We start from the raw sequence: 144,179 nt of genomic DNA, 5'->3' as shown, positions 1-144,179 counted from the left end.
AAAAATAAATAAATAAAATAAACATTTATTAAGTTCTTTCTATGTGTTAGGCACTGTGCTAAGTTTTGAGTATACAAAGAAATCTTATTTTAATTACATTTACATATACATATATAAAATTCACTTAGTTTAGGGGGAAAAGTCAGCACCCTGAACTTCAGAGAAAACACAAACAGAAATTACAAGCAAAAAAAATACAGATAGAGAAAATAAGACAAATCAACAGACAGAGCTGCTAGATGTCTGATCAAAGCTATATATACAGTTAGTTACCAGAGAGAGAACCACCAACATCTGGGTTTTCAAAGCCAGGGAGCTCTTTAATGGCTACCCAGAGTCTTTGCCTGGACTGGCCAAATCATACAAACACTGTTCCAATGAGTGACCTCCAAAGCAAAAGCTCACTTCAGAATATATATATACCCTTCTTCAGAGCCTGACGGCATCACAACCCTCTTGACCCATTGCCTAATTACAAAGTAACAAAAGGTTCCGGCCTTCCTAAAAACAAGCCTCCCCCAATCAAGCTTCTCTCCTTGGGCTCAACATGAGGCCTATTAATGGATTGGAAAGATCTTCAACTCCCATTAACATTACATTACAGGAGGCTGAAGAGGTTGGATTGGTAGAAAGAATAGTCTCTCAAGAAAGAATAATAGTCTCCAGAAAACTTAACCAGAAAAGATTGTTTATGCCCTTTTACTCAGAAATCCAGTTATTGGCTGTATATCCCAGAAAGCTATTGACAACAAGACCTATCAGTACAATAACATAGTAGCACTATTTTAAAAAATAATTTCTATTGTCATCTTTGTTCTTCCATTGCCTAATTTCCCCCTCTACCCCTCCCAGAAAACTATCCCTTATAATAATTTTTTTTTTTTTACAAATTCACCAAAATCATTTGCTATCTTGAAAAAACTAACATTATATGCAATGTTCAACACTGATGGACCTCCTAACAACCACTACCTCCAGAGCACTATTTTTAATAGCAAAATATAAAAACTGGAAACAAATATACCTAATGATAGGGAGAGGTCTGAACACATTATGGTACATGAGTGTAAACGAATATTACTGAGCCAAGAGACATAAAGAATGTGAAGAATTCAAAGAAATACAGGAAAACATTTGTATAGTTAACAAAGCAGAATCAAAAGGACAATACACAAATTTACTGTATCTACCTAGATGAAGACAACTCTAAACAGCAACAAAATTCAGATTAAAAATGTGACTGTTGTTAACTTATGCTTACCTGAGGACTACCTTTGAAATAATGCTCATGCTTTCCCTGGCTGAACTGCTGGCTATCCCTCTCTAGACACCTCATCCTGGAAGCTTCCTCCCAACCTAGAATTCATACATAAAAGTACCCTCTACCTTTGTGCCTCTCCCTCTGTATGGTTTCTCCCAAAAGGGCACCTGAAACATCCATAGTCTCAGACCTCTCCAGGTGTAACTCCTGACTTCCTCTCCACCACACCCCAGGGTTGAGTATCTTCATTAGCTTCCCCTTTCATTTTTTCAGGGCTTTTTTTTTTAGGGGGGAAGGGATGGGTATTGTCTTCCCCCTCATTAGAATGTAAGCTCCCTAAGGGTAAGGACTGACTTTCTTTCTGCATGTATTTGCATTTCCCATACTGGCACTTAGAAAGTGTTAAATAAAATGCTTGTGGATTGAGAAAACTTCAGGAGATCGTTTTCTAGTATTTGAAGGGCTCTTCAGTGGAAAAGGAGTTGCTTGACCCCAGAGGGCAAAACTAGAAATTGCTACATCTGGAAGAACCTAGGAAGTTACAAATAGATTTCAAATCTATGTAAGGGAAATCTTTGCAACAATTCCAGCTATCTGAAAGGGGCTTCCTGGCTGCCCTCAGAAAATAGTGGGACCCTGTTGACTAGAAGGCTTCCAGCTGCGTATGACCACTGGCCAGGTGCACTGGAGGACGGGTTCTGATTCAGGTGCAGGTCGGATTAAACGAGGCGTTTTTAACCAGGGTTCTGTGAAGCTGCTTCCAATACACTTAACTCATAGATTTCAGAAACTGCGAGACTTCGTCCTAGTCAACTCCGCGCTTCACAGATTAGAAAACTGAGTCTCAGAAAGCGAGGCAGCAACTCGCCCCTGGCCACACCAGTGACCCCTGAACAGCACGGCTTAGGCTGGAACCCTGGCTTGCCTGGGCTTTTTCCCAGCTCACTCTTTGTCCCTTCTAATTCAGTTTCTGCGGGCAATCGGAAGAATAGCTACGTAAGCGAAGTCAAAACTGCAGAAACCTCCTTTTCTGGTTTTAATGAGTCTCTCGTCCCAGCCAATGGCCTGTGGATCTGGCGCCAGGGTCTAGGTTAGAAGGGGGAGGGAGGAAATCTTGCGAGGACTACAATTCCCGTCGTCCATTGCTGTCCAAATTGACCCTTCGCTTCAAGGAGAAGCGTTGCATCCTGGGACAGATGGAACCTTTCTGTAACCACTAGAAAGGCTTCAACGAGTAAGTACAGTGTATCCTGGAAGATAGGATTGTAGTCTTGTGAAGTAGCGTAGTCCTCCTATGGCTACAACCACTCCTGGGGTCAGATCTGGGATTGTAGCTCAAAATTTCGGGCAAGGAGAGGCGGAGGCATCCCTAGGAGGGGACGGAGCACAGTGAAGTAAGCCCAACGATTGTGGTTATCACTTCCGGTGACGGTCAAGAAAGTAGCGTCTAGAACGGAGCTGTTGCTATGGGCTGGTTGTTTGGGCCTCAGAGGCCGTCCGTCAGTACCCGGATGTGTGCTTCTTTGTTCTTAAGCCTGGGCTACAAAAGGTGGTTTGTCTGTCCACGGTCAGCCCCCAAAGCAGCTTCGTCCTTCCCGCCATTCCTGCTGGTGGGATGAGGGGACGGCGTCCGCATCCGTGGAGGCCCTAATAGATTCTGTATTTAATGAGCTGCGTATAACCTTAGCGATCCCCTGTGCCAATTTTTTTGTTTTTCCAGATGGGGAAACCGAGGCACAGAGAAGTGGGTTAACTTGGCCAAAATCCAATATAATACAATCTAAATGATTATATTTGATCCTTAGGACGACACGATAAACCGTAAGAGGTGGTCATCTCCATTTGAAAGAAGAACCTGAGCCCTAGCTGCCCCGTCTTGGGCAGATGAAGGTGTAGAAGATGTATAAAACTTTCCAATTTGGAAGCCGGCACAGAGCTCGGTTAGCACAACCCCTATCTCCTGTAAGGCCCTCTCGGCACTGTGTGGTCATGCGGCTAGCTAGCCTGGACTGGGAGACCTCCATGGAGGAGGCTGTCCCCAGGGCAGCCCAGTCCATTTTAATGTAATTCCTTTTGACGCCATACAGTACGCCTAAATCATATTTCCTGACATTTTCTCTTATTGGGCCTAAATATGCCTTCTCCATCCACGTTAAGTCAAGTCCACAAGAATGTATTAAGGCCCACTTCGTGGCAGGGACTGTGCTAAGGGCTAGGGAGACAAAGAAACGCACACACAAAAAAATCCCTTCACTCAAGGATCCCATGGATCCCAGTCTAGTGGGGGAGACAACTAGGTACAGACATGATATAAACAGGATAAAATGCAGATAATCTCACAAAGTAGAAACAAAGAAGTCCCATCCTTTTTCCACTGAACAGTCCTTCAAATAGATCAAAACCTCTATGTTCATGTTGGGATTAAGAGGTGCATCAAGTTCTTAACACCAAATTAAGAATCCTAGAGGAAGCTCCTTCTTCCCTCCCTCTAATATTTTAACAAAGGCAAAGGAGTTTAAATATCCTGATTTCCTACCCCATCTGTCAGTAAGGAAAATACTACAAAACTGGAGATGATTCTTTTTTATTATTATTATTTAAAGAGGACTCAAATATTAGGTCAGAATAAATTTATCTCCCCTTCCCACTTAATTGCTTTTGGGTCCTCATGAAAAGGCAGGTGATAAATGACATTTCTGTAGCACCTTAAGGGTTGCAAAGGGGTTTAGAAACATGTAGTTGGATTCTCATGAAAACTGTGAGGTAAGTGCTTCAGAGATTATTTTCTCCATTTTGCAGATGAGGAAATTGAAGGACAGAGAGGTTAACTGACTTGTCCAGGATTGTACAACATTTGAGTTTGGAAGTGAATCTGGGTTTTCCTGACTCCAAAACCAATGTCATATGTCACAATCAACTTTGTCTAACAGGACATGGTGCAGAAGAAGTAGTCTGAAGGCCCTTCTGCTCCCTGTCCCCCATCCCATTTCCTTGTGAGGATATATTTTACAAAATAATATTAGGAGAGTGCTTTAGTCAGATGTTCCCAATGAAATCAGTCTCTATCAATTCCCAAAACAATAGCCTGCAATGAATTTTTTTATGAAATTCTTATCAAAAACCTAACCAACTTCTAAAGGGAAAAGACCTATTCAGCCCAGGAAAGACTCCACCCATGAAGTGATTAGGGTAATGGACTAAGTGAAAAGAAGAGGTTTTAATTTATTTAATAGAAGTATCTCTTGAGTTCATTTTTGACCAAGAATTCTTAGATGGAGTATTTAGAAGAGATTGGTATTAGAAAAATTATTCTAAACAGTCTTCTAAAAAGTTGTTTGATTGTTGTTCTGTTTGATGAATAAAAACTATTAACTGAATTTTCACCTGAGCTATGTAACTAGATTTTACCTTATTGTAGAAGTTCATCTTTGTTTGGGAATACTGTAAATCGCTGAGTAGATAGGTAGCTTGGTAGGTACCTATCTACTATAGATATTTAGATATTCTGAATATTAGATAGATATATAGATATTCTGAAACTAGGTAGCTTGTTTCAGAAACTTTCAAAGGCATGGGGAAACCACTTTTCTGGGATTTCTTTCTCTCAGCAGAGTTGCTTAGAGTTAGAATATTCTATTTTAATTAACAAGTTTGTCACTGGCAGGCTTGTCCCCCAAATATAAAGTACTAAATTTTTCTTAATAATAATAGCTATCTTAATAATGATAAGTATTATTATCTATAATATAGAATAGATATTAATGATAATAAATACTAATAGCTTTATATAGCACTTGTTATGTGCCAAGCACTTTACAAATACTTTCTTATTTAGTACTTAAGATAGCCAAGGGAGGTATGTGCAATTATTATCTCCATTTTACAGATTGGGAAACTGAGGCAAACAGAGTTGAATAGCCCAGAGTCATATAGTCGGTAAATGTCTGTAATGGGAATGTAAATTTGTAAGATCTTCCCTGCCCCTAGGCTAAAGTGCACCTGGAGCCTGGGGTGGGAGGCTTGTTTTTCAGTAGATACTTCTTGATTGGCCAGTGAGTCAATAAGGTTGTTACATTCTCTGAGCCAGGAGAAGGCTATATAAGCCCTGATGTGTAGCTTTGTTTTGGGGCTCACTTTCAGAAGTGTTCTGTGATTTGATATGGATTCTGGGAAGCCCTTGTTGAGAGCCCTGCCTCGATTTGAAAAACCCAGATGTTGAAACCCAGATGTTGATTGGGTATGGATGTAATGGTTGGACAGTTTGAAATCTGTCTCCTTGATCTGTTTCTGTCTTGATAATTCTGTCTGTATATTCTGAAGTTCAGGGTGCTGACCTCTTTCCCCTGAACTAGGTAAACGATACGTGTTTGACTGATTAAAGTAAGCTTGTTAACCCATTTTGAGTTGCTTTCCTTTAACAAAGCAGATCCAAGAACCTGTGTTGGCAGCCACCCTGAGGATGCTTGGGGTGCTTGCTGCTACAATGTCCAAGGCTGGATTTGAACTTAGGTCTTCCTGACTCCAATTTTAGCACTCTATCTGTTGAGGTTTGGGTTTAGGGGACCCAAGGGGGTTCCCAGAGACTGTACCCCATTATATCCACTTCACCAACAAGCTGAGATAACTTTTTTTTCTTAAGCAAATATGAAAAAAATCATTCTGAGCACATACACAAATGGTGAGAGAAGGTAGTTCACTTATGGCTACAGACCTAGAGAAAGCCAGTCTAGTTTTAAGTGATTTTCAACTAAATAAACATTTATTTATTTATTTTGCTTTTTGGAGGGCAACTGGGGTTAAGTGACTTGCCCAAGGTCACATGGCTATAAATAAACATTTATTGAGTAGACTGTTATATGGAAGGTGCTGTGCTATTTTCATACCATAGTCATTCAGTAAAACCTTACTGAATGTTTCCATGAAATTGTTAGACATAATTAATGGAAAGTTAACTAGGATAGAGTAAATTTCCTCGACTTTGTGAGCCTCTTACGAAAAAGGCAGTGAATGTAACACTGCTGGTCATTATAATCCTTATTCATATAAGGCAAACTTTACCTGTGGTGTGATTTGGTGGCTAATGAAAGGTTCTTCCTAAATGATTTTCCTTAATGAAAATCTCACTGAAATTTCCACATTATTCATTCCTTTTATTCAAGGCTGAAGCTAGCGATCTGTGGCACTCAGCATAAAGGAGCACATTAGATGGCTTTAAGGCATGGGTAGGGTTAGTCATTATTAGCACCCTTTTCCTACCTCCTGGAATTCCTTCAACTAATGTCTTAGTTTTTGCTCTCAGTTTGCTGTTAACTAAATCAATTCTAAGGTGTTTACTAATGACAGTTTGAGGTGTTTCTATATCAAAAAAGAATTTTTGAAGATGGAAAATCCTTCCTTTTTACATACCTTTTTCTTCCATGAGCTTCACTAGACTATCTCATACTTCATCAGTTTCTTGGAGAGATTAGAAACCTGTGGGTGGCTGATCTGACTTCTGGCATATCTCACCCTTCCCCTTTGGGCAAATAAATGATGACAAAAAAAGCTCTCCAAAAGTTTTTTCCATTCTTGTGTTAAAGAATTGAAGCCTTCTATTTAAATTCAGAGATGTTCTCTTAGTAAACCATTATCAGACCTTAGAAGAAATAGTATAAAGAATCACAGAATCTCAGATTTGGAAGGGTCTTCCAGAATCAACCAGTTCAACCCAAAGAGAGCTCCCCAATAGATGTGTTTATCTACATCATCCCCAACAAATCCAACTTCTGCCTGAAGACATCCAGTGAGGAGATAACCACTATCTACTATTGTAGATATACTAGGTATAAAGGTACCTGGTCTACTTCTAGACACGTCTAATTGTTCAGAAGTTTCCCCTTTACATTGAGCTAAAATTTCCATCTCTGAAACTTCTACCAATTGCCACTAATTCAGTCCTTTTGGGGCAAGCAGAATACTCTTCTTCTTAATAGTAGCACTTCAGATACTTAAAGAGAACTATAATTCCTCCCTAAAACTTCTCCAGACTAAACATTCCCATTTCTTTCAACTAGTCCATTCATAGTCTCCAGTTCTCTCGCTGTCCTGGTCATTCTTTGCTGAGCATATTCCAGTGGTACAATGCCTTTTTTCAATCTCTTATCCAGCAAGGTCCTTAGAGAATGGAACACATGATAGATAAATTTGGATCTGCTAAAAGGAATTAGATGATGCAATAGTGAAGAGTACATCCTGAAAGGGACATCACAGGGAAGACCTGTGTTCTACAATCCAGTGATCCAAGCTTGATCAATTTCAAGCTGACATAACCATTGACTATATTGCTCGGTGGCTGGTCCCAAGCATGCCGATATGCAAATGTATGCTCACTTCCATGAATGTACTGATGCTGTTTTAGGTGATATATTTGGATGAAGAGAGAGTTGGACTTGGAGGAAAGAAAGGACCACCCACTACTTTGTTCATATTGATGCATCTTTAGGTCCCATTTCTGGTCAAAGTGATGCCTATCAGGGTACTTACTGGCCACACTGATACTTCTTGATAATCATTAAATATCATATTTTTGACCAAAGTCTGAATTAATCAAACAGATTGCTTTGCTTTAAAAATGTCTTTTCCTGTGTCAGCACCTCCAGAGACCAGATAAGACTAGAAGTGGGATTTCCCCCTATCTTGGAGCATACTCTATATGGGAGGAAAACAGACATCCTGAGATCATAAATTCCAAACGGACCCTGCTTTGTCTTTGTTCTCTGAGTGAGATGGGAGAATACCTCTTCCTATGTCAACAAAGCCAGATGAGGCTTACCTTATGGCCATTAAAGATGAGATCTTTAACTCAAGGCATTAACTTGAGTAATAGGACTTTTTCTTATTTTAATATTTTTGGACATATACTATGTTATGGAATGTTAATGGCAAAGAAAACACTGATACCCTGAGTCATAATTTCAATTGACATTTTGTCAAGTCTCTTATTTTATCATATTTACCCATCTATTCAATTAAGAAAATTCCTTTCTCATACAATGATTAAACATTTATGGAGATCATAAATTTGTGTGACACAGCCACTCTGAATTGGGATGATTCTAAAATGTATTTAAGCTTTCTTAGTCTTTTGTTCAGACAGAACTTAGCTTCTGACTCCTTGTATGTACAAGTTCGCTAGTTTTGGGTTTTTTTTTTTTTTTGCTTTTTGGAGGGCAATTGGGGTTAAGTGACTTGCCCAAGGTCACACGGCTAGTTTTTGTGTTAAGTGTCTGAGGTCGGATTTCAACCTTCAGTCATCCTGACTCCAGGGCTGGTGCTCTATTCACTACACCACCTAGCTTCCCTGAGGTTGCTAGTTTTAAGGGAATAAAATGAAATAACTGTATATCACTATTTGTTTGTCTCCTTTAACCAAACTTTTGAAGGTTAACATTCTTCACTTCCTGCTTTTGAATCAAGTGGTGCCCACACTCTGAGCACCTAAGGAATGCTCCTTAGTATACACCCAATAATGGGTCACCAGAGCCCACCGAGGCCTGCTTTTGCCAAAAAACAAAACCTTTCTTGCACTCAGGACAATCAAATGGCTGCTTCCCATTATGTACAGGATGATCACCAGAGCCTATTTCTACTGGAAGCATGTATTACCCTCAAAACCAGAAAATGACTGTTTGCTGTTCCTCATCGTGCAGCAGCATTAGAGCTCACTTCTTCCAAAAGTATCTCTCATACTTGAAGTAAGAAAAGAGATTTTCACCTCTCTGCACCAACTGGTGATTTTTCAGATCCTACTTTTGGGTGAAGTGGTACTCATAGTCAGGTAAAGGGAATGGGTATACACCATTGTGCATATGCTATTATTTCTTGAAGTCTTGCTTTTGGGGAAAGTACCACCCACTCCAGGCTGGGAAAAGGGTGTTCACTGTTTGTAATACTAATGTAATTTAAAGTTCCCCCTGTATTGGCTTGGTTTTTGGTTTGATAATGTTAAAACCCAGAGCTTGTAAATCCCACTTGTGGGATGGACTTGTTGATGTGAAAGGAGAGTGCTGAACTGGGAGGAGCTGATAACATAAATTTAGAGAGACACAAGAAAAGAGAGAGGCAGAAGAACTTTTTAGAAGCAGCATCTTGGAGGCAGAGAGAGACTGAGAGGATTGCTGAGGGCCACTTTGAATTGCCCAGGACTTTGAGAGCTGCCACCCAGAGCTGCCAAGGACTGAGGATACATGGCTGTTATGCTGGTACTTTGTCTGTCTGTTTTGATATTGTTTTGCCAGATTTGTCCACTGGTGAAAGACAGTCCTGTTGTTGCAAAGGTCTGAGAACCTTGCTGTTGGTTCAGAGCTCCTGAGACTGTTCTGCAGACAGAGAGTGAATTCTGTCCACTGGTGAAGGACAGTCCTGTTATTGCAGAAGTTTTGGAACCTTGCTGTTGGTTCAGAAGCCCTGAAGAAGGATTTTCTTGTTGTATGTTTACAGAAATCCTGGAAGAGGGTTTTGCTAATGTTTTCAGGGGTCCTAGGACTGTTCTGCAGACAGAGAAGGAATTAATGAAGACACTGGCAATGTATCTTGTGGCCTTGCTAAGCTTTGTCTCCCCAGGAACAAAGATTGCTGAGAACTTGCCTTGTGTCAAGATGAAGAAAAGACCTCCATTTGGGTATTAAATGCAGTGTGTAAGCTTGTTGTAACTCTGGGGTAGATTCAATTGTGATCCAAGGGTGGGAAACTTTTGACCTTTTTGTGCTCTGTGATTGAACAAATGAATGTACTTTACTTATGATTGGAAACTAATCTCCATTTGAGAACAGGGGCTTTGTGATGGACTAAATGAATGTACAGCCTAGGGGTGGAGTAGTATTTAGAAGAGGGACTTTGTGACTGATTAAATGAATGTAATGTCCAGGGGTGGAGTAGTACTTGATTAAATCACACTTGTGGGTAGTACTTGGAGATTATTGAATCACACTTAGTAAATGCTGTATTTTGAATGATATTTTGATCTTCTCTGTTCTTAATTTGTCACTGAATAAAATGGAGAGCACCTATGCTGGTATTTTGAACCTTGGGAAGTTGCCTTTGCATGGCATTACACTGTTTTACACCTATTTGGTTTTCTCAGATGTTGCTTCTGGGCAAAGCATCACCCACACTTAGGGAAGGGGCACTCATTACTACGGTGAGTCATCAAGGCTAACTTCTGCCGAAAGCACTTTCCACGTTCTGGGCATGTTCCTTTGTGTACCATCATTTCATGTCATTTTCTGGACGGTTTTCCAGAGTCAAGACAATGTTTCAGGGGACATTGGGTCCCTTGGTGCTCTGAGACTGATATCTCTTGGTATTTAAGCTTCTCTGTGTCAGCTAGTTCACCTGAAGAGAGGATGAGAAAAGACCTATCATATATCCTAGAGCCTCTATTATTAGTTCTCACCAAACTATCTGTCATGGGGACTTGGGCTCTTTCCCCAAGACTATTTATGGTTTAGGATTAGAGAACTTGCCTCATCTTGTCCCACTGGGAAATCCCCATCTAATTGCTATTTCTCAGAATCGTCCTGAAAAGGCTTTGTAACCAACAAAGCCCATTGGAGAAAAAGAAGCCAGTATTATCTACAGGATTCTTAACCTGAGGTCCCTGAGCTTGTTTTCTTAGTATTTTGATAATTGTATTTAAATATAATAGGTTTCTGTCACAATCCTATATGTAGTTTATTTTATGCATTTAAAAACATTATTCTGAGAAGATCTCCATAGGCTTTAAAAGACTGCCAGAGGAGTCTGTGACATAAAATAGGTTAAGAACCCATGGATGAGGGGGGCTGCTAAATGAGGATTATGCAAAAGTAGAATCATAGGATCAGATTTAGTATAGGAAGGGCTGGTAAAGGAGAAAATAAGTGATTTGCCCAAGTCACACAGGTAGTGAGGGCATAAAATTGAGCAGGCTTCAAACTTTACTAGTCTATAATGTGTCCATGCAGAAAGATGGGACAAAGGGTCACTCACTCATCCAAAATACTGATTTTCCTTCAAGGTTCACCTCAGTTGCCACCTCCTTTGACAAATGCCCTGCTTCTCTTGGTAGTAATGCCAATCCCAGTTGCAAATATAAAATTTCTCCCTTCTCAAATTACCCTCTATGCATTTATCTCTGGACTTGCTGTCTCCACACCCAAAACAGGATTTGAATTCAGTTTAGATTCAGTCAAAGGGCTACACTTGAGGTCCTAGAGGGCTATATGTGGCCTCAAGGCTGAAGCTGAAGCCTCTTGCCCTGACAATTTCCTTTTTGGCTTTGCATCTCTGGTACCTACTTAGATCAGTGCCTTGCAAATAGTAGGTGTTAATACATGTTTGCTGAATTGAATTCCTGCTGACAAATCATAAGATTTCCAGCTTTTTATGGGTAAAGACAATATTGTTATTTACTCTGTATTTCTCCACAGTAACTAGAATTACAAACACATGGGTATTTGATCCAAGATGTTTGTTGGCTAAGTTCCTGGCCTGAATTGGTAGTCCCACAGGAAAAGCAAGAAAGATAATCATTCAAGAGTGAGCTCCCTACAGCTCTTTTCACCGGATGCTGATGATCTTTCCATGTTCATAAAACCTTTACTAGCCTACAAAATACATCTGGAAGGGCTCCCAACCTGCCTGTCAGAAGCAAAGTCAATAAAAATTCTCAGTTTGTGGTTCTATTATGCCAAGGCTTACATCTAACAAACACCTGCTCTTTCTTCCTTGTGCTGCAGAAACCAAACCCAGGCCACGTGTCAGATTAAGAGAAAAAGAAGTGTTTCCCTTCCTCTTTGCACTCCCATCAACACTTCCAACTGGACACCCTCTAGTACCTTGATTTCCAAGAGTTCATCCTAGTCTGGTTCTTGTCATTTCCACTTTTAGCATCTTCTCTCTACTGTTCTTTCCCTCACCAAAATCTGCTCCTTTTTCATTCACACTCTTGGGAACATAACATAAATTTTCTTACTTCCTAAATGGATATGAGTCAAAAATATTTTTCTTCAGTAAGAGCCTCTTACCAGCCTCAACCTACCAGATCTATCTGTCACAATGTTTCCAATTCAGAGACTAGATGAGACATAGATCAGAGAAACTACCTTCACTTTTTCTAAAATTCTATCTTCCCCAGGACATAGAACATCAACTTACTAGCACTCAAAGAACTCAAGGCATCATAGTTCTCCTTCATCACATACTATGTGTCCAGGTAAGTCAATATCCCCATTTCTGTCTGCAAGTGACAGCCACATCCTCAAATGTTAGGAAGAACTGAAATTACCAGTCACACTTCTCTTCTTTTTCTGGTGTCCCTGTGAACACCTGTTTGCAAGAGTTATTGAGTAAGGTCTAGGATATTTCTGATTCTTCCCTCCAACCCCAATTTGTGGGGTTTTTTTCCTCTCATCTTTTCTCCTCTCTCCTGATTGGGGGGATGGCAATAGGTTATACAGGAACTCTGATCAAGATCAATGACCAGAAACCCTGAGATTCAGTCTGGAAAGAATTCAGTAGGCCCAAACAAACTTTTAAGTCAGGATTGTAAAAGTTTATTTTTACGCTTTACAGTGGGCAGGGGTTCTTAGGGAACCTGCAAGCTTAAAGAAGTCATAGGTACAGGTTTTAAGGAGTCATGACAATAAATCAGGTGTCAATTATGCTAACTAGGTGAGTAAGTGTGGGATTAGAGAGGAGTTAAGGAGTGGTCAGTGCTTAAAGGGACATGCATTTTTAATGCCCATAATTCACTGGGAAATAGCCCAAGTGGGGGCTACCTGGAGGTGTGGTTTTAGGCTTGAAAGGTCACTAAGTCAGCTATTGGTCAAGACTGACTGAGAAGTGCCTAGTCTACCACCCATCAGTGTCATGTTTGACAAGATGGATGTTGGGAACCAAGGCTAAAGGAGACTCAGTATGTGTATAATTGGCTAAGGAGTTAACCTATAGATAGTGCATCGAAGAATTCATAGATGCAGCTGGCCACTATACTAAGGGGAGATAACATTTGCCTAAGCTAAAATGTTTATAGATGGTTTAGTGAAGGATTCATAGTTGTAGCTTGTTATTGTTCCAAGAAGAAATAAACAGTTCATGAATTGTTGCTGGGCAGAGTGCTGGAAGGGGAAAGGGGCAGAGTTAATGCTCTGGGGGGGGGGCCGAAGTGTGAGTTTACAGACTGGTTTTACAAACTAATGTTACAAACTGATATTACAGACATAGATCCCAAGCACCCCATCACCCCCACTCATATACAGTCAGTGACACCATCTCAGTTCCCTACTTACAGGTCCATGATGAAGAGTACAATGCTGATTCCTGTTGACTTGAACAACAATTGTTATCAACTCCTATTTAGAAAACACCTTTATATTTGAAAAGTGCTTTCCTAGCAACAACCTGATGAGGAAGGTAGTGCAAGTATTATTATCCCCACTTTACAAATCAAGAACCTGCAGCGGTGATGGGTTGACTTGCCTCTGATCACAGAGCTAGTTAGTATGTGAGGCAGATCTTGCACCCAAGGCTCCTGACTCTGTTCACTGTTCCCAGCAGCCTGTATTCCTGGGTTCTGAGCTAATCAAGCAGGAAAATAAGCAAGACTGTCCTCAACTGGACAGGATGGTCCAATGTGTGCGGTGCACATATATGCTTATAAATGCAGGTAGGGGCTAAATTGAAGAAGATGTATTTGCCTGGTTCTGAAAGGACAAACACATTCCTTAAATAAGGAGTTAATTATTTTCATATTAACCCCTATAGACTTATCAGGGCCTCAGACTAAAAGGAACAATTGTCCAGTGAGTCTTGTTCCCTACCCCAAATAGCTACCCAGGGCTGAGGTTTTACATGGGGTGACATAGCTTGTCATATTTCTCTTAGACTGTTCTTCCTGTAGCATAGCCTATTAGTTCTTAACTTTTGGGTTGCTGATTCAACCTTTAAAAAGGAATTAACCCCATACAAAATGAACTTTCAATTTCAGTAAAATCTCAGCAGGTGGTGGTGCTTCAGTTTAGTGACAGCTATGTGGCATAGTGGATAGAATGCTAGACTCAATATTCGGGTAGACCTGAGTTCAAATGTGGCTTCATATGCTTCCTGGCTATGTGTCCCTGGGCAGTCAGTTAACTTACATTTGCCACAGCTTCCTCATTTGTAAAATGGGAATAATAATAGCCCCTACCTGACTGGGGTTGTTGCAAGGATCAAATGAAATATTTGCAAAGTGCTTTGCAAACATTAAACTGCTATTAAAGTAGTACTTATTATTATATTAGTGGTCTAGACTGTAAGATGTGTTCATTATCTCAGGTTCCCAGTGACCACTCTCTTAGGGGTGGGCCTAATGCTAGCATCATATTAGTCCAGGTTTGAGATGAATCTTTATCTTGAGATGAAATGAGATACTTGGAAGTCATTGAATAGAAGTAAAAGATTTACTTTGTCCTAACATAACAAGGATTTGCAACAAGGATACAATCAAATCACAAGCTTCTATAGCTATATCCTCTTCCCTCCTCCTAATCCCCTAACTGGGGAGAAGCCAATTTAACAGGCTTCAAGTAAACCAATAGCATCATACTCAGTTTACCCTTTTCTCTCTTTCTCAGCTTTGCCACAAGACAAGAAAAAAGAAAGACAAGAAATTGTTTTTCATTAGACAATCATAATTCATTTTCCTTCATATTAAAGTATTTCTTTAATATTCTTTGGTTTTTCTTTTAAGGTTTATTCATTCTTCCTTTTGGATTTAATTTAATTTAAAGCCAATAAACATTTATTAAGGGACTCTTATGAACCAAGCACTGAAGATACAAATACAAAAAAAGAAAGAGCCCTCAAGGAGTTTACAATCTAATGGAAAAGATGATACATAAAAGGAAGTTGAAAAGGGAAGATGAAAGATTCTGAGGATCTTCTCTTTCTACAAGGGACTTTTAGTGGGGCTTTGTCTCTTGATGTTTCAGCCTTTGGGGGGGGGGGGTTTTTTTGGTTTTTTTTTTTTTAATTCTCTGCCATTATTCTTTGACTTCTCCCCTCTTTGGTTGGTACACAGAACCCTGGGATTGGGCTTCTGACGTGTCTCAGCCTCCTCATATTGGGGGGATATGGTGCCTCCAGGTCAGGACCCTGCTCTGAGGAACTTCTAGAGGGAGAGGGCTAGCCCTGGTTGCTTTTCCGTCCCATATCCATCCAGTCTGACACATTGCTTCCTTCATCCTCTTTCCTCCTTTCTTTCAAGTATCTGAACAGAATGCTTCTTCTTTCAAAATCAGTGTGAGGGAGGTAAAATTCAGGTATAGTCACTGATGAAAAGGCTCCTTCTATAGGGAACCCAGTCATAAGTCAGGGACTTTGCTTTTGTAAACTTTATGCATACAGGACCTGTGGAGCTAGCTGAGTGAGACTGATGAAAATTCTAATTAGGAAAATTCCTTCATGTTAATTATGGAGTTTTTAACTTTTTAAGTTTCACTTCTTATTTTGTGGAATCATCTGTAATTTCTTTATATCTAGTAGATAAGTTCTTTGTTTTGAGGTTTAGGGGTTGAAAAGGTTTGTAGATAATCTGGCTGGACAAAGATGTTTGAGAGCAAAGCAAAGAATGTGGATCAGGAGGAAGAAATACAATGAGATCCTCCCACACCCCACCCCCCCAAAAAAAAACCTCCTCCAAAGAGATCTAGAAAATATACCAGACCAGACCAAATCCTGATTGGGAAATCCAGGGGAAAAAAAATCACAGTGAGCCATTTTTCCAGTCCACTTCAGCACAGGGAGCCAAACAAAGAAGTCTGCAGATATTAGAGATGGGATCTGTCCTAGAGCTCACCATAGGGAACATTCCAGCATGGGAAAAGGCTGTGCACCAGGACAAGAAGAGGAACCAGATCCAACACAGGGAATTAAACTTGTTCATAGTTCAGGAACAGGTGCCCACTACTCAATTCCAAGTCACAGATCCAAAGTGTATTGAGGAGGGGACCTGCACCTAGTGATGGAAGTCTAGAGTAAAGAGTAGTTGCAGGACTTGAAAGTAAGCAGCTGTGTGACTCAGAACCCAGGAATACAGCAGAGTTGCAGTTTCAGACTCCAGCCTAAAGCAGAATAATGAGGGTAGGAATCCCAGAAAAAAGGGAAACCTACAGTAAAGTTCCTTTGGATCAGCTGAGCTTTCCAACTGATTAACAGTGGCTGAGTCCAGAGGCAGTCTAGTGAAACTCCAGAAGAGGAAACTCTATAGGCCTACTGCTCAGAGCCAAACCAATGTTAGAACTTGCAGAGCCCAGAACAGGGAAATAGCAATCAGATCTTGCCTTGGATCAGACTGTTTTGGAAGACTTGCAGCTATTCCTGAGATCTTGAAAAAATGCAAAATTCAATAAGGAAGCAAAAGCATCCCAGATATTCCCTGCGCAAGTATGCAAAGCCTGGCCCTAACATAAGAGTCAGGAAGAAGGCTGGAAGAATGAGCCAATAAAAAAAGAATCCCATCATAAAAAGCTATTATGGTGAGAGGCACTTAAGATAAACCCAGAAGGGGGCAGCCAGGTAGCACAGCGAGTAAGAGCACGGGCTCCAGTGTTGGAATGACCTGGAGATCAAATCCCGGGCTCAGACACTTAGCACCCACCCAGAAACACCTGGCCGTGTAACCTTGAGCAAGTTACTTAACCCCAATTGCTTAGGGGCCGCCAGGTGGCTCAGTGAGTAAGAGCTCTGGCTCCAAGTGTTGGGGTGACCTGGATCAAATCTGGGCTCAGATACTTACCACACCCAGAAATAACTGGCCTTGTAACCTTGAGCAAGTTACTTAACCCCGATTGCTTTAAAAAAAAAAAAAAGATAAACCCAGAAGAAGGTAATTACTCCAAAACATCTACAAGTAGAACTTCAAAGTAAAATACAGCTTAGATACAAGTTAGACTAGAATTCATGAAAGAGAATGAATTAAATTTTTTAAAAATATCTAAATATTTTAATAAATTAAATGAGAGCAGTAGAGGGGGAAAAATTGGAAAAGAAATGAGGGCCATGGAAGAAAGAATTACAAAGGGAATTAACAACTTGGCACAGAGGTATAAAACTTGTCCAAGAAACAAACTCCTTGAAAATTAGAAGGAACCAAGAAGCTAATGACTATTTGAGATAAAAAAAAAACATTAAAAGACAAATGACTGAAAAAAAAAAATAGAAGAAAATATAAGGTATTTCATAGCAAAAACAACCCACCTGGGAAATAGATCAAGGAGATAAAATTTAAGAATCTTTGGCTTACCTGAAACCATAACCAAAAAACAACCTGGATATAGTTTCAAGAAATCATAGAAAAGGACATAAAAGAGGACAAAGTGGAAGTATGAAGAATCTACCAATCACCTCCTGAAATTGACCAATCAATTAATCATTGAACATTTATTAAGCTCTACTCTACTCCAGGTACTGTGCTAAGCACTGAGACCCAAAATGGACACTCTGTCCTGCCTTATGTTGGCTTGTACATGTCTTATGCCCCTGTCCCATCAGACTGAAAGCTTGAGGATGGAGGCCATGCCTTATTTTATCTCTTTATCTCTATGAGCTAGCTCAAACCCTTTCACATAGTAGATACTTAGCAAAAAGAGGTTGAATAGAACTGAATGAAATTTCCAGAACTCAGGGGTTGCTTATACAAAATATGCTCAATGCAAGCCTTGCCGGCCAGGGCTTGGAAGTAATGTGGTCATATGGTCATTTTGGCCTTAAATTTACAAGCACACAATCTTGGGTAAATATACCCACATAGATTCATATAGTGTCACAGTTGGACATAGCACATAGTTGTGAACACATGATCCCTTCCCTGCCCTCACCCACGAATGCATTAACACATTAAATATATGGAGGGCTGTCCTCATAAGAGAACAGAGTATAACCCAAATTGTTGTTTGCTCTTCTACCCTCATTTCCCGCTCTGGAAAGACTGGTATATTTTACATCTAGTTAATATGAACATTACAGGCAACCTTGATGGGGCAAATAAATCACAAAAGGACAACATGGAAGTAGGTGGGAGTGTTAATGAAAGGAAGAGAGAAGGGGTACTACCCCTTTGCTTAGTGGGGGGTGGGAGGAGATACAGAGTGGGAAGGGAGCTGGGAAAACCTAAGTTTCATTATGATTTTGTGCTTGTTTATTTTTAGCATTGGCTGACTAAGCTACCTCTTCTCTAGCAACTACTTCTCAACTCTGAGTCAGTTACTGAAAGACCCCATTGCAGCAGGGGAGGTTTATTGGGGTAGGGTCTCCAAAGGAGATAGGAAAATTACCCCAATTTTCTATTCCTAGGGTGGGTCTAGTCACCCTCATACACCTGGAAAGTCACCCAGACACACTCTAGACCTTCTGGAAGCATCCTACATAGGGCCACATACAGTCACAGAGACATGGTCAAACACACAGAGCTGCAGCCAAAGGGCCTCTTCACTCTCCCAGTGCCACAATGTCATTCAGGGGGCTGACCTGAGCTGTCTCGACTTCTGCCATGTGTCCTTTTGTTACCTCTTAACCAGCCTGACTAGGGGTGGATCTCTGCCTGTGCAATAATGACTCCTAAGAACCTTGCCTGGAAGAAATCCAAAACCTACCTGCTTCCCTTTCTCTTCCTAGCTCCAGGAGAGCAAGGATAAAGGGGACCTGGGAAGGGATTAAGGTTGCTGGGACTTCTGTGCATAATTAAATCTATTCCTCAGGTCCACTAGCTCTGGAAAGGGGAGGGGAAGGAGAAAGGGAGAGACTAGGAAGAATTGAGACTGGAGAGAAGGAGGGAAAGAGAGAGGGAAAGGACAAAGTAAGAGGAAGGCATTGAGAATACCTCCCTTCAACATAAAAGGTCCACAGAAAGGACCCATCAGTCCCCTCATCCTTTCCTCTGGGTATCCTACAAAACACAGGTGCTCAATAAATACTTGTTGATACTAATGAGGGGTTCGCTTTCCTTCAGTGTCCCATCACTGAACCACACGGTGCCTGGACCTGGGGAGGAACTTTGGGTTACTCCAGATGAGCATCTATCTGCTAAGAGATCCTGAAGCTTTGAAGGAGTGAAAGTAGGGTGGGCATAGAATAGAAGAAAAGCCCCCAAGATTTCCGAGAATAGAGATGGAAGATCAAGTTGTTGGCGATTGTACTATATGATGTAGAGCGAGGCATTTCATTTCTCTGGGACTCAGTCTTCTCAGCTGTTCAATGAAAAGTTTGTACTAGGTCCCTTCAGTTTCAAATGATCAATGACCCTACAGATTTGGGGGAGGGAATGCAGCAGGAAAAAGGAGGAGAAATTCATCAATATTTCTGGGAGTAGAGATAAAAAATCAGACTCCTGGCTTCTATTTAGTAGCTATGGTGCTGTCATTACACAGAGGAGGGGAGGAATCAGGATTGCTCTGTATGACTTCGGGCCAGTTATTTCACTTCTTTAGGACTTGGGTTTCTTTAACTGAAAAAAAAATGGATACACAAGTACATTAATTTATCAAAGTAGATAGTACATGGACAGTTCTTTCCAGCTCTGATGTCCTATGATCTTATCATAACTGTTAGTATTTCAAAGATTTCTTGATATCAGTACTTACCCTAAAAAGAGAGGCCCAAAAGAGTCTACAGGAGAAGTCCCTTCCTTGGGCCATTTGCCTGAGGCCATCATAAACCTTTCATTATCACTAGGCCCAAATCTCTTTTACTCTTAACCTAGCCTAGCCCTCCATTGTCCAGCTGCTTCACACCCTTGATCCTATCAAAATATCTATACCCAAACCTGTTAATCTTAAACTAGCCTAGCTCTCCATTGTCTGTCATCTCCAGGTAGCCTTCAGCTATTTCCCACCCTTAATCCCATCCCTAGAGTCTAACCTCAGTTCCATCAAAGATTCTCCTTAGACTCCTCCTGTAGACTACCCCTAGATCCTTTCCAGTCTTTCTGTATTTAAGATCCATCTTGTCTCCACGAAGGCACTGAGATTAATCTAGCACAGATTCACCCAATGTCAGATTGTTCTCGTCTGCTTGTCAATACAAGTTTCACAAATACTTAAGGATCCTTAAGAGTCTACCCATTATGGCGAATCTTTAATAAACTTTGCTTTACTTTGGCTGAGAGAAGACTTGAGTGGAATTCATTCAGCAGGGCGTGGCATGTTGATATTTTGGGGCCTCACATACCCCTAAACCCTAAACCTCAACACATAGGACTCAAATTTACAACCATGCATAGTGAACCTCTTACTGTCGTCTCAGTCATACCCTCTGAAAAAGCCATTGGGTATCCATTTTTTTCTTTGACTCAATGATATGGAAAGGAATAACCACTTTCCCTAGTGATTTGGAAGCATGGGAGAGATCCCTGTCTGATGAAAGTCCAGCTGATCCTCAGTTTTGCATGTTTAAAATTCCATATTTTGAGTTGCTTTAGAGTGAACTGATTCATGTTAACCATGTCTTGCTAAGACAAGATGGTCCTCTAGAGATACCTGTTACATGAAACAGAAATTAGAATAGTATTAGTCCATAAAATGGTTATAAAGTACCGTGAGCTGGGGGAATCAAAGAAGTCTTCCTGGAGGAGAGGGCATTTGAGCTGGTAGACCATCAATAGGCAGAGATGGAGGGCTTTCCAGGTATAAGGAACATTGTGAGGGAAGACTCACAACTGTGAAAGGAAATGACATATTTAGAAGACAGTGAATAGTTGCTTTATGCTCTTAGGTGGAACATCGATTTAATTGAGAAAAAGCTGGAAAGTGAGTGAGATTGTAGAGTACCCAGAATACCTGAATCAGAAATGTGTACTTTATTCAGTAGGTGAGAGAATGTGGAAAGCTTCTGAGCAGTGATGCAATTGACCCTAGACATTAGGAAGAGCAATCTAGCAGATAAGGCTCTATAGTTGAGAAAAGTAACTCATATCTTGATGAAAATATTCCTTATAGACATTCAGTGGGGCTTTTTTTTGTCAAGTCATCAAACAACTCAAACAACTTTCTTATCTTTATAGCAAGAAGAGGGTGTGAAATTGCATATTCCAGTCTTGTGTGTGTGTATATACATATATATGTGTGTATATATATATATATATATATATATTTCCCACTGTAAATTAACAAATAACTATTCTAGTTTGTAAATTGGGTCATTTTGACTTGACAAAAGGACTGACAGGCTGAACATTGGGATGAATCTAACAAGATGAAATTTGATAAATAGTCTTGTACCTGGGTTAAAAAAAATCAATTTTACAAGAGTAAGATGGACAAATCATGGTTAGACAACAATTTATCTGAAAAATAACTAGGGGGTTTAACAGACTACAAATTCACTATGAGTCAGTATTATGATGTGGCAACCAGGAACAAATACAATCTTATGTTGCATTAATTGAGGCATATGTTCCGGAATATGAAGGGTCCTTCTGTAGCCTACCCTGGTTATATACATTTGGAGTATTTTATTCAGTGCTTCACTTTAAAACAGACCCTGATAAAATGGAGAACATCTATCCAAGATGGTGAAAAGCCAGAGATCTTGTCACATGAAGACTATTTATCTGGAGATGGAAGGTTTGGGAGGACATGAAAGCTAGGTGCAGGTATCTGAAAAGCTCTCCTCTAGAGGAAGGATGAGACTTGGCCCTAGAAGGAGGAATCAGGGCAATGGATGGAAGTTGTAGAGAGGCCCATTTTGGCCTGATACGAGGGAAAACTTCCTCACAGAGATATCCAAAAGGGAAATGGGCTGCCTTGAGAGGCGGTGGGTTCCCTGGAGAGGTGAGCATCCTTTCTATGCTATGGCTAAATATACCTCCTTTTGTAAATTGTGGAGTGTTCCCAAGCATCTCATTTCATATCATTGTGCAATCTGAACTGTTAGGCTTGGCCTACTTACCAAAGAAATGAGATATCACAAAGCTCTGTAATACTTGGACTCAGTCAAAAGACAGCACTTGAGGACCTAGAGGGCCACACCTGGCCTCAGGACTGCAAGTTCCCCACCCTTGGGTAGAGTAAATGAGAAAGATGAATGTGTCATCAGCCCAAAAGCTGGAGCCACACTGGCAAAGGCTTTAAGTGCCATCCAGGGGAGTTTCTCTTCATCTTACTGCTTTGCTACAAGCAAGGTACAAGAAATTCCATATTTGTAATGAATCAACTAGAGTAACATATTTTGAAGAGCAATGGGAACAGATAAAGAGAATTGATGAAGAGAATGTTCTTGAGGGAAAGTTGTACTAATAGTACTAATATTAGTTGTGCTACTAATACTAATAATAATGGGGAAGTTGTATAAGCATATTAAAAAAATCCTTATCTGTAAAACTGAAAAAAAATTCTGAAATATTTTCCCTGTGATAAAAAAGCCTTTTACCTACTTCCTAGTTTGAAGTTAGGGTAGATCAAGATAAAATGAAAAAGGTCCTTTCATAGGTGAATCAATGGGGCATCTGATGGCAGAGGGGATAGAATGCTTTTTCTGGAGTCAGGAATTCAAATTTAGCCTCAGACACTAGTTATGGACTGGGAAAGTCACAACCTCTGTTTGCCTCAGTTTCCTCAATGGCGAAATGTGCATAATAACAGCATTTATCTCACACTTTTGTTTTGATAATCAAATGAGATAATAAAAATGTATAGTGCCTACAATGTACATGGCATTACTCTAAGTGCTAGGGTCACAAAGCAAAAGATAGTCCCTGCCCTTGAGTAACTTACAATCTAATGGGGGTATTAAACACTGTTGTTCATTCCTTTCAGTCATGTCCAACTTTTCTTGACCCCATTTGGGGTTTTCTTAGCAAAGATATTAGAGCAGTTTGTCATTTCCTTCTCCAGCTCATTTTACAGATGAGGAATTGAGGCAAAGTTAAGTGACTTGCCCAGGGTCACATAGCTAGTAAGTGTCTGAGGCCAGATTTGAACTCAAGAAGATGAGTCTTCCTGACTTCAGCCCCAGCACTCTATCGACTATGCCACCTTGCTGTCCTGCAATAGACATGCAAACAAATAAATACAAAAATGATATTTGTAAAGAGCTTAGCATGCTGCTGGCATATAGTAGGTGCTATGTAAATATTTATTCCATTCCCTGGATGGATTAATGGTAGTAACCAGAAATTTAACCACTTACCTTTTACTTAGATACTGTCTTTCCCCATCCAAAGATATTGACCCAAGTATGGATAATCTCTCTTTAACTGAAGGGATTAGAACTTTTCCATTCTAAGGGAGGCACTCAAACCACACCTATTCAGTTTGTATTCTGATATTGATCTTTGGGAGGAACACTCCAGGAGAATGAGGAAGATGATAGAGATTGGTTGATAACTATTCAGAATGTTAACCTATAACTACATTGTTAAGTATCTTGATATTATTTCTTGGATTCCTATAAACATTACCTAAAATTGCCTTAGGGCAGAAACATGTCAGAAGACAAGAGAAAACTCTGCCCTGTTTTGGACATCTAAGTCAGAAATAACTTGGAATTAAACTAAAATTAACAGTTTTTCTGGCAATCAGGTACAGAGAACAGCATTAATTTTGATTTCCTTTGCCAGAGGGTAATGGTGTGGGGAAGGAGAGAGCTAGGTTGAAGCTAGGGATTGTGGTTGTAGTTATTTGTCCTTAGTTCTCAAAGAGGACCAATGACATCTGGAAGGTAATATCTTGACTGGCAAATGAGTTGGATTTAAGCGAGGCAGGGCTATGCAAAGCCATCAGCCTCAGTCTCTCCTCCAGGGTTCCCTTACTCCAGTGGCAGAAGCTGCTTCTTGGAAAGGCATCATGACATGAAATGGAAATGCCCTGCTCCTAGACATGGAGTATGCATAGCCATTCTTTTGCTGGTTCTAGTCTGCTAACCATGTGATAGGGAGTCATTGGCTATACCACATTGGGAAGTGAACTTGGTGGGACTAATGCTATGCAGGTATTTTATTGTTTGAACCCATTCTTCCTAGGGACTAAAATAGCATAGGAGGGAATATACCCCCAAATAGTGGGGGAAATTCAATTGGGTATAGCCAATGGGTAGATGAGTCCACATTTCTGCTATTGTTGGACAAAGTTAAGTAAGTTACTTGAAGACTTTGCTCCTCTCCATCTGACTTCTCACAAATCCCAGCATGGGGCTTTCTTTTTTTGGCGGGGGGCTGGAGGCAGTTGGGGTTAAGTGACTTGCCCAGAGTCACACAGCTAGTAAGTGACAAAGGCCATATTTGAATTCAGGTCCTCCAGTGCTTCTGTTCTCACCATATATTCTATATGAATATCTATTGTCAAATGATGTTAATTGGTTAAATGGAATTGGGGGGACTGATAGTGGGAAGAGAATGCACTGGTGTGGGCTAAAGCTGATGCAAGAAAGAAAAGAGACACTCTAATTCTTCAGGGAAGGAGTTCAGAATTAAGCAATAAATATTTTTTAAAAATTGTACACCTAAAACAATAGCTAAACAGTGGCTATTATTATTATTATTACCTTTCCACTATCTTCCTATACTTTGCTTCCTTCCATGTATTCTACAATGCAGCAACAGTAGGCTTCTCAGTGTTCCCTGAACATGACATCATACCTCCAGATTCTGTCCTTTCACTAGATTTTCCTCATGTCTAAAATGCTCTCCTACCACATCTTCACTTCCTGGCTTCCTCCAAGACTCAGTTCAAATCCTACTCCTTTTGCAGAAAAGGAGGCATTTCCCATCTCATACTGGTGAAGTCCCTATAAGATTACCTTCCACTCACACATATTTCTTCTGTGCAAAATTTTTTGCATGTTGTCTCTCTTATTGAAATGAAGGCTCCTTGGGGATACCCTTTGTCCTAGCAATACCACTGTATTTGGGCTGTATCCCAAAGAAATCATAAAAATGGGAAAAGGATCCACATGTACAAAAATATTTATAGCAGCTCTCTTCATGGTGACCAAGAACTGGAAATTGAGGGGATTCCCATTAATTGGGGAATGGCTAATTAAGTTGTGGTATATGATTTTCATGGAATACTATTGTGCTATAAGAAATGATGAACAGATGGACTTCAGAAAAACCTGGACTTACATGAACTGAGGCTGAGTGAAGTGAGCAGAATCAGAACACTATACACAGTAACTGCCAAAGTCTTCTATGACTGACTTTGATAGACTTAGCTCTTTTCAGCAATGCAAGTTCTTAAAACAATTCCAAAGGACTCATGATGGAAAATGCCATCCACATCCAGAGAAAGAACTATGAAGTCTGAATTCAGAGTGAAGTAGACTATTTTCTTTTTTTTGCTTTGTTTTTCATTATGGTTCCTCCCATTCATTCTAATTCTTCTACAGAACATGACTAATGTGAAAATGTTTAATAGGAATGTATATGTAGAGCTTATATCAGATTGCATGCTGTCTTGGGGAAGGGGAGAAAATTTATAACTTATGGAAGTGAATGTTGAAAACAAAAAATAAATAAACTTAAAAAAAAATGTAGACTCCTTAAGGGGAGAGACTGGAGTTTTGGCACCAGTTCTTGTCGTTGGTTATTTTTCAGTCATGTCTGACTCTGTGACCCCACTTGGGGTTTTCTTGGCAAAGACACTAGAATGGTTTGCCATTTCCTTCTCTGGCTCATTTTACAGATGAGGAACTGAGGGAAACAGGGTTAAGTGACTCACCCAGGGTCACACAGCTAGTGTCTGAGGTCAGATTTGAACTCAGGAAGATGAGTCTTCCTGATTCCAAGTTCAGTGTTCTTTCCACTGCACCACCTAGCTGCCCAATTCCCAGTTCCTAGCGTGTAGTAAGATGTTTTTGACTTACCCGCTTGTTATGTGACCTAAGGTCACACAACTAGTAAGTGGGTCCCTTTGACTCTAAGTCTAGTGCCCTATCCACTGCACCACCTAGCTGCCCTATTCCCAGTTCCCAGCGTGTAGTAAGATGTTTTTGACTTACCCGTTTGTTATGTGACCTAAGGTCACACAACTAGTAAGTGGGTCCTTTTGACTCTAAGTCTAGTGCCCTGTCCACTGCACCATCCTGCCTTTCTTAAGAAAAAGAAAAAAGAACTGGTTTGTAGCAACTGCTCCAGTGGTCACTATTAGGAAGTAAGTACATTGCGCTCCTGAGAAGGCACTGTTCAATTCATAAACTTTTCTCCTAGCCCTCCTTCTCCTATCATCCCCAAGTATAGATTAGTGTATCAGATACATAGTTGATGAGAGATACTATGATGTTAGAGCTCTAAGGGACTTTGCAATAATGAACAGACTTTGGATGGACAGAGATGACTTTACAGGGAAGGTGAGACAGGTTTCATAATTTAATGCTAAAAGCAAGATAGCAATCATCAAATCTAAACCTCTCACTTTACATATAAAAGACCCTAAGAAATGAACTGACTTGTCCATGGCTGAACAGCTAGTTTGTGGCAAAGTTGAAAATAAACCTTTTCTGTCTTCCCTCTAACCCAGTATTCTTTCTACTGTGTCACGATTTTTCTTTGCTCACTTTGGAAGGCACAGAGAATGAAGTTACCATGTTTCTCTGATAATAAGCCCTCCCCCGAAAATAAGCCCTATTGAGATTGCTACTGTAGTGAAGGTGATCCCCTGCGCTACACGCTACATTATGGTACCCTCTGTATGCACCGTCCCCCCCCAGGTGAAACGCACGCCGCGCTCCAAGCTGCATCCAATCAGAGCTGCAGCAGTGAGCACGTCATCCTGTTCTTCCCCAGTGATTTGCTTGCTGGCGCCATTGAGAGCAGTGCCGCGGAGGAGAGCTGAGGCAGGACAACATAAGCCCTCTGGTGTTTTTCTTTCCAAAAAAATTAATAAGACAGTGTCTTATTATCGGGGAAACACGGTAGGAGGTGCAGCACTGGGCAGATAGATTTCTGTGTTTTAGGAGCAATGGGGAAAGGATGGACAGGGATATGGTGAGGGCAAACACTGAGTGGGAACCATATGTTGTTTCATGGGATTTAGAGCTAGAAGGAAGCTCAGAAATCATCTGGTCCAACCTCCTTAATTTACAGAAAAGGAAATTTAATATCTAGAAGAAGGCTTTTGCTCCCAATGTAACAAAGCTAGCTCAGACATAGATAAAATTGTGCGGCAGGGGGTTTCTTCTCATCTTCCATCTGTCCCCAACTGGAATCCAATTTCTCCCTTAGTGCCCCAGATCACCCATCACAACATGGTAGCTGACCTGTCATCCCTATGAACCAAACCTTGTAGATCCTGCCCCCTCCATCAAATCTCAATGTGTCCCACAGATATGGAAGGTCTTATTTGTTCCCATCTATATCCATATAACCTCCTTGAAGAGGCATCCATTGACCTATCTTGACTTGTCCAAGTTTGCCTTGACATCACTAAACAATCACTCAGCTGGAGGACAATGAGGGTTGCCCTGGGATTCTACACTCAGTAGCCAGAAGTGATAAGGAAAACTGAGATGATAAGAAATATGAAATCACTTGTGTAAGGTCATATAGCAAGTGAGAAACAAAGCTAAAACTAGAACCCAGGCATCCTGACTCCCAGAGCTTCTGAGTAGAATCAGTCAAGTGTTCCTGACTCACCATGTGTATGTGTGTATATATATATATATATATATATTTTGCTTTTCAGAGGGGAGAAGGTAGTGCAATTGGGGTTAAATGACTTGCCCAAGGTCACAAGGCTAGTTTTATGTTAAGTATCTGAGGCTGGATTTGAACTAAGGTCCTCCTGACTCCAGGGCTGGTGCTCTATTCACTGCACCACCTAGCCCCTAGCATAGGGAAATATAACTCAGGTTTTCAGGAAGCAAAGATGGGAGATCCTATTGCCAACTCCTAGGTGTGATTAGCTATAATATCTTTTAGAATTTCCAATTAGGCATATATTAAGCACCTATTCTATGCAAGGAACTGGAAGGTGACTCACATTTAGCACCTCCATGGGAAGGGGCACTCAAAGAAACTGGAGCAAGAGAAAATGCCATCCCACTCTGCTCCACCTTCCACACTTGTCTTTCTGGATCAGCCCTCTGCAATCAGGGTAGCTCCTGTTCTTTCTCTGCCTCCCTTCCTCTCTGCAGCTGCCATGGGGGAATCTCCTCCCTCGAGCTCACAGATCAGAGAGCACCACAGAATCCTAGATACAGAACTGGAAAGGATTTTGGAGATGATCTAATGTAAATCCCTCATTTTGCCAGTGAGAAAATAGAAGCTCAGAATGTTAAGTGATTTACTCAATGTTACAGGGCAGATCTTAAAAAAACAGATGTCTCTACCTCTCTGGACATTTTATTCTGACAGGTTCCCTATGCTGTATCAAACATGACCATAAATAGTGAGACTCGCTTTTCCAGAAACAAACACATTAGGACATAAGCATCCAGATGAGTGTCTTTCTTCAAAGCTTTTTCCTGGGAAACCACACTGATGCCCATAGTTTGGCCTTTCCTCAGAACACAGCTGGGATTCCTCCCCTCTCCCCCGCCCTTTTTTTTTTTTTTAGCTGCCCTCAGAGCTAGTTTGGGAGCCACAGAGGAACCCTGGCTCATTATGATATGGTCCCACTACACACTTAGATAGGAAAAGCCCCAGTGAGTTCAGAGAAACTTCATATATTAACTCATTGGTTAGTTGGGTTTGTCCTTAGCAAAATTTGACTGTAGATTTTCCCTCTCCCCTATCTTCCCAGGCCTGACCTTTTGTCTTTTCCCTTAATACTCAAGTGATTTCATGTGGCACCCAATCTAACTGTCCAGGATCTCTCTCACTACAGCATCCTTCCAGGCCTGCTCTTCAGGGAATGGTCTTCACTCTGCTTTTACCCTATTCCTTGACTCTGCCATCCAGACATCCTCATTACACACCTATTTGTTATCTCTGGGGCCTGATCTCTGTTAGGTAACAGTTAAGACTGGACAGTGCTATGGGTTCAGAGTCAGAATTCTGAGCCCTGACTTTGACACCAGACATGTGTCCTAGGCAGGGCAAGTCACTTAATTGGAACCTGATTTCCTGAGCCTCTATAAAATAGGGATTCTTCACCTGTCTCATGGAGTTTTAGTGAAGAAAATCTTCAAGATTTTCTTCTTCAAGAGCACTAGACTTGAATTGAAGAATTCAAATCAAATCTGGCCTCATTTACTAGCTGTGTGACCCTGGTAACCTCAGTCTCAGTTTCCTCATCTGTAAAATGGGGATAAATAGCACCTACCTCTCAGAGTTGTTGTGAGGTTAAAAATTAGATACTTGTAAAGTGCTTTGTACTTAAAGAACTATTTAAATGACATCTATCATTATTATTATTGATGGGTCAAAGGGTACTGGTACAATAGGCTTCTCAACCAATGGGTGAATTTTAACAAAGGGCTTTTGGAGACAATGTCAGGTTGAAATGTGTGTTGGGGTAGGATATTTGAGAATTTAAGACTGGGAGTAGCTGGAGGGGAGATATTTTTAGGGAAGGGAACTACTTTGCCTACATAAAGGGCCAAGACTGGGGGATGACTGGAAGTACAAAGGGATTGTTGTAGGAATACCCACTGGAGATGCAAAGCCCAAGGAAGGGGCCAAGGCAACCCTACCACAAGGAGAAGTATCTATGTCCTCCCAGCTCTCCCACAAAGAATCCAAGAGGGCCCCCTCTCTGCAGTGAAAGTTGTACCCCCAAATAGCTCTCAATTCCCACAGGGTGGAGGGCTGAGGACTAAGGAATAAAGCTTTGCAGCTTCCACCACTCATCCCTTCTGGAGGTTGTAATGGGAATGTAAAGATCTTCCCTGCCCCTAGGCTAGAGTACACCTAGAGCCTGGGGTAGGAGGCTTGTTTTTCAATAGATACTTCTTGATTGGCCAGTGAGTCAATAAGGTTGTTACATTCTCTGAGCCAGGAGAAGGCTATATAAGCTTTGTTTTGGGGGCTCACTTTGAGAAGTGTTCTGTGATTTGATCAGATGAGACTCTGGGAAGCCATTGTTGAGAGCCCTCCAGCTTTGAAAAACCCAGATGTTGATTTGGTATGGATGTAATGGTTGGACAATTTGGAAATCTGTCTACTTGATCTGTTTCTCTGCCTTGATAATTCTGTCTGTATATTCTGAAGTTTGGGGTGCTGACCTTTTTCCCCTGAACTAGGTAAACGATACATATTTGACTGATTAAAGTAAGCTTGTTAACCCATTTTGAGTTGCTTTCCTTTATCAAAGCAGATCCAAGAACCTGTGTTGGCAGCCACCCTGAGGACGCTTGGGGTGCTTGCTGCTATAGAGGTATGGCTTCTGCCACACCGTTCTCTACATATTCACTTCAGACCCATATTTTGTACTCTAGCCTAGTCTAGAGTCATTATAGCAAACCTTCTGCAGTCCTCACATACTGTATTTGTCCTTTTAGCAATTAGCCGCTAGGGCGGTGGGGAAGAGTCGTTCCATACCCACGTGAAGGCCACAATCCCTTTCCAGCTTCACACCCCTTTCATCAGATCCCCAGAGTCATATTGGATGAGTCGGAAGGGAGGTCAGCAGCCATCTCATCCAACCCATTACCCCAGAGTCCAACACCTTCAACAAGGGGCCTTTGGCCTGAAGAGAGCCACTTGTGGGGACTCAGCACATCTCAAGGCAGCCGCTCCACTTTGGGATTGCCAATTAAAGTAGTTTTTCCTGACACTGAGACTACATTTTGCTTCTTTGAAACGTCTACCCACTGCTCCTAGTTCTGCCTTTTGGAGCCAAGCAGAACACATCTAATCCTTCTTCACATGACTGCCTATCATGTACTTGAAGACATCTCTCAAGTCTCTCTGCAGTCCCTCACCCCAACCTTTTCCTTCTCCAGACCAAACATTCCCAGTTCCTTCAACAGATCTTGATACAATGACTCAAGACCTTCCACCATTCTGGTTGCCCTGTTCTTTAGCTTAACAATGCCCTTCCCAAAGTGAACACAATAATCCAGATATTATCTGACCAAGAGTAGAACACAAAGGAATCGGACTATCCTTTTTCCTGGAAGCTTTTTTTTACTTTCCTTACCGTAGCCCAACATCATATTAGAATTTTGGGCCCTCTTATCAATAAATACCATTGTCTTTTGGGGCTAGCAGGACACTAAAACCCCCAGGTTTCTATCAGACAAGGTATTGAAGTTGTGTCTCTCTTATGTCTTATATTGGTACCCATAACACTGGCTATACCATTCTCCTCCCATGCTGGCTTGTCCCCTAATCAGATTCCCTGCACCTAACTCCTTCAGACAGCTACTTCCTCCATAAGGGAGCTCAAGCTGTACCCATCACTAGACCACCAGAAGAACTGCCTTACTTACTGTGATCTGGAGAGGTGGTCTGCCAAGGCACATGCCTCCCCTTCCCCATTTTTCTGTTTGGACTGGCCCAGCCCTGGGAGGCCTAATCCATCTTCTCACATATACTCTCAGCAACTGAACACTTTAATGTCTGGATCTAACTCCATCTCCTGCAGCCAAAGGCAAAGCCTACAAATTATACCAAAAGGTAGACAGGGTCTCCTGGCATGAGAGTTGTCTGTACCAGATACATAACTCATCCTTTGGCCCACCAGAGAGCGACGAGTTACTCAATTCACCTTCTGAAAGCTGAAGCAGCAGGAGGAGGAGGGGAGACTGGAAACTAAAGAAGTTATGTAGCCACCTTGGTGACATGAATATAGAGACTCTCCCTCGTGTTTACTTTGGCAGTTCCTGGACAAAGGGATAGTGGTGGGAAGAAACATGTAATCAAAGTTTCATTGAAGCTTAAGGTAAGGAAAAGGGAAAGAAAACATCCCCAAACAGGTGCTTCTTCTCTGAAGAAAATGTCCCCAAAGTGCCTGGGAAAGACGAGGACTAATAAGAATAACAGGAAGGAACCCCACCACCATCTATGTGCAGCCAAGGGAGGGGGCGGGGAGGACTCATCTGAAGCTGACACAGAAGGGAGCAATGCCCCCCACCCCCAGGGGTGGCACCTGCCTCTCAGAGGACTTTAGTGAATGGGCTTTCCCTTAGTTAGCCGGGTCCTCCATGCTGGGCCTTTGTGCTCACTTCCCCAGGCCTCCTACTGGAGGGCTCTCTGGATTGCTGGGACCAGGCTCCCTTCAATCCTGTGTCCATAGTGGATTTCCACTTGCACTGCTCCAGTTCCTGCCAGGATTTGAACCCTTCCTCTGGGCTTGGAGGAGGGGCACTTTGGGAAGATGATATGGCAGCTGGAGTGGGTGGTGGGCTTTGGTAGTCCTCCAGCTGTCTTTGAGGTGAGTGCACAGTTGGCAGTGTAGAGCAAGTAGAGGACAAGAGGAGAGAGGAGGGGGAAGGGCCGCTATTGGCACCAAAGGGCGCAGTCAGTACCATGGGGGTTACCCCTGGGGGAGCATCTGGAGGTAGTCGTGGCACCATGTGGGGCTCCTGCTGTAAGAAGTCTGAGGTAGAGCCAAGCCCTAGACCTTTTGGCTGCTCCCCAAATTGTAGGGGTTGTGGCTGAGTGGGCTTTCTTTGTCCCAATTGATGTCCTCGAACAGAATGACAACACCTTTGGTATTTCCGGCAGACAGTCCAGGGTCGTGATCCCCTTCCTAGCCTTTGGTGTGACCGGAAGTTCCGCCCCAGCAACTTCATTCGGTTCTTCATGGCAGACACGTCCTGGGACAGGGTGACCAGGGCAGAGGAGAGGCGAGTCAACTGCTCTGTGAGGGCAGTGCCAAGGTTGTGAAGCTCCCCCCGGAGGGCATCCCCACAGTGGCAGGAAGACTGTGGGGAAGTAACTGGCAAGGTGGGAGGGTCGTTAACCACTGGGGGCAAGGCTAGTCGTGGTGTCTTGCTAGGGGTCTCGGCTGAGCCACATATCTGACTGTTTGAGATTCTCCTGCCCATCTGAGCTGAAATCAGAAAAGAGATCAAGTTCAGATATAAATGTCTGTACCCTTAGGCATCACTTATACTCATCTTGCTTATATAATCCTGGCTTTCTAGAAGGAAATAAGGAGTTCTTAGGAACACAGCCCTGATCTGAGGGCAGGAATCACTGGGACCCTTTGTTTCCATTAATACAATCCCTGAATAGGATAAATCACCAATTCAGTTACCATGATGAGCTCCTCCTGCAGTGGAGATGGGCATTCCTTCCTTTGGGAGAGATAGTGATGAGCATTTTCTGCTACGCTCACTAAACTGGTCTTTGGGGGACCCCTGGGTGTGGATGGTTCCATAACGCCTTGGTGACTGAACTTTCAGCAGGAAGGGGAGCAGTTCTCAAAGCCAAAGCCAAGATCCAGCCCCACCCTGGATCTGCTGCAATGCTCTTCCAGTCAGCATCCTGAAGCCCCCTGGCCTCAGGCATACTCAAATGGCCAAAAATGGATACCCTGTTTTCTTTCTCTCAATCTATTCAAGACCAAGACTGGGTTTATCTAAAGAATTTCACTGAAGGGGGCAGCTAGGTGGCACAGAGAATAGAGCACCGGCCCTGGAGTCAGGAGGACCTGAGTTCGGATCCAGCCTCATACACTCAACACACACAAACAAACAAATAAAAAAAAAAACTAGCCGTGTGACCTTGGGCAAGCTACTTAAACCCAGCTGCCCTCCAAAAAGCAAAAAAAAAAAAAAAAGAGAGAGAGAGAGCCAGCCTCAGAATCAGGAAGATCTGGGTTCAAATCCTGCCTTCAATATATATATATTACCTATGTGACCCTGGGCAAGTCATTTCATTTCCCAGTGCCTTAGGCACTTTTCTAAGACTATAAATTACAGAACAGAGAATGACTTACAATGCTGGGGAAATGTCCTCATTAGGAGCTCCTATACCAAAGGTATCACAAGTCTGTTGTTGTAAGGCAGGGATGGGCATGAAGGGAAAGGGGGTGAGACTTGAAGGTCCCTTGCTTTTCCCTCTGTCTCTTAATAGGTGGCCTTTGGTAGCTGTCATCACTCAGTGGTCAACTTTCTGATCTCGTTCGGACTTGAGTTTGGTCCCTAGACATATGGTCTATCATCAGTCCTGTCCTAGCAGCTTTTCCAGCTAACGATGACCTGCCAGAGTTTGGCACAGCCTTCAGGAACCTAGTGTGACTCCCAGCTGACAAGAAGATACTAGAGAACTTTAATAATAAAGCTTAGCGTACATAATGGAGTACAGGGCTAATCTAAGCCCAATGTAACCATAGGGACTGACATAGATTTCCTGTCTTAACTAGGCATCTAACTGGTATTTTGGCCTGTCTGATCCCCTGGGCTTTGGGAGAAGACCCTGAGCATCCTCTCCATGACCTGATCTAAGTTCCATTCAAACTCTTCCAGTTCAAAGCTAGTGCTCCTTTTGGCCCCTCCCTCCAATTTCTATCACATTAAAAAGTCACCACAACAATAAGGGAAAGGTCATTTCTTCACACCTGTAGAACAGCTGGCAACAGGCTCACCCAGAGAACAGAGGCGCTTGTTCCCTCTATCTGGCCTTGGTGGTGATGGAGCGTCCTGGGAAGTCAGTGCAGAAGTGCCAACCCAGCTCTGGATGCCTTCAGGTGTTTCTGGTGGACTGGACTGGGGGATAGCTTCAGCACCTGGTGCTGCTGGTCATAAGTGAACCATGTTTGGCCCCTAGAGCTCTTCCACCCCTCTGCCCTCACCCATTTAGAATTCACAAACTAATAGATCAGAGTAGCAAAATAAATAGAAAGGGGACTTTCAGCAGTACAAAGGATCCCTATGGGCTGCATTTTGATTTAGAAAACCACATATTAACATCAGCTATGTTCTACTGTATTTTTATTTATTTTGCTAAATATTTCCCAATCACACTTTAATCTGGTACCTCCACACTGGAGAGTGTTTCATGCAGTCCACGGGCCATGCATTGGACACCTCTGCCTTAGAACATCTAGCCCAGATCTTAAGGTGGGGACTGCCAACCCCGGACAGATTTCAGGGGATTTATGAAATTGGATGGGAAACAAAATTACATCTTTATTTCAATATAACTGGTTTCCTTTGTAATCCTATGTATTTTGTTTTATGCATTTAAGAACATTATTCTGAGAAGGAATTCATAAGCTTCGACAGACTGCCAAAGGGGTTCAGGACACAAAAAAAGGTTAAGAATCTCTGAAATAGTCCCATCCCCTCAATGCCTATAAAGCTCTTTATTGTCATAGCCAAACCTAGGATGGAGCTCACAGGAGGGCAACCAAGACCGAGTGAGCTAGGAACTGTTGCCCACTGTGTTCCAGCCCTCTCTGCCCGTGGCACTATCTCCTTCAACTGGGGCCCTCCACTTACTCACCAAGTCCTGTCAAGTCCCTGGCCTTTGTCTCTGGTGGGTCTGCCTTAGCATCCTTGGGACCTGTACAGAGGGAACATTGAAAGCTGAGATACTGGGAAGAGCCAAGTTACTGCAGAGTGGGTCCTTCGAACATTAGTCCTGACCAGGGAGTGGGGAACCTCTCCAGCTGGTTTCTGTTTGAGGAAGAAGTCACAAAAGAGTCAGCTAGTCTCAAGTCCCCAGGAAAGCATTTAAGACCTGACAGCAGACACATCCTCTTATTTAGTCACTAGACTCCAACTCTATTCCTCTGGAGGGGGAGAGAACTGTATGTATTTGTGTGCCTGAGTGTATAGTTGAGCACATCTGCAGTTATGTCAGAAGATCACTTAGTAGGTCTACATACAGAGCTATCTTTCCTTGTATTCCTTAGTATCTTTGATCGCTAGTGCAGATGCCCTTACAACATCACAGCTCCAGCTCCTCAATAACTGGATAGATGGCCCTAGAGAGCTGCCAAACTGCTTCCAAGGCTCTCTAAAATTAGCTAGGCTAGTCCTCGTGTAAGAGACACACAGTCCATCACTGAGCCTGCCTGTCAGTCTTTCCCACCTAGTAGGACCAGTCAGATCTAACCCTTCTTTGGCAAGGCCTTTGAACATCCAGGCTCAGCGTCTATACACCCTCCCCCCATCTCCCAAGCATCAGAAGATGCCAGTGGAGATTCAGTCATGATAGCTAATGCTTATTTAGTACTTTACAGTTTAAACTGTGTTTTCCTCATGACAGGCATGGGTGGAAGGTAGCACAGGTATCATACTTATTTGACAAATGAGGAAACCAGGGCTCCCACAATTGAAGTGCCTGACTCCAGATCACATGACTAAGTGTCAGAGCCAAGATTTCTGTGTCCAAACCAAACCCAAGGCTCTCCCACTGTGGGAAGAGCCAAGCTCCCACACTTTGGGCCCTTTAAATAGCGATCTTGGCCAAGAAGTCAGGCCAAGGAATGAGACCAAGGGCTTACAATAGCACAAGCTAAGCTGTGAATGGAAGTCCCAGCTCAGGGCTCCGTGTCCTGCCCAACCCTGCTTGGGACAGCTGAACGGAGGGAGGAGCTAGGCAGTAGTAGAGGAGAAAGGATGCTAATACCAAGGTCATGTGGGGATCCTCACAGAACCCTCCCCCTGCCCCTGGGGCCTTCCCCAACTCCTAGTAGTCTGCTCCACCTGAGGAGAAATGAGGGGACACTGACTAGCTCACTTGCGACACTCAGTTCTCCAGGCACAGCCTTCGGGCCGTCAACGTCTTCATCTACCTCAGGCCCTCCAGAAGAGGGGCAGGGGGTTGGCATGTCAGGAGCTTCTTCCAGGTCAGGGGCAGAACAGGGATCAGCAGATGGCCCTATAAGAAGACAGCCTCTGTAAGCCCTGAACCTGCCATTGATGAGGACTGTCTGTTCACAAATCCACCTTTGCCTCCATTCAAGAATGGGTGTGTATCTGTCTAAAGGGCCTCAGTTTCGTTAGCTGTAATATGGGAGCTGAACTAGATAATCTCATTTATATAGTGCTTTAAGGATCGCAAAGTGCTTTACAATATGTCCTTTCATTTGAAGGTACCTCTACTCTTATTAGCTTCATTTTACAGAGGTGGAAACTGAGGCTGAGAGGATAGATGGCTTGGCCAGCCAGTAAAACTCCAAGATGGGATTTGAACCCAGGTTATTCCTGACTCTAATTTCAGCACTCTCTCCACTATACCATCTAACTGTCTCATCAACTAGACTTCACTTATTGGTGATGTCTTTGATGTAGGGGCTTTTCTATCACAGAAAAGGGCTCTCCTAGGCCAAGCCACAGGAGACAGACTACAAACAGTGCTGAAGAGTCCCAAAGACCACACAGGGATCCAGGAGATTCCATCCTTTCTACCTGCTCAGACCATGGCCACTGCACTGAAGGAAGCCCTGACTACAGAATACAGATCAGGGAAAGTAGAATTCTAATGTATCAGCATCATGTTAACATAATGCTCTGAGATGTGGAAAGCACTTTAAATACATTCTCCGGTCAGATCTTCAGAATAGCCCTGTGAAGTAGGTACTATAAATAGTATTAACCCCATTCTACAGATGAGCAAAGTGAGGCTGAAAGAGGTGCAATGCCCAGAGTCACAAGGCTAGAAAATGGCAGAGCTAGAACTAAAGCCCAGGCAGCCTTCTGACTCCACGTTCAACTCTTTGCACTCTATCATGAATAGATGAGATTCTAGTGTGCTAGCACCCATCCTTTCTCCACTTCATTGCCCTCTGAGCTCCCCCATTCTTACTCTCTGCCTCTCTCCTATTGACACTCACCTGTTTCACTGCTGTCAGAGGTGGGGAACCCATCAGTGGTCCCTTCAGGCACATCCTTCCCATGGAACCTGGGACTACAGCCTGAAGTCTCCTCTGCTTTCAGAGCTGAGACAAAAAACAAGGCTCAGCAAAACGAGAATGATTTACACAATTACCATAATACTATGTGGGTGACTAGGCGGTCTAGTAGATAAAAATCTGAATTTGAAGTCAAGAAGACCCCCAGTTCAAATCTTGTCTTAAATAATGGGCAAGCTGTGTGACCCTAAGCATAATACTTAACCTCTCTATTAGACTACTTTTCCTCATCTAGGCCTAGAATGTAGGCCAGTCTTGACCACTCCCATTTTACAGCAGAAAACTGAGGCAAGAAAATACAAAGACTGTTTGGAAATAGGTCAGTGATTCACCAACAGTTAGGAAGAGAGCTCATGGCTTTCCCCTACTTTACATATTTTTTCTCCTTTTCCCTTCTCTTAAAGAGAACAGTGTCCCCTCCCTTTCTTCCTCAATAAGAAATTCCAAAGATCACCTGCATTGAGAGCTTTCCAATCCCCAGGGTCAGTCCTCCTCTGGTCTTTGTTTGTTGTGGGGCTGTTGGTACTGCTTGTGAGGGGGCTGGGATTGTTGGCTTGAGGGATAGGCCCCCGAGGGATGGGGAAGAGGGAACACTCTGTCAACAGAAACCATACCCAGTGTCAGAGCTGGGGATGCCCCAATTTCTCTGCCTCATTTTTCCTCTCATCTCACTAAAGAGCTCACCCTTGAGACGAGCTCTCCACAGCTCAGGGTCCAACCTCTGATCTTCTCCCTCTGAACCACCACCACTGCTACTGCTGCTGCTGCTGCTGCTACTGCTGTGGCTGGAGCTGGGGCTAGAGCTGGAACTAAGGCTGGGGCTAGCCAAACAGGTGAAACGCAGGGGCCTCATGGCCAAGATCCCCCTCAATGAGTTTTCCAGACATCGAAGTGGAGAGGGCTTGGGGGCTGCCCCTGGGAAAACAAGAAGGGGCAAAAATCATTGGCTTGCTTAGAAAACAGGTGTGCTCATACAGAAGGTGGTGACCAGAGCCCAGGACCTGCAGTCTATCAAAGGCCCAGGCCTCCACAAGTGCCAGTGATGAGTCCAAGGAAGAGATGGGATGGGGATACAAAGAAATACCACAGCTCCTCTTCCCCATCACCATCTTCCTGTCTTTAGTAGATCTTTTACTGGGCCTAAAGCTGGAGGAAATTATTCTGTTAAATTAGATCAGGCTCTCCTTGTTGGCCAGAGGGAACGCAAGGGAATTCAGCCAATGCCTTAGTTTCTCCCACAGAGAAGCCTCTGGAGGCTTGCTAAGAACAGCTAAAGAAGTCACACTTAAGGCCACAGAATTTAGAACTGAGACTTTTGTCTTTATATCTCTAGTTCATGGTATAACCTGGCACAGAGTAGACATCTAATAAATATCTGATTGATACATTTTAAAAAGTAGAGCCAGTGGGGCAGTTAGGTGGTGCAGTGAATAGAGCCTTGGCCCTGAAGTCAGGAGGACCAGAGTTCAAATCTGATCAAAGACACTTGACATTTACTAGCTGTGTGAACTTGGGCAAGTCACTTAACCACAATTTCTTTGCCTTCCCCCCTTAAAACAAAACAAAATAAAAAACAAACTCCAAGTTTCTGGGGCAGCTAGGTGACACAGTGAATACAGCACCAGCCCTGGAGTCAGGAGGACCTGAGTTCAAATCCAGCCTCAGGCACTTAACACAAAAAAAACTAGCCATGTGACCTTGGGCAAGTCACTTAACCCCAACTGCCCTCCAAAAAAAAAATAGAGCCAGAGTGGATGTTGGAGATTATCTGGCCCATTTTACAGATGAGGAAAATGAGGCCCAGAGAAATCATTGTGATTTGCCCAAGGTCATATGGCTAACAAGAAGGCATCTGAGTGGCACAGTGGATACAGCACTGAGCTTAGAGTCAGGAAGACCTAAGTTTAAATCTTACTGCAGGTATTTACTAGCTGTTTGACCCCAAGCAAGTCATTTGACCTGTCTGTAGTTTCCTCATCTGTAAACTGGGAATAAAAGGACCTACCTCATAGTGTCACTGTGAGGTTCAAATTAAGTAACATGAAATACTTCGCAAACCTTAAAGCACTAAAGCTAGATATTACTATTACTTCTACTGCTGCTGCTATTATTAAATGGCAAAGCTAAGATTCAAACCCAAATGTTCTGACTCAAAATTCAGGGTTCTCCTGACTGTACCACACAGTTCTTTTTTTGTAATTTAATATTTTATTTTTTCCCCAGTTACATATAAAAACAATTTTTAGCATTTATTTTTTAAAGTTTTTGAGTTCCAAATTCCCTCCACTCTCCCCTTCACTGAGAAGGCAAGCAATCTGATACAGGCACCACACAGTTCTTAAGCATCCTTCACTTTACACAATTACCATCATTCAAAGCTCTCTAAGTTTTCTTGCTAAACTTTCAGAATGGTTACAGTTGGTAGTCAGGGAGGAAAAATAGAGAGAGAGGGGCATGGGGTGCAGGAAGCCCTATTTCATCTTTCAATTCTTTTTTAAGAGGGAGCCCTGTTGGCAAGGAAATGTAGTAGAGATCAATATTGTCCTCAAGAAGAGCATATTCTAAAGGAGCCACTAGGGTACGCATACAAAGAAATCTAAGTTCACCTTCCCCAAGGCATTTCCAAGGCCCTGCTTCAGTTATCTTGTCTCTGTTTCCAGTCTGGTGGTGAGCAAAGGAGCTGTAGATTCTGGTCTGTGGGATGCCAAGGTTCAGACTCTCAGAGGGTACTTCCTTTCCACCTTGCCTCGAACAGAAAGAGTCATGGGGCTCACCCCCCAGTCCTGTTTGCAACAAGAAAGTCAGATCTGTTGGCTCCATTCTCAGCCTCTAAGTTTAAAAGGATACAAGTGTGTTGATTCCAGAGAACTAAAGATTAAACCTACTACCTATATCTTCTGTGAGAGAGGTAGGTGATCAACTTAAAGTGAAGAGACATATATTTTAGACATGGCCAATGTGGGAATTTGTTTTGCTGTACCATGCATATTTGTTATGAGGATTTTGTTTTCTTTGTTTTAAAATTTTTTTAATGGAAAGGAGGGAAGGAGTGAGAAGGTGAGAAAATCCATGAAAAGTAATTAGAAAAAAGCAATAATTTTTTTAAAAAGGTTAGTCATAGTCTCAGGGGGCTCTGGCCCCTAGAATCTTCCAGGATACTCTTTGCTTCTAGACATGGCTCTTTTTATTCCCCTGGGAAATGGGCCAGGACATTTGGGAGTGAAGGAATAGCACAGCCAGTCCTGCCAATTCACCCAGAATTAAAAGAGACTTAGTTGGTAAGCACAGGGGCCACTGATGCTGCTGAAGGCTTAGAACCCAGGCCTGAGGTGCTTTGTGATAGAGCTGAAACAGCCCAGCATAAGAAATGATGAAGAATTCAGAGAAACATGGGGGCCCTGCAGAAAGTTGTTGGGAGCAAAGAAAACAGAGTCTAAAGAATGAACAATTACTACAATGATGTAGATAAAGGCAGCATAGAAAGTCAACAAAACCAGCACCGGTCAATGTTAGTACCACGCTGGCAAAATTAAAGGACACACTCATTCTGCTTTGGCAGGAAAGAGTACTGGCCCTGGGGGTAGAGGATCTGGCCACATGTCCCACTTGTGACATTTCCTATGTGCTCTCGGGCAAGTCACTTTAGGGGACCTCAGTTTCCTCTTCTCCAAAATGGTTAAGTAGTAGGCTGGCTCAAGTTAGCCACAAACTCCTAATGGTTCAGTCTCACTCAGGTTTGAATGACAAATCTTTTGAAATGGAATTTTTCTCCTCTTAAATTCTGGACCAGATCACAAGTCTCTGAAAGAGAAGAGTTCACTTCAGCAAGTGTTAGGACCTCCCTTCCCCTGATCCCATAGACATAAGTGCACACGAGCTCACACACACACACACACACGCACACACGCGTAATCTCTGGTTTACCTTCCTTGTCTAAAGCCCAGCTCCTGGGTTCCACTCTTCTCGATACCCCATCCCCTTCTGGGGCCAATGATGACACAGGCTGGCTGAGGTGGGGCCTGTTTGTGGAGATCTCTTTGAGACAGTTCTCCAGGCCCTGGAGAGGAGAGCTCCCAATTGGACTTGCTGCAGAAACCAAACAATCTCAGCTCTAGTTATGCAGTTTGGAATCTGAAAATCTTGGGCCTTTGATCCCCCAAATCTCTGCCCAGGCTGGCAGGAGTTCACAAGCACATGGCCAAGCATCTTCGTCAAACCGGGGTCAAGTAGCACCAAATGTCGTTGTTAGTCCTGGCTTCATTTTATAGACAGTGCACATTATCAAATATTTATTAAATACCTACGGCATTCAGGGCACTGTACTCAGTACTGGTAGAGATAGAAAGTTTAGGTAAGAAGTGTCTCTGCTATTTAAGAAATTTACAATCTGTTAGAGGAGTAAGGCATCAAATAGAGGAGTCTGTAACAGACACTGTTACCTAGTAAGTGCCTTAGAGTGTTAGTTACAAAGTGAAGTGCACTGTCTGAGGAAAGAAAGGTTGTTAACCACAGAGGGATCAAAGGCTTTCTGGATGAGATGGGCTTTGAAAGGTGAGCTAAATTCAACAAATGAGGAGGGAAGCAGAACACTCCTGGCCTAGGAAACGATGTGAGCAAAGGTAGAAAACCATAATAGTCTGGTCTATGCTGGGCAGGAGTTGGGGAGCAGGGGGCGAACAAACATAGTGGTGGAGGGAGAAATGTAGAGCATATTAAGGGAGAGTCATACCAGGTTTGGGAAGGCCTGAAAGGACAGAGGAGTTTGAGCTTTTCTAAGCAGAAAAACTAGATTAGATCTAGGTGGCTCAGTAGATAGAGCACTGGACCTGGAGTGAGGAAAACCTGAATTCAAACCTCGCCTCAGACACTACTTGTGTGATCCTGGGCAAGTCATTTAACCTCTATCTGCCTTAATACACTGGAGAAGGAAGTGGCAAACCAGTATATTTGCCAAGAAAACTCTCTGGGTAGTATTGGCATGCTGTGGTCCACAGGGTCATAAAGAGTTGGACAGCACAATGAATGTTAAGCAGCATAATGAATGGAGCGCTGGCCCTGGAGTTGGGAGGAGCTGAGTTCAACTCTGGCCTCAGACACTTGCTGTGTGACCTTGGGCAAGTCACTTAACCCCAATTGCCTTACCTCCCCCCCTCCCAAAAAAAAAAGAGTCAGACAGGACAGAACGACAGCAAAGACTTAGTTATTTGAATTATACTAAAATTTTGTATATAAGAGGTTGTTCTGGCAGTGATATGAAGGACAGATTGGAGTAAGAAGCGAATTATGGTAGAAAAACTTGTGAGGCAGTATGATAATAGTAGAAATAGCATGGTATTTAAAGCGAGAAGACCTGAGGTTAAATCTACTTTCTATTACTGGCAGTGTGATATTGTCAAGATACCACCTCCCTGGGCCTCAGTTTACTCATATGTAAAAGGAAGGGGTTGGACAAAATGATCCCTTCCAGATAAATAGTCTACGATTTTTTTTTTGAGAATTCAGGCAAGGAGTAATGAGGGCCAGTGGGAACAGAGAGTAAGGGATGGATGGCTGGGAAAGAAGTTGTAGAAAGTGGAATCTACAGAATTAGGTAACTATTTGTGTACTGGTATTGAGGGAAAGGGAAGAGTCAAAGATAACCGTGAGCCTTCAAATAAGGGAAAAAGGGCAAATAATAGTGGTATTATGAATAGAAATAGTAAAATTGGAAGGAAGAACAGGTTTAGGAGGATAATGACCTCAGACTGTAACACACTGAGTTTGAATTATTTGGAAGACATCCAGGTGGAGATACTCTGCAAACAGTTGGGTTTACATAGATCTATGGGTATGGAGGACAGATGAAGAATCAAGACTTAAGAAAATATCTGAGACCCATCTAAATGTTAGTGGTTCAACGTGCTTTGGGAGTGGATGTGACTGCCAAGAGAGAAGAGAGTCAAGCAGAACTTCTCAGGAAACAAACTGAAAGGCTGGAAAAAAGAAGAGGAGACTGTGAAGGAGACATGAATGGAATAGAAGACAGGAGAGAATGGTGTGTCTCTGAAGCTAAGGGGGGCCCGGGAAAGGGAGAAAGGATCTAGTGGCAGGAAGTGGTCACAGTGGATGAGAACTAACAAAAAGGCCATTGGACTTGGCAATTAAAAAGTAATTGGCTGCAATCTGGAATTATACAAATAAAATTACTCTGACCCAGAAATTCCACTTCTATACCTCAAGGAGGTCAGTGATAAAAAATGAAAAGAAAAAAGAGGGTCATTGAGGTGTCTTTTTTTTTTAATTAAGAGAAGAATATAAAAAGAAGGCCAGAAAGAAGCACAAACAAGCAAGACAGCTTTGAAAATTCCAAGCTGAACTTATATACTTAAAAAGAAAAGGAAGCTATTCATAAGAGAGATCTAAAGTTTCATGTACAATTTTTTTTTGTTCACCATAAATTAGGAAGACCTATAAAAGTAAATTTAAAAAAAATTCATTAGTTGAACTATCTTGGTCCTTTGTTGTTGTGTCATTTCAGTCATGTCTGACTCTTCATGATTCCCATTTGGGGTTTTCTTGGCAAAGATACTAGAGTGGTTTGCCATTTCCTTCTCTAGCTCATTTTACAGATGAGGAAACTGAAGCAAGCAGGGTTAAGTGACTTGTCCAGGGTCACATAGCTAGTAAGTGTCTGAAGCCACATTTGAACTCAGGTATTCCTGGCCTCCTTTCTGACTATTCCTAGCTCTATCCACTGTACCTAATCTTGGTCCTAGAGAATTGATAATGATTCCTTCCTCATCTCAGTAGAAAGGCAGAGACTATGGATATAGAATGTGGTATGTGCACTGTTAGATACTATACTCTGTCAGTCAATTCTGCTTAAAAGTTTTTGTGTGTTTTTTTAAATACAAGGAAAAGTTCACTGCAGGGGGAGGGTTAAAGGGAAATTTTTATAACTTTAGAACAAAGGCAAAAAAAAAGCACTGAGGAGTTCTTGTTCAGGTACTGGTTTGGACTGGATGGCCTCAGAGGTCCTTTTCTAGCTCTGAGGTTCTGTGATTTTTGATTCTCAAGAAGTGCCAAAGACCTGTTTGAATGAGATTATAGGATGTGATTTTGTCTGAAATAGGAAGCAAGAGACTAAGGTAGTGAAACTTTAAAGTGGAAGGATATGGGATCAAGGATAAGTAGAAGGCAAGGGAAACTAAAGAGGGGAATAAAGACCAGGAGATGAAGGATGGCTTGCTATAAGGGCAAGGGTAGGTTCAGTGTGAACTAGGAAGTGGGAGACACAGAAGGATAAGAAGTAGGATCTGGAAGTTGGAATTTCAAAATTTTGAACCTTATAATCGGTGCAATCCCCAGAGACAATGAGGTCTAAGGTCCAACTGGGTTAGTGTGTAGCTTAAGTGAGGCATAAATGGAAGTCATTAGAGTGGAGGAGGTTAAAGAATTGTGTGGTCGAACTATTAGAGCAGTTGCCAATCTCAATACTTATGCCTGATCTCCCAAGGATAATAGCAGGGGATGGGGAGCAAGGAACACAGAGCACAGGAGTCAGGTGGTGCTCAAGTCCCTGAATGAGCTGGGGGTCATTAGATGGCAACAGCAAGGGTAGCAGTACAAGTGAATCGTATAGACTTTGAAAGAGACAACCTGCCTGAGGGATGGTTTCTGGAAGTGGCAGTGGAGGTCAGTGAGAGTGGCTCTGTGAGATGAAGAGTGGACACAGGAATGAACTCTGAAAGAGAAAGCTGCAAGGAATATGGCATCCTTGGGGCAGAGGCAAGTTCTGGTGAGACTCTAGTGGGGGAGAAGAGCCTTACTGGAGAAATGGAAACTCCAGAGTCACCTTTGGTCCTGTTGTTTACAGCCTTTAATGGGCAGCTGGATTAGACTGGAAACTCCTTGTGGGCAGGAAGTAATTCTGTTCCTCACTCAGTTCAAGCACTCCCTAGATAGCTGTGCCTTGTCAATTAGGTGAAACACTACCCCATGACAGGGACAGGGAAAGAGATGGAATGAGTCCTCGAAGTCCTTCCTCACCAGATGATCAAAACCACTCCTACCTCTCCCAGCTCGTCTCCCACCCTCACCGCATCTGAACAACTGAAGACACAGCTAGGAGGTCCAGCTCACCTTCCCTGCACCATCGACCCCGGCTCCCTTCTGGGCTTCTGAGATCCAGGTCCCCATCTGTGCTGCTGGCTGATGAGAAGCTATTGGGGGTGTTAAGGAGGCCCAAGTGGCGAACAGAGAGGTCCTTCACACAGCCATGTGGCCCCAGTGAAGAGGGAGAACCTGTGGTCACCGCTGTGTGGAAAAACACCATCATCATCAAGGTTTTGGTCCAGGAATAATCTTTAGTGATCTGCCCAGGTGAAAACTCCCTCCCAGAGTGGGAGAAACAGGGACTAGATACATACTGAAGGACCCTCAGCAATGCATGAAGATGAAATGGCTTAGCTATGTCTATTCCAGATTCCCAGATTCAATTACAATCTAGCTTACAAAACCAGTCCAGCGTCACGGGGTCAGGACCTAGAGGACACCTAGTCCATCCTCATCATTTTACACATGAGGAACTTTAGAGAAGTGAAGTCACAAAGAGCATAGCTGGGGCCAAATCCAGGTCCTCTGACCTCCAATCAGCCATGCTTTCTACTGTACCACTGTCAGGGACAATCCAAAGAACAGCAGAGAAGCCAGTTACTTCAGTGGTACTGTTTGATCCCTGGCTCAGAAGAGCTCTGACAGCTGCCACAGGGCCTACAAGTCCCTTTAGTCACTTCTTTCAGTGAAGGCATTGAAGGCCACTGTTAACATGTGACTGCTGCTTGGATGAGGTAACCTGCTAACCCACTTGTACTCTTTCTTATACTCAGCAAGCACTCATTTACCAAGTTCACAGCAGAACACTGAAGGCCCTGTGAGGCTGGAATGGGACAGATGCCTTTTGATGAGAGGAGCCTGTGGGGTTGTCTGGGGAGGGTAGGCCTGTGTAGGGCACCCTAGTAAGGCAGGGGAAGCCTCCCTTTGTAGGATCATTGCATCAGGGACCCAGAGGAGGACCCTGGGGATGTGGTGGGGACTGAGGTTTTGCTGGGGTGTCCCAGTTAGGATCAGACAGGCCTCTCTCTCCTTCATCTCTTAATATCTCTCACTGCTTCTATGACAAGCACCACACTCTTACCTTCCACGTTCCACTTCCGGGCCCGTGGATCAGACCTTCGCTGAACTGTCTCCATCTGTCCAGGGTTCAGGCACCAGTAGTTGCTCATTGGCTGGGGTTGTAATGATCTGCTCATGGGGATGTCCTTCAGATAGGTTTCCAGGGCCTCCAAGGGTGAGCTCTGGGCACTGCCAGCTGGGACAAGAGACATCCCTATACAACTGTCATCATCAGCAAGGTACCATGGGTGCTTGACACCATCCCAGACTCCAGGCCTCGACATAAGGACCACAAGGAGAACTTGGCCCTGGGGAAGCCAGTTTGTAAGGGAATGCCCTTACAGGCAATACTGACTCTCCTATCTAATAATGCAGGGAAGAGCCCCATGCTCAGCTCTGGGACAAGGACTAAGAAGATGGGGGACTTTAGCTTCATATTAGTCATTAAATCATTACAAAAAAGAAGGCTGTGAAAACAACCAGCTTGTTGGAGCAAAGGAGTAGGGAATAGCTGAATATGAAAGGAGTGAAAAAAGGCAACAAGAACTGTCTTTAGGTCCTTAGAGAATCACTCCATCAATGGTTTCTAGATTTTCTCCATCTCAATGAATCAGAACAAAAGCTCCTTAGAGATTATCTAATCCAATTCCCTCATTTAGTAATTTGCCCAAGGTCTCACAGTTACTAGGTGACAGAACCCAGGTCTGCTGGCTTCCAGGCCAATACTCTTTCTGGTTACATCATGTTCTGTCTTCACTTAAGATTAAGCCAGAAGTGGGCTTAATGTGCAGTATGAGGGATCTGGGTTAGAGATTGGGGTGCACTTCATAACATAGAGATTCTTTACCACTGGAATATGCAAATGTCCTTCCTGTGACGCTAGGTTTGCTCTTTCTCAAGATAAAGGTAGAAACCAGAAAATTTGTGGAGAGCTTTCAGAGCCAAAAGTCTCTGGGATTCTCAAATAACTAATAAATTATCAGAAAATTAAAGACAGGCTTTATTTCCAGGGAAGAGGGACCAGTTCTTTCTCTATATACTCTCAGAGTAGTTGTGAGCAGGAAGATGGGTTTACAGAGATGTTTACTGAGAGTTTACAGACCTGACAGACAAGGAAAATGATGCACCCAACCCAGACTAATGCGCTTCCACCCTGCCTCCTGTTGCACGAGTGCCCAGGGCTCACCTTGGTTCATTGGGGTCCAACCTGGCACTTCTGGCTCCCCAAGGTTCCCATCACTCTCCATGCTGCTACTAGTGGAAGAGCCATGGCTAAGTGCACTGAGCTCACAGGACACAGGAGTGGGCGTGTCAGGGACGCAGCTCTGAGGGCTCTGGGCCCAGGCATCCTCAATGGTTCCTTCCATCTTAACTGCAAAAGAATCGTGTGTTTAGAGCTAGGATAGAACTTGGAGGTCATCTAATCTATAATGCCTTCATTTTAGGTTCTGCACTAATGCACAGAGGCACACCCCTATCACCCTACAACAACCCAAAAAAGGGAAATGAGGGAAACAAGAAGATTTAAACCGAGATCCTGGAATCTGAAGTCAGTTTTTTCCACTGGCATGAATATACTGACCTATAGTTTGCAGATTCCATTCTTTCCTTTAAAAAAAAAAATCAGCAGATTTTCCTTTCTCTGTTCCCTGGTTCTACTTCTCTATCATTTTTAAAAGATTCCTGACTGTGACTCAGGATTACGTCTGCCAGTTCTGCTGCTGTTAAATGTAGTTCCTCTAGGTCTGGTGACGTGAACTCATCAAGGGCATCAAGCTGCTCTCACTGGTCCCTACTGCTTTTGGCTAACAAACTCCCTATTAGGCATTTGTTCCATCCTTTCCAGCCTGAACATCACTCTCCTTGGCAGAGAAAACAGATGCAAAATTAATGTTGAACAGTTCTCTCTTCTCTGCAGTTTAGATGACCGTCCTACCTATGCCAGAAGCAGCGCTTTCACTTCTTTTCCCCCAAAACACTGAAAAAAGCTCAAATTCTTGTTCTTAGCTTTCCCAGCTCAACTCAGTGGTCACCCTACCTCAGTCTCTCCCCTCTCCAGTCCAATCTCCCCAACATTACAGAAATAAGGGATAAATCTGTGTCACTCCCCTACTCAACCACTTTCAGTGGCTCCCTAGGATAAAATACAAGCTCCTTAGTATGGCACTTAAGTCCTTCCTCAATCTAGTTCCAATTAAACCTTCTAGCCTAATTTCACATTACTTTACATCCTAACCAAATCACCACTAACAGCTCCCCAAACTTGCACATTGAAAGTCATTCTACATTCCTGAAATGAACTCCCTTCTCCATATCTATCTTGTGGAAACCTTATCTTCCTTTAAGACTCAGTTCAGATAACACCTTCCTGAAGCCTTCCCTTATTCCTTCTACCCTAATGCCTCACTTCAGGTGAAAGTAACCTCTCTCCTCAAGTTTTCCTGGAGAACTATGTCTGAAAATTTTCTTGATCTCCTCATCATTTCCTTACCTTGTATTATACTTACCAATTAATCAATAAGCATTTGTTAAATACCTACTATGTGCAGGTACTATATTAAGTACTAGGGGTTCAAAAAAAAGACAAATGGCATTCCCTGTGCTCAAGGAGCTTACAATTTAATAGGGGAGACAATACACAAATATATGCAAGGCAAACTGAATGCGGGATAAATAGGAAATGATTAACAGGGGGAAGGTCCTAGAATGATAGGGGTTGGGGAAGGCTTCCTGTAGAAGGTGGGATTTTAGTTGGGACCTAAAGGAAGTCAGGTAGGTCAGGAAGTAGAGTAGAGGAGGAAGTGTTCCAGGCATGGGGGACCCCCAGAGCCAATTCCTGAGTGGAGAGGAGTGTCTTGTTTAAAAAACAACCAGGAGATCAGTGTTACTGGATGCAAGAGTACATGTATACACTTATCTTCTCTGCATATATATTATACTTTTCCACTGCCTTCCCCAATCTAGAAGTAAGAGGCTGTATCAAATTTAATATTTATATCTCCCAAAGCTAGCTCAGTGTCTTGTATCTATGTAGAGTGGGCATTATGTAAAAGTTTGTTGAACTGAATTGTAGAAAGAACCATTAAGGCAGAGCCAACTTCTCAACTCTTGCCCACAGCCCAAAAGTCTCTTCTCCAGCTTTCCCTAACCTCCTCTGTTGGCTGTTGGCCCTAAGCTTGGCCACAAACTGTGGTAACTGCTATGAGCAGACTCAGGAAAGAAACAAGTGTATTTATTTGACATTTTAATTAGCCATCAGTCCTAAAGCAGTATGACCTGAGGCTACAGCAGATGCTGAGTTCTTCTCCTACTCCCAAACCTGAAACTTGAAAAGACACAGAAAATCCTAAATAAAATCACCAGCTTTCATCAACTTTGCAAGTCAACTTGCACTCTCGTTCTCACCTCATTAACACATTAGTTTATACTTGCTAACATCCTCACCCAAAGATTCCTCTTGTATTATCTCATTTATTAGGAGAAATGGATTCCAATGCTCTCTACTGCTATGTAGCTACAATTGAGCTGCTGTCCATTAGTAAATGGAAAAGGTTGGTGATGCAGAGTTCTCTCCTTCATCCCACTGTAGAATGAAAATAATCATAGAATCAGAGATAGGAGCTCAGAGCTCACCTAGTCTAGTGCCTATCCAAAAATATTCCAACAAATGTTGATCCAGCCTTCACTCAGAAGCCCCTAGAAAAGTACTGTATAGTACAGTACTATGTAGTATAATATGGCATGGCATGGCATGGCATGGCATGGCATGGCATGGTATGGTATGGCATGGTATGGTATGGTATAAAAAGCATATAAGCTGGAGTCAGAGGACCTGAGTTTGAATCTCAGGTCTTCTACTTACTTCCTATGTGTCTGTAGGGAAGTCACTTAATCTCTCTGTGCCTCAATTTCCTCACCTGTAAAATGAGGAAGTTGAGCCTCTAAAGTTTTTTCCAGTTCTCATCCTATGGGGAAACTCACCACCCTACAAAGCAGACAATTTCATTTCCAGTTGACTTTAATTCATAGAATCATAGGTGCAACTGAGATCCACTGAGGCTGAGTGAACCATCCAAGATTGCACAGCTAGCAAACATCTCAGTCAGAAGTTGAAGCCAGGTCCTCATCCTCCATCTCCGGCACTCTCCACCAGGACACCAGAGGCTGGCCAGTTTGGCCACCTTCCATCTCCTCTGCCACTGCCCATCTCTCTACACCAAGAAAAGCAAGCCTCTGGGCACAGACCTTCAGAGACCCTGCCCCGACACACACATTCTGGGCATAGTTAATCTACTCAGTTTAGGAATTCACCCTGTGCCTGATTTGCCCTAGATTAGAGAGTGAATGAGTCAATTCTCCCTCAGTCCAGCCAGCCCCTAGTCCAGGCTTTGTCCCATTCAGATGTCACACACCAGGGCTTAATCAGTGCAGGCATCCTACCACCGACCTCAATGTCACCTGTGTACCTCCCCCAACCCCTAGCTTTTCCCTTCTCTTTCAGAGGACAATACTTAAGTAAATTTACCACTGCTGTTGCAAACAATCCCTGTTATTGCCCAGAGCAGACCACAGCTCCTTCCCCAGTCACCAATATGTCATAACCCCCAATCCAAGAGTTTTTCATCTTTTTTTGTGGGAGTCTTTGGCCGACTGGTGAAGCCTAAGGACCCTTTCTCAAATAATATTTTTAAATGCATACAATAAAATACATAAAATACAAAGAAAACCAATTACACTGAAATACAATTTTCAAAATACTTAAAAACAAAAACAAGTTCACATGTGGAATATAAGCTTCTTGAGTGCAAGGAGTGTCAAACTTTTGTATTTCTCTCCCCCACCGAGCACAGTTTATGGCATATAGCAGTGATATCAAACTCAAATACAAACAGCAATATATTGACTTAGAAAGCCACAAATTAACATTGCCTGTGTTTTATTATATATTCTTTTACTTTGTTAAATCTTTCCCAGTCACATTTTAATCTGGTTCAGCCCACAGGGGACATGTAGCCTGGGTCACATGTCTGACACCTTGGACACACCAAAAGCTCTTAACAAATGTTTGCTGATCGATTTCTACCAAATTATGCTGCTACTTGTAAGTTTTCTAAAAAATACTGAACTGAAGCATGGCACCCTGGAATTTCCAACCCTTCATTTGGGTAAACCTTCCTGGGTCATGGAGAACAAATTTAATCCCCTTTCCACATAAAACAGCAAGTGAAAAACGGGGGTTGGAGAAGAGAACTTAATGCAAGTTAATTAAATGTGCTCATACAGTCCAGAGTCAAACATCAATAATTCTGGGATTTTCCATGCCTTGATTCCCATCTCTAAGTGCCAGTGTCTGACCACTGACTGAACAAATATGTTGTTGTTTCCCTTTTCTTTATGTCATGTCTCTCTTGTTGAATTCCCTGTGAATTCCTGGAGGTCAGGGCCTGGGCTTTCTCATTCTTAATTTCCATCACAACTCCTAATACAGGAGTGGAACACGACAGAACACGAGGTATTCTCTGAGTGCTTATGATGTGCCTCTGTATTTACTTGGTTAGATGCATATGACATACAGGCTCCAAATTGGGTTCACTCTTAGCCCTAGATAGCCCTCGAAGAGCACTAAGGATCACTAATCTAGGGTAGGTACAGGCCTATTTGGAGGAAGGAAAACAAGCATTTCAGGAACTGGAAGAAAACAAGCATTTATTAAATGCCTGTTAGGTTCCAGACACTGTATGTGACTTTACAAACATTACCTTGCTGATCCTCACAACAAACCTAGGAGGTGGTGCTATTTTATTATCTTCATTTTACAGTTAAGGGAACTGAGGCAGACAGTTTAAGTGATTTTCCCAGGGTCACATAGCTAGAATGTGTCTGAGTCTGAATTTGAACTCGGTCTTCCTGACTCTAGACCCAGCACTCTACCGCCCCTCCACATGCTGCCAGGCCAAGGTTTATATGAATGATAATCCACCCCTTACCTCCAGAATCCTTCTGCCAAGTGCCTGGACCATTTCTCTGCTGCTGTACCCCTCCTCCTGGGAGGCCAGCACATCTGGCTTCAGTTTCTGGAATTTCTTTCAGACAGTTCAGCAGGCCCTGGAGTGGGGAATTCTCTGAAATGGTTTCTGCCTTCACTAAGGGAAGAAAAAAGAGGCTTTTAGCCAAAACTCCACAGGCACATTCTTTGGCTATGTGACCCTCAGTCACAGGGACTGTAGAGTGTGAAATGGGAAGTTACAGGAGTTGGGAGTGGGGAAGAGTCTAGGGCTGGGATCTGGAGACCTGGGTTCTAGTTCTAGCACTCCTAGTAAGTTACTGCCTGGTCCTGTGGGAAAGTCAATATCTAAGTTCGTCAACTTCCATGCGCCTCAGTTTCCCCATCTAAAAGATAGTAAGAACAATACCAGTCCTTGCTCCACAGGGTTATTTGCTGGGGATGAAGCTGGAAAACAGATATAATAGTGTGACACAAAGTTAAAAGGAAGATGGCATCATAAATGATACATGGAGGTCTGGGGCAGCAGGCTGGTGAGGCTGGAATTTGGATAGTTCTCCTATGCCTGGGAGCCAAAAATTAACTACCTTACTTTAGTCAATGTCATTTCCTCTGCAGACCTTGATATGTGTGTATGTAGTACATATGTATGTACATGTGTGTATGGAGGTATATACAAACTATATTCTGTTTTTCCAGACCTGTGACTTAATTTGGTATATGTAACTCCTGGTGAAGAAACTCCCTCCACCAAGGCATATCTGTACCTGCTCCATAACTTACAGAGTTTCTTGAGTTTCCTTGGGCTCCGAGAATTCAAGTCAGACCAGAGTCAGACAGACAGTATGTGTCAGAGACAGGATTTAAACCTAGGTGCTTCCTGACACCAAGGTCAACTCTCTTTCTCACAAGCTTCCCTGACTCTCATGAATGTAAAGTATATATTTTATATTACCCCGTGTTTCCCCGATAATAAGACCTATCCCGAAAATAAGCCCTCCCCTTACTGTGTAAGATTCCTCTAAAATAAGCCCTCCCCCGAAAATAAGCCCTATTGAGATTGCTACTGTAGTGAAGGTGATCCCCTGCACTACACGCTACATTATGGTACCCTCTGTATGCACCGTCTCCCCCCCTCCCCCCCGGGGTGAAATGCACAATGCACGCCGCGCTCCGAGCTGCATCCAATCAGAGCTGCAGCAGTGAGCGCGTCATCCTGTTCTTCCCCAGTGATTTGCTTATTGAATAAAGGTACATTTTTTTGTTCACATTTACCTGTTTATTAAAATTGCTGTCAATGTTCATTAAAATAAGCCCTCCCCTGAAAATAAGCCCTCTGGTGTTTTTCTGTCCAAAAAATTTAATAAGACAGTGTCTTATTATCGGGGAAACACGGTACATACATACTCACTGGCTATGTGACCTTGAGCAAGTCACTTAACCTGAGGCAATTCTCTATGATTATAAATTGCAGAAATGGTGCAGATCTGTGCTGACAGAGGGAATTTCCTATGCCAATGAAATCACAAGTCTGTTCTCTAAAAAATGACTGAACATCAACATGAAGAATATACTAAGTGCTCACTAATTCTTGTGAACTGGCTGAATACTGGTCGAATAGACAGACGTACTGGACCACTGGATAGCTGGCTAGGCATGACTCTGGCCATCCCCCTCCAACCCCAAAGTGGGTGGGTCATGGTCAGTTCACAGGTGAATCACAGACTGAAAAAGGAGGGTGAGGAATCATTCTAAGAAGGGAATCTGGTTCAGCTCCCTCTTCCTTAGAGGTCCTTAAATCACAGAAGGAATCCTAGAAACAAGGTTCCAGCTTTCTCAATCAAGTTCTTCCCCAACTCCAAGAACACAAAACAGCCACAGCCTGGACCAGCATCTCTGTTGCCCTTCTTCTTGGAGCCCAGGCCTCAGAGCCAGGGCCCTCAGGGACACTGGCTGTATGTGACTCACCTGTCCAGGGTGGGCCCCTGGGGCTTTGGTCTGGGATCATTAGTCTCATATCCCCTGCACTGCTTTGAGGAAGTGATCCAGTAACAGGAGGCCGGGGGTGCTGGGGTCCCTGGACAAGAATTTCCTTCAGGCAGTTGATAAGGCCTTGGAGAGGGCTAGGACTTCCTACAGAAGTTTGTCAGAGCAAACACAAAGTCAGTGCAAAAACCAGGGTTCTTCGAGTTATTTTGCCATAATCAATCTTGGTCCTGGAGAACAAAGGACAGGAGGTTTCCCTCCTATCCTAAGAGAGGTGAGGGCCAATGGAAGTGACTATATGCTGTCATTTTGTCAAGTTTTACTTGAGTGTTTATCTTTGTTACAAGGAAGAGTTCAGTGGGATATATCAGGGAAATGCAAAGGGCATTAATAAAACTTTAAAGGAAAGAAAAGAAGAACAAACACTGGATCTGAATTTAGGAGCCCTGAATTCAAATCCTAACACTTTCTAGTGTGACCCTGGACAGGTCAATCAACATCTCTGTGTTTCAGCTCCTCTACAGGAAAATATTACTAACACCTGCCTCACAGGGTTGTAAGGGAAAAGTACTTTGGAAAACCCCAAAGTGCTCTACACTTTTGGTGTTGCTGCTCTGCCTTACTGACTCACAGAATTTAACATAAAGCCAAGATTTAGTGCTACAGTATTTTTTAAAGTATCCATTTTGATAATGTGGGCAGTGATATTAAGGGCAGCAACACAAGGAAACAGGTAGTGTCTGAGATCAGACCTAAAGAGCTCCTTCAACTTAAAAAGTAGAAGATAAAAACATTAATGAGAGGCTGGAGAAGCCCTTTCTTCCGAGACCTTTAAGAATACCATATAAGGTGCAGATAAAGAAATGAGACTGATCTCTAAAAATCAAACACCAGAACACAAACATTCAAAAGTATGTTCCACCCCCTTCCAAGCAGTCTCCTTTCGAGGCCATAAGCCTATTCCAATGAGGCCATCACTCGGTTCTCTTACAGAATCTCAGAGTTGGGATTCCTCTTTTGGAACTGCCATCAGCACCATATTCTGCTCAATATCCTTCACGGTGGCAAATCTTCACCCTCTGAGGGTGGCTCTAATTTTTAAAAATAGCCAAAAGTCACTTGGAACCCAGTATGAGGATCGAGATGAGTGAACAAATTGGCAAAGACTGTTGCGGGGCAAAAAGTGGTAGGTGATTACAATAAGATTGATTCTCTCCTCTAGAGAGAAGTAGCTCAGCCATATAATGTAGCTTTCTTTGTGCATTGGGCTTCTGGTTTCATGGCACATCCTTTATGGAAAAGAATCGTGGTAGAACGCAGAGCCCACAGCATCAGAGGAGTGGGGGGCCTGGTCCTAGTCCTGCCTCCACTTCTTTCCAGGTGGGTGACCTTAGAAGAATCACTTACCCTTTCTGGGGCTTGTTTCCTCACCTGTAAGGTGTAGATAATAGGTCTACCCTTAATTACTTTTCAGGATTATTGAGAAGGTAAATGATATATTGTAGGTGAAACAGCTTTGTAAACTGCAAAGCCCTCGGCAAACGTAAACATAAATGTCGACATTTGAGCTGGGCAAAATCTGGATTAAATAAATTAAAATTAATCAATGAAAGATTATTTACTCCCTCATACTAGACTGAGTAGACAAAAAGAGGATTGAAGTTTAATATGGATTTGCGAGTGGCTAAAATATTCCAGGAGCAAGTAATACAGCATATGGTTACAAACATAAGTTTGTAGCAGTTTTCCACTGTTTGGCCTGGAAGCGGCAAAGTTTTCCATGTCAAAGACAATTTCAAAGATAATAATAAATGCTTATTAATTGACTGATTGATTGATTTCAAGGTAGCAACAACTAGTCTACTCATACTCCTTTGTGTTAATGTGAAGCTCCCTAGAAACATAAGGGACAGGCCTCGAATCCTGATTCTATATTGCCATATTCCTAAGAGTGAACATCATTTAATGGCTTAACAATATACCAAGCTGTAAATGAAAATTTTTAAGCATCATCAAATTCAAAAGACATTCCTGAAGATTCAAAGGATTCAATACATAGGTCAATTATTGTTTAATGAGGAATATATTGTGAAATTAACTTTATATACTAACAGAATCAATTACACATATTTATAATTTTAATAAATAAAAGGCAGCATGAAACAGTGGGTGGAGCAGGCCTCCACAACCTGTGGGTTTCAGGCCATTTATGGCTCTCAGGTAGCTTGCAGTATGACAAAGGATTCTGGGGAAAGCATTTTGGGAAAAACCACAGTTCACCAGAAATCCTCTGGCATGCCGCCAGGGGCCCGAGAGCCCTAAGTGGCCCTTAGACCGAATGTTGTAAAGGCCTGAAGGCCTGGAGTAGGGGGTTGGTCCTTGAGGTAGAAAGTTTCAAATCCTACTTCTGACTGGCTATGTGACCATGTTACTTAATCTCCCAAGTGCTCCCAGGCAATGCTCTCAGACCCTAAATTACTGACACTTACTTAACTGAGTCAGTGGAGGGAATGTTTACACCCAGAGTTCACTACACCAATGAAATCACAAGTCCAAACCAAACTTTAACACTATTTCCAACCTAAAGATGGCAGTTTATCTTTTATTTTCTTCCTTTGGTGTCTGTCCATCCATCCCTGTATTTGGGCACAGGCTTACTTTTTACATACTCAGTGTGTATATCGGTCTTTAGATTCTGATTTTTTCACTTCACATAAGTTTTCCCATATTTCCTTAAGTTTTTCCTGGAAGGCACCTCAGAGATCACTTTCAAAATCCCCTTCATTTTACAAATAAGGACACTGAGGCCCTTGTAAAGTGAGGCAAAAAGATTTACAAGGTTGTCCATCAGGGTAGTGGCAAGGCAAGTTCTAAACTTGGGATCTCCTGATTTCGAGTCATAGAATTGTAGACCTATAGAGCAGGAAGTAATCTGAGACATCATCAGGTCTAATCTCTTTATTTTTATAGATGGAAAAACTAATTTTGAAAAAAAGGAAACTCATTCAATGTCCCAAATGGATCTAGGTAGCATTCAAACCCAGGCCTGATGGGGTACCTGGGGTCTAAATCAATTTGTAAAACCAGTTTGTACAATTGTAACTGCAATTTGTATTGTAAAATTGTAATCTGTGAAATCCTTTTCCCAGCCTCGGGCTCTGCCCCTTCCCCTACTCGGCCTAGGCAACACCTTGTGACTCCTTTGTTCTTACTTAATCTCTTCATGTCTCCTCCAGTCTGGCCCAAATCTCATCTAAACTATCTATGCAGTAAAGTCACAAGTTCCTCTAGGTCAGCGCTAACCTTTATCTATGCACTGAGGTCCCTTCCGTGCGGTCAGCCCTACCCTTTAAAACTAAAACATGTACCCCTCTCACTTGCACGTCCCCTAAAGGACTCTTGCCCACTTCTAAGCGTAACAATAAACTTCTACAACTCTCACTCCAATTAAGCCTGAGACCTTGAATTCTTTCCAGACGTTCTTGCAGGTTTTCTGGTCTTAGATAAGATCAGAATTCCTGCTGAACCTAGACAGAGCCATCCCTCATCAGGCCCTCCGATGCCAAGTCCAGGGCTTGATCCATTACACGGCACTGCCTCCCTCCGCCTTGCTCATGTGTCCCAGGATGATAGAGTAGATGTCTCACCTTGTCCCATGGTGCCCAACTGCTTCTGTTCCTGAGTGCCAGTGAAACCAGGAGTATTAGGTTGGCTAGCTGACGTTTCTGGATTTTCTTTCCCACTAGGATGCCTGCTGACATCTGAGAGACCAGTTTTGGTAGCCAGTTCTAATGAAGGAGAAGACAGGAAATTATTCTGGCTCTTGATATGCCCGTAAATTCCATTTGAGACAGCAGGTGCCTGGGTGGTGGCTGAGCTCTGGGCTCTGGGCCTTAGTGTGGGCTAACTCTTTAGGAATCTCACTTGGGGGGTAAAGGAGAGGTTTCTTCCCTACCCTTCTGCTTTAACTCTAAGGAACAAGATGGTTCCCATAAAAGTGCCAAAGGGCACCTTCCTTGTCTAGAGTATCTTGGAACTCAACCTAACCAAAGAAAAAGCAGCAATCACAGATGACCATCAGTGTGGATAAACCTTACTGATGGGTAAGGCACTTGGACATCCAATTTTAAGGGCCTTAAATGAAGGGACTAAGTCTTATCCAATCTTCCCTCTTTACCCTTCCCCTTCCCATGATTAGTAGCATACCTGCATACAACAGGCACTTAATAAATATTTATTGTTGTGGCTATCTATGCATGCATGCTAACTGACTCCTTTGTTCTGGGTTCATATGCAATTATAATCTCTGTTAACTTTGTGCCTCTGTAACCAACTCCATTTCTAATGGAAATCTCGAGGGCAAGGGACCCTGTCTCATTTCCAAAGTGCAGCCCATCTGCTATGACCTTTGTGTGCTCAATAAATATTTCCTAACTTTCTCACTACTCACCTAGTGATTAGGAAGGAAGCATTCTCCCCATTTTTTTTTTAGGAGAGGAAATGTAGGCCTATCAAATAGGAAGGCATCTGTTCAGTGTCCTGCTATCTATCAGATGATGGAGACCAAAGGAGTCCTGGTGTCTTAGAGTTTAGTCCCTTGGCCCAGGCCCTAGGGCTTCCTTGTCCCAAGGGCTCTTAGCTCTGGCTGAATCTCACCATAGGGATACAGGGTCTGGGGTCCCAGCTCTGGGGTCTTCAGCTCTTGGTCCCCATCCCCTTGCAGACTGCTGTTGGATGAGCTGCTGGCTGGTGTGACAGCCAGGTCAGGCCTGCTGACAGGGGTCTCTGGGAGGTAGTTCAGCAAGCCCTGGAGGGGGCTGGAATCCACAGTCATGGCTGCTGTCATGGAAAGAAGAGAGGGTAAGTATTCATCTGGCTCCTCAGGGGAAGGAACCATGTCTTCTGTAGTCCCATAAATGGCTTTATGCACAATGGGTGCTCAGTTTGGTTTTGGCCAATGGCCTGAATGAAATCTTCCATAAAGAAGACAAAATCAGTGAAAGCAGCAAAAGGAGCACACTTTCTGTAATTTCCACACTCACCTTCCAGGCTCAGTCTCTCCCCCTCTGAACCACTTTCCTTGCTCTCAGGGGTCTCTGGAGCATCGATAGCCTTGGTTTCACCAAACAGGAATTCTGGAATCTCCTTCACCAAACGGACTAGGGCATTGAGGTGAAGGCTGCCCTGGTGCTGACCTACTGGCAGGTTCAAAGAACATAATCTTTGTCATTGTTATGGCTGTTGTTGCTGTTAGCAGCAGCATTTAATAATTATAATAAGACAATTTTTATCTATTATCACATTTGCTTGCCACAACAACCTCGAGGCAGAAAAAGCAAAAATGAAGATAACATATGAAAAGATGAGGCCCAGAAACTTTAAGGGACCCACCCAACATCTTAGAATAATTCAATAATTCGTTATTTGTTGAGTGCAGACATCAAACAAGGCACTACGCTAGGCGTCAGAGGCACAAAGATAAAAATGAAACCATTCTTGCCTTCAAAGGGCTTACATTCTACTAGGAAGAATATAACATGTACACAGACACTTGATAATTACAGATACAAAATAGTCTGAGGAGGAGAGAACACTAACAATTGGGGGCAGGAAAGAATCAGGAAAAGTTTCACAGAGGACCCTTCACCTGAGTTGATCCTGCAAGAAAATGAGACACACTAGCTAAAAATAATAGCTAACATGTATGTATAGTCCCTACTATGTGCTAAGCCCTTTACAAGTCTTATGTTATTTGATCCTCACAACAACCTCTGAGAGGTGGAGGTGAGGAGTGATGTATGCCAGAATTAGAATCAGAACCTAAAATGTCTTGATTCCTACTTCTCTATAGAAGGTGGCCAGCCCTCCCCTTACTTCTCCATGACCTTACAGGGAATGCCACAAAGGGACCTTTTCTCCAGCCTTTCCATTCCACTCCCTGCAGTCCGGTCAATCTTACCTTCACCTGCCCCACCTGAGCTCTGCACCTCATCCAAGGCTTGAGCTCTCTGGGTGGTATCTGGACAGGCACCAACATCACAGATCTCCAGCTCTTTTCCTGGGATGAAGAGGAGGGGCAGGTGTGTGCATATTGCCAGATTTCTCTGCCAAAGATATGGCCAGGATGACACCAGTCGAAGGTTAAGAATCAAGAAGTTAGCCCCCAAGACTTGGGTGGAGGAGGGGAACTTTTCATGTATAGACTCAGGCTACTGATACTAAGGCCTGGATCAGCTCAAAACATCTTTAAATGTTTCATACTCTGGGGTTGGGGAACTAAGGACACAGAGAAGCTGAGATTGGAAGGGCTAAGGACAGACGATCCGGGTGGAAGGCCAGGTGGTGAGGATGCCTGCAGATGGTCAGAGTGGCCTAGGTGGAGGCCCGTTTTCACTTACCCTGGAATCTTCCACCAGGCCTCTCCCACTCCCCATCAGAATAGCCACTGTCCCCCATATCCTCTTGGGGTTCTGTCAGGGATAGGAATGCAGAGAGTGGAAGCAGTTGAGCTGTCCCTAAGGAAGAGAACAGGAAGCCTCACTCTGGGAAGGGGAACCAGGCACCATTCCTGTGCATATAAACATGCACACGCGCATGAACATGAAGACAGTATATGAACCACCTCCTTCCCTTCTCCCATACACACACACACACACACACACACACAACTGTGGGCATATACCTATGCACAAAGCCTTGGGCAGCACACATACTCCTATGCATATGCATGTGTTCTAGTCTGAGATTTTCCCATGTCCCCTCAATCTTTAGAAGAATCCCTCACTTGTCCAAATGCTATGGAAACCATAATCTTTGCATCAGCAAGCCCTTTAGATAAATGGCGACATAGCAAGAAACCTGATATTCTCTCAGTAAATATTACAGAAAGGACCTCCCTTATCTGTGTTAAATAGACCAATCCCTTTGGTTTCCTGCCTCACGGGGACCAAATGAGTTCTGCAGTTCAAATCTGCCTAGGAAAGGGCCAACGCAATGGCAGGGAGAGTCAAGGTTAGGGAATGAGTTTCATAGGATACTTCCATTTCTTCTTTATTGACACAAATACCATTCAATGAGCCCCTGCCATTCTGTCCAGAAATCAAAGAATGTTACTGCTAAAAGGGGCCTTCAATCATCTATTCAGAGATTCTTAATCTTTGTGTGACTGACTCCTTTGGCCATGTGGGTAAAGCCTAAGGGCCCCTCATAAGAATGTTTTTAAATAATTAAAAGAACATCTAGATTTCAGTCAAAGGTTACTGAAAATAAAGATGTATTTTTTTTTTCCCATTCAAGTTCATATAGCTCCTGAAATCTATCCACAGATCATCTGAAGGCCCATGGACCCTGGGTTAAGAAACCCTGATTTAGGGGCAGCTAGGTGGCATAGTGAATAGAGCACTGGCCCTGGAGTCAAGAGGACCTAAGTTCAAATCAGGCCTCAGATACTTAACACTTACTAGCCGTGTGATCTTGGGCAAGTCACTTAACCCCAATTGCCTTGCTTTTTCCCCTCCAAAAAAAAATTTATTCCAAGTTCCTTATTTTAGAGGTAAGAAAATTTAGGCCCAAAAGAAGGGAAGTGACTTGCCCTAGGTCACACAATTAGGGCGAGGGTCTTCTAGTATCATGCTGCCTTCTGAGATGTGACTTGAAATCCTGTGGGAAGTCCATCTGGCTACAATTCCCAAATACCACACCACACCTCTGCCAGCCTCATACCCAGGGAGACCAATGTCTCATAGTTCTCCCTCATCACATCCCGGTGAAATTCCCTCTGCCATTCTTCTAGGAGATGCCATTCATCAGCAGAAAACTTGACAGCCAGATCTTCAAAGGTCACGGGAACCTGTGGGGGAGAATCAGTCACTAGGGAAGCTGGATGCGGCCCCACTCCTGTGGCCCAGCACTATTGGTTCCTTTATCTGGGAGACTTGACCTATGAATGACAGCCCTAGTTCCCTTAAAACAGTCACCTAAGATATCCTGAAAGGAAACCAGGAGTATCAAATAGCAGTAAAAGGATATCTTCTCCTAGAAGGTTGCCCAAGGATGACCTAACCCACAAGTGGCACAGGGGCTATGGGCAAGGAGAGGATCCCCTGCCTTCAAGTTTCTTCCTTATAGTGCCTAAATATGTTTCACTTCCCTGTGTGACACTTCTTAGAATTTATACCACCCCCTCCCCCCCATCAAAACTTCATCTGGAGTATGCAGAATCTTTTTTTTTCCCTAATGCAAAGATTTGTGGCCCTGTGGGACCAAGTAATGATTCCCTGACCCAGTTTTGTGACTTTTGCTCACCAAAGGTGTTCCCCAAGGTCATGGAGAATTCCTGAACACAATCCAAAGACAAGAGGAGTTCCCTATCCTTAATCCATCTAAGTGTAAGTATGGAGCCACAGCCAAATAGACTCAATATCCTTCAAAAAAGGATATTAATATAAATAATATAAAACAATATAAATAAATAAAACAAAAGGATATAACTCAACAAACATTCATCATATTCACTCAGTTCAAGACCCTTTACCATTCTCCAAACAAAACTGATTTTTGATGTGCTTTTTTCCCCTTTTAGTGATTTTTAAAAATGTATACTTTCTAAAAAAAACAAACCATTTTTGGTTCTTTTACTTTGATTCTTACCTCTTTGATATCCTCGTGGGAATACATCCTTCACTGATGTAGAAGGCAACTCTTCAATGCCTTCAACAAGCAATTCAATTTATTTTAAACATTCTATTATTATTTGAAATTATTTTACTTTTGTTATTTATAATTATCTTAGATTTCATTTAAAATTCTATTTTATTTTCAGATCTACATTCCCCCCTCCCACCTTCCTTGACCTGACATGAGAAAACAAGAAAAACAAAAGCTATTACAAAAATGTAGAGTCAAGTCAAACAAATTCACACATTGGCTGTCTAAAAAAAATCTTCCAATCTGTCCTCTGCGTCCATCGGCTCTCTATCTGGAAGTGAGGAGCATGTTTCATCATGACTTGTCTGGAATTATGGTTGGCTGTTATACTTAGCAGAGTTCCTGATCAGAGTTCCTAAATCTTTCCAAGTTGCTTGTCTTTTCAATATTGCTGTTATTGTATACATCATTCTCCTGGTTTCATTCACTGCACTTTGTGTCAGTTCATGTAAGTTTTCCCAGCTTTCTCTGAAACAATCCCCTTCATCATTTCTTGTAGCACAATAGTATTATTTCATTACATTCAGTCGATGAAAAGATGCTACAAGTATTTTGTAACATGTGGGTCCTTTTTGTCTTTCTTTGCTCTCTTTGGGGCATAGACCTAATAGCATTGGCTCAAAGAGTAAGCACAGTTTAATAACTTTGGGGGCATATTTCCAAACAAGGAATTCAATTTAATATGCACTAATTAAGTGCCTACTGTGTACAAAGCTCTTGGGGAGGCAATGTGGTATGGTGGATTGAGAACTAGCCAAAGAGTTACGAAGACAGAGCAGGCCTGGGCCTGGACTAAGGAAGACCTAAATTCAAATCCAGCCTTAGACACTAGCTATATGACCTAGGCAACTCACTTAACCACTGTCTGCCTCAGTTTCCTCAATTATAAATTGGGGATAATAATAGCACCCACCTCCAAAGTTGTGAAGATCAAATGTGACGTTTGTAAAGCATTTAGCACAACACATACTTGTTTTCCAGTCATTTCAGTCATATCCATGTCGGACTCTTTGTGACCCCATTTGGGGTTTTCTAGGCAAAGACACTGCAGTGGTTTGCCATTTCCTTCTCCAGCTCATTTTACTGATGAGGAAACTGAAGCAAACAGGGTTAAGTGTCTTCAGTCACACAAATAGTCAGTCTCTAGGACTAGATTTGAACTCAGGTCTTCCTGACTTCAGTCCAGGTGCTCTATCCACCAGGTCACCTAGCGGGCCCTAGGAATAACAGTAGGTGATATCTAAAAGCTCACTCCCTTCCTTCCTCTACCACAAACAGGTAGAGTGACAGGAAATAATCTCTAAATGCCTTGGGCCTCTTTTTAAGACTGAATAGATCTGCATTAGGATAGGAAGCTTCTTAATTAGGAGCTATCGGCATCAATCAAGTAAAAAACCTAAAGCATAGTGCTTTGATGGGGAAATGAAATGCTCCAACTCCAAAGGAACTCAGTCTACAGAGGGAGATAATAAATAAAATGGATGCAAGAGAATACAAGACACTAACAAATGAGACCGAGGAAGAAGACTTCAATAGCTTGGTGGTATGGAGGGGCTGGGATTCACACTGGAGGCAGCACTCAAGCAGAGCCTTGAAGGCAAGGAACAAGACTCATTGTTTGTGGTTGCTACTCATTCTGGAAGAGAATCCATGACGTCAGGAGGGTGATGTCTAGACCTGCAAGTGAACCGAGTATAAGTGAGGCAGGGCTGTGAAGAGTCATCTGCCTCACCTTCTCCTCCAAAGTATCAGAGTCCAGTGGTGAGACATTGGTCAGAACTACCAGCGATGGCCCCTGGTGCAGGGAGAGACCTTGGCCTTTGGGTCTTCCCCAGATCTGTTTGTCTGAGGCAATACTTATTCAGTAACTGAGGCAAAAGATTGCATAGTTTGCCTTCACAAAAGAATTGGTCTGGGAGTGGAAGCCCTTCAGAATTTCAATAATGCTCATAGGCAGAAAGAGGAAAGACAGGGCATTTAAGGGGGGGGGGGGGAGGAAGACAGACAAGACAAAGAGGCAGAAGCTAGAATGGCAAGTCCAGCCAATAGCCATGAGCAGAGGCAACATGAAATAAGACCAGAAAAGAAGCTAGGTGGAAATCAGAGTGTAAAGGGTTTTTAAGGAGAAAGGAACAGAGGGAACAAGCACTGTTAAGTGCCTGTTATATGCCAAACACTGTGGTAAGTGCTTTATAGATAGTATCTCATTTGATCCTGACAACAATCCAGTGAGGTAGGTACTATTATTATCCCCATTTTATAGTCGAGGAAGAGGGAAGCTAGATGGCTAAGTGGACAGAGAAAGCACCAGGCCTTAAGTCAGGAAGACTCATCGTCCTGAGTTCAAATCTGGCCTCAGACATTTACTAGCTGGGTGACCCTGGGCAAGTCACTTAACCCCATTTGCCTCTGTTTGCTATAAAATGAGCTGGAGAATGAAACAGCAAACCATCCCTGTATCTTTGCTAAGAAAACCCCAAATGGGGTCACAAAGAGTCAGACATGACTGAACAACAAACAACAACATAATTGAGGAAACTGAGGCAGACAGGTTAAGTGAGTTGCAGAGTCAGTCATATAGCTCGTTTCAGAATTTGAACTCAGGTCTTCCTGACTCCAGCCTCACTATAGACTGTGTTTTATCCTCTATGTCCAGTTCCCAGGCATGCAAACTCCCAGGGGCAGTGGGATAGTTTAAATTTTTGATGGAAACACAGCAATATACGCCATCTGTCATCTGATGCTGTACTGAGTGCTAATTCCCAGTTCCAGGTAGTTCATTTTATTGAGCTACTTCAACGAAGATAACATTCTCAAACGGTTTCATTTACTCGTCCTTTGGACCATCCAGTAACTTCTTGAACTTTGTCATTTGCTACATCTTGTCTTTGTGAAGCTGGGTTTTGGGGAAATGCTGTGATAAAAAGAAGCATCAAGTGGAAATCACTGTGGAGCAGGAAATGAAGGGAGTGCTAGGCATCCAATTCCAAAATCCAAGAAGCTGTGCGGTGCCCAACAGGGGCACAATTCCCACGAAAACAATTACTTCTTTCAATTTATGTGCTATTTGTTTAATGTGTTATTTTTTGGGGGGAAGGCAATTGGGGTTAAGTGACTTGCCCTAGGTCACACAGGCTAGTAAGTGTGTCAAGTGTCTGAGACCAGATTTGAACTCAGGTCCTCCTGACTCCAGGGCCAGTGCTCTATTCACTGTGCCACCTAGCCACCCCCAATGTGTTATTTTTTTTAAATGACTATTAAATTGTTAGGGCATAAATACTTATTAAATTGTTTTGACCTAACTCCTTAATAAAAGGAACTTAGGTGTGCTTTGAAAAAATGATGGAGATCCTGTGAACCAAGAAAGTTTAGGAACCTGTGCTCTCTGTTAAAAGGAGCTGCTGAGGATTTCTGAGCAGGGGAATGGCATGGTCAGACTTGTGTTTTAGGATTATCAATCTGACAGCTATATGGAAGATGGATCTCTACATCCATCATACAGCTGTGTAGGGAGAGCTCTCAGAAGGTTATTATCCAAGGGAGAGATCATGAAAGCCTGAACCAGAGCACATGACTGGATGAAAGAGGATGGATGCAAAAGATGTGGTGGAGGTAGGAGTGATATGGACTTAGAAAATTACTCTCTTTGACTTCTCATCCCGTACAATTCCTCTCCACATCTTTCAAGAATTCCTCCACAGATGATCTACTCTCCACTCTAAATATATTCCTCTAGTTCTCTTAATTTTTCATGGATATTCATGGAGCACTCAGGCTGTCCATCTTTTATTTTTATCCTTGACTCTCAAGACATAACCAACCCACTGCCTTTACTGGTCACAAGCACCCTTTATGAGATTCCAGTTATTTGTTGGGGAGGTGGGGACAAGATGAGGACAGTCACTGAACTGAAGCTACACTAGGGCATTTCAACTCCCAAATGGATGGGAATCTTTTGCAATCAGAAACAGATTCCCCTAAAGCAGCTGTGCAGGCAGCAGAACAATAAACGTCAAATACATACTCTGCTCTACATTTCAGATTCTCCGTAACCTACCTGACCCCAACCTTCTTATTCACTCTAATCTTCCACTGCTCTTCAATACCTATCCTGAGCCTCATTACCACCTTCCTTCCTCTCCCCCATCCCCCCAAAAAGCGGTCCTATTCCCTGACCTTCAAAAGCCCTTCTCTTCTGCATTTTTCTAAAGTCAATCGAGTTCTCAAAAGCCAAGGTCAAGCCCTATTTTGTCCACAGCCATCCTAGTGCAGGATGATCTCTCCTTCCTACAGTTTCCTGGAGGTACTTTCCATTTTTGGCCCATAATCTATCCTATCCTGTTCCTCTGCTTAAACTGTGACTCTCTTATTTCCCAGGGAAGGATGCCTCCAATGATCATCATCGCCATTTTTATTGTTTTAACGGATGAAGGTGCTATAATACTGTAACTACAGTGAAAGTATTGACTGACTGAAAAGCCATATGATGTAGTGGAAGGCTTGGGTTCAAATCTCTCTGATAGATGATAGGTACTGGCCCCCACCTCAGACATAGATTGGCTGTGTGATGCTGAATAAGCTGCTTCACCTCAGTGCCCCCAAGGGAATGGGGAACCTGCAACTTCAAGGCCACATGGGGCCTTCTAGGTCCTCAAGGGCAGCCCTTTGACTGACTCCAAACTTCACAGAACAAGTCCCCTTACTAAAAGAATTTGTTCTGTCAAACTTGGACTCAGTCAAAGAGCCAAACCCAAGGACCTAGCTAGGTCAAAGGTTCCCCACCCCTGATCTAAAACTACAAGTTGAAAAATAATGTTAATGTTAAAAGTGGATTTTTAAGAGTTAAGAGTGTTAAGAACGGATATAACTAACTCCGTTTTGTTCTGTATTTTCTATTTTTGCTATATTTGACTTCTGTAAGTACTTCAAGACCGGTTTACAACAGTTACTTTCCTTCAGTGCTTTAATCTAATTGCTATGGAGACTTCAATTGCTACAAAGGAGAACTTCAACAACCCAAGGACCAAGTGGAGAGAGTACTGGGCTTGGAGTCAGGAAGACTCTTCATGAGTTCAAATCTGACCTTAGACACTTAGCTATGTGACCCTGGGCAATAACCCTGTTTTCCTCAGCTCCTTATCTACAAAAGGAGCTGGAGAAGGAAACAGCAAACCACTTAAGTGTCTTTGCCAAGAAAACCCCAAGATGGGGTCATGAAGAGTCGGACATGACTGAATAATAACAAATGGTCCCCTTTGATTTAGTGCAACTGGCTATACTAACAAGGATACATTCCTTCATTATCTCCTGTAACTTGTGATATACATTCCCCTTAAGAATACCTTTGCTATCCACATCCAGAGAAAGAATTACAGAATCTGAATGCAGATTGAAGCAAACTACTTGCCCTCTCTCTTTTTTTTATTTTGTTCCTTCTTTCTCGTTGTTCATTCCATTGGTTATAATCCTTCTTTACAATTTGACTAGTGTTTAATGTAAAGGTATTTGTAGAACCTGTAACAGATTGCATGCCACCATAGAGGGGAGGGGGAGAAAATTTATAATTCAAAAGCTGGAACTGAATGTTGTAAACTAAAAGTAAATAAACAAATTTAAAAAAAGAATACCTTTTATTCTTTTTATAATCAGCTGCACTACAACAAGCAGCTATTTTTTTGTCTCATGTAATGTATAAATATTATCAATCATATTGTAAGGGAAATACTTCTCCATACACTTGCTAGTGAAGTATATTTGACTCTGAGAAAATAAACTGCAGTGATATTGTCTCTGTCTTATTCTGGCTTACTGGCATTGGCTAGTCAATGGACCAAATTAAAAATCATGGAACAGTGATCGTGAATCAGTAGATCTCTCACTGAGAAGTCAATTAAAACAATGAGATCACAGATCTGGACCACCCCACCCCAAAATTCTTAACCATGTTTTTAAAGTAACCCTTCCCCCTTAAGAATTTTACCTGGGCACTCTGGCCTATGTACCATCAGAGTCCAGAAGCTGTTGGGTACTTGGTAGTCCTGAGGTCCACCTCAGTATTTATGTAAACAAGATAGAGAGTTATGTGGATCAAAGATAATATGTATTTCCAATTCAGAAAGTAAAGCTGCCAACTAATATAATTGCTTTCCTCACACTGCATCCACTCAACTTCAGGCCCTCATGATCTCTCAATTGGACCATGGCAATGGCTTCTAACTGGTGTCCTTGCAGTCAGCCTGGCCCTCCTCCTCTAGTCCTCCAAAGCCGCCAACCTGGCATTCCTAAATCCAGGACTGAGAGCTAGTCACTCTTCTTCCCAGCAAGCTAGAGTGGTCCCCTATGGACTCAAGCATAAATGACAAAATCCTTAAGTTTGGCATTTAAATAACACAGATTTTTTAACATAACAAAGATTTGCAAATCACGTTACACATCTTATCTTATAGAAACCTTTTCCAAATGGGCCAAAGTCAGTTCCAGGGTTATTACTCCCCAACAAGTACAGCACCTCCAGCTGAACTGGCTTGCTTACTGTTTCCCATACAAAGCACTCCATTGCTCAGTTATGCACAGGCTTTCCCCCTTGCATGGTTAAGGCATGGCCTCTGGGAGCCCCCAGCTATCTTCAAGGCTCAGCTCAAATGCCATCCCCTTAAAGAAGACTTTTGTGATCTACCTCCACCCCCTAATCACTTGGTATTTTTTTTTCATCTGTGAACACATCATAACCTTAAATGTAAGCCCTTTCAGGAAGCAACTATCCAGTTTTTGTATTTGACTCTCCAGAGCTAGCACACAGTAGGGCTTAGGATATGCATTTGTTTGATTGCATTTACCTTGACATAAGATGTCCCAAAAGTCTTAGTGTAGTCTTAAGCTTTAGCTTTTAATAGCTTAGAACTACATTAAAACTTTTAGGATTGCAAAATGCTGCTTCCCTCCCAGAGGCAGATAGCCAGATAGAGTATGATTATTATCTCGGTTGTGCAGATGAGGACAGTGAGCCTAAGAGCTGCCCTTACTCAGTCACACCTCAGATTTTTCAAGCATCTATCTCACTGTTAACTTTCTATAACACAATTCAGTGACTATTACATGTATGGAGTAAGACCTAATGAACAGACTACACAGCAATACAAAAGTAACCAAAGAAGAGTTGCGTGTTCAACTATTAATTCAATTACTTTAAAAATGTACCTTTTAATAAGTCTTGTCTTCTAAATCTGGGCACTTTCTTAAGCCTTCATAACCTGAACACTTCCCAGCTATCCAATCTTCTTCCAACCCTCTACAGATACTGTGGTCCAGTGACACTGGCCTCCTAACTCTTCCTTGAACAAGATACTCCATCTCCCCACTCCCTGGATGTTTCATTGGCTCTCCTCTACGGAATTTAACCTTCATCTCCATCTCCAGGGAAGCTTCCCCAGATTCCTTCATCCATAGCTAAAATCTCATCTTCTAGCAAGAAGCTTTTCCTGATTCTCCAAATACTAGTGCCTTTCTTCTGAGATTATCTCCAATTAGTCCAGTGTAGATCTTATCTGTACAACCTTATCTACATGTAGTCTCCTCCATTATAAAGTGAGTTGCTTGAAAGCAAGGGATTGTTTTGGCCCTTCTTTGCACACCCAGAAGCTAACACTAAAGTAGCCAGTAGCAGTCACAATATTATGGCATCATCTCCCTGATGTCATGGTCTTCTTCCAGAAGAAAGGCAAACAACAATAAGGTGTTTGTTGACTTGACTTGTCCATTAGTGATATCTGAGCTACTCCCTAACCCTGCCTGTCACCCTTTTGGTTGTAATTTAACAGCCTCATGGGGGTCACAGATTTAGAGCAGGAAGGAATCTTAGAGGTCATAGATGAAGCAACTAAGGTCCAGAGGGTTAAATGACTTGCCCAAAGTAACAAAGAAAGTAAGAGACAAAGCTGGTATCTGAACCCTGGTCTTCCAGATCCATTCCAAATCCAGAGTGCTGCCTACCTTCATTTAAAAGTGTCACCAACTTACAGATGTTCTTTTCATTTATAAGCAGGCTTCAGTGGACACTTAAATGTTTATTGACCATATTTTTCTGTAGGCCCATTTCATCTAAGTCTCAGTTTTCTCATTTGTAAAAAATGGGGATAAATTCCACTTGCACAGTGATGGCTGTCATAAGGAACACATTTACTGTCAGACTTGAGAGCCTGCTTTATTTTGTCAGGAAGATCTCACTTTAAGGCTTAAGGGGGAGGCCCCATTATGTGTCAATATAATGGCACATAATGTCAGGTGAAAGAATTGTAGAGAAACTTGGACCCAGAGGATGCATCTGCTTCTATGTCCTTGTCAGTGTAAGACTAAAGTGGTCTAGCCCAGGGTGATGTGGAAATAGCCAAGGATATGTTGATAGGTTCTGCTGCCAATCATACCTATCAATATGAAGAAACATTTTCATAATTGGTTTATTATATGCTCAGAGTACTAGCTCACAGTATCTAAATGATCACTGAGGGCCAGAATGTTCTCATAACTCTGATAGAGTCTTTAGTTACATCTACAAGAAAGATACAATTGGAATTTACAGATGTCAAAAAGGAAAGGTAAGGATTTATATTTTAAATGGTAAAACTGATAGCCATCAAATGGAAAGGAAGAATGTTTATGTCAGAGATACAGAAGGGAAAAATTTACATCAGCTCAAGTTGTAAATTGATCAACAAATCCTGAGAGGCTTTGCTCTGGAATTTACCACCAGCGGGGAAATGTTTGTGATAAAGCTGAGCCAGAAATTCTTTTACTCTTAGCCAGTTAATCATCTGGGTGAAATTTTTGGAGGTCTCAGCTAAATTCCACACTATAAGGAAAGCCTCAAGCAGATATATGATTTTCTTTTGCTGTACTGAAGCCAATAGAAAGGAAATTAAAAATTTTTATGACAAGGGTCATAGGTGTTACACAAAGTTTTTACTCCTTAGGAAACAGTTGTAAGGATGCTTAGATGGACAGGGTATCTTGGTTCTTGAGGAAATGACCAGTGCCCATCAAGAAGATGGGAGAGAGAGGACCTCAACCATCTCTGCCCAATTCTGTCCAGAATTCTCAGCAACCAGCAATGAGGGATACACGAACTCTAGCCATTTACAAGGATATTGTGGGATGGGTTTCATGTATAGAAGGGAGTTAAAAACAACTATTATGGGCCTCTGGTTGGGGGTAGGAAAAGAGTTTCAAAGAGCGCATTACTTTGTCACTGTGGGAGTATCAGAAGTAATAAAAAATGTCTTACCATACCTTTGTTAGTGAAGTGGCACATGGGGTAGTGTTAAGAGTGCTAGATTTGGAGTGGGAGGATTAGCTTTGTCACTCACCTGAATGACCTCGGGAAAGTTACTTATCTACTTGGGACCTCAGTTTCCTCATCTGTAAAGTGAGGGGGTATACTAGAAGGCTTTTAAGGTCCCTTCTGATCTTTGTCACTAGACCAGATGTTTTCCCTCAGCTTTGCTGGGCCTAGGCTGGCAATAAAGCTTCTTAAAATACACAATTAAAAGTCAGCCTCTATATTACTCTGCCTTCCTTGCCTTCTGTTGCAGAAGTTTTAATCTTTTTTGTTTGTGTTCTGGACCCCTTTGGCAGGCTAATGAAATCTACAGAGCCCTTCTCTTATGTGCATAAATGAAAATACGTAGGATTATACAGGAAAAAAAACTCTATTGAAATAAAGATGTGAATTTGTTTCCCTCATAGACCCTTTGAAATCTACTCACAGTCCATGGGCCCCACATTAAGATAGGGAGCTCCATGAGGGTAGGAACTATTTTTTTCCTCTTTTTATATCCCTAGTGCCTGGGACATTTTAGGTACTTAATAACATGTTTGCTGACTGGTTAGATGATTTAAGTCAGAGGTGGGGAACCTTCAGCCTCGAGGCCACATCTGGTCCTCTAGGTCCTCAAGGGCAGCCTTTTGACTGAGTCCAAGTTTTACAGAACAAATCCTTTTATTAAGGGGATTTGTTTTGTGAAGTTTGGATTAAGGGCCTCACTTGAGGACCTAGAGGGCCACACGTGGCCTCAAGGCTAAAGATTCCTCACCCTTGATAAGGTCTCTTCTAGTTCTATATTCTGTCAGTCTGTGAATTCTAAGTGGGTGAGGGGAAAGGGTTGAGGAAAACTGGGAAACAAGCATGTTTTGCTTATGACCAGCAGTACCTATTGCTGAAGCTATGTCAACCAGTCAACCAGAATGATCCAAAGGCATCCAGAGCTGGGTTAGCACTTCTGCCTTGGCCTCGCAGGATACTCTATCACCAAGGGTAGATGGAGGGAACAAACTCCTGTGCTTTCCTAGGTTGCCAGCTGTTCTCCAGATGTGAAATGACCCTTCCCTTACTGTTGCCAATCAGAGACTTTTTAATGTGGCAGAAGAAGAAAGTGGAGCCCAGAGGTTAAGTAACTGGCCCAAAGTAACACAGGAGGTAAGTGGCAGAGCTAAGATTCTAAACCATAGTAGATTCTAACCTCCAATCCCAAAACGTAGAAGGAATCTTTGTATTGTGGAACATCGTTGTCACTTTTTCATAGAAAATGTCTTTTTTTCTAACACACAGACTAAGGTACATCCTTGATATAGTCTTTAAAAGGCTCAGTCCAGGGTTTTTGCAACAATACAAACTTCCTTCCTTTCCCTTTCTTCTTTCTCTCTGAACCTAAATCTCTTAAAGGAGGAGATACCTCCTCAGTGAATGGGAAGGTGTCAGAGAATGGACACTGTATTGAAATCCCAGGGGAGAACAAAATAGCCACAGAGTCCTGAGGCATTGGATGCTGTTTTGTCAGTCAAAAACAAGTGCAAGGGACTGTGCCAAGAACAAGAAGAAAGATGAGGTTAATATCCCTGCCCTCAAGGAGCCCACATTCCAATGGGAGAGACAACATGAGAACAAATATACAGAGAGAGAATATATGAGAATAAATAATACTACTAATAACAAATAGGATAAATTTAATCACTTAAATAATAAAAATGAGAATATGTGTGTGTGTGTGTGTGTGTAAGCCAGAAATGGAAGGCAATCTCTGAGTGAAAGCCTGGACTACTGAGAATAGTCTAGTCAGTTTTTGGAGATTCATCTGATCTTGCTCTGTTGGGCCTATCCATGGATATAGGTATTATTAGCCTAACTTAAATGAAATAACATTTGTAAAGTGCCAGTGCCTGACACTTAACAGGTGCTTAAGAAATACTTATTCCCTCTCCTACCCCTTCACCTAAACCTTAAGATATTACTGTTCTAGATCTTCCACAATATTACCTGCATGTGGAACAGCTCACCTCCCTTGAAGTGATCTTCCTTTATCTCATCTGACTTTCAAGTGTTCTATGGCTAATGAGGTCAAGGTCCTGGGTTTTATTCCAACTGACTATCCCCTTAGGCCATACACCATACTTCTAAGTCAGCTTCAGGTGATACCTTTAACTCTGGTTATAGACTGACCCTTAACCCACTTGACTGAGTCAGACCTTTAACTTTTATCAATCCATCCTATAAATGCTTTCCCTGAGTCACATGTTGATGAAAGGATGCCTAACTTAGCACAATCCATTCCTACAAGTGAAAAAACTCTAAGGGCCCATCCTTCCAAAAGAGGAGCATTCTGCCAATCCTTTCTCCCTAGAAAAACCCTCCTCTCAAAAGCTGTAGAACTTGGCTGAGACTGATCAGGACGTCCTCCCCTCAAAATCAAAACGTAGGGTCAGACCATTACTGGTTTCCCCCCATTACTGATCTCAGAAGGCTGCTTCCCTACTTTAATCTCTCCTTCATTCCTCACCAGAGGCGTCCCTACAATGACTGCTCTTCAACCCAGGAAGGGGAGGAGTTTTATAGTCTCATCCCTACCCTCTCCATCAAACTCCAGTGCCCTCTTCTTCACCTTTCAAAAGTGCCTACACACATGCACACCTTTATGCATCTTTCCATTGGCTTTTCGCTGAACTCCAGGCTCGTGATTTTAATAAACCCATTCTGAATCCGTTATCTCAGTAACCAACCCTCCTGCCCCCTCATCTCTGATATTTCTTAGCCTGTGTTTTTTTGGGGGGAGTACAGAGAACTGAGTGCTTAAACCTAACCAATGAATTTCTAGTGATGGGTCTTCAACTGCATAGGAGAGAGATTTTAGGGGAACAGGAAAGTCTCCTGGAGGCTCCTCTGGACTTCCTCTTTTCAAACCACGCGGGACTCAGTCTTCGAATAGGGTCAAAGCCTGCCAAGCACCCCTTGTCCATACTGCTGGGGAGCAGGAGAGAAGGGCTCACCCGGATGCAGGATCTCGCGGGCTGTCCCAGACGGGTGGAAAGTTTGATAGAAGGTGCTGTGTGTCCCAGCCCTGGCCTCTTCCCCTAAGGGGACAAAGGATGATGCCCTACTAGCTGGTCTGGTGTCTCCATCCTCAGGGGTTTCCACCCTTGGTACACGGCCGGGGGGGGGGGGGGGAGGAGGATGGAGGGTACAGGGCTCACGTCCAACCCCACCCCCAACACCCATGCACACACAACCTTACCTGGAGAGCCATCACCGCCGGGGGCAGCCTCCCCACGGACTTGCCCTAGGGGCCGAGGCCAGGAATCCCCCGTACCCCAGCCAGCAGGCCTTTGTCTCCCCCAAGACTTGGCGGGGGAGGGGGGGGGGAAGAGGGGAAGTCTGTCTGCTTGTCTGTGCGTCCCACCCTTCCAGGGAACTGGGCTATGCAGTGCAGGGGACGATGACGGAATGGCAGAACAGCAGACGTGAGAACTGAGGGAAGGGCTGTCCGACCCCAGCTGGGTAAGGGGCTATCGGGGAGGGGCGAAGGAGGCTCTAGACGGCTCCGGTAACACGGGGTTGGGGGAGTGGTGGGAGCTAGAGGTGCTAAAGGAAGGAGGGGAGTGTCTGAGAGTCAGGAGCTCTCCTCCAGCTGACTGCCTCGCAGGAGTGGGACCGCCTCCCCACCCCAGTCCCGCATCCCTGGGAGTTGTAGTTCCATCCCTCCCGTCTCCGGAATGCCTGTCTGGGTGGCCCGCCTCCCGACTAAAAAAGAACTACAAATCCCAGAAGCCCCCGGGGTGGCTGCGAGTGTTGGGGAGGAGGGAATCTGGAGCTGCTGATCCTTCCCCTGGACTGGGACAGGGTAGGGGCTGTGATGGGGGAGGGGAGCTGAGGAGCGGCCCCAGGCACCAAATGCCAATCTCTTATGGCTTTCCTAATACTTGGGTACTCCACGATCCCAGCTCCCCAGCATGCGGACCACACACACAAACCCTGTAGTCTATATTACCACCACCACCCACCCTTGGGGTCGGACCTATGGTGAATAAAGACTGGCTGTAGGCGCTGGACATTGACCAACAAAATCCAAAATCCCAAGTTGGTCCAAGGAATCTTCCGCCACCATTTTCCCCAACCTCTTCCCGTTGTCAGTCTTGTACCCAGTGCCCTCCCCCCCCTTTCTCTTAACCTCCTGCAAAGGCATTACCACACCTACAGGGGCACTGGAAAGTCTTCTTTGCCCATAGTTATTTTCCCCACCAATGAGTGAAATTCCAGTATTAGAGCTCCATGCAGATACTTCTGGCAAGCTAGCACCAGTGCCTGTACTAGACAAGACTGAAAAGTCCACTATTAGAGCTCCGTGCAGATACTTCTAGCAAGCTAGCACCAGTGCCTGTACTAGACAAGACTGAAAAGTCCGGGGACGTTCATCCTTGGGGCTCAGTCATCTGCTCTTGAGACTTTCCCCCTCCTGGCATGACTGAATGGAAAGACCTATGTGATCTCAAGCAAATCTCTCTGAGCCTGTTTCCTCATCTGTGAAATGGGTGCACCCATAGTATTTACCTCATAGGGTTTTTAAGAAACACTATGTAATTGAGAGCTATTATTATTTATTTACTACCTGGTCCCTCCTCTCAGCCACCAGTCCAGCAATCTAAGATCCTCTAGGACAGGTGTTCTTAGCCTGACGTCTATGAACTTGTTTTCAACACACGCGCACACACACACACACACACACACACACACAATCATTTCAGGGTAACTGATTTCCTTTGCAATTCTATATATTTTACACATTAAATGAGAAGGGGTTCATAGGTTGACTGGACTACCAAAGGAGTCTATCATACATACATTGCTGTAGGCTGTGTTCATGTTATTATCCCCAAGTAGAATTAAAGCTCCTTAAGGGCCAGGACTATCTCCTTTTTTTTTTTTTTTATGTTTATAACCCAGCGCCCCGCACATAGTGAGAGTTTTAAAAAAATGCTTTCTGAATTAAATTTAATGAAAGAAAAGTAACAAAGTTGAACGTAACCTTTGACCCAGAGATCAACTTCTGAGTTCAGTTAAACAAACGTTTATTAGGTCCCTACTATGTGTATCTCAGGCACTGTCCTAGGAACCTGGGGCAAAAAGACAAAAAAGTTGTTCTTGCCTTTAACAAAACTTACTTCCTATTTTATAACCTGAAGATGTTATTGATAAGAAGACAGATCTGTGAAAAGAGCAGCATTATTTGTAACAGCAAAAGGATGGAAACAATTATTGGACAAGTTGTGGTGTAAAGGCAAGGCTCAAAAACTTTGAACTGAGCTAAACACTAACTTACAAAGCACTTTCACTTAACACTTTCTTTTAACAAATAGAAAATTACCGTAGTACAAGGTTGTAAGAACTCTCTAGCAATCATCATCATTCTTTTGTATTGTTTTGTTGAGATTCATCATACGCGGTAGGGGACTCAATTGGGAGTATAGTTTGGAGCAGGGGTGGGGAACCTTCAGCCTGGAGGTCACATGTGACCCTCTAGGTCCTCAAGTGTGGCGCTTTGACTGAATCCAAGCTTCACAGAAAAAAATCCCCTTAATAAAAGGATTTGTTCTGTAAAACTTTCCAAGCCAACAATGTGGACTACTGTTTGTAAGAGGATGGGAGAAGGAATTTGAAGAAAAGGTTTGGAAAGACTGTATACCAGTGGGAAGGACAGTTATAAAGACATCTTGCCAGATCCCTCTTCAGGAGGGTTACAGGATCATAGACTGAGAGTTGAAAAGGACCAAAATGGTCTTTACCCAGAAAAGATAAATGACTGGGACAGGATCATATAGCTCATGATTGTCTGAGGCAAGAATCCGACTCCAGTCTTGTTTTCTCCTAAAGCCCACTACTCCCCAGTGATCAAACCAGCCACCTACACCTTCTAGTGCTAATAGAAGCAGATTCAAATGTAACTGGGAAATATTTAACAAAAGAAGGAGGAATACAATAAGACATAGATCATTTTATTTATTTTTAAATTTACATTTAAAACTAAGAAACATTTTAAGACTAAGTTAATAGTGGCCTGTCTGGATCTCTATGGAGTGATGAGTGGCTCACATTCCTATCTACTGCCCAACACCACTGCCTGACATCACAGAGGGCTGATTATAGAAAGCTGTGCAATATGCTGTCTTGAACTTTGCTGGGCTGTCATTGGGAATAAAGTTTCCAGAGAATAAATGAAAGGTTTCAGTTTCTGTGTTAACCTATAATCCCAATGTGAACTGAGCACCAGATCTGGAGTCAGGAAGATTTAAGTTTAAATCAGGCCTCAGACACTTACTGGCTGTGTGACCCTGTCAAGTCGGTTAAATTCTGTTTTCCTCAGTTTCCTCATCTGTAAAATGGGGATGATAATAATACCTACATTGTGGGGATTGTGGAACCTGCATGAGCCCCTCTGAAATGTTTTCTGAATGAACCCCCAAATTAAGCTGACTGAAAACATTCTTCTGTTCACAACTGATAAGGACCAGGCACCTTGAACCAGACACTATCTTGATTAATGGCATTTCTCTTGTTGTTTTATGGATACTATTCTGTTACGACATTCTTTTCTTGTTATGACATTCCCTTGTTTATGGGTGACAGAAACCAGATATTCTAGGGGCACTCTCTTGTTCTGTGGAATTATAATTTTGACTGACACAGGCATCCTGATTCAGAAAGGGGGTGGGAACACTTCTTTACTCTATGGATATATAATCTCCTTCAGCCAACCTTTCTTTGATGCTCAATTTCCCTAAGAATCCCATACAGGTAGGTTTCTGCTAGCTTATAGAGAAAAAAACAGCACATAGATGACCTAATTTTGTTTGTCTCTTTTTAGACCAAACACTGAAGGCTGACAGGATGAAATGAGATAATAATTGTAAATGGCTTAACAAAGTGCCTGGCACTTAGTAAGCACTATATAAATGTTAACTATGATGATGATGATGATGATTTCTATGGGAAGTGAAAGGAGGGCACTGCTAGACCACAGGATAGAAAACTAACAGACCACTTATTCATAGATCAGACTAAAGGCATAGAGAATACTACACTCTACTGAGTTTATTATTTGTTAACAATAAAAAAGCATCTGTCTCTGGGAGAACAAAACAAACTTCAAGACTCCCCACCAAAAAGGTGTCTTCCATGCAAATGTAAAAAACATATAAGATTTCTTTTTTACCACTTTTAAAAAAATTTAGGTTTTGGGGCAGCTAGGTGGCACAGTGAATAAAGCACCAGCCCTGGAGTCAGGAGGACCTGAGTTCAAATTTGACCTAAGATACTTAACACTTACTAGCCGTGTGACCTCAGGCAAGTCACTTAACCCCAATTGCCCTGCCTTCCCCACTCCAAAAAGCAAAAAAAAAAATTAGTTTTAACATTTATTTTAAAAAAATCTTTGAATTTCAAATTCTTTCCTTTCCTCTAGCTCCTCCTCCACCCATTAAGAAGGCAATGTAATGATATCCATTACACGTGAGAAATCATGCAAAATATATTTCCATATAAGCCACATACAAGATTTCTTAATAGACATATCATCAGAAATAGCTTTGATCAACAATCATGTGTTTGTCAACACTGAACAAGGCATAAACCCGGGAGTCAAGGATGTTTGACGCTGTCCTGGAAGATGTCCAGTGCAGAGCCCAAATGGAAGAAATGATAGCCTCTTAGGCATCCAACAGTTTAGGAAGGTTGTGCCTGAATATCATGAGAGAGAATTCTCATTGGTCCTTGCCCTTCTCCTTCTTCTCCATGGACAAGATTGGAAAAGAAGACGAGGTAACAATGGTAAATATTGGTATATGAAGGGTAAATCAAACATACTTGCAGGGAGTTCTAGCTCACACTCTATGCATACATATGGATTCTTTGCAGACAGTAAAATCCCCCGGATGCTCTTGTGTGTGGATAGCTTTGTGCTAATTGCATGAAGCCCTAGAATACAACAGAGCCTCTTCAAAGCTGTCTGTGACCATTCAAAAGACATTGGCTTAACAATCCACACAGAAAAAGCCAAATGGATGAAAATGCTTATTATTCACACTAGGATATGCAGTTACATAGGTAATCCATTGACTTGGTTGCTCAGAACATATATCTTAGACACACACACTTCAGATGGATAATGAGCTTAGCCCAGAACTGAATAAGGCAAAGAGAGTACTGCATCAACAAGAGTTTCCCATGTATGTGTTAAGAACACAAAAGATTCCTTAAGAAAGGTAACCATAGAGATAAATTATTCAATGAACTCTGATCATCACTATCAAATTAGGGATAAAACAGGAAGACTTAATGTTCACCAAAGTCACTAGCTACTTTCATCAACCAATCAAAGTTTGTTAAGCACCTACTATATGCCAGGTGTTGTGCTAATAATCACTAGAGAGAAAAAGAGACAAAAAAAAATAGTCCCTACCCTCAAGGAGTTTATAATCGAATGGCAGAGACAACATGTAAGCAAATATATTACAAAACAAGCTCTATATAGGATAAATAAGAAATAATTAGCAGAGGGTAGGCATTGGAATGCCTAAGAGTTAGAGAAGGCTTCCGGTAGAAAGTGGAATTTTAGTTGGGACTTAATTAAAGGAAGTCATGGAGGTCAGCAGTCAGAACAGAAGAGAGAGTATGTTCCAGGCAAAGGGGACAGCCAGAGAAAACGTCTTAGAGCCAAGAGATGGAGTTTTATTCATGGAACAGCCAGGAGATCACTGGATTGAAGAGTAAGTATTGGGGAGTAAGGTATAAAAAGACTGAAAGTAGGAAAAGCTAGGTTACAAAAGGCTTTAAATGCCAAACAGAGAGCATTTTATATTTGACTCTGGAGGCAATAGGAAGTCACTGGAGTTTCCTGAGTAGAGGGTGACATGATTGGACCTGCACTTTAGGAAAACCACCTTAGTGGCCGAGCAGAAGATGAACTGGAGTGGGTAGAGAGAGACCCATCAGCAGCCTACTACAGTAATCTAGGCCTGAGGTGATGAGGGCAGACATTAGAATAGTGGTAGTGCAAAGGAGAGAAGGGAAATAGAAGAGAGGTCACTATGGTTAAATAAGGGGTTAAGAAGAGAGCGAGAGGAAAAAAAGTGGAAGCACCTGTTTTAGACTATCTTTTTGAGGAATTTAGCTACAAATTTCTATTCTTATTTTTATTTTTTTTACTTTTTGGAGGGTAATTGGGGTTGTGACTTGCACAAGGTCACACGGCTAGTTTCTGTGTTAAGTGACTGAGGTCAGATTTTAACTCAGGTCCTCCTGACTCCAGGGCCAGTGCTCTATTCACTGTGCCACCTAGCCACCCCCCATTTAGCTACAATTTAGCAGAAGAGATGTAGATGATAGTGGGGATGAAAGGATCAAGAAAGGATTTTTTCAGGATGAGAAAGACATGAGCATGTCTATAGGCAATAGGAAATAAATCAGTAGACTGGAAGAAAGTAAAAATGGGTGAAAGAGTAGGGATGTTACAGGGGAACAATCTGCTGGAGGAGACAGGACAGAATGGGATCACTTGAATAATTTAGGTTAGCCTTGGTAAGGAGTAAAGACATCTCATCATGTTAGTCAGGGGTGAAGGAGGGAATAGTGGTAGAAGGCATCTGCATGATAGGAGGTCAGGAATTGGGGAGAAGAGGGAATTCATAGTGAATGGCCTCCGTTTTTTCTGTAAAGTATGAGGCAAGGTTCTCAGCTAAGACAGTGGGGGAAGGAAGGATCATGAGAGGTTTGAAAAAGGAGAAAAAGGCTTAGAAGAGCTTCTATAGAGAATAAGAGCAAGGGAATTGCTAAGGGAGGTACTGCATAATAGGACTGCCTATTAATGAGTACTTTAGGACCTCCACAGTGAGATTCATGACCACTAGAAAGAGATCAGATCCGTCTAACAATACTCCCAGAAAAAAACAAATGGATAGAAAATGCCTATTGCCCAGATCATGATATGAAGTGGTATGGGCAACTAAGTGGTTTAGTCCATCAATTCAAACATCTTAGGCACTAAAAGTCAATAATGAGTTGGGGCTAAAATTGAACAAGAAGACAAAAACGAACTAGGTTACATTTGAATTGCACATTGCCTTCAATGGTCTCAAGCTGATTCCTGGCACAAAAACATATCACAGCCCAATTTCCAAAGAACCAGTGTTGAACAATGGAGAGACATGGTGGGTGAAAACAAGGCTGCAACATATGATGACAATTACTTGTGTGTGAGAAGCAGAGTAAAAGATATCCAGGAAATACATGGCTGGAAAAGGATGTGGTCCTGTCATGTGGTGTGAGCAAGAGCAAGAAATAACAGATGGATAGTCCGAGCGCATTAATATCCATGAAATGTTATAAGACCTAGAGGAAAGCCTCCAGCAATTTGGGGAATGAAAGGCTTACAGAAGACCATGGTCAAAAATGATACATGATGAGAAGGCCTGGATATCATTGGGATGAGGGATTCATTGAGTTATTAAAGGTATTGGGCTGCACTGAGAGATGAAATGAGACAGTTCAAAATGAGGGAATTGGTAATTCTCTGTACTCTGTCCTGTCAAGTTCACATGTTGAGGATAGTGTTCAGTAATGGGCATCATATTTTTAGGAAGGATATTCACAGGCCAAAGTATGCCTAGAGGAGAAAGACATGAGAAGAAGACTAAGCACAAGGGCAGAGGAGGCTCCTTCAAGAATGAGCAATTTCTCTCCCCTGCCTTCCCTGCCTGGACACAAATGGAGGAGACTGAGTTGAGTTGAGTTGGAGATGACTGAGTTGAGAAGTACAGATGAAAGTATGGTAGGTATAATAGGTCAGGCAAGACAGCCAATGGGGGAAAAGAAGGGAAGGACTTTTTATAAATATTACTTCATTTGATCCTCACCACAACCCTGGGAAATAGATGTTATTATTATCCCCATTATATAGATGAGGAAACATAAGGAAATGGAGGTTAAGTGACTTGTCCAGGGTCACACAGCTAGTATCTGAAGCCAGATTTGAATTCAGGCCTTCCTGACTCCAGGCCTAGTACTCTCTCCACTCTGCTACCAGATGCCTCAGTACCAGCACCAATGCTATCTTGGGATGCATTGAGACAGGTTCCACATGCTATGTGTTAAGTGCTAGGGGTACAAAAAAAAAGGGGGGGAAAGATGGCCCCTGCCTTCAAAGATCTCACAATCTAATAGGGAAAGAAACATGCAAACTATATACAAACAAGACAGACAGATGTAGATATGTGGACCACATCTATATATACAAACATATACACATATATAATGCATACATATGTATATGTGTGTGTAAAATAAAGTGGAGATAATAGAGAGAAGGCATTAGCATTAGGGGGAATCTAGAAAGACTTCTGGCATTCGGTAAGACTTTAGCTGGGATCTGGAGGAAGTCAGAAGATGGAGAAGAGAAGAGAAAGAGCTCCAGGCACGGAGGCTAGCCAGTGGAAATGCAGGGAGATGAGAGATGGGAGTATCAAGAACAAGGAACAGTAAGGAAAGCAGTGTCTTTGGACCACTGAGTTTGTAGAGGTCTGTAAGATATAAGACTGGAAAGACAGAAAGGACCAAGTTATGAAAGGTTTTAAAAGTCAAACAAGATTTTGTTTGATCGGGTGGCTAGGTGGCCCAGTGAATAGAGCACCAGCCCTGGAGTCAGGAGGACCTGAGTTCAAATTTGACCTCAGATATTTAACATTTACTAGCCATGTGATCTTGGGCAAGTAACTTAACTCCAATTGCCCTAACCTCCCCCCTCCAAAAAACAAACAAACAAAAATAAAAGATTTTGTTTGATCCTGGAGATAAAAGGGAACCACTGAAATGGAAGAGACTGATTCAATGAGACCTTCACTTTAGGAAGATCAATTTGATAGCTGAGTCAAACTGAGGAGGATGGTCTGGCCTTGGGAAACCAATGAGAAGGCTATTTTAGTCTAGGTGTGGGGAGATGAGGGCCTGTACCAAGGTGGTGGCAGTCACAGAAGAGAAAGGGGCCTACAGGAGAAATGTTAAAAAGATAGAAACAAGAGGATTTGTCATTCCCTCTCCCATACTCTCAGTTTCAGCCTTTCTAGTCTACCCACCATTTGTGTTATACTATGGATTTTTCCCCCACATTTGTGGCTTTCCTTACTCATTGTTATTCCCGTCTGGAATGTCTTCTCCATCCAAATTCTGCTCATCCTTCAAGGCTCAGCTCATGTCGTCTCTTCCAGGAAGCCTTTTTCTCCTATTTTATCTTGCACTGACCTCTCCTTTCTCTGAGCTTCTGCTGGATTTATAGGTCAGTGCCACCACCCAATTTGGTCCTAAAATGTGGTACTTGTTTTGTCCTTCATTTGTATGCCCCACAGTGCCTGGCTAAGCCTGGGCACTCACCGTGTGCCCAGGAAGGATTTGTTGACTAAGTGGATTAGGCCAAGCCAAGACTGGGTGAGACATGTACCCCACGAATATTTGTTTCTGGATTTTCAGTTCAATGAGTATAGAATAAGTGGCTATTATGTATCAGGCACTGTGGTAGACATTAGGAATAAAACAACAAAAACAGTCTTTGCCCTCAAGGCAGGAGAGAAATAATACTCACATACAAAAGTAAATGCAAATTATGCATAAAGTAATTTCTGGAGTTAGGACACAGAAAATGGGGAGAGGTTCTGAGCACTGGCTTTGGAGTCAAGGAGTCCAAATGTTGTCTTAGACCCTTTACTAGCGGTGTGACCCTGGACACCTCTTAACCTCAGACTCAATTTCCTCATCTGTAAAGTGGGGATAATAATAGCACTTACAGCACAGGGTTGTAGTGAAATTTAAGTGAGATAATAAATATAAAAAGCACATTACAAACTTTAAAATGCTAAATAAAGCTAGCTGTTGTTATTATGAAGATGATAAACAATGGAATGAATGTTCCAGAGGACACAGGAAAGGACTGGGTGGAGTGGGAAAGGAACCTAGCAGAAGTGGGGCTCTTGTGAATGGATACCAGGGAGCTGTGAGTGGTGGCCAAGGATGGGAGCTTCCCTAAGCAGCTTAGGCAGAATTGTGGGATTCTGAGTCTGGTTTGTTTGATGTGACAGAAGATAATCCTGAGAGCCAGAAGCTGGTACTGCATTTATTCACTGCAGAGGCCTCAAAGAACTGACTGATGGCTCTGTCTAATAAAACTTCCAAACCTCTGGGAAACAGGAATTAGAGACCGAGTCATAAGCTTGCTACTATTATTAATTATGATTATGGTTGTATTTTCCTCCATAGAATGGGCATGCTCCTGAGAGTATTTTGCATATTAACCTAATTTTTATACATTGGATCTGCCCATTTCAGATGACAAAGGGATGCTGTCTAAAGTTTGCTGTTTTTTTTCAAAGCAAGAAATCATCTAATTTGTTTTTTCACTGCATCTGGATGTTCGTGTATTTTAGTGGATTTGCTTAAAATAGAGCTCACTGGCATTACCGGTACATTTACTGTTGTTCTGGTAATTGGCAAAAAGTGCCCTCCTTTGTGCCTTTGTGTGTGTTTCCAAAGCCAGAGGAACTCCCTGGGACATTGATGGGAACTCCTTGAAGGCGGGGATTGTTTTTGCCTTTCTTTGTATTTCCATTGATTAGCAAAGCATCGGACACATAGCAGGTGAGGTCCGGGGCCTCAAAACTCTACCGAGAGAGCCAAAAGCAGTATCCTGAAGTTCCCTGGATCATGGTTCCATACTTCGCCTTAGGGTTTTGAGGGCTATCAAAATGTGAATGCCTCCGGGAAACAGAAAAGTGTAATTTTCTTCTGAGAATTCCCTTTACCAATGAAATCACAGGCACAGGCCTTATGTCCTGTTACATCTTTCCATATGAAGACCGTGTGAAGACCAGGGTAAACAATGTGTTCTGGGTCTCTGTCATCTTTAAATGACCATTTGGGTAAAGTTGATGGAGAGTAGAAAGGGAGATACTGGGGTGGGAAGACAAAAGAGGGTTATAGAAAATACTGAGGCTTTTAAGAGGACCTGTGATTTCATTGGTTTAGAGTGCTTCCAGTGAGGAACTTCCTCTACCAATGCAGATCACAGACCAACACTTTCTTTGCAACTTACAGTCTTAGAAATTTGCCTGGGATACTGAGAAGTTAAGTGACTTACCCAAGGTCGAAAAATCAGTATATGTCAAAAATGGGATTTGAACCCTGATCCTTCTGCCTCTCAGGCACAGCTGAATTCACTAATGCCATGCTTTCTCAGGTGCTTCCCAATCAGTGATAAGACATCCATAGCCTTTGACCACTGTTGGGCACATACTCCAAGAATGCTAGGACATATACACCAAAATATTTACAGCAGCACTTTTTGTGGCAACACGGAATTGGCAATAAAGATGTCTACTGATGAGGGAAGGGCTAAGCAAATTATGGTGCATAAATCGAATGTAATATTACTGTTGTTTCTCTGTGTGCAGTTATGATAATGGAGGCTGCCCCCTCTGTCAGAGGGAAGGAATAGAGATTATTGATCTAGCTTCAGCCTCTCCCACCACTACGATATTTAGGACCCAATTTTTGCTTGGCAGTGGGGTTGGGCTATATCTGACTCAGAGCTATATGGTATCACACACACACACACACACACACACACACACACACACACACACACCCTCAATGCCAATCCCAGTAATGTCTTCTGGATGCTTTAAATCAAAACCTTGAGGGGATACCCATACCAATTTGAACAAAAAGCTCTTATTCTTACTTCTAAGTTAGATCAGGCGATTACCCTGAGAATACACTGTTATCTTTAAGCAAGCATGCACCCACAACACCAAAACTACCCTGTTCTGCTATTCTTTACTAACCCTCTGGACTCTTCTGATCCTTGATTCTGAGACTTGAATCATGGTGCTTTCCTAGGAAACCCAAATTCTGATTAGTGCTCTGTCCCCTAATCTCTTTCATTGGGGATTCATAATAATTAAGTTGTTTTCTTCACAGACAAAGAAGAATACTACTAATTTTCTAATTTTGTCTACCACACTGTTTGCTTTAGAACTATTAATGCTAAACAATGTTGCGTCAAATCAATTAAAACAATTACCTAGCAAATGAAAAAAATCCATTTCTATTTTGTTTCCAGTTCTTTTCCATTTCCATTTATGGTTCCATTCCCTTTCCTTTTCTTAGAATTGGAGTGGATGTATGGATGGTTATCTCACCCTAATCCCTCAGTGTGCCATCTAAGCTGAGGGTTCAAGGTAGGGAGCACCACTGACAGTAGGTGTCTTCAGAACCTTCAAAATTAGAAGGTAGGTAGTCAATCACTCATAGTTTAGACACTCTTTTTCTAGTACTAGCTTTGGCTGTATCCAGGCTGGGGGACTCCTTGACAGCCTGGTTAAGCTCAGTAATTACTTGGGGGACTGCTAACCTGATTTCTCTTGAATAAAGTATAAAGTTCTTTTCCGAATTCTAAAACCAAGGAACCACGTGGGGTCTCACTGAGAAGCAATTTGGAGCATTACTGGTGATCTTTCCCAAACATCTCCCTTTATTATCTGTCAGAAAATAGTGGATGCTGAATTTGAGAAGATAGTTTGAGATTATATTTTACACCTTAAGTGCCAGGCTAAAAACTTCTTTGGACTTTATCTTGTGTGTGTGTGTGTGTGTGTGTGTGTGTGTGTGTGTGTGTGTTATACCTGAGATCCTAGCATAGGGAGGTTTATTTCTTCTTGCTTTAAAAATATTATTTTTCCAATTACATATAAAAATGATTTTTAACATTTGTTTTTCAAAATTTCAAGCTCCAAATTCTCTCCCTTCCTCTTTCCCCTCCCCCCGTCATTGAGAAGACAAGAAATTTGATATAATTTATACATGTGCAGTCATGCAAAACATATTTCTATATTAGTTGTGTTGTGAAAGAAAACAGACCAAAAAACTCCCAAGAAAAATAAAATTGTTTTTTTTTTAAAGGATGCTTGGATCTGTATTCAGACTCTATCAGTTCTTTCTCTGAAGATAGAGAGCATTTTTCATCATAAGCCCTTAGGAATTGTCTTTGATCATTATATTACTGAGAATAGCTGAGTCATTCACATTTGATCACTATGCAATATTGCTGTTACTGTATATTCTGTTCACCTGGTTCTGCTCTCTTCACTTTGTATCAGTTCATGTAAATCTTTCCAGGTTTTTCTGAAAGCATCTTGCTTATCATTTTTTATAGCACATTAGTATTCCATCACAATTATATATCACAACTTATCCTTCATTGATGGACATCCCAGGGGGTCTCTTTTCATAAACTTGGTCCTTGGAGAAGAGGAGGGACTGGAGATGTTGTAACGATAACGGACAGAGGTACATTGGGGAATGGGCAGTTGGGCAATCAGAAAGCTGGGACACAGTCTGCCAGAAAGCAACATGTCAAGAAGAGGTCTTTCTGAAATAGTACAAGAGCCTGTGGAGTGACAGTTCCAGGAGAGAATCTATTTTTATAAACAAATAAAAATGAATCTATCTTGACTGATGGGTCCTATGACATTCTAGTCCAGCTTACTGAAAGAGAAGGAGAAGTCAAGAAAGTGCTTGGACATATGTCTCAACATTTTCCGGACAGCCTCAGAATGAGTCAAGAATCCCAGTTTCACAATTGGGAATCTAGTTCAAGGACCTGGCCCCCTACCTCCCAGGCAAAGATCTAAGAGGGAATATAGGCTTTCACAACAGAAATGATTATCACCATGGAACTGTCCCTATTATTAACTCTTCTAGTCTTGGCGGACTTTCTTATCCTAGTTCACTGATTAATTATTACATTTCAAGTCAAAGTCCCTCTTTGGAGTCCCTTTTTCCCTGGGAAAGATTTTCTCTTTTGAAGTTTCAGGAATAAGGCAGTTTAGCCTAAGAAAGCAGAAACTTCCAAAATTATTTAGTTCACAAAAAGACCCTAATATAGGCAGCTATTTATGGGCAAGAAAGTCTAAGAATTGCGGATGTGTGATTTTAGAGATGGAAATACTCTCAGAAATCATCTACTCTAAAGACTTCCCACTGCACCCTCATACATTCCCCTTTTACAGATGAAGGAAATCAAAGCCCGTAGGTGACATAGCTAGTTAATGACAGATTGAGGACTTGGACTTTTTTCAACATACCAAGCTTCTGTCCAGTTGGTTTTTAGTGAGCAACTTCTTGAGTCAACCCTAGGCCTGGTGTAGAAGGGATGGATAGAAGAGAAGCAGCCGGCAGAGTCCTGCCTCTGAGAACTGATCTGGTTGAGAAGACAGGACTCAGAAGAATAGTCTGAGAGCAGGCAAGTAAAGTGAGTGATGAAATTTAGATCAGAAAGAGAGAAATCAGTGTGAGCTAAAGTAGTCAAAGAAGCTCAGGGTTAAAAAGTACCCCAGAGGTAGGAGAGTCAAATCCCTGTCCACATGAGGAATCCCCTCATACCATCCCAAACTCTGCTACCCAGCCTCCACTTGAACTCTCCTACAATGAATCCACTATCTTGCCTGGTTGCCTGCACATGTCCACCAAAGAAGTCCATTTTACTTTTGGATGGATAGCTTTTCCTTGTGTTGAGCTTCCCTGAAATTTCTAGGATAGGGGTGGGGATCCTGCAGCCTTGTAGAGGAACCCTGTAGAGGGACTACATGTGACCCTCTAGGTCCTTAAGTATGGTCCTTATTCTGTCAAAGGGCCACACTTGAGAACCTAGAGGGTCACATGTAGCCTCAAGGCAGCAGGTTCCCCACCTCTGTTCAGGACCTCAGGATTTCTGCTTTCTCTTCAATGTCTAGTGGCCTATCAGTAAATACCTAAAGCACTGGCCAATCTCACAGGGTTTAAGCTGGTTTAGGAATAATGGGTCCTTTAAAGATAAATCCTTCTGTCAGAGCCTACTTTCTGGATGCCTTCTCCCTTCGCCTGCCTATATTCTAATGAAAGCAAATCTTTGCTCTTTGAAGATGGAAGAAATCAGGTTTATGCAATAAGTTCCATGGTCCAGCTGGATAGGACAGGTCAGAGACAAGCTGAATAAGACAGGCTACTTTCCCCCCAAAAGCCTTCCCTGACCTCACTTCCCTGACCCTCTGAGTTCCCATAGCACTTGGTTGAATAGAATGGAATTAGATAAAGGTGAATTAAAGCAGCTTTAAGGTTCCAATTCACAAGAGGAAAACTACAAATGTTGGAAGGGCTACTTATACAGAAGCACATTAGTGTACCATTGGTGGAGCTGTGAATTGGTCCAGCCATTCCAGAAAGCAACTGGGAACTAAGCCCCAAAAGTTCCTAGAAAGTGCTTTGACCCAGCTATATCACTACCAGGCCTATTCTCCCTTACTCCAAAGAAATCAAAGAAGGAGGGAAAGGATCTATATTTACAAAAACATTTACAGGAGCTCTTTTGGGAGTAGCAAAAAGTTGGAAACCAAAGCAGCATCCTGCTATACTGAGGAAGACAAATTGTGGCAATATGAATATGATGGAATATTATTGTGCCATGAGAAGTGATGAAGTGGACAGTTTCAGGGGAAACTGGGAAGATCTTTATGAACTGATGAAGAATGAGGTGAACAGAATTAGGAAGTCAATTTGTACCATTGTCTTTGGAAAAAAAAATTGGAAGATTTTAGAATTCAAGTCAATGCAATGATAAACCACAGTTCCAGCAAAGAGGTGATCAACCTATAATCCAGAAAGCAACATACATTTTCAGACATGGCCATTGTTTTGCAGGACTATACAGCTAGAGATCGAGGGTTCTATTTTTTTCATTTTTAAATTTTGCTCAATGAAGAGCTTGTGGGAGGAGAAATCAATTAAAAAAAATAACTGAATGTAAGTTGCTTGTATTCCATTTTTGTCTTTGCATCCCCAACTAGCACAATGCAGGCTCTTAATAAATGCTTTCTGGGTGCTCTGATCCAAACCTTGGTAAATTCTTTCCAATTTGAACTAGAAGTTCCTACTTTCACCTTTACCCTGAGAACACATGGTTTTGCAGCTTTCTGGTGCTCTTAAAGATGAGGTATGGGCTCTGGAAGCCCCCTTGAGCTCTCCTTGAGTCCTAGAGATACAGGATCTGGGAACCTCCCTTGGACTCTTGATTAAATTGTCTCATTTGATGAAGCATTTGCATGATGCAAAAAGCCTTACATTGTGGCTGGCCCAGATCACAAGCCTAGTTACTAACTGCTAGTAACTAACTACTAACCTAGTCCTCCATAGTTCATCTACTTCCCACACTTGAACCTATCAATAATCAATACATCCTTGAACTGGCCTAGCCCACCATTGTCTGTAGCCTCCTGCTACCTCCCACCCTTAATCACTCATTGACCTCATTAACTCCTCTTGAAGACCCTCCCCAAACTCCTCCCCTAGACTACCCTTAGATTCCTCCCACGACCTTCTGTATGTAAGACCCCATCCTGTCTTCATGTTTGTGAGAGCACCATAGAATGGTGAGTGCGCCGTAGAATGACCTAGCACAGACTTACTTACAGACTTTTCTTTGGCTGAGAAGACTCCAGTCGAATTCATTCGGCAGTGAAGAGGGTTACCCACTAAGAAGGTTAGGGTTGCTCTGGAGACCCCAAAATACCTAAACGCCTGTCCTGCCGAATGAGGCAATATGCCTCATGCAAACGCCTCAACAAATGGGATGATTTAATCTAAAGTCCCAGAGCCTGTACCTCAAGGACTCAAGGAGAGCTCGAGGAGGCTCCCAGAGCCCATCCCTCATCAGGCAGGACCCCGAGTGTTGGTGTTTTGGGGTCTCCAGAGCAACCCTACCTAACCCTCCTAGTGGGTACCCTCTTCATTTACCTAATTACACTACCGTGTAATATCGTGCATCATCTGGGCAGATGCTGGAGCGATATCCAGCTGACAGGACCAAATCAAAGGTTTCTGTTAACCCCTACAGGAAGCATGGTGAGGAGAGGGGGTTTACCTAAACTTTGCCTTGCTCCTCCTCACCCCTGTGGTGTAGGCACGGAATAAAATGATGTGAAAATTAAAAAGTGCAGTCTTGAAGTCAAGATAGCTGCGTGTGAGTTGCTAGGAAGGCGATCCCGGTGGGCCGTCGCAAGCACGGCCTGGGCAAAGGCAGCACGGCTGGACGAGAGCGCGGGGAGGGGGGGGGGCCAGCCCTAACTTGGCGGGCCTGGGGGGGGGGGGGGGGCGCCAGCCAGGCTGTTTTGCATGCGGCCCTAGCTGCCTGCCGAAGGCGGAGGGCCGGGCGCTGGGCGGGGCCTGGCCGGGCCGGGCCGGGTAGGGCCGGGCAGGGCTGGGCGGTCCATCGGCGGGGCCGTTGCTGTTCGTCCCTTCCGGTGCAGGTGGCGCTGTGCAGGCCGCGCTGCCTCCAGGAAGCCTCTCGGGCGTGGGGTACCGAGCTCCTAGGCTGCTGTTTGGAGCGACCGCAGCTGCGGAGGAGCCGCAGCCGCCGCCGCCGCCGCCGCCGCCGCAGCAGCAGCAGGAGGAGGAGGAGGAGAAGGAGGAAGAGGAGGAGCGTGGATCCCTTGCTCCAGAGCCTGAGGCCGCAGCCAGCGCGGGTGGAGAAGGGGCCCTGCCTTCGTAGGGGAGAGGGGGAGGAGGGGAAGAAGGAGGAGGAAGGGGAGGAGGAGGAGGAGGAGGAGGGGAAGGGCCAGCTCCAGAGCCCTCCCCGCTGCCCTCCCGCCCGCGCGCGCTGCAGCCGCCCCGGGGCCTGGGAACGAGACCAAGGGCAATGGCCGAGGCGGCTCCTGCTCCGGTGAGAGATCCCCCCCGCGCGGGCCCATTCCGGGAGCGGGAGGGAGGTACCCGGGCACCCCCTGCACCGGCCTGGGCCCGGGACGCTGTGTGCGTGTAGCAGGGCTTGGCCTAGGGTGGGAGGGGGGCTGTGTGGGGGGTTTGGGGCAGGGGCCCCGGCGGGGTGGGGGTGGGGGGGTACGAGTGGAGAGAGAGCAGAGCCGCGTGACCTGGGTTTCCCCGGGAGCCTGGCGGGGTTGGGGGGGGGGGGAGCTCCCGCAGCTTTGTGTTGGAGTAAAAGAGCGGAGATTGCGCGAGTGACCGAGGGACGCGGAGCTGGAGGGCTGCCGGGAGCCTGGGAGGCCGTGTTGCTCATTCTCCCCCTCCCCCCCACCCTATTTCCCTCTCTTCCCCTCCCATCTTCTTCCCTCCACACACCCCCTTGGTCTCCCCTCTCCATCTTCTTTTTCCCTTCCTACTTCTACTTTGCATTCTCCCTACTCTTGTCTCTCCTCACTTTCCTTCCCCTCTCCTGTTTCATACCCTTTTCTTTCTCTTCTCCTCTTCCCCTCCCCATCCTCCTCTCCGTTCTGTTTCCCTTCCCTCCCTCCTTTCCTTGCTCTTTCCGCCCCCTCACCTTCCTATCCATTCTCTTTTCCCTTCTCTGTACCTCTTCACTCTCCCCATACTTCAGTTCTTCTCTTCATCCCTATTTATTATCTTCTCTTACAGACTCTCTTCCCTTTCTTGTTTTTAATCCCCTTCCCTCCCTTCCTTCCATTCCTCCTTCCTCCCTTCCGTCCCATACTTCCTCCTTTCTCTCCGTTTCCTGTCACCCATAGCCACAAGTTCCATTTTAGTATGGAAAATCAAACTTTATTGTACAAATAACTCACAAACACGAGTAAAATCCAGTTCAGCCAGCTTTTTTCTGAGCATCTACCGAATGCTTGCCCAGCCCAGATCTAGTCTTAGGGAGATAAAGAGAAGCTATCCTAAAGAAGCTTGTGGGTAGCAGGGGAGACGTGACATGGGCCCAGAAAACGGTTAAATAGCACTATAAGACAATACAAAGGATGTCACAAGGCAGTAGTATGAATAAGTACTGAGTGGCATAGACAAATGCTATGTGTTCATAGAGATCACTAATCTGGATGAGTCAGGGAAAGGCTGGGGGGGGGGTGCAGTATACTCAGGAGTAAAACATTTGATTGTAGCCTAAGAAGTCCCTACTCCAAATTCAAGCACTTCCCCCCCACCTTTACTATTTTATCTCTGAGATAATCTCAGTGCAGTAGAAAGCACTAAATTTGTGCTTAGGTTCCAATTTGGTTTTGCTTTTTACTGGGTGAACTTGGGTATGTTACAACATCTCTGGGGTTCAGATTCCTTATCTGTAAAATGGGGATAGTAAGTAATAGATGCTACTCTTCTGGTAGGAGTGTTCTGAATATCAGCTGAGAATAGTGTTTCATAAATCCTAATGGGCTTTTTAGAATGAATATTATAATGAACATATACATGTCAGTTATATAATTATACTTATTCAGTACTTTAGAGGTCTGTGGTTTCATACCACATGAGGATTGGATCCCCTTTCTGCTTTTAGTAGATGAGTTTTAAGAGTAGTTATAGCTAAAAAAGTTGTCACCACGAAATTAATTAGTGATGAACCTTTCAAACCAACTTAACCTGGTCCTCAGATAATAAACATACTTTTGAGTCTGTCACTCACAGCCTTTTTGGCTGGATTTTCCAGAGCACTTGTGTTCTGTTGGCACAGCTTTTAGAAATCCAGGGTCACCTCCGCATCAGAGTTTCATAAATTTCATAAAAATACAACAATAACCGAGACTTCATAGACAAGGTAGGTCTTAATTAGATCCTTGAAAGATGGTTAGTATATGAATGATGGTAGAATAGGGAGAAAGGAGTATTGGTAGAGGAAGGATGCTTCTCAAAAAATTCCGAGATGAAAACATAGAACCAGGGTAGGGTATTTGTGTTGGGGAAGGGTGCTAACAGTGAATGGGTGATATTGGAAGAAAGATCAAGATGTCCACAGCTTTATCTGCTTTGTCCTGGGGACTGCCCTGGTCCTGAAATCCTTCAATCAAAGCAGTCTTCTCTGCCCATCTAAACCCTACCCATTCCATAAGGACCAATTCAGATCCCATCTCTGAGAATCTCAGAATTGAAGGGGTCATAGGAGTAATTTTATCCAGGGGAGGAATCTTTTATATAATTCTTGACAGGAATGCCTCTAGTGACAGGGAGCTCACTACTTTGTGCAACTATGTGAAATCTGATCTCATCCTCTTTTGAATTCCCATAGTATTTATCAGCTACAACATTTATTTAGTACCTCATCAGATACTGCTTTGTGGCATCCTGGGTTGTTAGTTAACTTGAAGGGTTTTCTAATTTCCTGTGGGTACATGGTCTCATCTCCTTAACCAGCTCTTCAGTGGATGATACCACCACAGTTACAAATGCCTAGAAAGTTCAGTGTGTGCCATACTAGTTGAATGAATAGGCTGTTCTTTGGCTGTATCGTCATCATCTCAACAAACGTTTATTGAATGCTTGCTGTGTGTAGGACACTGTGAGCTTCTGTGACAAATCTGTAGTTCACTCCTCCCCCAAACCTCAGTTTGTGGTACTGTAATCCTGTATCCTCATTTTCCACCCCACTCCCTAGCTCTTCTTCCCCCATGCCTATGACAGCCATAGTTTTGGGGCATCCAGCTGGGGGAATACTGTAGACAGAAGGAGTGAAACTGGTCTTTTCTATCATTTCCGGGAGATTTCTCCATGGACAATGGCAGCAACAATTCAGGCCATGGAGAGAAAGATTGAATCCCAGGCTGCCCGCTTACTGACCCTGGAGGGACGGACAGGCACCGCTGAAAAGAAGCTGTGTGACTATGAGAAAATGGCGGTGGAGTTTGGGAACCAGCTGGAGAGCAAATGGGCTGTGTTGGGCACCCTGCTCCAAGAGTATAGACTGCTGGAGAGGAGGCTGGAGAACATGGAAAATCTACTGAAAAACAGAAATTTCTGGATCCTGCGGCTCCCCCCAAGCAGTAAAGGGGAGGTCCCCAAGGTAACAATACCAGACCCATGGAGGTGGGTGAGGGCATCCTGGAACAGATGAGGCGTACCCAGGTTTATGTATATGTATGTATGTATGCATGCATGCTTGTGTGAAAGCATATGACCCTTGTGGTTTTAGGTGCCCCTGACATTTGATGACGTGGCCGTGTATTTCTCAGAACAAGAGTGGGGGAAGCTGGATGAATGGCAAAAAGATCTTTACAAGCATGTGATGAGGGGCAACTACGAGACACTCGTCTCCCTGGGTAAGATGCCAGACTTCTTTTCCCGTTAGAAGCTATCTGTGACCTCAGAAGTCCTGAGTCCTGCTTTTCTTCTGCCGATATTCTATATAGATAGCCAAAGAAGTTGATCCTGGGGTCAGAAGCCTCTCTCTCTCTCTCTCTCTCTCTCTCTCTCTCTTCTGGTGGCCTGGCTGACCAAAGCTGAGTTGCTTGGCAAATCAGCTAAAGTCAAAAATCCCCATCTTAGCCTAGGCATAACCGAGCACTTCAGCTTAATCAGAAAACCTGCTAACTGTCCTGTCACTTTGTGGGGGAGTGAGTGGTGAGTCAGGATAGGTGAAGTGATTGTTTTGAAGGGCTGAGCCTGATTGCACTGTTGCCACCTGTCCTAACATCTGGCCTTTTTATGAGCACTGGGTTCAACCATATATTCAGAGAGTATTGATCTAGTATGAGATTCTGTGCCCCATGATGTTCAAGGCTGAATAAGAACCTGTCTTTTACCCTCAGATACCTTATATAAAAACCTATTTGGGGAAATGATTCCTAACAATCAGGTCTGTCCCAAAGTGGAATGGACTGTCTCAGAATGTAGCAAGCTTCCCGTGACTTTAAATCTTCAAGCAAAAGCTAGATGACCATTGGTCAGAGATAGCATAGAGGGGGGTGAGATGAAGGAATGTTCATTTAGGTAGTGGTTTCATTTGATGATTTCTGAGGTCTTAGTATTCCGTAATATTTGAAGCATGAGGAGGGTGGGGAACAAGGGCAGAGTTGAACCTAGGCATCACAGACACTCAGACTCATAGAATTTTAGAGGAAGAGACCTTAGAAATCATCTAGTCATTTTATAGACAAACGAATTGAGGCCCAGAGAGTTCAAAGGATTTGCCCAAGGTGATATAACTAGTGTCATAAGCATGGGAAGAGTTGAAGAACAAGACAGCTTATGGTTAAATTCCCAAATGCACAGCGTAGGCAGAGCTCTCGAGTTTCAGAGTGATCGAGGGAAGACTTCACAGAGGAGGTCAGGCTTGATCTGGGCCCTGAAGGATGAAAAAGATTGGTATAAGGGTTCTGTCATTTACAGAGGAACCGAACATTCCAGGCCCTGGGAAAAATGATGTATGTAGCCTGTGTAGTATATTGGGAGACAGTAAGGAGACCAGCTTAAAGCAGATTTGATTGGTGGGTGATGAGAGAGGAGACTGGAAAGGGAAGTTGCCACCAGGTAAAGGCCCTGAATGGATGAAGGATTTTGTGTATCATTGCTTTAAATGAGGTCAGAGACCTTCTGGATGTTTTTTAGACTCTGAGATTTATTGATGTAAAAGTGGACTGTAAGTATCATTGAACTAATTTTGTAGCCAACAACTCCGCTCACAGAACATGATGAAATGAAAGAAAACAAAAAGTGGGACTCCTGGGAATATAACAGAGCTTCATCAATCCAAATAATATATCTATTCTTCAGGGTCCAGAAGGTGGCCTGATCCCCTTGGAGGGATCTTGCTTTGGTCTTAACTGTTTTTAATGTAGATAGACAATATGTCTAGTGGAAGTGGTTTCTCTGCTGACCCTGGTCCTGAAATGTCCTTTGCACATGTTATTTGCCTGAGAGTTGCTGGCCATAACCGTCGCCCTGTGCCAAGCCCCTGGATCAGATTTAGTCATCCTCTTCCTCAAAAGAAGCTGGAAGTCCAGACAGACTATTGACCCCTGTTCTGGGTACTTATATTTATGACCAGGTTCCACATGTCACCCAAGATATGTTCTAATTTGAAGGTCAACCTAGTAGTTAACATAGTAACACTTAATAACTTAATGGCAACTGAGTTTTCCCATGTGTAAACAGTGCTCACCCCGATAAATGAGCTGGATAGAACAGTGAATAGTGATTATTCCAGTCTCTGAACTCATTGGCCCATGGATTTATTGCTTCTGCCCCCAAACTATTGCTTGGACAGAGAGAATTAAACCATCTGTATATGCCACAAGTTTGAGGATTCTTTTTAGCACTGGAAAGGTATTATCTATGTAATGATAAATGGTCTTTTCAGTGTTATGCTCAAGGATGTGTAGAGGGGAGGACTGACTGTCCTGGAGGAGAATATCTTCCCTTTAGGTCTTTATTTCCCTTCCCTTGATCCCTGGGCTAAGTTATTAGAAGTCTCCACTTGTTACCAACTAGCATTAAATACCCTGCTTAGTCCATGTGACCTGGTAGAGTGGTATTCCTTCCCTCAACCTTTCCCTCCTTACTTCACAGTTCTTATCAGTCACTAAATAAGTGTCTGAAGGCAACAGCATATTTTCTGTCAGGATTTTACCTTGCGATAATCATCTTTAATACATAATATCTAGGCAGGGAGAACTGGTACCCACTATTTGTCTGAAGACACCAAGAAACCGTCGAGTCTAGGAATCTTCCTTGATTCAGTTCCAGCTGCCTGATTGCCAGTCTTTGAAAGGGATGTAGCATTGGCTAACCTCTCTCTCCTCTGGCAGACTATGCCATTTCCAAGCCTGAGGTTCTCTCTCGGATTGAACAAGGGAAGGAACCATGTGGTTGGCGACGTGCAGGCCCCAAGAATCCAGACATCCATACAGACCCAAACCCAGGTGAGGAATTTGGGGGGAAAGCAAAGGAAACGTTTCAGTGGTCAGAAGGAAATGGGAAAGCGAAAGGAGATGGCAGCAGAGGACTGCTTTCTGAAGGAAATGTTGAACTTGGAAGTCCTCTGTAAGAAGTTTTCCTCTTATGGTTGGGTAACTATGAAAAGAGCTTGGAAATATGGTTAAAGGAAGGCCATTCAGTCTTAAGTTGGATGTAATTTTATTTTCAGTGTGGGTGCTCCCCTCACTGACATTCATGATAGTGCTTTTGTGCCTTCGTAAGATGGTCTTTTTGGGTTCCTGTGGCTAAGTACTTCCTTCCTCGCTCTGTGGTCACAGCCTGGTGATGAGCCTTTCCCAGCTTAGCTAGATGTTCCTCAGATGGCAAATGCTGAGTCCACAGTGGGGCCCATGCTCAAAGTCTTGCCAGTCGGGTAGGACTGCAAGAACTTCTGCCTACTGGCTGGCATGGCCTTCAAAGAGCCAGTCACCTCTGCTTGATGAGGAGATAGAGAAGCTAGACTCCTCCTTGGCAGAGGGGAAGTCTTCTGTGAACTTTAGGATTCCTGGTATTTAGCTCTTTAATCTCAACACAGGGCCCATCATTTCCCCCATTGCTTTTCCCATGAAGCCTGAAATTTCACCATTAGAGAGTCAGTCCTTTGGGTTTGAAGCCTTTTTAGTCTTTCAGAGCCTTTTTTGAAAATGCAAATAAATACTCCTAGGCTAAGCTATCATAAATTTACATGAGACATTAAGGCAGGGTTGGGGAATAAAAGGGTGTCCCTTTTTCTTTTTTTCTTTTTGGTGGCAGGAGGGCAGGGCAATTGGAGTTAAATGACTTGCCCAAGGTCACATGGCTAGTAAGTGTTAAGTGTCTGAGGCCACATTTGAACTAAGGTCCTGCTGACTCCAGGGCTGGTGCTCTATTCACTGTGTCACCTAGCTGCCCCAAGGGTGGCTCTCTATATTAAGGGAGTTTGTTCTGTGAAGTTTGATGCTGCTTGTGAGGACCTAGCGGGCCACATGTGGCCCGAGGTTTCCCCACCCCTACATCAAGATCTTCAGAAATGGGGTTTGGAGGGAGGATCGAATCAGGAGGACATAAGTGAAGAGCAATAAAGGGAGACACCCTCAAAATTTTACATCTTTCACAGTTTTCTCATGCACCAAAATGTCATTGAAATGCACCAAAATATAACAAAATATTCCCATTTGAAAACACACTTGTCTGTCCATGTTGTTTCAAGAAGGTAGAATTGAGCCACCAATTGAATTCAAGGTGTGTCTCAGCACCTCTTCTAAATGTAACAAACCTGGGCGGCTAGGTGGCACAGTGAATAGAGCATTGGCCCTGGAGTCAGGAGGACCTGGGTTCAAATGTGGCCTCAGACAATTAACACAAAAAAACTAGCTGTGTGACCTTGGGCAAGTCGCTTAACACCAATTGCTCTCAAAAAAAAAAAATGTAACAAACCTCATCATCTAGCTAGTGCCTTTGAAAAAACCTTGGATAAAAGGAAACTGCCAAGTCTAGTTGAAAAAAGAGACTAGTTTGCATAAGTCACATTTCCCTCAGGCCTTGGATCACAGATCTACAATTAGAAGGAAGCTCATTTAGTTTAACCCCTTCACTTTACAGATGAGAAAACCAGGACCTAGAAGGTTGAAGTGAATTTCCCAGGGTCATACAGACAAGTGTCAGAGTTGGGATTGTAATACGGCTCTTGTGTTAAATACTGCAAATCACCTTTCTATTCTATCACCTGGCCTTTATTCCAGGGAGGTGAAAGCATGCTGTAGATATGATCTGCCTTCCTGTAGCATTACTTTCAAGTTGTTAAGTCAAGGCTGACTATGCCCACTGGCCAGGTGAAAACTGGTTTCTGAGGTTGTTGGAGTTCTTTTCTCTCCCTTATTGGAAAATGACTCTTGGGCAAATCTTTCCCTTGTTCCCATCCACCTGTCCTCATTTTCGCTATTCTTTAGACTAGCTCAAATCCTTACTTCATGAAGCCTTTCCTGCTTGCTGTCTACGCCTCTTAGAACTCCTCAGCTCCTGTGGTGCTCAGAATCTGTACCATTCAGGCCCACACTTAATCATCTCTGGCCCTATGTTCAGTTTACATCAGGTCTTTTAAGTGCTGTTAGGACTGGAGGTACAAAGTCAAAGGTGAAACCTTTCACCCTGTTTTATAATCTTGTCTTCCTAAGTAAATAGTGATCTTCTGAGAGTTGTATCTGGTTCAGTACCCCCACTACTGTTGAGGGCCTGACTGAAGGAGGCATTGAAGACTTTTTAAACTGGTTCAAAGTTGCTAAGCAGGGTAACAGCACAGTCAGAATTAGAACTCAGAGCCTTGGTGTGGGGGTGGGGGTGGGGGGGAGAGTGAAAGTCAAGGTTCTTACATCATAATAGCACCTTACAGCTATCCTTTTCAGAGTCCTTCCACATCTGTTATCTCATTGTATAGCCTTTATAACAATTCTGTGAGGTACGTGAAGGTACAAATTAGTATTCCCATTTGACAGATGAGGAAACTGAGGTGAAAGTGTCTTGTCTTTCTCATTGGAGCATCATGTGAACTTCACCCCAAAATGAATAAATGTGCTGTCTATTTCTCTCATGCAGGATCTCCTGTTCCTGCTCCTGACCTTTTACTTCAGATCAAGCAAGAAGGAGAGCTGGGACTACAGGGGCAACAGGCTTCAGGGGTAGAGGCATGGGTGGCCAGTCAGCCAGACACTGGGGAAGAATCATGGGCCCTAAGTCAACTGAACTCTGGGGCAGCAGAACTCTCTACTGATGTTAGTCCTGGTGAGTAGCTGAGAAAGGGGGTGCCAAGGGAGAACAAGGGAATCAAGGGGGCAAGGCTTCCCTCAAGAGCAGGTCTCAGAGGAGGGTTCTGGGGTACCAGTGGTGAGAGGTGGTGGCTCTGATGAATAAATAGTCCCCTGTCCTTACTGGTTTAGACCTTCATATACCTGAAGGCCAGACCAAATGACTTTCAGAGACTTCTGACTCCCACGATTTAATAATCACTAACTTCTCATGCTGTCTCTTCATACAACATTTTGTCTTGCTCCCTATTCATTCCCAGCGGGCTGTGTGGATGAAGCTGGGGTAATCCATAAGTTCCTGGGTGCTTTGGAAATAGGAACAAGAGGAATGGAGTTGGAGGTGGTAGTAGAGAGCCATTGTGGTCTTTCAGAACACCTTCAGCCATAGGTACCTCTAGGATCTGGTCTGGTTTTCTTTCCCTGTGGTTCACCACCTTACTTTTCCCTTCCTTCCTCTCCCATCAGTTCCTCTAACCCGTGCTCTGGTCTGTCCTGTCTGCAGGTATGCACCCTAGCTTTTCCACTTCCATTCCAACAAACTCATGGCAGGCAGAGCTCCCACCCCACCATCCTTCATCAGCCTGCTCAGATGGAACTCTAAAACTCAATACAGTGGCCTCTTCTGAAGGTATGAGGGGGAGCTGGAAGGAAGGGAATGTTAAACGTGTGGGACACATTCACAAACCTTAAAGTATCTTTTGAAATATCAGTAGATCTTAGTTGTAAGTAGAAAAATAAAAATACTCTCTTCTGACCTGGTTGTAGATGTCAGGATGTGCTTAAAAGTGTTAGCTAAGTTTAAGATTAACTTACAGGCCTTAGCTGTGGGCTTTCTATATGCCAGGCACTGTGTGCTAAATAAGCACGTTACAATTTTTGTCTCATGATCCTCACAACTATACTAGGAGGGAGGTGCTATCAGTATCCTCATATAGATGAGGCAAACAGGTTGAGTGACTTACCCAGGGTCACACGGTGAGGAAGTGTCTGAGACTGGATTTGAGCTCACACCTCCCTGACTGGTGCTCTGGCCATTGTGCCACTTAGCTAAGCCTAGTTTCTTGCTGAAATGCATATGTGCTTAAAAAATTTCTCATGTGAAACACTTTTCTGGGGGGACTAGATCTATGATGTCATTGACATAGGGAACTTTCAGTGAGGAACCCCTCTACCAGTGTCCTAGAGTGAGTTGTCTGGGGGACTTAAAAGTTCAGTCTTGCCCAGGGTCCTCCTACTCTTAGGTGTCAGAGACAGTATTGGAACTCAGAACTCCTGGGAGACTCTGAGATACTCTGTTTACTCCACCAGGTTGTACCACATGAAGATGAAATCAAAAAGTGCTTGTAGGAACTCAGACACATTTTTCATTTACTTATGACTACCAATATTCTGTATCATTATAGAATGTCTGACTTGAAACAAATTATTTGAATTATTAACAACATAAATAGAATCCAGATTGATAAATTGACTAATTATTTTTCCTGCTGTGGATAGTAGCCTGAAACACATATTGTTCTCCCCATGGGAAAGTCCCGTATTTTTGCCTTCAGTTGCAAGGTGGGCTTTAAAAATATGCATGTTTCTGTGGGGCTACATTTTTAGGGTCCAGAACTTCTGAGTCTTTAGCTGATGTTTGGAAATGAGATACTTCAGAGTTATGGCAATAATGTGAGGGGGACTAAACATCTGTACAAAAACTCTTTCCTCACATCTAAATCCCAAATTTCCCCACATCTCCGATTCTTATCTCAATGAGCTCAGTGAATGAAGTCAATGACATGTGGACTCTTTTTCTGTTTCAGCGGATGTGAAAATTGTGATCAAAACGGAGGTCCAAGAGGAGGAAGTAGCAGCAGCAGCAGCCCCAGTCCATCCTCACCTGGAGGCCCATGGGGCCCTATTTGAACCAAGCCAAGTGTCTAGGCTCTTCCCCAATACTGTCCAAGATACAACCTGGGAGAATCAGGGTAACCCGTTTCCTTCCCAGGAAACTCTGCTGGGGCTAAGGGAACCTGCCAGACCAGAAAGAGATCTCAGTGAGCTCAACCCAATTATGGCTCCAGAGGAAACCCTGCCTGGAGACTGGCTCTTCGGTGGGGTCAGATGGGGATGGAATTTAAGGTACAAGCCTCCCATGAACCTTCCTCCAAGGACTGGTCCTGAAGGGTTAACTTATTCCACCCCAGACCACGGGGGAGGCACCTTGAATCCCAGCCAGAGCCCAAGACCTTATAGTGAATCCTGTAAGTACCCAGGCCGGACAAAGGGTTTTGGCCATAAGTTGGGTCTTAAGAAGCATCCGCCAGCGCCCCCTGGGGGAAGGCCCTTCACCTGCAGCACATGTGGGAAGAGCTTTCAGCTGCAGATCAGCCTGACCATTCACCAGAGTACTCACCAGCGTGGATGTGCGAGGTCAGGCCAGGACTCAGCAGCCCGAGATGGGAATGCCCTTCGGTGTGGGGAATGTGGACGGTGCTTCACCCGGCCGGCTCATCTCATCCGGCACCGGATGCTGCACACAGGTGAGCGGCCATTCCCCTGCACCCTGTGCGAGAAGCGTTTCACGGAACGCTCCAAGCTCATCGACCACTATCGCACCCACACGGGAGTGCGGCCCTTCACATGCTCAGCCTGTGGCAAAAGCTTCATACGTAAGGACCACCTGCGCAAACACCAGCGTAACCACACAGCAGGGCCTAAGGGAGCGGCCCTTGGACCACCCCTCCCACCAGCCACCAGCAGCCTCCCAGATCCTTTTAAGAGTCTTGGCTCCAAAGGACCATTGACCCCAACGGAACTGGCGAGTGACTGGACTTATGGTCTGAATGCCCTAGGACCTACAGATGGCAACAGTCTGTGAGGTTGGGCAGGACAGGAGCTGGGCAGCTCTCTACCCCTGATGCTGCCAGGTTCACAAATTGAAAAATAAAATTTCTTGATACCAGGATATTAGAAGGAGAATGGAGACAGCAGAAATGACAAACATGAAAAGAAAATAGCAAACATAAGATGACAAATAGTAGTCACCTAAAATTGATCATGACGAGGAGCGAGAGAAGCTGTCAATAAAAATTCCACTTGCAAACAAAATAGAATTCTTAGATTGTGCATTCGCACTGTAGAATTTTAAATAATTTAATATGAAACTTTAATTTTTTATCCCTAAATAAAAATCCAGGAAAATAACAGCAATGACTTAACCTCTTTGCAACCTCGGGCAAGTCACTTTCTTTCTCTGGGTCTCTGTTTCCTCCTAAGTGAGGTTGTCCTCAAAGGTGCCTTCCACTTCTGACATCCTGCAATTTGACAGAAAAGTCACTTTCGTTTTTAAAGTCAGGGTCTCCTATTTATATCCTCTCAACCAAATGTGAAAGTGAATGTATTTAAATAGGAGGGCAGTTAGGTGGCACAGTGAATAGAGCACCAACCCTGGAGTCAGGAGGACCTAAGTTCAAATTTGGCCTCAGACACCTTAACTAGCTGTGTGATCCTGAGCAAGTTACTTAACCTCCGTTGCCCTGCCATCCCCCCCACCCCCCAAAAAAAGAGGCTACATAAGCCTGGAGAAAAGGGCAAAAAGGACCTGACCCAGCCTTGGAGCTCTTTCCCAGTATCAGAAAAGTTTCTATTGTTATGGTTGTAGGTTTAAAACTCCAGCTGCTGAAATGATATCTTTGACTTTGAGGACTGGACAGGCAAGTCCCTTGGTAGCAATGGGTTTTCAAGTTTTTTGAGTGTCATTTTTAGTGTCATAAGGTGCCCTGATGGTGGGAAACTAGGGAATGAAGGCATGGTGGTGCTTTGGAGCCCTCGGCTGATGTTACAAGGGAGGACCACTTTGCAAGATGGGGGGGAGTAGAGGGTCCCCTTTATCACTTGTGAAGTATCAGATTCACATTCATGCCTTTTTTTTTGCCTTTTGGAGGGCAATTGGGGTTAAGTAACCTGCCCAAGGTTACACGGCTAGTTTTTTTGTGTGGGTGTTAAATGTCTGAGACCAGAAACAAATTCGGATCCTCCTGACTCCGGGGCTGGCACCTTACTCACTGTGCCACCCAGCCACCCCTCATTCATGCCTTTTAAAGGAAACTTGGTGAAAAGGGGTACCCTGTCACGGGGCTGCTCGGAGAAAAGAACCATACAGAGAATTGGAGAGAGAAGAAACCATATAGAACATCTAATACAGGGGTGATTCTAATCCAAGCTCTTCACTTGATAGAAGAGGAAGTGAGTCAGCATTGAAGGATTTCACCTCCAGGTCACACATTTAGCCAGTGGGTGGTAGAGGCAGAAGAAGCAAGGTCTCCTGCCCCCACCCTCCCAGGGCTAGTGTGTCTTCCCATGGACTAGATTGCCTTTTTACCTTCTCATGCATTTGTAGAATGCTTCATTGTCCCTCACAGTGAGTCTGTGAGGTTGATTGGGTAATTGTGTTATTCCTATCTCCAAAACAAGGAAGCACTTCCAGAAAGGATGGGACTTACTCAAGGTTGCATAGCTAGTTAGGAGTAAAGTCTGGCCTAGGACCCTGTTCTAAAAAGTCTTACTATATTACCACACCCTATTATCTGGTTTTGCTTTATCCAATGGCCTTGGAAATACTACTGATCAACCAGCTGGGGAGAATTCATTGTCCCAGGTAGGAAGAACTTCACCCATAAGGTTGCCACCATGCATGTTCCTTCCCCTTTTGAGGAAGGGACAGGGCAAGTTCTGTGGATAGAACACTGAAAAGAGAAGAAAAATATATCTCCTATATATTTTGTGTTATACATATGAGATTGATGTGGTTAAGAAAAAAAAAACCCAAGAAGCAGAAAGTACCTGTTGTAATAAAAATCAAAATCTAAGCCCCAGTTGGATGAATTCCATTTTAACCGTATATTGGTGGACCTGAGGTTTCTAAATATGCCCCTGGGACCAGATTGCCTGTCTGCCAACACTGGGGAACAATGACTGCAGCTTTTTAGCTTAAGGTAGGAAAACAATGCAATTTTGAGAAAAATAAAAATTTACTAGTTTTTAGTAGCCTTTGCACACATTAAAGTGCCTTGTTAATTTACTGTAATCTTTTGATGGTGCTATCATCTCACTGGGTATTCCTTCTGATGGTGAAGTCCACAGCCCCTCATTCTGTCCATATCTTATGCATCCTCCACAGGCAGTCTACCCAATGTGCTAGAGGCTGCTGGATCTCTTAAAAAAACTATCCATCTGTTGCTCCTTGCTCTGCCTATGTAACCAGTCCTCTTTTTTCCATTCATCTGTTTCTTTGATGATACAGAATTCTTTGTTAATTAATCTGCCTACTATGCACCTCTACATTGCCCTAGGGAAAGTTGTATGTCAGTGTGTGTGTGTGGGGGGGGGGTGTAACAAAATATGTTTTTCAGAGAAGATGCATAGCCAAATAGCATCACTGGAGGAAAATATTGGTATTTGACAAAAAACAAATCCCTCCAAACAGAAACTTAGGGTCATTAAAATGGCTATGTAATTTCCAAAGTGAAATCTTTTTCTCTTTCCCTTATGTTTTGGGCACATATCCTCATTCTTCTATAGAGTCTGGCTCTGGGTTTTCCATCCAAGTATTCTAGTCTGGACACCAGGTGTTCTTCACCCACTTGTTTTTTCCTAAGTGGATAGTTAGGCTAAACTCATAGGTGCTTATGGATCTAATTTGTAAGCTCTGCAGAGTTCTGGGCCTGATGCAATCAGCACAAAGCCATCTGTGACCAGAAGTAACTGGAGGCATTCAAGTCTATAGCCTAGACTTATCTGTAACAGTGACAAACCTTTTTGGTGACTTGCCTCTCTGTTTTAAGACCTTGCTTAGTATTACTCATCAGAGGGTGGTTAAGCAGTGTTATCTCTCACTGCATCTTTCAAAGACCCTAGGATGGTTTTATATCACATCTGCAGAGGAAGCAGACACCTTAGAAGATAGCCTTTAAAGCCATTTTTTTTTTGCTCTACCCAATCAAATGCTTTTTATTGTTAATTTGGGGATCTTCTGAAAATACATTGTGTGTTTAAGTTGATCTGAAAATACATTGTGTGTTCAAGTTGATTAACTCATGAAATAGTCATGCTTGACATGTTTAGATGTCGGAAAAAGAAAAAGTGAATCTCCCACTTCCTTCCCCTGCCTCTCCCCCATCTTTTTAGAAATTAAGCAGCTTTGGGGAAACTTTTCTCTCCTGAATTTTTCCCAGTTTTTATGTAAGCCTTTGTATCTCTCCTTTGGATATGTGTCTGACCTTCAGCTGCAGTAGTTCCAGCCACCTTTTTTCTATCCCTTTCTTCTCCATATAGAAGGAATGGTATTCTGAGGGCTACCCATAGAACATATCATAAAATCCTAGCCAAAGAATTCATGAGTGTGTGTGTGTGTGTGTGTGTGTGTGTGTGAGTGTGATGAAAGCGAGACCTATTCCTTGCTCAGTCTTAACATAAGCCATATGACAGCATGGAAAGAGTATTGGATTGGAAGTCAGGAGCCCTGGGTTCTAATCCTGTCTCCTCCACTAACAAGAAGCATGATCTTGGGAGTCACATAAACTTTGTTCCATGTTCCTCCTTTGTCAAGTGAAAGTTGAACTAGTTCTCTCTGGTCCCACCCAACCCTAAGACACTGCAGTTATAACCATCTTAGGCAGCCCCACATAAAAACTGCAAATAGATTTATATACATACATTAACTGGGCACACAGATACACATACTTGAAAAAGCCATAATTTCATCAGCATGGGTAGTACATCAAGGCAGTGGACTGACCCAACTGCCTTTTTGTGTTGTAGCATAGTGCAGGCTGGTTGTGGAGGCCAAGGTAGAAATCTTGCTTGACTATGCATATTTGTTATAAGGGCTTTGTTTTCCTTTTCTTCCAGTGAAGAAATTAGGGTGGGAGGATGCGGAAACAGAAATAGAGTAGCAAAAGAAAAAAAAAGTCATCAAACCAATTTTTTTTGAATACAGAGAAGAGAACAGAAAGAAGGCCAGAAAAAAAGTACAAACAAGGATAACTTAGAAAGCTACAGGTTAAATTTAACTATATACTTAAAAAGAAAAGTAAACTTGTATATATGATAGAAGCAGGGAGACAGCTAGGTGGTGTAGTGGATAGAATACCAGGCCTGGAGTCAGAAAGAATCATCTTCCTGAGTTTAAATCTGGCCTCAGACACTTACTAGCTGTGTGACCCTGGGCAAGTCACTTAACCCTGTTTGTTTTCTCATCTATAAAATGATCTGGAGAAGGAAATGGCAAACCACTCCAGTATCTACCAAAAAAAAAACAACCCCCAAACCAAATGGGGTCTGAAAAAGTAAGACATGACCAAAAAGCAACTCAGCAACAGCAACAACCACTTCTACCATAATACTTGCATATTGTAGGTGCTTAATAAATGTTTAGCAAGCTCCTTGTGATCCTTCAAAGACTGGCTCAAATTCAAAATTTATGGACTGACATATTCATATATGCTCATACATCTGCAGGGTATCTCAAAAGTCTTAATGCAGTTTTAAGCTTCACTTTTGAGATCCTCTGTCTTTCATTTTATACATTATATATATTTACCAAGTATATTGTCATATATCATTATATATATATATATATATATTTTTTTTTTTTTTAAAAACGTTTTTATCAGATGGCATGGAAGGAAAGAGGTGGTTGAATTTTCTGGAGGTAGCCCTTGAGTTTTGTTGGGAAGGATATTGTTCAGAAGATGGTTAAGCAGAAGGTCCTTTTCCATGGATTGGAGCAAAGATTTGGATCCTGGAGAGCATGGGAACAAAATGCTTATTTGGCTGGAATGGAGAGTGTAGGTTGAATCTGGAGGGAATTGACGATAGCTTGGATGGGATCAGAAATCTGTGGCTGATCCAGAAGAACAAAGGCAAGCCCACAAAAGGCTTCAGGAAGCATCGTGAACAGCCAGCGAGAATTCCAGCTGTGTTGCTGGAGCACCAGCCTTTTGGGCAGAGCCCCATAATAAGTGCCCGTAGGTGGGTGCTTAGGAATTAGACGGCGTGCAGAAGGAGGTCCTTTCCTCACAGAGCTTGCTATGTAGCTGGGCTGACCAAACCCTCATCTGTGGAGAATAGTCTGTGGCAGAAGAGGTGGGAGGTTGGGAGGAAACTGGGAAGGAATTGACAGAAGAGAAGTAGGTTTCAGAGGAATTGTAGAGGAAAATGGGAATGGGTGGATTCAAATGTTGTGGGGAAGAAGAAAGCTGATTTGGCAACTGATCACATGTGAGAGGTGGATGAAAGATGTCACACACTGCCAGGAGGTTTCAGGCTTGCCTGGCCCTGGTGATGAGACAATTGGGCAATGAGAATGATTTGTTCTTCAGGGTGTTCTATTATTGCTGCGCTGAGCTAGAGCTTGGAACCTGTGGGCAAGATGGTACAGGCTATTAAGGAGAGAGGCAGGAGGGAAGAGAGATTGGGGGCAGAGAGACAGCAAGGCTGATTGAGTCCTAGACAGTTGTAGATACAACATTTAGACAGTGACTCTAATTTTTAATTTCTTTGAATACCTTTGGAGAATAAATGACTCCCTGGACTCCCCAATAAAACAAGGGGGAAATGATGCTGCTTTAAAAAACCCAAGTTGGGAGGTGATGACTGTTTTTTATTGATGATCCAGAGTATATAATCATTTGTTTGTGCCTGAGACAAAAGTGTAGACCTTGTCTCAATATTCCAGTTAATAGAGGACCTTCTTGAGGAACATGCTTTGGGATGAAGGAAGGAAGAAGAGGAAAACCAGAAATCTACAATGTCATTAAAAGAGCACGTGTTCAAAGTTTTGCCAATTATTGGGGCATTTGGATCCTTGACCTCCTATCCTTCTTTCTCCATGGAGGCAGTATTTGCAATGAAAAGGGCACTCACTGGCTTTGGAGTCAGAAAACCAGGACTTGTATCTCAGCTCAACCACTTACTAAGTACATGGTTCTGAGCAGCTTACTTTACCTTTCTGGGCCTTTGTTTCCTCAACAATAAAATATGGAGAATGAAAAAGCTTGTATTACCTTTCTCACTGGGGTAGCTAGGTAATAAAGGGATAGAACATTGGAGCTGGAGTTAGGAAGACCTGAGTTCAGGTCTGACCTCGGATATTTCCTAGCTATGTGACCCTGGACAAATCACTTAACCCTGTTTGCCTCAGTTTTCTCATTTGTAAAATGAGCTAAAGAAGGAAATGGCAAACCACTCCAGTATCTGTGCCAAGAAAACCCCAAATGGAGTCACAAAGAGTCCAACACAACTGAAATGGCTGAACACCACCACCTATCTCACTTGGTTATCCAGAGAAATAAATGATGACATATATGAAGCCCTCTGTGGATCACAAAGTACTATGTGAAAATGGATAGTTGCTGCTATAACCTGTACCATGCAGCAGGGCACTTAGCTTACACCTGTAGATTCAGCTCTGCCCTGAGAGGACTTACATTCTTCTTGGGGTATAAGACATAAGTATAAGAAAAGAGAAATAAAAGTTAGATAAGTACCACAGTGGTACTTAGAAGAGATTACCAGTGGCTAGGGTAGCTTGAAAAAACTTCATAGAAGAAAGGATGTTTGAGCTGTTTGTGAAGCCATTGCTCCAAATCTTATGATCCAATGAAAGATTCATTCCTTTGGATTAAGGTTTTGATGAGGGAGTGATAGGTGTTTCAGGGGCTCCAATGACCAGAGTCCCTGAGTGGGCAGTCTGGAATGAATTCATAGGACCCAAGCAATCTTTTAAGTCAGGATTGTAAAAGTTTATTGTTATACTTTACAGCGGGCATGAGTTCTTAGGGAACCTGCAAACTTAAAGAAGTCATAGGTATAGTTTATAAAGAGTTACAATAGTGAATCAGATGCCAATTATGATAACTAGGTGAATAAGGGTGGGATTAGGGAGGAGTTAAGGAGTGGTCAGTGCTTAAAGGAACATGCACTTTTAATATCAACTGCGCAGGTGTATTGCCCATAATTCACTGGGAAATAGCCCAAGGTGGGGGCTACCTGGAGGTGTGGTTTTAGTCTTGAAATGTCACTAAGTCAGCTAGTGGTCAAGACTGACTGAGAAGTGCCTAGTCTGCCACCCATCAGTGTCATGTTTGACAAGATGGATGTTGGGAACCAAGGCTACCATGGATTCAGGATGTGTATAATTGACTGAGGAGTTAACTTACAGATAGTGCATTGAAGGATTCATAGGTGCAGCTGGCCATTATACTAAGGGAAGATAAGCAGTTCATGAATTGTTGCTAAGCAGAATGCTGGCAGGAGGAAGGGCAGAGTTAATGCTCTGAGGCTGGGGAGGGGGGGAATGTGATTTTACAAACTGGTTTTACAAATTGATTTTATAGACTGATGTTACAAACATAGACACCCCAGCACCCCATCAGTTTTGCCTAAGTTAAAATGCAAATGAAGCAAAATTAGATGTTTTTTCTGGAACTCCTTTGCTCTCTCCATAATCCAGCAAATGCTGGCAATTTGGTTTCTAGTTCCTTTGCCTCTTTGAAAACCAGCCTGCATTTCTGGTAATTATTATTATTATTTTTTTAGCTTTTTGGAGGGCACTTGGGGTTAAGTGACTTGCCCAAAGTCACATGGCTAGTGAGTGTGTCAAGTGGCTGAGGCCAGATTTGAACACAGGTCCTCCTGACTCCAGGGCCGGGGCTCTACTCACTGGGCCACCTAGCCACCCCTACTTCTGGTAATTCTTGGTTCATATATTGCTAAAGCCTAGCTTGCAGAATCTTAAGCATAATATTACTGGCATGTGAAATGAGTGCAATTGTTCAGTAATTTGAACATTCTTTGGTATTGCCCTTCTTTAGGATTGCAACTTTCTCCCTTAGGAGTATCTTAATTGTTTATTTGGGGGGAATTAAAAAAAATCGAATTAATTTTTTCAATGGACAAAAATTTGTTTTCTCTTCCCACTCCTCCCTTTCCAATTGAAAAAGAAAGAAAAATAAAACTCTATGAATAACAAATATGCATAACAAATTGCTTAATTGGCCATGTCCAAAAAATATGTGTCTCCACCATGAGTCTATCACCTCTTTGTCAGGAGCATGTTTCATCATGAGATCTCTGAAAGTTCTCTGGTAGATCATTGCATTGATCAGAGTTCTTAAGCTATGAAGATATTTTCTTTTTTTTTTTTTGCTTTTTGGAGGACAATTGGGGTTAAGTGACTTGCCCAAGGTCACACACCTAGTATTTGTGTTAAGTGTCTGAGGCCAGATTTGATACATTTTTGGATGTGACTGATGTGGGATTTGTTTTACTTGGCTGCATGTTGTTACAAGGATTTTGTTCTCAGTTTGTGTGTGTGTGTGTGTGTGTGTGTGTGTGTGTGTGTACATGTGTGCTCTCAAGTAGGGAAGATAAATAGATTTTTTAATTGAAAAATTTTTTTTAAAAAGCTTATGGTAGAGCGTCTGACTTTTGGAAACTAACCAGTCCTTTCATGTACTTTTTTACCTTTGGCCAGATGGGTCATTCTGGGCTAGCCACAGCTTTCATGGTGACCCATCCTTGACTTCTGATAAGACCCAGGCAAACCCCGGAAGCCCACTAATTGCCTGTAATGGTTCCATTGCACAGTACGACTGGCTGACTTTTGTTGCTGGCTGACTGGCTGGCAAAATTCAGCAGAGAAAAGAGCTGAGAAGAGGAAGGTGACTAAGAGCAGACCAAAGAAGGGAATGTACACTCCATAGCCTGCATTTCCAAGCAGAAAAAAATCTCCTCTTTCTCAGACACAACTTAACACTGTGGGACAAAGGAATCACAGTTTTAGTGCTGGAAGGGACCTCAGAGGTCATTTCTTTCAAATCAGAGCTCTTCTTGTGTAGGGTATGGAGAAATTTTGAGACTCACTTTTTCAGCCCAGAAATGAGAATCTGATGATGTACTTAAAAAAAAAGCAACACCAAAACTTTTGAAATATCCTCTCTAGGTTGTTCTCAGATGACTTCTATAGGAGAGAGAAATGAAAATTCATTGCCAGAAAGCCTCCCAAAGAGGTTCTACTTCCTGGAGAGGCAAGGAGCTTCTTATGAGCAAGTGGAAAATATAAGATTTGCCTCAAGGACTTAAGAGATATATTTTCTATATGCATATATATATATAAATCATCAGCAATGAGCATTTATTAAGTGCTTAATAATGTGTCAGACACTTTGTTAAGTGCTGGGGATATAAAGGAAGAGAAACACATCTGAACCAAATATACATACGTATATATTTAAAATTCAAAATAGATTTTGCCACTCAGAAGTCACTGGAAATGGGATGTTGAGGAAGCTGGAATCCTTGCTGAGGATTTCAGGATAAAACATTTGTTTTTAGTGTCTTCATTCTTTGCCTTTCTCTCTCTCTCCTTTCTAGCCTACCAAGTATCCCTCCCGCCACTGCAATGCTCTCGATGCCCCTGAGGTGACAAGCCACCCAAGCCTACCTTGGTAGAATGACTTTAAAATGCCCCCCTGAGTCCCAAATTATCTTCTTTATCTCTTCCTATTAAAAATCCCATTCCCTCATCGAAGTGAGCATGTGGGTGGTGGAAACCTTGTTAAAATACTTCACATTAATATGTGAATGTCTGATTCTGGTTAGAATTCTTTCCTTTGTATTTCTCTGACTTCAGATGGGGTGTCCCTGAAAGCTTCTTGTCAATGTTCAAGAAATGGCCCGCTGCCAGATACCCACTTTCAAAAAAATTCCACTCCACAAGCATTTATTGTATCCCTATTACAAGCAAATTCCTGCCCGTGTTAGATGCTGTGGGGGATTCAAAGAATAAAAATATGTAGACCCTGCCCTCAAGGGGCTTCTATTCAGCAGGAAGGCTAACAAACTAATACAAGGTACACTGTGAAAGTGAAATTGGAGGGGTAAGAAGTAGTGTGTTAGTTCAGGTGAATAGGAATCAGAAGAGTTGAGTTTAGGAGGGAGACAGGAAACGGGGAGAACATCTAGACAGATCAATGAGCTACAGAACACTAATAATATCCTTCAGGAATAGGAGGTGTAAGACTTAGCAGGTATTTGGGGAAAAGGGCAGAAGGAAGTAGGGAAAGATGGATAAGGGGAGGGAGAAAATAATAATTTTGGAAATTTTGAATGAATGTCCAAATATATACATATATTATGTACAATACATAAATACACACATATGTATGTATGTATATATATATGCCTAAGAAGGATTTAAGGTGTTATGTGAGGCCCAGGGGGATAAGGTGCTTTACCAATGAGAGCAGGAACAATCAATCAATCAACAAGCATTTATTAAGCACTTACTGTGTGTTGGGCACTATGTTAGATGCTGGGAACTCAAAAACAAGAAAAATAAAACAGTCCCTTCCCCTCAAGGAACTTACTTTCTGGGGGTGGGAAAAGAAAACGTGCACAGGGATAAGTACATACAAAATTAATACATTGTAAATGTGTGTGTGGGGGAAGGATTGGCATATGGGGAGGTGAGGATTTTATGTGAGAGGTGCCTCTTAAATAGAATTTAGAAGGAAACTAGGGATTCTATGAGATATCAAGTTAAGGTAGGAATGCATTCCAGGCCAAATGGACAAAGAGAGGGAAGGACCTTTGCCATCCCCATTCATTTGAGTATAGGCTCTTAGAGATAACAAGAACCTCACAGTTCACCTAATCAAACACTCTCATTTTGCAGAGGAAGAAACTGAGGTGTAGAGATGGAGAACTTTGGGTATGTAATGTTACATATATTGTCAGTCGATATATTGATTGTTTTTGCTGAATTGTTTTCTTTTTTAAAAAATCTTTGCTACAAAGGAAACCCCCATGGGTGGGAGAAAGAGTTATATTCAGACATAAATGTGACATAAAAACAAAATACATCCATAAAATAACAACAAAAAATTGAACTAGAATATTACCTGCCTTCCCTTCCCCCATCTTCTTTCCTCTCCCATATCTCATTGATGATAATGATAGCTAACATTTATATAGTGTTTGCTAAGCACTTTGCAATTATCTCATTTGATCCTCTCAACAACCCTGGGAGGTGAGTACTATTATTTAGCAGGATGCAGACATAATGAGTCAAAAGTGTAATGTGAGTGATAAAGGGCTCACTAGATCTTATATGGCATTGAGTAAGATACTGTCTAAGTTAGAATGTCCTACAGAATTTCTTCAAAGTTCAGCTGAAATACTTCCTCCATGAGGTTTTTTTCTCATTCCTTCAGTTGCTGCTGCCTCTTCCACAAAATCACCTTATCTTTCTTTCCTTTTTTTTTTTTTTTTTAAGCAATCAGGGTTAAGTACCTTGCTCAAGGTTACACGGCCAGGTGTTTCTGGGTGGGTTCTAACTATCTGAGCCCGGATCCAATCCCCAGGTCATCACGACATTGGAGCCGGTGCTCTTACTCGCTGTGCTACCTGGACGCCTCCTATTCCTACAGCTCCGCCTAGCACAGTCCACCGTAAACATTTTAAAAATGCTTGTTGATTGAATGAGTGAATGAAGAATATGACAGTCCCCCTTCTCCCAGTCACCCCACATGGGGAAGATTGTGTTCTGTTCTGGGCTCCTCATTTTAAGAAGGCTTATAACAAATAAGAGCTTGTCTAGAGGAGGATGATCAGGGGTGAGGAGGGACCTGGAGACCATGTCAAGAGGAAAGCCCTTGGTGGAACTTTGGGATGTTCCACCCCTACCCAAACACCCAAGAAAAATGATGGATGGTCAGAAGAATATAAGCTCTTTGAGGGTAAGGTCAGTTCTTTCTCTAATCTTTGCTTTCCTACACCTTGTGCAATCTCATAACAAATTCTGACTGAATTGGATTGTAGACCTGACGTCAAACATTTAAAGGGTCATCTGAGGGAAGAAAGATTAAACTCATTCTCTTTGAACCCTGCATGTAGAACCAAGAGCCCTAGGAGCAGGCTGCAGAAGGGCAGGCTTATTATGATCTTTGTAAGGGAAGAAAAACTTCCTAACGCTTAGCCAAAAGCTGAGCAAGCTTTTTTTTTTTAGGAAATGAAGCAAACAATTCTATGGCTTTAAAGTTTGTGAAGAGCTTGCTTGACAACTGACAGGTACTGACTCATCTGTTTCATAAATTTTTCTAGATCTATCAATCTAATCTATACAATCTACATACCTATATATAGATTAGATTGATAGATATATAGACAGATATTGATATGTGTAGATATAGATCTATACACATGTATATATATGTAATGCCTCATTTATAGAAAACGATTTCAATATAATTGTCCTCCTTTATAGTCTTATGTATTTTATTTTATGCATTTAAAAATTCTGAGAGGGGATTCATAAGTTTCACTAGATTGTCAAAAGGGTCCGTCACACGTACACTTTATGAACTCCTGCCTCTAGCTCACCGTGAGTTCCCCATCCAGTCTGGAGGCTGGCTGACCACTTGTTGGGGATGCCATAGAGTGACCCACCGCGCTTCTCTGCTCTTCAGCATCCAGGCACCAAGGAAAAGTGCCGGGGTCCGAGTGGTCCTCGGGTGTCGAGGAGCAAGCGACTTCATCGCCTCTTCCCCGGGTGGCTGGGGAAGAGAGGCCGGCAGGTGGGAGGCAGGTGGGCTGCGGGTCAGCCCCGAGTCCAGCACGGCGGTGGGCGGCGTGCAAGGGAGCCGCTCGCCAGCCGGCTCTCCCGCTCGCCCGCTAGCCAGCTCTCGGGGCGTGTCCGCGCGGCGCGCGCCCGGCGCTGCCTGCACTGTTCGCTCCTACCAGCTGTAGATGGAGCTGTCCGTGTTGGTGCGAGCTCGGCTGAGCCTCGGCGCGTTTCTCTTTAAGCGGCCGGAGAGGGACATGCCTCCCAGGATGCAGTTTGTATCAACATGGCAGCTGCGGTGCAGCTCCCCTGCTGAACGGGCGCTGGAACGAGAGCGTCGCGCGGAGCCCGAGCCCGAGCCGGAGCCGGAGCCGGAGCCCGAGCCCGCCGAGCCAGGGCTGGGCTGAGCGTGGGGCCCGGGCCGCAGCGGCTGCGGAGGCGGGGGCGGCCCAGCTCCGGGCCGGCACTCCGGGGGCTCCTCTCAGCTCCCCCTCCGGCCCCTGCCCGGCCGCCGCCTGGCTCCGGGGCTCCGCTGGCTCGGCGCCCTCCGCGCTGACTGCGCGGCCCGGCCCCTGCGTCCAGAGAGCGCGGCGCGACCCGGCCCGGGGGCCCGAGACCCCGCGGGTCCCGTGCGCGGAGCGGGGCGGGAGGGAGCGGAGGAGGAGGGGACGGGGAAGGGCCGGACGCCCCGGAGCCCTTCGCGCCGCAGCCTCTCCGGGGCCTGGGAGAGAGACCGAGGGCCATGGCCGAGGCGGCGCCTGCTCCGGTGAGAGATGCCGCCGCGCGGGCCGGCTGGGGAGCGGGGTGGGCGGGGGGTCCGGGAGCAGCGATCGGGGGCAGGGGCGCCGGCCGGAGCCCGGCCCCCCACCCCTAGGGGACCCGAGCCAGGAACGTCGCGGCCTCCCCGGGCTGCGGATATCCCACCCGGCCCGCAGGAGCCGGGCGCGGCGGCTTGTCATGCCGGGGCCGGGCTCCCGGGGAGCGGGCTGGTTCTGGCCCCCTGGGCAGGCGGCTCCCGCTCAGCCCATTTCTCTGACTGGCTATCGAGGCGCACACACTCGCGTTCTGGGAGGGAGAGGGAACAACCTGCCCCAAGGTCATGCAGCCAGTCATCCGTGGCTCCCTGCCTACTCGTGGAGAAAGCCCTGCCTCTCGGGGATTGGGGAGGGCAGAGGGGAGCCTCCTGCACTGCGGGCTCCGTCCGGACGGGCTCGAAGGGCCCCCCATTCAGGGATGGTCTGGACCAGGGTCTCCATCCCTAGAGAGGAGAGGGCAAGGGGGGCCCCAGGACAAACGCCCCCCCCCCCCCCCCAGTCCCCTTCTCTCCGCCCCCACCCCACCCCCCCACCTCCCCATCGGCTCCCACGACGGACTTCAGGGCCCCCGAGTGATGGGAGGCCAGAGGGCATGCTGCTGCCTAGGAGCTGCTGCCCAGCCTCATGCCCTTCCTCTGAGCAGGTATCTGGGCGACAGCAGCTCCCCGTGACAAAGAAATAACCTACAACTTCCTTAGATCCCCCTGCCAGCATCTGTGACCTCAAAAGAAGTATCCCTTGTTTTTAAGTTGTTCATACATGGAGGATTAAAAAAAAAAAAAGGCGAAGATTTTTCTTCTGTTATATGACCACAATTCTGGGGAACTCAAACCACAGAGAAAAGAAAGGACAGTAAATGAGAAAATTGTATGATAATCTTTTAAAGGCTTTAAAAGGTTCGACAAGATAACCCCCTATAAAATTAGAGTTTTAGACTGATGTGTGTGAATTTGAGTATTCTAGGAATTAAATGGATTGATGGATCACTCTAGCTTTTTTCTTTTTAACTTCTAAAAATCTCTTATTTATTTATTTATTTATTTTTCTTGCCTCACAGAACCACAGGATATCAGAGTTGGAAGGGACCTCTGAAGTCATCTAGTCCGGTTCAGATTAGATCACAGGCTACTAGGACTGGTGAGGAAATCATAGCAAGAACACTTTGTTTTTGTTTTTAAAGAAACTTTCTTCTTTTGCCTTTGGATTCATATAAAGTTCTGTAAACCCATAAGAGGAAAGTACAGATCTGTCTAGAGAAAACAGAAAAAATAATTCCTTATTCTTCAGACCAGTCCTTGAGGCAGGAAGTTCCTGTTCTTCAGGCTTTATTTACTAGATTATAGCCACATTTTAAAGAGAAAGACGCTGTACTAGTTAAACTCCTGATTCTTCAGATAGACTGACTTGGCTCCTGGATGGTTTCCATTTTTCTAGTCATTGGTAGACTCACTAAACTGAAAAACATATGAGATTACTGAGAATTAATCACATGCCTTATGTCTTATTTTCTGCTCTGTAAAAAGGACCACAGCTAAGCCCTGCCCTCAGGTGAGATGGTACAATAGTAAAGTTCATCCCATTAGTCAGGGTCTTATGGGACCAACCTCCATAAGAGTTGAAGGATTCCTCAAAAATGATCTAATCCTACTCCCTCTTTTTTTTTTTTCCCTAATAGATGAAGAAACTGAAGTTCAGTAAAGCTCAGTGATTGATTGAGTTTCTAGGTAGTTTCTAAAAGTAGTAAGTAGGAAAAGTGAGATTCAAACATGGGCCCCTGGATACCAGTCAGTACTGAAGCTTTTTCTACCACCTTTTTTCACCATGCCCTTGCCTTCTTTTGTAAATTGTAAATTCCTTGAGGGCAGGGTCTGCTTTGTAGCCCCTACAAAGATCCAAGCTCTGTGCTAAGGGCCTGAGAGTTAATGAATACTTAAGATATTTTCAGAATATTAGAACTACAGCCCTGTGTAGAACAGAGGTCTTTTGATTCCTAGACATATTCTAAAAATTTCCCCAGTGATTTGAACCCTAGGCTCTCTGTTACATTATAAGGTAAACTATCTCATCTCACTTTTATTTGAAAAAGAGGATGAATGAATGAATGCATGAATGAATAGATATGGAAGACTTAGAAATGGTCCAGAGGAACTTTTAATTAGTGTCTAAAGGAATTGTGATTATTTACCGTAATTTCAAGACTTCAGTAATCATGATTTATTTTTACTGATTGAACATAGTGGATAGCTTTTCTCCATGTCCATGAAAGACAAAGTAAGAGGAAATGGACAAAAATTGTAGCAAGAGAAATTTATATTTAGTCTAAGTAAGATATTGGCTGTCTAGGTAGTTGAAATATTAGTAACCCTGTAGATTAGGAACTTACTTTCCCTAAAGATATTAGGCTTCTTTCCATTTAGATAAAGTCATGTAATTATTCAGAACAGCTTGAATTTAAATATATTAAATTCATATATTATCCTGAAAACTTCATTTTTAGCCCTCGTTCTTCCATATCTTATAACTGAGCTAGAAACAAGTAGCAGAATGAATCTATTTGATTTTTCAATTCTAGTCCTTGACCTTGTGTTCCTAGCCTTCACAGGGATACTTACAGCATCATTGTGCCACAGTCAGAGGCTTCCATCATCCACTATTTGGAGGAATCCTGTTGCTTTTAGTTGGAGACTATCCCCTCATCCCAGTAACATCTTGAAATTGATACTCATTTTTTGAGCATATTTTTGAGCAGGAGGCTGGGCTGAATGCCCAAAGACCCCCATCTAACCCAGTGAGTCTGTAGGAAGTAGTATGTTACAATAGCAGAAAGTGTGTTAGGTTTGAACCTAAGCTCTGGAATTGACTAGTCCCATGGCTCTGGGCTAGTCCTTAAGTATCTTTAAGCTTCAGTTGCCTTATCTATGAAATGAGGGTAATGATCCTTGTGATACTTATCTCAGGATTTTCCTCAGGGGAGTGAACATGCTATATGAATTTGAATTATCTTTATGAAAGGTACTAGATAAACACAACACTTTTAAGATCCAAAATCCATCATAGCAACCTTTAGTGAAAAAAATCTACTTAGAAACTTAAAACATTTTATTTGGGGATATTTTTTTTTTTTGGCTTTTTGGAGGGCAGTTGGGGTTAAGCGACTTGCCCAAGGTCACATGGCTAGTAAGTATTGAGGCTGGATTTGAACTTGGTCTTCCTGACTTCAGGGCCAGTGCTCTATTCACTGTGCCACCTAGCTACCCCCATTTTGGGATATTTCAAAGAAAAAAAAAAAGATTGTGTGTCATTTCTAGGAGATATTGATAGGTATCCTCATGTACTGAATAGAGTCAAAAAGGTAGGTTCAAGTCTTGCCTCTGATACTGGTTCTGTGACCCTGAGCAAGTCACTGAGCCTCTCAGTGTGAGTTGGCTACACTAAGGAAATCACCTGTGTAGTCCTTATCCTATTAGGAAATGAGAGAGGAAGGTCCCATAATCACTGTAATATCTATCTGGATATAGTGGAAATAGCCCTGGAATTCAGGAGACCAGGGTTCTAGTCCCAGTGCCAATGCTTATTTGCCATGTTTCTTGTTCTTCACCTTCCTCATCTTTAAAATATAGATTGTAATCCCTCTTTGCCTACCTCATTGTAAGGATAAAGTAAGAGCATAAATGTGAAAGCACTTTGATAGTATGGTACTATATACAAATTCAAGATATTACTATTATAATTAATAACCATAGCATTATCTTTTATATTAAACCCAGAGACAATATGAACTATTAGGTACAGCTTCCTTAAGAGCACATTCATGATGAAAATAGACACGAGATTTAATTCTGTCTGTAGAATTTATCTATAATAAATATAATTTATTTATATTTAAATATATATTTATATATAAATAAATATATAATATAAATATAATTACACCTCTGTGATGTGATCAGTTATCTTTTGGGCCTAACTTAATTGCCATATTGGGAATGTAAGTCTCAGTCCTGTCTTTTTATTTCTTTCCTTACAAACATGTTCAGGAACTAGCCATGGAGACACAGCGACCATCACCTCTGGCATTCTCCAGTGTTCCTCAGAGAGAAACTCTCCCTCACTCACCTGCTGGACCCCTCCAAGAAACTCCAGCCCAGTACTCTTCTCTTTCCCCTAAAGAAACCCCATCACGATTCCCTGCCATTCCCCAGAAAGAAGCCCCACCCCACATCATTCCTGAGAAAGTGACTCCTGGCCGACTGCACCCTGTTTCCCAAAGGGAAATTTCACTCCCAACTCTTGCTTCTCCTGAGCAAGAAATCACTTTCCAACATCCCCCTGTTCTCCAGCCTGAAACTCAGTGTCCACCCCTAGCTGCTTCCGAACAAGAAATCTTATTTAGGTCCCATCCTGTTCATTATCAAGAAATCCCACTCCATTCCCCTGAAATTCCTGAGAAAGAAACCCTGCTCCTTTCCCCTACTGTTCCTGAAGCTGAGATGGAGACCTTGCTGCAAAATCCAGTTTCCCAAAAGGACACTCCCTTTCAGACCTCTGCTGCCTCTCAGAAGGAAACTCCACTTCAGACTGCTGAAATATCCCGCTTGGCAATATGGGCTGCAATCCAAGCAGTGGAGAGGAAAGTGGAAGCCCAGGCCATGAGGTTACTCACTCTGGAGGGGCGGACCGGGACCGCTGAGAAAAAGCTGAGTGACTGTGAAAAGACAGCTGTGGAATTTGCAAACCACCTAGAGAGCAAATGGGTTGTACTGGGCACCTTGCTCCAGGAGTATGGCTTATTGCAGAGAAGGTTAGAGAATATGGAAAACTTGCTGAAAAATAGGAATTTCTGGATTCTTCGACTGCCCCCAGGCAGCAATGGAGAAGTTCCCAAGGTAAACCTTTCTTGGATGGCAGGATGACAACAAATGGACGAACTAAAAATTCCTTTTAGTTGAGTTCGATTCGTGGAAAAGGGAAAGGGGTGGGTCAAGGGGGAGTCTAAGAAAAGGGAAACATTCAGAATAACTGCAGAATATATTGGGATTCTTCTTAACAAAAATATACATTTATAAAATATTCTTTAGAGTTAAAAAAAGAGAGACTTAAATATTTGGAGGAATATTAACTGCTTATGGGTAGATGAAACCAATATAATAAAAATGACAATGCTAATTAATTTACTTTTTTACTGCCATGCCAAACTACAAAAGGATTATTGTTACTTTATAGATGTATTAAAAAGAATAATGAAATTCATCTGGCAGAACAAAAAAGGTCAAGAACCTCAAGGTAAATAATGGAAAAAAAAATGGGAAGAAAGGGGGTCTGTCAGTACCAGATGTCAAACTATACAACAGAGCAGTAATCATCAAAAATAATTCAGTACTGGCTAAGTAAAGGTAAAAGAATTAGATGAGGGGCGGCCAGGTGGCTTAGCGAGTAAGAGCACCGGCTCCAGTGTCGGGGTGACCTGGGGATCAAATCTGGGCTCAGATACTTAGCACCACACCCAGAAATAACTGGCAGTGTAACCTTGAGCAAGTTACTTAACCCCTATTGCTTTAAAAAAAACTAAAAAACATGTAAAAAAGAAAGAATTAAATGATGACCAGGATCCAGCATTAGGTGATTAAGATGTGCCAAATAATTTATTTTCTTTTAAGGCAGGGAAACTAGGTTAATAGATTAGAGAGAGACTGTAAGATATAGTATATGTTCATTTCAACAAAATACTTGATGAAATCTTACATAATATCCTTGTTAATTAGATGGTGAAATGGAGATTAGATGATAATAGTAATGAGAAGATTCACAGCTGATTGAACAACCACACCCAAAATGTGTTGATTTATGCCCCCATCTTAGCCTGGGAGGCTGAGAGATTGTTATGGGATACTGTTGTTCGACATGGTTTTTTATGAGTGATTTGGACAAAGACAGAGATGGTAGACTTATTCCAGTATCCACATGACATAAAACTTGGAGGAAAAGCCAGGATGACAGATGATAGAGTCAAAGTTCCTAAGTATCTCCACAAGCCAAAGCTAACAGTGTGAATTTTATCTGGGATAAGTGTAAAGTCCTAGATTTGGGTTTTGTGTTTTTTGTTTTTTTTTTTACAAAATCTGATCCGCAAGAATCAGGATGGAGGATCCTGGGCTTAGTAACAGCTCATAAAATTAAAGGCTTTAGTTGACCACTAGATTAAAATGGAGCCAAGAGAGTTAAACAGTGGCCATTTGTTTTTATAGATAATGTTCTCTCAATGTGAAAATTCCCTCCATAGATATAGATCAGTGACCCTTCTGTAATTTATTGTATTAGAAAATTGTCTGGGACACAAAGAGTGATTTGCCTGTGGTTTTATGGGTAGTATTCTTTTAGGACAGGAATTGGACCCAGGTCTTTCCAATCTAAGTGACCCTCAGTCTCCTAAGTCCCACAGCCTCTTAATGATCATTGAGGTTCATTGATAGGTAAGTCTTATGTGGTAAGTCTAGAAGTGATTTCCATTCTGCACAAGTCAGAGCTCATCTGCAGGACTGGATCCTTTTCTGGAATCCCAGTTTTAAAAAGGACACTGACTAGCCAGAAGATGTCCAGAGGAGAGTAACCAGGATAATTAGATGTCAGGAAACCATATTATATTAGGTACATTTAGCTTAGAGAAGGGGAGATATGCTTCAAACATTTGAAGGGTTATAGACTTACTCTATATTGTTTAATAAGGTAGAGATAAGACCAGTGGGTGAAAGTTAGTTTAATTTATAAAATGTGACTTGAAATAAAGAAGAGGCAAATTTTGGTTCAACTTTCTAAAACTTAGAGCCCCACACTGACATTGCTGAATTCTCTTTTTTTAATTATTATTATTATTATTGCCTTTTGGAGGGCAATTGGGATTAAGTAACTTAACCAAGGTTACACGGCTAGTTTTTTTGTGTGGGTGTTAAGTGTCTGAGGCCGGAACCGAACTTGGGTCCTCCTGACTCTGTGGCCTGCACTTTATTCTCTGCGCCACCTAGCCACCCTTTTTATTATTTTTTAATTTTAAAAAATGGGGTTTTTTTTTTGCTTTTTGGAGGGCAATTGGGGTTAAGTGACTTGCCCAAGGTCACATGGCTAGTTTGTTTTTTTGTGTGTGTTAAGTGTCTGAGGCCACATCTGAACCCAGGACCTCCTGTGCTCTATTCGCTGTGCCACCTAGCCGCCTCAACATTGCTGAATTCTCAAAGAGCAGTGGCTAGATAGCCAACCACCCCTCAGAGATCCTGCACAAACATTTCCTGGGAGAGGGGGCCAGTTGGCCTCTAAGGACCCTTCTTACAGTAATAGTCTGTGCTTTCAAGAAAAAGATGCTAGAGCCTATGCTTTTTTTAGTTCTGTCTCCAGTATACCCATTATGGTCATGGGTATAGACAAGAAAAAAAGCAGCTGTGTTTTCATACGAGTTTTTTATATCAACATGGATCTTTGCTTGATTTAAAATATAATACTCATTAGTACTCCCAGATTCACATTTAGATTAAAAAAAAATTCTAAAATGTATTTCCAGGGGCTGTAAGTTATTATTTTAGACTTGTATTTAAGGAAAACCTTTGAAGTAACTTTAAAAAGAGATAGCATGGCATTGTGAATGGAGAGCTGGCCTCAGAGTCAGCAAGGTCTGGGTTCGAGTCCATTTCTTGGCCCATACTGGTTGTCACTTAGCCCCTCTTATTTTCAGTTTGCCAAGCAATACTATAAGTTGCATAACAGTTGATGATCTATATAGGTAGAGTTTCCTTTTACCAGTGAAATCACAAATCCAGACCAAAAAAGAAGAATCCATGGTGTGAAGCCTTTTCCTTTCTTGTAATACAGTTGTATTCTGGCTTGTATCTTTCAACCTGTGTTTAACTTTTGACATGGAAAACAGTAACATGAATTCTTTCTCCTCAGGATTTTATTGTTTTCCAGTCTTATAATATTGTGGAATGTAATGTCAGCATGAAATGAATGGAATGAAAATCAACTGAGTTTTCTGATTTTTAGGATTTCTTTTGGAAACAGGATGTCATGCTCTGGCTCTTCAGGATTACCCTTGAAAAGAGTCAGGTTTCACTAGTGCATTAGTTATATAGATGTGATATTTAATTGTTTTTCCTTAGGCCCATACTCAGATAAAACTTCAGAATTAAGATATTAAGCTATGCAGCCATTCAGGCAGTCCCTGCCCTAAATGTATTCTCTATATTACTTGTAAATTGGGGTGTTCCCTGGATTATATTGTGAATCTCAAACAGATCTGGGCCATATTCTTTGTGCTAAAATTGTCTAAGTGTGTCCTTCCCAGCTCTATGGACAGTGCTGAGGGTCTGTTTTGTGATTTCAGGTACCAGTCACATTTGATGATGTTGCAGTCCATTTCTCAGAACAGGAGTGGGGGAACCTGTCTGAGTGGCAAAAGGAACTTTACAAGAATGTGATGAGGGGCAACTATGAATCTCTTGTCTCAATGGGTAAGGAACACTTCTTTAATAATACTAGCCATGTAGAATACTTTATATGTGTTATCTTACCTGAGCCTCCAGTTCACATACACGAATGGTCCTTTTTTCCCCAGAGTCTATCCTGAGCCCTTTTCTCTTCTCCCCCTACACAGGCTCACTTGGTGATCTCATCAGGTCCTTTGGGTTCAGTTATCTCTATGCAGGTGATTTTCAGCCAGCCCTAAGCTCTCTCCTCATATCCATGTGCTGACTACATCTGCTGCCTCTTGGACATCTCAAACTAGTTGTCCTGTAGATAGCCAAAACAACCCATTAACTTTCCCCACAAATCTCTCCCCTCTTCCCTGTAGCTTTAGAGGACACTCACTCATTCACCTCACGTACCCAATCTGTTGCCAGATTTTGTCCTTTCTACCTTCACAAGGTCTCCTGCCTAATCTCCCTCTCTCCTGGTGAAGGCCCTCATCCCCTCACCCCTGGACTACTGCAGTGTCCTGCTGGGGGCTCTGCCTGCCTCCAGGCTATCCTCCACTCCACTGCCAAACTGAGCTTCCTAAGATGCAGCTCCAACCATGTCTCCTCTCTGCTCAGTAAACTCCAGTGGCTTCAGGATCAAGTTTGAAAACTTCTATTTGGCTTTTAAAACTCTTCACACTTAGGTGTTCTTGTTACCCTTGACTTCCTTCCAGTGTCCTTAGGACGCTCTCTCACCCAACTCCATCCTTTTCCCTGCTGCCCTTCAGGCCTGGAATGCTCTCTCTGCCTTTCTCTGTCACCTGACTTCTCTGGCTTCCTCTAAGACTCAACTCAGATCCCACCTTTTACAGGAGGCTTTTCCCAGCCCCTCCCATATTCCACCTCTGCTGAGGCCTTTCAGGGAGATTACCCCCCATTTACTGTGTATCTTGTACTTAGTTGTTTGCATGTTTTTCTTCCCGTTTGACTGTAAGCTCCTTGAGGGCAGGGGCTGGGTTTTTGTTTTAGTTTGTAGTCCAGTGCTTGGCACTTAGTAGGTGCTTATTAAATGTCTTGTTGAACCTCATAAGAACTCTGTGAGGAAGGGAGTACGAAGATTATAATTTCCATTTTACAAATAAAAAAAACCCCGAGACTGAGGGAGAGGCTAAACTGCCCTCTTGCCCAAGGTCACAGCTCTCTGGATTACAAGTGCAGTGATGGCTCCTCTCTGCCCACTTCTTGGCTAGAAATAATTTCTATTCAGCCCTTCAGCAAGAGCGGGTTTGAGTGGAGATGAGGGCAAGAGTCAGAGGTGATGGCCTGAGTGGCTAGTCACAGTGAAAGCACCCCCAGTGTGGAGGAGAGATGGGAGACAGGACAGATTTAGGCCTCATTTCTGGATTCACTGTCTTGGATGCATAGAAGAAGCACAGAAGCAAGAGAGGAAGTAGCAGATTCTGAGAATTAAGCATAAGGAAGAAAACCATGGTGGCACAAGACAGGGAACAGTATCCTGTGACGTGAGGCATGGGGAATTCTAATCCTGCCCCTGCCACTAACGTGCTCTGTGGCCTAAGACATGACCTTTCACCACTCGAGATATGAGAATGGTCTTTGTTTTTGGTTCGGACCTGTGATTTTATTAGTATGGAGAACCCTAGTGTGGAAATTCCCACAATGTACATCCTGAGAGTTTATTTTGCTAAGTGATTCACCCATTTCTCACCTGTGGCTCCAAGAAGCTGTAGCATGTACAGCGGCCATACCCCAGCAAATCTGTTTCAGCAGATGGGCTAAACCTAAACCAGGCTGAGGGTAAACTACAGGCCTCAAACCTGTCAGTGAGTGAGGGGAATGTCTGCCCCAAGCATGCAAAGATTTTTCCTGGCAGAATGGGTAAATGATAACAGTCTGTTCCAACGGCCATAAAGATGGCTAAAGCAGGCGCTCAGAGCTTGGTCAAGGCATGAAACATACCAAGGTCATCTACTACATCCTGGGCCATTGCCAATCATCTTGACTTTTGTCCTGCTTCTGGACTTCAGTGACTCAGAAACAGAGAGTGAGGCTGATGACTTTGTGCAATGTTGCCTCACTTAAATCCAATTCATGCACAAGTCAAAACATCAACCTGGGATGTCATTGGCCTTTCTCGAAAATGAAGGACTATCCACAACAATCCATCCCTTAATCTGTTTTCCATTTACTTCTCCTACTTTCTTCTTCTCCCCTTTCCCTCCTATTTCCCTGCTGAGTGAAATATATTTCTGAACCCAATTGTGTGTATATGTGAATGCATTCTCTTCCTTCCTTTGACTAATTCAGATAAGAGTAAGGTATCAACTATTCCCTCCTTCTCCTTCCTCTCTGTCGACTTCTACTTTTGAATCCTGATTACATGAGAATATTTCCCCTAACTTTCTTTTCCCTTTTCCCCACCCCCATATGTTTCTCTTTCCCTCTCTTTCCTTTCTTTTTTTAAAAATCAACAAGAAGATATAAAATCTTCTTGTAAAATCATCACCCCAACAAGTCTTTCAGGCTTTGACTCTTGCCCTCATCTCCACTCAAACCTACTCTTCCTGAAGGGCTGCTGAATGGAACTCATTTCTAGCCAAGAAGAGAGGCATCCTGGTGAGCAGAGAGGAGCCATCACTACACTTGTAATCTACAGAGCTGTGACCTTGGGCAAGAGGTCTGTTTAACCTCTCCCTCAGCCTCAGGGTTTGTTTTTTTTTGTAAAGTGGAAATGATAATCTTTATACTTCCTTCCTCACAGGGTTGTTATGAGGTTCAAGGAGGCATTTAGTAAGCACCAAGCCTTCCCTCTAATTAGTCTCCTTCTGTGACTCTTGAAGATGATAGGGTTCAGAAGGGACACATACATCATTCCTTATATTAAAATATAAACCATTTATCCTTGTTTAGTTTCTCTATATTTGTTTATCTTTCTCTTAACTCCTGTGTTTGAACTTCAGTGTTTCTGCTCAGTCTGGTCTTTCAATCAGGGAGGCTTGGAAGTTCTCTTTTTCATTAAAGATCCCTATCAATCCACCCCTACCCCCACCCGAAGATTATTTTCAATTTTGCTGTTCTTGACAATAGCCTATATCCTTTGTCCTCTGGGATATCAAAGTCCTTTGCTTCTTCATAGTGGAGGCCACCAAATAGTGTGTGACCTTGACTGTGGTTCCATGGTAGCTGAATTTTTTTTTTTAATTTTAGAAATGAGGCCTTTATCAGAGACACTGGTTATAAAAATTCTTTCCCAATTTTCCACTTCCCTCTTAATCTTGGTTACACTGGCTTTATTTGTACAGAAACTTTTCAATGTAATGCAATCAAAATTATCCATTTTGTATTTTATAATGCTCACTCTGGTTTCTTCATAAAATCTTCCCTATTCCTTGCTCTCCCAGATTGCTTACAGTATCAGCCATTATACCTAGATTGTGCATCCATTTCGACTTTATTTTGGTGTACGGTGTTAGATATTGGTCTGTGCCCAATTTCTGCCATACTATGTACCAGTTTTCCCAACAGTTTTTGTCAAAGAGTGGATTCTTATTCCCAAAATTGGGGTCTTTGGGTTTATCAAACAGTAGATTACTATAGTCATTGGCTGCTGGGTCTCCTGTACCAAGTCTATTCCATTGATCAACTACTCTGTTCCTCAGCTAGTACCAAGTAGTTTTGATGGCTGCTGCTTTATAATACAGATTAAAATTTGGTATGGCTAGGCCACCTTCCCTAGCATATCTTTTCATTAATTCCCTTGATATTCTGGACCTTTTGTTCTTCCAAATGAATTTTGTTACTATTTTTTCTAGCTCTATAAAGTAATTTTTTGGTAGGTTGATTGATATGGCACTAAATATGTAATTTAAATTTAGGTAAAATTGTCATTTTTATTATATTAGCTCAACCCAGCCACGAGCAACTGATGTTTTTCCAATTAGTTAGATCTGACTTTATTTGTGTGAAAAATGTTTTGTAATTGTGTTCATATAGGTCCTGGATTTGTTTTGGCAGGTAGATTCCCAAATATTTTATAATGTCTAGAGTAACTTTAAATGGGATTTCTCTTTCTATCTCTTGCTGTTGGATTTGATTAGAAATATACAGGAATGCCAAGGATTTATTTTATATCCTGCAATGCTGCCAAATTTATTTATTATTTCAAGTAGTTTTTTTTACTGGATTCTCTAAGTCTATCATCATGTCATTTGCAAAGAGTGATAGTGTACTCTCTTCTTTGCCTAATTTGATTCCTTCAATTTCTTTTTCTTCTCTTATTGCTACTGCTAACATTTCTAGTACGTGGCACTTGGAACTTTTCTTTTTTTATATATTTAAATATTAGTTTGTCCATTTTTTATTTTTTTAAAAATTTATTTATTTTTAGTTTTCAACAATTCATTTCCACAAGATTTTGAGTTACAGTTTTTTCTCCCCATCTTTCCTCTACCCCCACCCCAAAATAGCAAGCCTACTGAATACCCTTTCTCCCAATCTGTTCTCTCTTATATCCTCCCCCATCATTCCCCTAACTTTCTAGTAGGGCAAGATGGATTTCTATACCCCAATGCCTGTATATCTTATTTCCCAGTTACATGTAAAAAAAGCATGTTTTTAAAACTTTGACTTCCAGATTTTTTTTCTTCTTCCCTCCTCCCCTGCCCTCCCCCCTCACCCCCCAGAAGATAAGCAGTTCAATATAGGTTGTACATGTGTAGTTACCCAAATCATTTCCATAGTAGCTATATTGTGAAAAACTAACTATATTTCCCTCCATCCTATCCTGTCCCCCACTTATTCTATTTTCTCCTTTGACCCTATCCCTTTTTTTTTTTTGCTTTTTGAAGGGCAATTGGGGTTAAGTGACTTGCCCAAGGTCACACGGCTAGTTTTTTTTTGTTAAGTGTCTGAGGCCAGTCCTGAACTCAGGTCCTCCTAACACCATGGCTGGCGCTCTATTCACTGTGCCACCTAGCCGTCCCTGACCCTATTCCTTTTCAAAAATGTTTGCTTCTAACTACTCTCTCCCCCAATCTGCCCTCCCTTCTATCATCCTCCCTCTTATACCTTACCCCCCTATTTTCCTGTAGGGTAAAATACCTAATTGAGTGTGTATGCTATTCCCTCCTTAAGCCAAATTCAGTGAGAATAAGGTTGTCCTAATCCCTTTTACCTTCCTGCTCTTCCCTTCCATTGTAACAGTGTTCTCTTTCCTCTTTTATATGAGATAATTTACCCTAATCTATCTCTCCCTTTCTCCTTCTCCCAATAAATTCCTCTCTCACCTTTTAATTTTACCTTTTATATATCATCCCTTCATATTCAACTCATCCTGTGCACTCTGTCTATGTGTACATGTACACACATATGCCCACACTCACATATATATTTACATACATATACACCCTCCTATACATATATATATATATATGTATGTATACATATATATTCACTTCAACTATCCTCATACTGAGAAAAGTCTTATGAGTTACAATTATCATTTTTCCATGTAGGAATATAAATAGTTCAACTTTAATAAGTTCCTTATGGTTGCTTTTTCTTGTTTACCTTCTCATGCTTCTCTTGCTTCTTGTATTTGAAAGTCTCATTTTCTATTCAGCTCTGGTTTTTTCATCAAGAATACTTGAAAATCCTCTATTTCACTGAATATTTTCCCCTGTAGCATTATACTCAATTTTGCTGGGTAGGTTTTAATCCTGGCTCCTTTGACCTCCAGAATATCATATTCCAAGCCTTTTGATCCCTTAATATAGAAGCTGCTAGGTCTTGTGTTATCCTGATTGTGTTTCCACAATATTCGTTTCTTCCTGACAGCTTATAATATTTTCTCCTTGACCTGGGAACTCTGGAATTTGGCTATAATTTTCCTAGGATTTTTTTTGGGGGGGATCTTTTTCAAGAGGCAACCAGTGAATTCTTTCAATTTCTTTTTTGCCCTCTGATTCTAGAATATCCGGGCAGTTTTGTTTGATAATTTCTTGAAAGATGGTGGTTAGGCTCTTTTTTTGATCATGGCTTTCAGGTAGTCCAATAATTTTTAAATTATCTCTTCTGGATCTATTTTCCAGGTTAGTGGTTTTCCCAATGAGATATTTCACACTGCCTTCTATTTTTTCATTTGTTTGGATTTGTTTTATAATATCTTGATTTCTCATAAAGTCATTAGCTTCCATTTGCTCCAATCTAATTTTGCTCCAATCTAAATTCCCTTCAGTTAGTTTTTGAAATTCCTTTTCCATCTGGCAAATTTTCCTTTTTAAGGCGTTCTTCTCCTCACTGGCTTTTTGGGCCTCTTTTGCCATTTGATTTAGTCTATTTTTTAAGGTGTTAATTTCTTCAGTGTATTTTTGGGTCTCCTTTAGCAGGCTACTGAATTGCTTTTCATGATTTTCTTGCATCATGCTCCTTTCTCTTCCCAATTTTTCCTCCACTTCTCTTACTTGATTTTCAGAGTCTTTCTTGAGCTCCTCCATGGCCTGTAATCAGTTCATATTTTTCTTGGAGGCTTTTGATGCAGGAGTTCTGACTTCATTGTCTTCCTCCCACTCCATGCTTTGATCCTTTTTGTCCCAAAAAAGGATTCTATGGTCTGTTTGTGCTTCCTCAGCTTGCTCATATTGCCAGTCAATTACTTGACTTTTGAGCTCTTTGCCACAGTAGAACTCTGCTTCCACAATGGAGAGATCTTTGTCCCAAATTGCTGGGGTTTTTGCAGCTGCCAGAGCTATGAGGAGCTCTACAGCCCCCACAACACTCTGGCTCACTGGCCATACGTACCAGGACCACCACCCAAGACCATGATCCAAATCCAAGCAGGTTAAAGCAAAAGCCATTACCCTATGAATGGTTGTTTAGTCCCCCTACTATCTGCAGGTCAGGAGCTCCTGAGGCAGTCACACCAAGGAGGCTGTACAGCCACCACACCTCCACTGCTTCTCCCTCTGGGGTCAGGGACCCACCACACTCTCCCATCCCTGTTCCAACAGAGTTCCACACTGACCTTTTACTTTGTCTTTGGTGTTTATGAGTTGAGGAGTCTGGAAACTGCCACAGCTGCTGGTGATTCATTCTCCTGAAGTCTGCCTGTGGCTGCCACTGGTCAGGGCTACCCTGGGGCTGGAACCATGGGGCTCAGGTGGGACTGCACTCGGCTCCCAGGTCAGTGCGATAGACCCTTCCTGACGGACTGCCAGGCTGCCTTCAGCAGATTTGTTTCTCTCTGTCACTTTGTGGGTTCTGTAGCTCTGAAGTTTGTTTAGAGTAATTTTTTTTACATGTATTGGAAGTGATTGGAGTAGGAGCTCATGCCAAGTTTGTGCTGCTACTCTGCCATCTTGGCTCTGAACTTGAATCTTTTCTTCCTGACTGCTTGCAATATTTTTTTTCTTTATCTGGAAGCTCTGAATTTTGGCTATAATTTTCCTAAAAGTTTTTGTTATGGGGTTTCTTTCAGGAAATAATTGGTGGATTCCTTTTATTTCTAATTTTCTTTTTGGTTTTAATAAATCTGGACAGTTTTCTTTTAATAGTTCCTAAAGTTTGCTGTCTTGACTCTTTTTTTTTGGTAATGACTTTCAGGTAGTACAATGATTTTTAAATTTTTTCCCCTTTACCTATTTTCTAGGTTAGTTACTTTTGATTTGAAATAATTTAATTTTCTTCTATTTTTTCAGTCTTTTGACTTTGTTTTAATGTTTCTTGTTGTATCATTAAATCACTGGCTTCAATTTGGTCCATTCAAACTTTAAGAGAATTTTTTGTTTGGCCAAGGTTGTACCTGTTATGCCAAGCTATTAATTCCCCTTCTAATTCTTTCTTTCATAGATTTCCTTTCTTTTTCATTTTTTCCTCTTGTATTCTCATTTAATTGATAAAATAATTTTAAAATTCTTTTAGCTCTTGTTTCATTTCTTCCAGGAATTTTGGTTAAATTTGTACCCAAGCTCTGTTTTCCTTTGAGGCTTTGCTTGTAGATATTTTGCTTGTAGATATATCTCTTCTCCTGGGGCCTTCTTCATCTTGAATGCCCTTGTCACCATAATAGCTTTTTATGGTGGGGTTCTTTTTTTGTTTGCCCTTTTTTTCAGCCTACTTCCTGAGTTTAGGCTTGATGAGGCCAGCCTCTATACTGCTGGAGGAAAAGTCTGGGCTAATCCTGCTTTGCTTTCTTGGTGTATTTATTGGGGACTGTTTATTTACACAGCTGTTGCTTGCTTTTGAACTTGCTCCTTGCTTGGGGTATAGAGCAGGGAGCATGCCACTCTTGGCCACGGTTTCCCTGGTCAGCCCACCCAGAATTTGTGACACATAACTGAGGTGCAAGTGCCACTTACCACTTATTCCCACTCCCTGTGTGGGTTCGTGGTACTATTATGGGTCTGTGACCTCTTCTTGCCCTGGTACTCAGCTTCTTTTTGCACTGCCCTCCAGCTATGATGTGTTCTTGCCCAGACCCCATCCCCAGTGTCCACAGGCGTCTCTTTATCGCCCTATGCCAATCTGGCCTGAAAAAAATGACTCATTGTGATTTTTTTCCTTGGATTTCCCCATCAGGATTCAGTGTGATCCACTAAGATGACTGGGGATGGGGGTGGGGGCTGGTCATCAGTTCTTACTACTACTCTGCTGTTTTGGCTCTGCTGCTGCCCCTTTTTATAAACTCAAATTCGCTATGTCCAGAACAGAACTCATTCTCTTTCCCAATCTCCCTCCCCCACAAAAACGTCCCTGTCCTCTGAACTGCCCTGTTTCTGTCAGACACCATCATTCTTCCAGGCTCCCAGATCAGCATTATCCTTTTTCCTTCTCAGACCTCAGCCTACATGTCCAGTGAATTCCCAATTCTTCCTGTTTCTGCCTTCATATTTCTCACATCCAAATGCTGCTCTCTGCACTCAGCTGCCACTTTAGTGCAAACTTTCCATCACCGCTGTTGGGACTGTTGCAGTGGCCTCCTGATTGGTCTCCTGCTTCAGGCCTCTCCCCAGTCCAGGCCATCTTCAACACAGCTACCAAAAGGATTTTCCTTAAGGACAGGTCCGACCTTGTCACTTGCTCACTCACTAAGTTCCAAGGATTATTACTGCCTCTAAGATAAAATATAAACTCCTGAGTCTGACTTTACAAGCCTTTCACTAGTTGGTTCTAAATTACCTTTCCAGATTCTTTATATGTTACTTTCCTTTTCAAACTGTGTGGTCCAGCAAAACTGGCCTTTTCTCTGTTTTTCACTTAGGCCATGACATTGCCCATCTGCCTGTATCACCTCTGCTTTAGAGAGTCATAGCACTGCTCCTGAAGTACCACCTTCTCCATGCAGCCTCTCCTCATTCCCCTCCCTGCCTCCATCTCTCCCTGCCTCGTATTATTTTGGGTTTTCTATACTTGTATATGTATGTGTTCTCTACCCTATTGTCCTGTTACAATAGGGATTGTTTCTTTGTATCTTCAGCACCTGGCCCATAGTAAGTGCAGAATAATAACAACTACTAATGCTTTTATAGCACCTGAAGATTTGCGGGGCACTCTACAAATATTATCTCATTTTATCTTTACTACAACCCTGGGAGGTAGATGCTAATGTTATCCTCATTTTACAAATGAGAAAACTTAGGCAGAGATTAAATGACTTGCCCAAGATTGCACAGCTAGTAAGCATCTCAGGCTGGATTTCCACTCAAGTCTTCCTGACTTCAGGTCCAGTGTTTTAACCTGCTATCATCTAGCTGCCTAAAAACTGATTGATTGAGTACCCAAGGAAGGTCACACTGTCAGTAAGCAGAAGAGGTAGGATTTGAATCCAAAGCCACCAAAATGTGCAGAACAGACTGTAAGTGCTATAGAAAATCACCTTTTCTTATTATCAGATTTGGCTGATGTGTGGAATTGTTTTACAATTTTAAAATTGTTTTTAAATTTTTTGTTCCAAGGGATGGCTTGCTATATAGAGAAGGTGGGAGGGACATATTTGGAAATGAAGGTGATATACTTCATTTTTCTAATTAAAACTAAAAAGTAGAAGAAAAAAGTCACTTTGTTACTCTAACCAGTGTAGTCCTTGGTACAGTTTTGAGTTTTATAGCTATTATAAGTCTACCCAGAGGTAATGAAAGAACAACTGATGTTATTCCTTGGAGCTATCCCCCTTTTTGCTTTTTTCTCCTATATTCTTTGACAAACTCCTGTATTTACAATGTTGGAGGAAATCCTGAGGATCCTTGGGACCTCAGAAGAATAGGAAATAAAAGAGTTGTGTGATGTCACAGTCACATGAAGGGAACAATGTATGGTACTTTTTGAAGGGACATCTTTGAAGTGTTGGGAATTTAGATACAAGATCACTTTTACATGTGTATACCAAGAGAAGTGTTGGGCTTCAGTGCTCCCAAGTGTCCAAAGATTGATGCATAAGACAAAAATTAGGGAAGTAAAAGTAATCTTTTCGGGCGGGGGGGAAGTCTAGTCTGTAGGTACTGATTCCCAAGGACTGAGGGGAGTGAGTGAGTTGTTTGTAGGTCATACTTCAAAGCCAAAGAAATATGCCAAAAACTGGGGAGCCTCGAGTGCAGGAAGTTGAAGTTGTGAACTCAAAGTTCTTCTCTGAACTATAGGTCTTTTTATTCTAGAAGCACATGATGCTGTTACTTACTCTTCATCTCCATCTAGTCTCAGCTAAAGTCCAGCCTTCTGTAAGAGGAAGCCTCTTCCATTTCTACTAATCTGAATACATTCCCTCTAAACTAACCCCAGTTAATCCTGTCTTCTGTAGCTTGTTTGTACAGTTATTTTCATGCTGTTTCCTCTATTAGACTGTGAGCTCTTTGAGGGTCAGGACCATGCTATTGTCTTTCTTTATGTGCCCAACGCTTATCATGGTGCCTGGCACGTAGTAGGCATTTTATAAATGCTAACTGATTGACTGAATATGTGGGCCACCCCAGCAGGCACTGACATTCTTTCTAGTCCTTGGGCTTCCCCTTTGTAATCTTTCCTGCCATTTGCTGATTCGGGAATTGCAAAGGACCTCAGAGGCCATCTAGTCTATTATTACCTAAGCAAGCATCTCCCCTACAGCAGTAGAGTCAAACTCAAATAGAAACATCTATGTTCTACTGTATTTTTATTTATTTTGTTAAATATTTTCCAGTTATATTTTAATCTGGTCTCAGGGAGGCACTGGTGAGTGCCAGGGCCTGTTCTACCAGGAATTCTGCCACCTGTTTGACAGTTTGAAGACCTTTAAGGACAAATAATCCATTACTTCCCAATGTAGCTCAGTCTACTTTTGATTAACTCTAAGAAGATATTTTTCATTAAATCCATCCAAACTAAGTCTGACTCAGTCAATCTGAATCAAAAATCATTATGCCTAGTCATGCTACACAACAATCCTTTAAATTATTTTTGTTTTACAGTGTTGTTATTATATAAATTGTTTTCTGGTTCGGTTCATTTCCTTATCAGTTTATAAAAGTCCTCAAAATTTTCATTTTTATAATATTGATGTTATAGAAATTATTTTTCTCATTTTATTTCATTCTGCATTATTTTGTATGTCTTTCCATGTCTTTTTTTTAATCAAATGCTTTATTAACTTCTAGTTTACATCATTCATTTCCGTAAGATTTTGAGTTATAAATTTTCTCCCCATTTTTCCCCTACCCACCACCCCAAAATAGCGATCCCACTGGATATCCCCTCTTCCAGTCTGCTCTTTCCCATATCTTCTCCTATACCCCCTCCGACTTTCCAGTAGGGCATGGTGGATCTCTATGACCCAGTGCCTGTATATCTTATTTCCCAGTTACATGTAAAATAATATTAATAATATATATATAAACATTTGGTTTTAAAACTTTGAATTCCAGATTCATTCACTTCCTCCCTTGTCACCCACCCTTACTGGGAAGATAAGGAATTCAATATAGCTTGTATATGTGTAGCTATGCAAAACATTTCCATAGTGGATATATTGTAAAAGACTGACTATATTTCCCTCCCTCCTATTCCACCTCCCGCTTCTTCTAGTCTCTACTTTGATCCTGTCCCTTTTCAAAAGTGGGTGCTTCCAACTTCCCTCTCCCCCAGCCTGCCCTCCTTTCCATCATTCCCCCTCTCATCCCCTTCCCCCCTACTCTTCTATAGGGTGAGATACCCTATTTAGTGTGTATGTTATTCCCTCCCTAGGCCAAATTCAGTGGGAACAAGGTTGACCCATTCCCTTTTGCCTTCCTGTTCTTCCCCTCCATTGTAACCATTTTCCCTTGCCTCTTTTTTATGAGATAATTTACCCCATTCTGTATCTACTCATCTCCTCTCATTATATTCCTCTCTCACCTCTTAATTTCACCTTTTAAGTATCATCCCTTCCTATTAAATTGGTCCTGTGCCCTCTATCTATGTATACCTGTACACATATGTACACACATTCACATATGTATTCATACGCCCATATACCCTCCTATATAGACATATACACACACAGATTTCTATTCCCTTCAAATATTCTCATAATGAGAAAAGTTTCATAAGTTACAATTATCGTTTTTCCAAGTAGGAATATAAGTAGTTCAACTTTGGTAAGTTCCTTATGATTTCTTTTCCCTGTTTACCTTCTCATGCTTCTCTTGCTTCTTGTATCTGAATGTCAGATTTTCTATTCAACTCTGGTTTTTTCAACAAGAATGCTTGAAAGTCCTCTATTCCACTGAATGACCATATTTTCCCCTGAAACATGATACTCAGTTTTGCTGGGTAGGTGATTCTTGGTTTTAATCCCAGCTCCTTTGACCTCCAGAATATTATATTCCAAGCCCTTTGATCCCTTAGTGTAGAAGCTGCCAGATCCTGTGTTATCCTGATTGTGTTTCCACAATATTCAAATTATTTCTTCCTGGCTGCTTGTAATATTTTCTCCTTGATCTGGGAACTCTAGAACCTGGCTATAATATTCCTAGTTTTCTTTTTGTGATCTTTTTCAGGAGGTGATTGGTGGATTCTTTCAACCTCTATTTTGCCCTCAGGTTCTAAGACATCAGGGCAGTTTTCCTTGAGAATTTCTTGAAGGATGATGTCTAGGTTCTTTTTTTGATCATGGCTTTCAGGTAGTCCAATAATTTTTAAATGATCTCTCCTGGATCTATTTTCCAGGTCAGTGGTTTTCCCAATGAGATATTTCACACTGCCTTCTATTTTTTCATTTGTTTGGATCGGTTTTATAGTATCTTGATTTCTCAGAAAGTCACTAGCTTCCATTTGCTCCAATCTAATTCTGAGGGAATGATTCTCTTCGGTGAGCTTTTGAGATTCTTTTTCTGTCTGGCAAATTCGGCTTTTTAAGGCATTTTTCTCCTCATTGGATTTTTGAGCTTCTTTTGTCATTAGAGTTAGTCTATTTTTTAAGGTATTATTTTCTTCAGTCAGGTTGTTGACTCTCATTTCATAATTTTCTTCCATCATTCTCATTTCTCTTCCCAATTTTTCCTCCACTTCTCTTATTTGGTTTTCAAAATCCTTCTTAAGCTCCTCTATGGCTTGTAAACAGCTCATATTTTTCTTGGAAGCTTTTGGTGAAGGAGTTATGACTTCATTGTCTTCCTCCTGTTCCATACTTTAATCCTTTTTGTCCCCAAAATAGGAGTGTAAAGTTGGGTTGCTTTGTTTGCTTTGCTTCCTTTGCCTGCTCATGTTGCCACTCAATTACTTGACTTTTGGGCTTTTGCCACAGTAGGACTCCGCCACCAGACAGGGGAGCTTTGTCCCAAACACTGGGGTTTTCTCAGCTGCCAAAGTTATTAGTTAGGTGCCCTTTCTGAAGCTTCCACACGCTCTGGAAAGCTGGTTGCACACCCCAGGACCTCCATCCTAGATCGAAATCCAGATCCAAGCAGGTTAAAGCAAGAGCGATTACCTTTCAGACTGGTTGCTTGTTCCCCCTACAATCTGCAGACCAGGAGCTGAAGTTGCCACGTGGCAGAGGCTGCACAGCCGAGGGGTGTTAGCAGCTTCTCCCTCCAGGGGATAAAGGCTGACCACACTCCCAAACTACTGGATCCAAAAGTCCACACTGCACTGACCTCTCACTTTGTCCTTAGCATCTATGGGTTGATAATTCTGGAAACCACCACAGCTGCTGGTGATCTGAAGTCCCTCTAGCCAGCTGGTCAGTCCACCCTAAGGCTAAAACCTTGGGCTCACACAGGGCTGGGCTAGGTTCCCCAAGCGCTGCACTGGCTACTTCCTGCCAGGCTGTCCTCAGGGGGAGGTTAGCTTCTCTGTGTCATTTTGTGGGTTCTGTAGCTCCAAAGTTTGTTCAGAGTCACCTTTTTCATGAATTGGAGGAGGTGGAAGCAGGAGCCCGGAGGAAGTCCTGTTTTTACTCTGTCATCTTGACTTCACCCCCCCCCCCACCTCCTTGTCTTTTTTAATCATTTATTTCCTCATTTCTTGCAGCACAATAGTACTCCATCATATTCATATACCATAATTTATTCGACCATTCTGCATTTGACAGACATTCCTTTAGTTTTCAGGGTTTTTTGCCTTCACAAAAGGAGTTGCTATAATTATTTTCGTATGTAACTTTTTCCACTTTCTTTGATCTCCTTTGGGTATGGGCCTAGAAGTGGTATAGCTGGGTCAAAGGGCACATGCTGTTTAGTAACTTTTTGTATATTATTCCAAATTGTTTTCCAGAATGGTTCTACCTATTCACAAGTCCACTGGTAGTACACCAATGTGCGTTTTTTCCCACAGTCCCTCCAACATTTATCATTCTTCTGTGTGTGTGAGGTAGAATCTCAGACCTGCTTTAATTTTGACTTCTCTAACTTGGAGGATTTTTTCATATGTCTATAGATAACTTAGATTCTTTCTTTGAGAATTATATCTTTTTTTTTTTTTTAAAGCAATTGGGGTTAAAAGTAACTTGCTCAAGGTTACACGGCCAGTTATTTCTGGGTGTGGTTCTGAGTATCTGAGCCCGGATTCAATCCCAGGTCTCCCAACTCTGGGGCCGGCGCTCTTACTGTGCCACCTGGCCGCTCCAAGAATTATATCTTCATATTCTAATTCAGGGGTGGGGAACCTTTGGCCTTGAGGCCATATGTGGCCCTCTAAGTCTTCAAGTGCAGCCCTCTGAATCCAAACTTCACAGAACAATTCATCTTAATAAAAGGATTTGTTCTGTAAAACTTAGACTCAATCAAAAGGCTACTCTTGAGGACCTAGAAGGCCATATGTGGCCTTGAGGCTGCAGGTTCCCCACCCCTGTATTATTTATCATTTGGGGCATGGTGCTTTTGCTTACAAATCTGAATTCATTCTTTATGTACAAAGCCTATATTAGAGAAGCTTTTTATTGGTAAGTTTTTTATTCATTTTAAACTTAAATGCAAAAGGAAAAAAGAACACTGCCATGTATACAGCAGAACATAAGAGGATTCACTATAAAACAATACATTTCCATTTCAAGAAAACTTATACAACACATACTATATATTGTTTTCCAAGCTACCCAGCTTCCTTGTAGGTTTTCTTTTGTTCTCTGCTTTGTACTTTTTACTTTATTTTTTCTTCTCTCTCACCCCCCTTTACCCTGCCCTAAAGAAGGCTACAATTATACATGGACATATACATATATATACACATACACACACAAATACACTCATATACATACATGTAAGACTGTAATATGCATATTTCCCCTTGTGATCTGTTTTTCTGAAGATGGATAGCATCTTCCTTCATAGGTCCAAGTCTTTTCATTCTTTTCAAAAATCAAGCAGCTCATTATTTCCTACACCACAGCAATATTCCAAGCCCATCACATCCTATCTGAGAAATTGTCTATGAAAGTTTTTTTCCTTTAAATTTTCTACATTTCTTCTGTTGGCTATATTGATTTTATCTATGCAAGAAAATTTTAGTTAAAAAAATTGGATTTATCCATTTTACACTTCAGCAATGCTTTTACCTTATGATATAGTTTAAGGTCTGATGTTACTGAATCTCTATCCTTTACATCTTTTTTTCCCTTGTTTCTTTGAAATTCCTGATCATTTATTCTTCCAAATAGTCTTTGCTATTATTTTTTTTTCTAACTCAGTAAGATAATTTTTTAGCAATTTAATTGGGATGGAATTAAATATATAGTTAGGTAAATTTGTCAGTTTTTTTTTAATATTAGCTTTACCTACACATGAACAATAAATATTATTCCAATTTAGATCTGACCTTATTTGTATAAAAAGCATTTTATGCTTATGTTTATATAGTTCCTGTGTCTGTTTTGGCAGGTATTTTATACTGTTTAGTTATTTTAAATGGTCTAAAACAATATTAAAAAATATTGCTGACACAGTGTAGTTTCCCTGTTTTTCTCTTGATTAAGTTTATTTTAGCTTTCACTTTGTCTGAGATCATGATTACTACCCCTGCTTTTTTTTTACATAATAAATTCTACTGCTCTTTATCTTTGTGTGTCTCTCATTTTTACAGTGTTTGCTGATAGCAACATATTGTTGAATTCAAATTTT

At 42.6% G+C, this 144,179-nt stretch overlaps 3 protein-coding genes across 4 annotated transcripts in view; 2 read left to right on the top strand and 1 right to left on the bottom strand.

Annotated features, from left to right (window-relative positions):
- Positions 1-27,933: 27,933 nt before the first annotated feature.
- Positions 27,934-76,811, bottom strand: KRBA1 (KRAB-A domain containing 1). The gene is made up of 22 exons (XM_069083057.1): positions 76,411-76,811; positions 76,166-76,249; positions 62,870-62,996; positions 61,546-61,662; positions 61,107-61,205; positions 60,190-60,345; positions 59,804-59,986; positions 58,795-58,935; positions 55,130-55,294; positions 53,145-53,300; positions 48,344-48,529; positions 47,180-47,353; positions 46,126-46,299; positions 41,929-42,090; positions 40,611-40,787; positions 38,689-38,919; positions 38,459-38,599; positions 37,927-38,031; positions 36,831-36,971; positions 35,589-35,648; positions 34,702-34,875; positions 27,934-33,189 (listed from the first exon to the last, which is right to left on the bottom strand). Exons 1-22 carry the CDS (start codon positions 76,420-76,422, stop codon positions 32,324-32,326), a joined length of 3,831 nt encoding a protein of 1,276 aa, XP_068939158.1. The 5' UTR covers positions 76,423-76,811; the 3' UTR covers positions 27,934-32,323.
- Positions 76,812-93,537: 16,726 nt separating this feature from the next.
- ZNF746 (zinc finger protein 746) lies at positions 93,538-107,511 on the top strand. Its single transcript, XM_069083124.1, has 7 exons — positions 93,538-93,960; positions 96,745-97,044; positions 97,174-97,300; positions 99,788-99,901; positions 102,528-102,713; positions 103,239-103,364; positions 104,542-107,511. The coding sequence occupies exons 1-7, from the start codon at positions 93,937-93,939 to the stop codon at positions 105,597-105,599; spliced, it is 1,935 nt and encodes a 644-aa protein (XP_068939225.1). The 5' UTR covers positions 93,538-93,936; the 3' UTR covers positions 105,600-107,511.
- An 11,433-nt stretch (positions 107,512-118,944) lies between these two features.
- ZNF777 (zinc finger protein 777) overlaps positions 118,945-144,179 on the top strand; it is a 40,420-nt gene continuing 15,185 nt past the window's right edge. The window contains exons 1-4 of one of the 2 annotated variants that reach the window (XM_069083080.1): positions 118,953-119,112; positions 120,219-120,298; positions 123,199-124,047; positions 127,530-127,656. In XM_069083080.1, coding sequence (XP_068939181.1) covers positions 123,208-124,047; positions 127,530-127,656 — 967 coding nt within the window. In that variant the 5' untranslated portion in view covers positions 118,953-119,112; positions 120,219-120,298; positions 123,199-123,207. Of the gene's footprint in view, positions 119,113-120,218; positions 120,299-123,198; positions 124,048-127,529; positions 127,657-144,179 lie in introns of both variants that reach the window. The other variant, XM_069083071.1, reaches the window with a different exon arrangement.

Source organism: Petaurus breviceps, unplaced genomic scaffold (genome assembly GCF_028583685.1).
Source record: "Petaurus breviceps papuanus isolate PSGF00001 unplaced genomic scaffold, PetGlider_PUasm1.0 115, whole genome shotgun sequence".
Taxonomy (NCBI): Eukaryota; Metazoa; Chordata; class Mammalia; order Diprotodontia; family Petauridae; genus Petaurus; species Petaurus breviceps.
Note: the sequence above shows the minus strand (reverse complement) of the source record. Positions and strands in the feature narration are given on the sequence as shown.

What these genes read in the sequence shown, in the direction of transcription:
- ZNF746 (XM_069083124.1), top strand. Translation starts at nt 93,937, where the DNA reads ATGGCCGAGGCGGCTCCTGCTCCG. An exon ending in CCATACAGACCCAAACCCAG is followed by an intron (nt 99,902 to 102,527) that starts GTGAGGAATTTG and finishes TCTCTCATGCAG; the next exon opens with GATCTCCTGTTCCTGCTCCT. An exon ending in CTCTACTGATGTTAGTCCTG is followed by an intron (nt 102,714 to 103,238) that starts GTGAGTAGCTGA and finishes TCCTGTCTGCAG; the next exon opens with GTATGCACCCTAGCTTTTCC.
- KRBA1 (XM_069083057.1), bottom strand. An exon ending in CTCAGGTGGGGCAGGTGAAG is followed by an intron (nt 60,346 to 61,106) that starts GTAAGATTGACC and finishes TGAACCTGCCAG; the next exon opens with TAGGTCAGCACCAGGGCAGC. An exon ending in TGTTGCCAGCTGTTCTACAG is followed by an intron (nt 33,190 to 34,701) that starts GTGTGAAGAAAT and finishes TTCTGATTTCAG; the next exon opens with CTCAGATGGGCAGGAGAATC.